The 144,179-nt window shown below is 42.2% G+C and overlaps 3 protein-coding genes across 3 annotated transcripts in view; all 3 read left to right on the forward strand.

The window, feature by feature from the left end:
* Positions 1–26,018: 26,018 nt before the first annotated feature.
* On the forward strand, positions 26,019–50,224 carry LOC120046615 (28S ribosomal protein S5, mitochondrial-like). The gene is made up of 11 exons (XM_038991997.1): positions 26,019–26,083; positions 30,736–30,873; positions 33,625–33,750; positions 34,468–34,701; positions 39,362–39,396; positions 46,350–46,440; positions 46,836–46,882; positions 47,248–47,305; positions 48,703–48,765; positions 49,350–49,486; positions 49,635–50,224. The coding sequence occupies exons 1-11, from the start codon at positions 26,035–26,037 to the stop codon at positions 49,857–49,859; spliced, it is 1,203 nt and encodes a 400-aa protein (XP_038847925.1). The 5' UTR covers positions 26,019–26,034; the 3' UTR covers positions 49,860–50,224.
* Positions 50,225–66,156: 15,932 nt separating this feature from the next.
* On the forward strand, positions 66,157–95,325 carry LOC120045922 (tau-tubulin kinase 1-like). Its single transcript, XM_038990848.1, has 15 exons — positions 66,157–66,309; positions 66,708–66,855; positions 67,608–67,681; positions 67,928–68,068; positions 68,439–68,543; positions 71,124–71,189; positions 71,365–71,457; positions 71,761–71,886; positions 72,900–73,057; positions 76,053–76,257; positions 76,651–76,832; positions 83,944–84,493; positions 85,818–86,021; positions 92,616–94,624; positions 94,872–95,325. Exons 1-15 carry the CDS (start codon positions 66,202–66,204, stop codon positions 95,323–95,325), a joined length of 4,623 nt encoding a protein of 1,540 aa, XP_038846776.1. The 5' UTR covers positions 66,157–66,201.
* Positions 95,326–144,154: 48,829 nt separating this feature from the next.
* The window catches only part of zcchc24 (zinc finger, CCHC domain containing 24), a 53,133-nt gene continuing 53,108 nt past the window's right edge, over positions 144,155–144,179 (forward strand). Inside the window, exon 1 of the mRNA XM_038991998.1 lies at positions 144,155–144,179. This exon is cut by the window's right edge and continues 514 nt beyond it. The gene's annotated coding sequence lies outside the window, so the exon portion shown is untranslated.

Raw genomic sequence — 144,179 nt, forward strand, 5'->3', positions numbered from 1 at the left:
TGTTTCTCCATAGCATAGAGAGATGCGGGATTTTTTTTAAAAGCCATGGAGTCATTAAAAGAAGCGCACATTAGTTCTACCGAATTCGGATTGAATATGAAAAAACTGGATAATGGAGGACACTATTACCTGATAAACAGGATGAATAGAATAAGGGAGGCACAGTCGCATGGGACCAAAATGTGAAGCTCGATTTGCTGGCGTTCTGATGTCAACATTCTATCATCAGAAAATACATTGCGATGAGGTACAAATGTGGTTCCTCTAGTCCTCGCAGACGTGCGGGTGATTAGCAGAACTATTGACATTATCTAAGAACGAATAAGAAAATAGCTCTCTGTTTTGAATATGGGTATAGCGGGTATGGGGAAAATTAGTGTAATGTGACACTAGAACTTAGTGCGGTAGCAGGAAATGTCGCTATACAAGAGTTTATATCCTTGTCAAAATAACAAACAACTAATCGGTTTGAGGTTAGTGAGAATGGAATTTTTTACTTGGCGGTGTATAGTCTCTGAGCGAGCAATGAGTGTTTCATATAGATTACAGTTTATATGTGGTCAAGAAGAAGTATTAGATCACGTTTGACTTGACATCTAGTAGAGTACAGATGGAATTTTAATTGTTAGGCATTCTATACCGTCATTCTCTGAAAACTGTTAAGATGTTTATGGAATAAAAACTATTTGCTGATTAAAAGGTAACATTGTGAATATTAACGATATGTATACTTTCTTTTCCAGAAAAAAAAAAAAAAAAAGGTTTAATCTTCTCTGGTCAAAATATCATTGGAGACTGCATTACTGTGGAAAGCAGTTAATTAAAGTCAGCCGCTTTAAAAATAAAAATATCTGGATAAGGCTAAAAAATGGAGTTCTGGATGAGTGAGTCCAGTCCCTTTGTGTTATTGGCTTATGGTTCACTAGTAAGTACACCATGTACTGGGAATGAATATGCATTAGTAGATTTATTGGAAGGGTTTTTTCCAATTCAGTTTCAAATTGGGTATGCAAAAGGATGGAAATGTTTTTGAAAAATGTATTTAAGTTGTTCCTAAAGACAGGGGGAGTGGAAACATATTAATGGTGTCAAAATGCCCTGTATCCTAAGAATTTCCTGTGAAAGACTGATCACCTTTTACTAGAAATTGTTGGAACAGGTGGGATTTACTTATAAAATGTTTAAAAGACACCAGACTCTATTCAAACTGTATAATTACTTTGAAAATCTATTATGTCCCTGGGAAAATTATGAAGAGTTGTACCCTTAAATTGAATAAGTTATTCAAATAGGTTTATTTTAATTTTTATTTTGATATAACATGGGTTCATAGGTAAAATTATCAGTTCCTTGGGGTTATGGTCTTTGGGTAAATACACAAATGTGCTTTGTTCATTCTGCATATAAAAAGGGATGAAAGTTACTCCAAAGGGTTTATTGGAGTGTGGGTCTCTGTGAGGGTTATGTTGATAAATACATCATCTGTAATTCGTCTGAGAAATCACCGGTAGAATAAGGGAGTTATCATAGAAGGTGACGTCAGAATGCTTTAAGGCATGGGAGAGAATATCACCACAAGTGGGTGTGGAGCTCAAACCCACCCTAACCGACTGAATAGTGAGGGACAACTGTGTCTGATGACCTGTGAACTGTATCTAAAAATAGACATGCTGACATTATATTTGTTGGGAGAATAATGACTTAAAGGAATTGGGGTACTGACCTTTTTATTATCAGGCCACTCATGAGAGAAAAACTGAGACAAAAGGGCTATTGTAAAATAGATAATACTGGTATTTAAAGTGTTTAGTATAAATGTTAATTATTAAAGGGATGTTGTGTATTGAATAGATAAGGTCAAATTTGAGTTAAAGTAAACACTAAGGACTGTTATCCTGAATATTGGATTGGAAAAAGTATTTAAAAAAGAACTGTTTAGTTATTTGGATATAGAACTGTTTAATGTTAATAGGCTTAGGGAAGCTCTGGAAACTAATCCTGAGACAAGGAGGTTGACAAAACTTACAGAATATTAGATTAAAGGTTTTTTCCTTTTGTTTTATAATGTCATTGGAATTGTAATGATAAAATGTAATGTTTAATTGAATAAAAAGGTAGTCTGTTGTGCGATGATACCCAAGAAGGAAGAAGAAAGAGACCAATAATAACATGGGCATAGAATGAAACAGATGGACATTTTCCCCAGGTTTAATTACATTACAAGTAGTGGTAATATTGCAAATGTGCAATTATTATAATTTATTTTTCTCTTTTTCTCGTTTGGTCAATTTATTTTTGTTTTGAGGAACATAAGGTTGTGTATATGTTCCTGAGGAGGGACTGATACTGATATAAATGATATATAAATTGATTTAAGAATGTTTTAAGTATGTATCAAACAAATGGTAAAAAGGTAAAAATAATAAGTGGTGGCATTTTGAACATTAGAGCAAAAGTTTAAGAAACTTATGACTTAGTTTTGTTAGGATTGGATATTAATCCAACTGGAAGACGCTTGACTGATTACATGTTATTTTACAGCAGTTGCTGTAGGGACCATCATTTGACTATCATTATGAATATTTCTGTGGCAGGAGGCCAGGTATTTGAGGCAGAATGTTTACATAGGGCTGTTATTAAAAATTAAGATTTAGTGATATTGCTATAAGAAGAAAGTCTGTTGTCAGGAAATAACCCATGTGTTAGTGTGTATGTCCTCAGGAAAAAACAGCCAGAAATGGAAGGGTTTGGGCTGCATTCTGGAGACTGAGTGTACATCAAGATACACCAGGCTGGTGGTATACTTCTTACAACACTGCAGTGGTAAAGATCTTCATGTCTCTCTTTGGTGGGTGCATAAGTCTCACGAGAAGTGAGGTCCAGCTGAATAATGGGTGAGCTTGAAAACACCATGACAGAGGACGTGGGACCAGAGAGAGAGAGAGAGAGAGAGAAAGACTAGATTCCACTATAGACATACTGGGTTGAGTTTGGGGGCTACTTGTTTTATTTTTTAATGCATCATGTGAAAAAGAATAGATGATAGGATATTATACTCTAAACAAATATGTTAAAAGAATTGATGTGAAAGCATATACAGTGTTGAATTACGTCAAGAAAAGATAATGTTGATTAAGGTTATGCACATAATTATCAGTTGAAATAGAGCAGATGGGAAACTAAGTAAAAAATGACATGATTTGGGAACACCTCTCAGAACCTGGGGCCAAAAGGGGAAGACTGGGTGGAAGCATGAGGAAGCTTTTTAGGGCTTTTATTTTTGTGGAGTCCAGCAGAAAAGTATCCTGGAGGCATAGAGTCAGGTGAAGAGAGAGTGGGAATTGTCATGGTCTCAGATTTCAGTTTTCATGAATATGTTTATGCATAACACATAACATTGTCAATGCTGTTATGTTTTGTCGTTTTCCAAGTCTTATGTTTAGGAAACCAGAAGGAGAGGGGTTCGCCAGCTTCAGCTGGGATGTCAGTTTGTTGTGTGATGAGTGATGGAAGTAAGAGGATGTATGGTGCAATCATAGAACAGAGGCCATAAGTCTCTAAGTATGAATGCCTCACAGAAAGTAGGCAGAAACCTGAACCAGGACGAGAGGTTCTGCGTCTGATGATCCAAGGGGACCAGAAGGACCTCTCCCAGTGATACCAGGAGATCTAGTCCACGTTCGAGTGTTTCGGAGGAAGTGGGATCAAACGAGGAGAGAAGGACCCTATGAGGTGGCCAAAGCAACAAGAACGGCCGTCCAAGTGAAAGGAAGCCAGACGTGGTACCATCTGAATCACTGCACTGAGTCCCAACAGAGAGAAGGACACAACCATATAGAGATGAAGACACAGAGGATGCTGATTCACCAGGGAGGAGCCAAGAAAACAGCAAATCAAGTGAAAGCCAAAATGTGACAGGTGCACCGACTAATGCACCCAGAAGAGGAGGAGAGGCCTCACAAGGAACAGAATGAGAACATTTCTTCCCTAAAATTGAAACCCTTCCAGATGGAAGCTAAGTCCGGCCTGAGGAGGGAGCCTCAGGTGAAGAAAGAGGAGGAAAAGTCCCGCAAGCTGAAGAAAATGGGGATTTCCCCACAATTGACTTTTAAACTTTTGAATGGCCTCCTTTACAGACAATTGAAGTTAGAACAACAAAAGAATAATGACATTGACATAAACAGAAGTAACAGTGAACACTAGTACAGAAACAACAGACTCACGCACAATCAAGATGTATGGTGGAAGCAGGAAGAGAAGAAAGGAATCAGCCGAACAATCCAAAAAGACTGACAAGGTTAGAATCTCTGTTCCACCTCAACTTATAACAGAAGCAGGAGAACTGAAGTCTATCTCAATCATAAGGATCAAACCCTTACCGGAGATGACACTCTGTGGATGGACACATTACCAAACAAAGGGACAAGTCGTTTGGGATCCGAAAGGATGTGACCTGACATTAATCAAAGAAAAAAAACGAGAGGGTGCTCATCATGAATCAGATTGAACCAGTTGAAGGTGAAGAATTAATAGTTGAAATAACAAGAACAACAGTGACCGAAGGGAGTAGCACCACGGTCATTAAGATTGATCCTACTCCTGCACCTGAACAGGAAGAACCTGTGACAACAACAAGGGTGGCGGTTGCTGTGACGACCACAGTAGCTACCACTAAGATGACATAGACCTCCCTTACCAAGCAGACCACCGTATCCACAAAGCAACCTGAGACATTAGAGTCAGGAGAGTTTTTTTACTGACATTTGGAACTTTCTGATAAACTCTAATGATCTACCCCAAGATAAGAACATTGTAAAAGCGACAGAATTAGATATATCAGAATCAGAACCACTCAAGGACACCACACGAGAAGAAGTAGTGAAGAAGGAGTGATACGAATGGGCTAAGTATATGGCAAACAAACACAGAATGGACAATTGTATTTTGTGTAGAAAATCACCTTTGTCTGATCTTTTAATAGTTTCTGAACCAGCATCATTTAAAAACTGTGTAAGTTGGAAAAATGACCATTGTACCAATAGAAAGTATTCTATTCCCTTGTGTGACATAAAATGTAGGATTGCTCTCGGTAAGCACTAGGGGTAAAACTATGTTGAATGAGACCATGCTGGGAGACAATGATTGTGCTGCCTATAACATTAGAACTGAATTAACTGTACCTCAATTAGACAGAAGTACCGTGGTTAAAGGAAAATATGAATGTTTTTACAGACACCACACTGAAGGAATGGATGTAGGAAACACCACTGTAGAATGTGATACTATTTGGGTGTTAGAGAATGTGGGAGTACGTAGAAATAATGATAAAGGGTTGATAATGAATAGAGAAGGGTTGTGTGGTAAAATAACTCAGGTTGCGCCATCTCTTACTATGTTGAAAAATCAAGACAGAGGTATTGCTGATTGTTCTTTCCACACATCCAGAAACTAACTGTTGAATGTATTGTCTGATGAATGGATTGGTCTTTGTGCCTTAGTTATAGCAATTAAATAGGTTACTATTATTAAATCACCCCATGATGACTATGTTAAACCTAGAGTTAAAAGGGCTTATGAGAAGGATCCTGAGGTATACCTTAATGCAATTGGACTGCTTAGAGGTGTACCTAGGGATTTCAAGGCCAGAGATGAGGTTAAATCAGGATTTGAATCTATATTTGTGTGGATAAGACCAAATAAAAACTTAGAGTGGATTAATTATATATACTACAACCAACAGAGATTCATTAACTATACTGACTCGGATCTGACGGCGTTGGGGGAACAGGTACAGGCTACCAGTAAAATGAATTGGCAAAATAGACAGGATCTCAATTGGCTCTTAGCGGAGAAGGGTGGAGGTTGTGTCATGTTTGGGGATGACTGTTGCACCTTTATTCCCAATATTGCTATGGCCAAACTCAAAGGATTACGAGCAGAAGTAAAGGCTAATGCTGGTTTAGACTCTCATATATGCGTTTGGTTGGACCTAGCGTTTGGAAAGTGGGGAGCCATGTTTGCTAGGATGGCTATCATGTTGGGAGGAGGGTTATTGGCTCTGGGTATTGCATTTTGTTGTGTTATACCCTTGGTAAAGTCAATTGTGGTTCAGACAACAGTTAAATAGATGTCTGTAAGGAGAGATGACCCTCCTGTGGTGATTGATCCTGTACCGGGTAGCCCAGGCAAGTATACTAATAAGTATGGAAAGCCTTGTAATGCGGTTGGAGGATCTCTTGACTGCCCCTTTGGTAACCCTAACTGTCTCTATGAAGTGATTGGGGGAGGGTGGTCATGCGTGTCACGATTTTCATAAGGATGGTTTCCATGTATATGTTAAATTACCCAGTTCAGATGAATGTTTACTTATACATGTCCACAAAAAGTGTCATTCGCGTCACAATTGCAAGTGGTGTACAAAAATTCATGAGGATGGTCATAACCATCACCCAGAACCTTTTTTCCTGTGCCAAGTGTTAAAGAGGAGATTGTCTTATTTGTAAGGATGAGGGCTGTGCTCCTAGATAATGGGGTTTTAGCATTTTTATTTTGCCTAATGCTTTGTGTTCTTTGTATGTTTCTTTGAATTTTTAGATATATATATTGATGAATATATATGGTTTCCTTTAATTAAAGCTAGTTATGCCTTCTAAAAAACTAGGTTAATTTCAAGAACATGTTAGGTGACAGAGGGTATTCTGGTTACAAGTGTCTACGGACCATGTCCTTAATCTTCTAAACAAAGGTTGGTATCATTGATATCACTTTATTAGAGAGGTGTCTGCGAGGGAGGATCATGTTGAAATGCTTAAATTTAGAATGATGTTGTGTCAATTTTCTTTTGTAACTGCATGTAGGTCTTTGATTTTCTCATATTCAATTTATTATTATATTCATTGTATTATTTTTTATTTTTTATACCAAATTAGATCTTTTAGTTTTAATCATTTGGAGATGTTTGGTCCAGTTGGTTTATGTGTTTTACTCTGTTTTTGTATTTTCTTGTTTATCATAGGTATTCTCATTTACTATCCCAAAGTCATATTTGTATAATTTATGTGGCTAATTAGCCCCAGAGGGGGGATTGTAGGAGTAAAATGAGACACATGGATAACATATAAAGACATAAGATAGCTGAACATTAAAATAACAGACCACATGAAGAGAAGAGACACATAGTCTGCTGATTCCATTAAGTGCGTACATACCAGACGCATGGGCACCTAGGGCACTTGGACACACTAGACTTATAGTCTACCCATTCCACTAAAAGCACACATACCAGAGAAATATGCCTAAGGCAACTGGACACTAATGATAGAAGAGACACATAGTCTGCCAATTCCAATAAGGACACATACCAGAGAACATGCTGAGGCACTGAGTTAAATACAGGGCTAAGTCATAGGCCTATAGGATAGATGGACATATATTATTTTTAAGACAAGCATGGGTCTGGCCACTATTATAATCTAACTGAAAGCAGATATGGGCGTTATTGGGCGTGAACAAGTAGGAAGCTTGAACTAAAAGATAATGGTGGTGAATGACTTCAGAAAGGAAACTTCATTTGCATAAGGGATGGACATAATACTATGTGTGTATAAATGTTGGAGCCGGGGCTGGGAAGCGGTGTGTGTTCCGCGGGTCATTCCAGCTGGCTATACAATTGTATTAAAAAGCATGTTTGATTTCACAAGTTCTTGTAAGAGTTATATTTGAATTGATTTTCCACGACAGTGTGTGTGTGTGTGTGTGTGTGTGTGTGTGTGTGTGTGTGTGTGTGTGTGTGTGTGTGTGTGTGTGTGTGTGTGTGTGTGTGTGTGTGTGTGTGTGTGCCTTCGTGCAAGTAGAAAAACATGTTGACTCACCCTACTTCGCCAATGCCATCCTCCTCTCTTTCATGTTGACGAAACGGTCTATCACTCATACAGTACATGCTTTTATTTTTTGTTGTCCTAGGCTACCTGGCTAAATTGCTTGCTCGCTAGACTAACTTCCATTCATGGGCAATGTTAGCTAGTTAACATTAGCCTTCTACACCTAGCTACATATTGAACTTCCATCCTCTCAGGCCAGGGGCACAACAATGTATGAATTAATGGTTGGATCAGAACCGCCGTTATAATCATTGACAAGTACGGAGAATTAAGTAAAACCACAAGTCCAAATCCCTATCTCCGTCCATGGCTAATTTAAGATAGGGACAATTTTAGGAAGCTGGCTAGTAGGCCACAGGAGGACAATAACACAACTAGATGGAACAATTCAAGTTTTTCTGTCAATAACGTTAGCTCTCAATGGGATTTGATATGAGTGACGCCAAATCCAAGCAGGCTTCCCTTGACATTTTATTTTGGTGCGCCAGAACCATTCGGAGTTGAACTTGCTCAGTTTAGCTCAACGCTGATTTGCAATTTATTTATTTGGATAAATAAATTGGCTGACTTCCCTTGCCTTCAATGCTACGGGCGGCAACAATGTCACATTGGTTTGGACCAAACAGCAGATGCAAAATATAGTATTTGTTTCTCCCCAGAATGTGATCCAGGCAATAATATATTTCGATTTTGTTTCCTAAAAAAGAAGGTTCAAGCGAGGTTGAGAGAAGCTGATCCTAGATCAGGCCTTTGGTATTAACTCCCCCTGGAGCAGGTACCACTGTTGAGTTCATCATTATTTAGACATGTCCAAGAGCTATTACATGCTACTGTTTTGTTAGACTTCAGTGCGGCTTTTGACATTATCGATCATAGTCTGCTGATGGAAAACTGTATGTGTTATGGCTTTACACCCCTGCTATATTGTGGATAAAGAGTTACCTGTCTAACAGAACCCAGAGGGTGTTCTTTAATGGAAGCCTCTCCAACATAATCCAGGTAGAATCAGGAATTCCCCAGGGCAGCTGTCTAGGCCCCTTACTTCTTTCAATCTTTACTAATGACATTCCATTGACCTTGAGTAAAGCCAGTGTGTCTACATATGTGATGACTCAACACTATACACATCAGCTACTACAGCGAGTGAAATCACTGCAACATTTAACAAATAGCTGCAGTTAGTTTCAGAATGAGTGGCAAGGAATAAGTTAATCGTAAATATTTCAAAAACTAAAAGCATTGTGTTTGGAACAAAAACAAAATCTTGTAATAAATAACGTGAACATTTTGCAAGTTGAGGTGACTAAACTGCTAAACATGTCGATACAACAGTAGCTAAGATGGGGAGAAGTCTGTCCATAATAAAGCACTGCTCTGCCTTTTTAATAACACTATCAACAAGGCAGGTCCTACAGGCCCTAGTTTTGTCACACCTGGACTACTGTTCAGTCATGTGGTCAGGTACCACAAAGAGAGACCTCAGAAAATTACAATAGACTCAGAACAGGGCAGCATGGTTGTCTCTTAAATGTACATGGAGAGCTAACATTAATAATATGCATGTAAATCTCTCATGGCTCAAAGTGGGGGAGAGATTAACTTAATCACTACTCGTTTTTGTAAGAAGTGTTGACATACTGAATGCACTGAGGTGTCTGTTTAAACTACTAGTACACAGCTTGTACACCCATGCATAACCCACAAGACATGCCACCAGAGGTCTCTTCACAATCCCCAAGTCAAGAATAGACTATGGGAGGCGCACAGTACTACATAGAGCCATGGATACATGGAACTCTATTCCGCAGCAGGTAACTGATGCAATCAGTAGACTTAAAAAACAGATCAAAATACACCTTATGGAATAGCGGGGACTGTCAAGAGACACACACACAGGCACAGACACACATATACATGAAAAGACATGCACTCTACACACACGTACACATGGATGTTGTATTGTAAATATGTGATAGTGGAGTAGTGGTCTGAGGGAACACACTAAATGTATTGGGTAAAGTGTTATGAAATGTAATGTCATATTTAAAATAGTATATAACTGCCTTAATTTCGCTGGACCCCAGGAAGACTAGCTGCTGCCATGGCAGGAACTAATGGGGATCCCTAATAAAATACCAAAGTACAAATAGTGTTCCACCCTTACATGACCTCCGTCCTCCTCCTCCTGGCCAGTGATGATGACCTCACGGTGCGGTTGCTCTATGTGCAGTTGTTGCTCGCCAGGAGAGCAGTTCCATTTCATTACACCCACAGTCCCTTAATTCATCCAGCCCATTAGAGTCATGTCCATTCAATTCATCCATTTGAAAAGAGATGTACTTATTCAATAAAATCATCAAACCATGACTGTGGCTTCTGCTTGTCTACGCCAATGTCAAACCCAGTCCAATGTCCTTTAGATCAGAGGTAAAAGTGAATCATTGCATGACCTATAATGCCTGTTTGTCCCATCAGCGTTGACTGTGCCCAGACATCAATTAATATTTGATGCTGTGTATAGATTTGAATGGATTGTTTGTTGTGTATGGATTTTAACTGGATCCGTCTCTGCTCTCTTTGCCTCTTCGTGTCTGTTTTATTCTCTGTATTTTATTCTCTCTCTCTGGGTGTCCGTATGTCTGCATCTGCTCTCTCTGGGTGTCCGTATGTCTGTATCTGCTCTCTCTGGGTGTCCGTATGTCTGTATCTGCTCTCTCTGGGTATCTGTATGTCTGTATCTGCTCTCTCTGAAACTTTCTCTGTATCTGTCTGTTCCTCCTCTACCTCCTTCTGTTTCCTGTCGGTCCTCGCTCTGGGTTTTGTCTCTGTAGGTCACCTCTGCTCCTGTTTCATTCGTCTCCAGTTAGTCTGCTGTCATTTCTGATCCCCCTCCTGCTGTTCTTACAGCCCCGCTCACCTTCCTCCTAACAACACACTCACGTCCCTAACCCCCTCATTCCCCCTCTCTCATTTTCAACCTTTCATTCCCTCTGCTCATCTCTTTTTCTCATTTCCTCTCCATCACCTTCTCTCATATCACCTTTCGTCCCAACCTCCTACGTACTTGCTCTGACTGTGTCTCATTCTGCCCTACAGTGCAGGAATGTGCAATTGTCTATATTACTGATATGAAGAATTATTCTGGTCCATTAGGCTTTTTCTCTCTCTCAGTCAATCCCTCCGATGATGTGATTAATCAGTGACACTGTCGCTCTCATCTGATGAAATATTGAAGCCATTTAAAATATGCTTAATACATGCAAAAAAATCAAACCCTCTTATCTTATCTTCCTTCGTAATTAACACTGTGTTGCTGTTCAGTAGGGCTCTCCAACCCTATTCCTGGAGAGCTACCCTCCTATAGCTTTTCATTTCAACTCCCGTTGTAACGAATCTGATTAATCTTATCAACCACCTAATAATTAGAATCAGGTGCGCTAGATTATGGTTGGAGCGGAAACCTACCTAACGGTAGCTCTCCAGGAAGAGGGTTGGAGAGCCCTGCTCTACGGGATCTCTCTTTTGAACAGGCCAATGTTTGCCTCCAACTTTGCTCACTTCAATTAATATTACGTCGCTTTTCACAATTAATATTTAATCTGACATAGAGTTGGTTCAATTATTCATCGGCCATGTGTGATTTTCTTCAAACTTTGTGTTAAATTATGAAGAAATGAGACTACAAACTTTTACAAAATCTATGACGAAGGCCATGAGGCCGACCTTTAAGATTGAATTTAAAAAAGGGATATGAGAAGCGTGCAGGTTTCTCTTTTCTTTGAAGTAATCGCATTGTTCCCACACCTCAAACGAGATAACTCCGATGTGAGAGTGCTTTTTAGAGTTTTTAGTTATGAAAAAAATCAAAGAGAAGAGCTATTTTTAATGCATTCTGTTTTGGTTAATATGCTAATGTCAGTTCACGTGCTGTCGGAGTTATCGTAAGTTCAGAGTTCCGACTGGGAAGTTTCACTTGAATGACCCTCCAAGTTGTAATTATAAGAGGGAAACTCAGATAAGTAGTTGTTACCCGAGTTGCAACAATTCACCACTAACCTTTCACATTTTCGTCCAAAAGATGAAAGCAAATCCTATTTTGACAATTACAAACTTATCAGTGTGCATAATGTGTAGATATTTTGACCATATTGTCAATCTTAAAGTAACTGTCCAGTGAAAATCTCATTTTTAAAAGCTCATATTCTGTTTGCTCATACCCAAATAATGTTGTTGACTCATCCTTTACTTTTAGTTACGGCCAAAGCATAAATTAGAGTAAAACCCCATCTCAAACTGTATTTGAAACAAATGCTTTAAATTTGCTTGAAACATGACATTATCCTCTTTGGCCAAGACAGGCCCATCTGTGATTTGTCGAATGTCCAGCAGGTTTTTCCTTTTTTTCCCCCAAATTCTCTGGTGTGAAGAAGGTGGGATACACAGACTCAGGATTGCGCACAGCACACAAGCTAGCTAGCTAGCAAGCCAAGCAATCCTCAGCTGGTGTTAGCAAAAAGGACAACTCCTACACAACTATCTTGCCAGCCATGTCTATTTCAAATGATGTAGTTTGTAGCTAAACTTTGGATGTCAAGAGGAAACCTAGTATACCTAGGTTGCGGCAGTTAGCTAGCTAGCTTAGCTGCTAGTGAACATGATTAGCTAGCTAGTTAGCTAGCTAACAACTAAAATGGAATAGTGACAATAATGTGAAATAATCAGTCTGTATTTATTGCTGTTATAGTAAAGTGCCCTAGTAGTTCCATCGTGCGTTTCCAAATCCTGAATCCATCAATACTATTTTACTTGGTTTGCTAAAACCTGGGGAAAGGGCAAGCCTGTCGGGCAGTTCGGCAGTGACTTCGCCGAGAGAGGATATACGGACATGCCTGGTGCCCAAATTGATGACGTATGTCACGCAGCTGAGAGTCAAGTGGAGACAAAAGGATTCAGGTCAGTAGGTCATGCTGTTGAGCCCTTTCAGCTAACTAGTTCATGCTTGTGGCTAGAAACTTTAGCGAGAATGTGAAGCTTGTCTGCTGAAGTTGGGACTTCAGAGACTGTTCAGAAACATTACGTTTTTATCTGAGTAATTGTTCCGTTTTTTAATGCCATACGTCTAGTTGTACATTTTCAGTGAAAATCACTAGCTACAATAAATCTGCTTTAACTGTCACCTTGGCCTGATATTGGCTACACTAGCTAGCTACTTCCCTCTGCTTACAATACAGCAGTGCTCGGCAAGCGGAAGCGAAAGACACTGTACCCAGTGTTTTTGTGATGCCGGCTTGCAGCGCAAACTCTCCCCATTGAGCAGTAGACTGTATCATGGTGACATCCAGATGGTTACTACCAATATTAGAAGTTATTTCTCATGTAGGCTGCTATCTTACTCAAAATAAAATCAATTGGGATGGAAATAATTGGCCACGTCAGCTACCACCAGCGACATGTGATACAGCTGCCAAGTGGGAAGCAACTTCTGCCCAGTGGAAACAACTCAAGTCAGCAAGCACCTTGATACAACATAGTTGCACTGGTCATTTGCACCGGCTTGTCGTAACGTTAGCTAATTGGCATGTCACGGTGACATCCAGATGGTGACCAATAATAAACGCTTTATTTTACAAGTTTTAATTAGTGCCATCCTGCTGTTGCAGCCAGCTAGCAAGCATAAACGAGCTAGCTGGGAAGGGCTCATCAGGATAACTGAACCGAATTAATTCGTCTCCACTCGATTCTCAGCTGTGCGACATACTGTACATCATCAATTTGAGCACCAGGCGTGTCCGTATAGCCTCTCTGCCCCCACGTGGGAGCACATTTTAATATCCAGGTGTATGCGCATCTCATTGGCTGAGCAAATCAGCTGTTTTTGACTGGTATACGCACAAACTACTTTGTTGTTTCGTAACAGGCAAAGCAGGGGCAGAGATAAAAACTGCTGACTTCCGCCGAAATTGGTTCCTCTCCTTGTTCGGGCGGCGTTCGGCGACGCCAGTCTTCTAGCCATCATTGATCCACTTTTCATTTTCCATTTGTTTTTTCTTGTCTTCCCACACACCTGGTTTCAATACCATCATTACATGTTGTGTATTTAACCCTCTGTTCCCCCCATGTCCTTGTCCGAAATTGTTTATTGTAAGTGCTTGTGCACGTTATGTCTGGTGTGCGACTAGTTTTGTACCCATTGTATTGATTGTTTTTGTTTACGGTGATTTTTATTATTAAACTGCGCCGTTGTACACAGTTTTTGCTCTCCTGCGCCTGACTTCTCTGCCACCAGTACGCACTCCTTACACCTTAATTATATTTTTTAAACATTTGATTCATATTGTAATACATTTGAGGTAATATTGTCACGATCGTCGTAGTGAGGAGACCAAAGCGCAGCGTGATGTGAATAAAACGTATTTAATGACAACGAAAGAACACCGAAACAAACTATTACAAACTATACAAAATAACAAACGTGACGCTAAGAATAACGAGTGAAGACATGCAACATCAACATAGACAATCACCCACAAACTAAACTGGAAAATGGAAACGTAAATAGGATCCCCAATCAGAGACAACGATAAACAGCTGCCTCTGATTGGGAACCAATCCAGGCCACAATAGACCTACGTATGCCTAGACTACACACAACCTAGACATACAAAAACCCTAGACCAGACAAAAACACACATACCACCCTCGTCACACCCTGACCTAACCAAAATAATAAAGAAAACAAAGATAACTAAGGTCAGGGCGTGACAAATACTTCATAGAAATCTGGAACACTGGACAGATACCTCAAGCAAACTAACTTTTTTAGCAATGTTAGCTAGCTTATCTAGCTAGCTAATTTGATTGGTTGAAGATTTCTTCCAAAAAGCACTTGAACACAATCATGTCGGACTTAAGATTTCCTTTTTTTTTTACCCCCTTTTTCTCCCCAATTTCGTGATTACAATCTTGTCTCATCACTGCAACTCCCCAATGGGCTCGGGAGAGGCGAATGTCGAGTTATGCGTCCTCCGAAACATGACCCGCCAAACGGCGCTTCTTAACACTCACTCGCTTAACCCGGAAGCCAGCTGCAGCAATGTGTCAGAGGAAACACCGCTCAACCGAAGACCGAAATCAGCCTGCAGGCGCCTGGCCCGTCACAAGAAGTCACTAGAGTGAGATGAGCCAAGTAAAGCCCCCACGGCCAAACCCTCCCCTAACCCGGACGATGCTGGGCCAATTGTGCACAGCCCTATGAGACTCCCGGTCACGGCCGGTAATGACAAAGCCTGGAATGACACAGCCACAGCCTGATGCTTTCTTCAGCACTAATATTTGTAATGGGTGTTTCAGGGACGAAAAAAATCACAGGAAATGGCCAGAGGACCTGCCAATACTTTGTCTCGTGTTTTGCCAAGCCCTAATGTGACAGCCTTCAATTTCATTATGGCTGGATATCACTTCAGTTAAATGTACTTTGTGTTTCCAGCTTACAAAGTACACAGACAAATTTTCCTCCAAATGGAACAGGAGGAAATAATATTACTAGTTTATCTTGCGTGTCCTGCGTTGCATATAATCGATGCGGTGCTTATCGTTGCTCCAATGTGTACCTAACCATAAACGTCAATGCCTTTCTTAAAATCAATACACAGAAGTATATATTTTTAAACCTGTATATTTAGCTAAAATAAATCCAGATTAGCAGGCAATATTAACCAGGTGAAATTGTGTCACTTCTCTTGCGTTCTTTGCACGCAGAGTCAGTGTATATGCAACAGTTTGGGCCGCCTAATTTGCCAGAATTTTACGTAATTATGACATAACATTGAAGGTTGTGCAATGTAACAGGAATATTTAGACTTATGGATGCAACCCGTTAGATAAAATACGGAACGGTTCCGTATTTCACTGAAAGAATAAACGTCTTGTTTTCGAGATGATAGTTTCCGGATTCGACCATATTAATGACCTAAGGCTCGTATTTCTGTGTGTTATCATGTTATAACTAAGTCTATGATTTGATAGAGCAGTCTGACTGAGCAATGGTATGCACCAGCAGGCTCGTAAGCATTCATTCAAACAGCACTTTCGTGCGTTTGCCAGCAGCTGTTTATGACTTCAAGCCTATCAACTCCCGAGATTAGGCTGGTGTAACCGATGTGAAATGGCTAGCTAGTTAGCGGGGTGCGCGCTAATAGCGTTTCAAACGTCACTCGCTCTGAGACTTGGAGTGGTTGTTCGCGGCTTTTGTGGAGCGATGGGTAACGCTGCTTCGAGGGTGGCTGTTGTCGTTGTGTTCCTGGTTCGAGCCCAGGTAGGAGTGAGGAGAGGGACGGAAGCTATACTGTTACACTGGCAATACTAAAGTGCCTTTAAGAACATCCAATAGTCAAAGGTTAATGAAATGCAAATGGTATAGAGAGAAATAGTCCTATAATTCCTATAATAAATACAACCTAAAACTTCTTACCTGGGAATATTGAAGACTCATGTTAAAAAGAACCACCAGCTTTCATATGTTCTCATGTTCTGAGCAAGGAACTTAAACGTTAGCTTTCTTACATGGCACATATTGCACTTTTACTTTCTTCTCCAACACTTTGTTTTTGCATTATTTAAACCAAATTGAACATGTTTCATTATTTATTTGAGGCTAAATTGATTTTATTGATGTATTATATTAAGTTAAAATAAGTGTTCATTAAGTATTGTTGTAATTGTCATTATTACACATTTTAAAATTTAAAAAAATTAAAAATCGGCCGATTAATCGGTATCGGCTTTTTTCGGTCCTCCAATAATCGGTATCGGCGTTGAAAAATCATAATCGGTCGACCTCTACTACAAGCCCCTATTATAAGTTGATTTCTTACAATGGTCTCGCCATTTTCCCTAAATAAAAACCTTTTTGGATCGAAAGGTTCCCATCATTGGTAGATTCTGTTCAGTGAGTTTCCTGAGGGGTAGAAAAAGGTTGGATCCCTGGGGCCTCTCTCTCTTTCTCTCTCTCCCGCTCTACTTCCCTCCGCCCCTCTCTCTCTCTTTCCCTACCTCCCCTCCTTCCAGCTCTTTCCTCAGTAGCTACCAGAGTCAGTGGCTTGGTCCAGAGCTGCATGGTGCTAACAGGCACATATCGATCCCAGTCAGGTTGCGCCCAGAGTGGCCTCACTAAATCAGACTTCTAAAGGTGGCTTTGGAGATTACAGGCTGATATCAATCAATGTGAGGGCAGGAGGCTTGCTCCCCATCAACACCTTCAGGATCCCTTCAGGAATAGCCTGGCCTGGACAGTAGACTCTGGACTGGATATGGATAGGAGGGACGGTGACTCTGTGTGTATGGATATACTATACCTGTCTGTCTGTCTGTCTGCATGTATGTGCTAATTTAATGTTTCAAAACTGGTTTTGCCTCACCTTTTTTAGTCAGTCTTTTTGTGAAGAAGCCCTCTGTGTGTGTCACTTATTTTGATAACCGTAGCAGTTAACCCCCTTCCATAAAAAAAATTATTGATATTATTGCTTTCACTGTCACTCTTTTTATTCCAACGAAGAAAAGCAATGTAATGCAGTGACAATTACACTGAATAGCATGCAATTGCGAATCACACCGTGGATATTTTACCCGCCTCGCCACACAGCAATTACAGCTGAGCCATACGGCAGGAGTGATGGGTGACCCGCCGCACACACAAAAAAGGACCCAGCCGGTAGCCCGAGGAAGGGTAATTATACATAGCAGGGTGAATAGAGTGTGATTATGGAAGTGTCTATCACAGACCAGGACGAAAGGCCTGGGGAACTGATGAAAAATAGCATGCAGCTCTAAACTAGACTGAAGCTTGAAGTGTCCACCACTCTAGTCCCCCGAGCTTGCTGGGCCAGACAGATGAGGTGAAGTGATAGACTTGTCCCTCTTGTAAGAAAAGAGTCATTACAATGTAATTACAGTGTCATTACAGTCATGCGTCATTGCACAGTGATATTGACAATGTTTCAGAACATATTTGAATGGATATGGTTCATTATTTTGCTCCAAAATAATCAAAGTAGCGATGTGTCACACTTGATCAAAAGATAATCTGTGGAGTATAATTGGCACTGGAAAGATATCCATTCTATCACTTAAATAAAGCACGGATGGCCGGGAGTTTGAGAAACTTGGAACTATTTGTTCATTTAGATTCTTAGTGCATTATGCTTATGCAACACCTGCATCAATATGATAAGATATAGCTCTCCTGCCTCCTACACTGTCTCATATGAGTGCTGTAGCTTCACTCAGGTCTGACAGTCAGACGAGTAAACACTCACATTTACACTTAGAAAAAGGCTGTACATTTGTAATCAAGATCCCAGGAAGAGCAGATAATGGTGGAACCTGAAGTATTTTCATCAAATGTACTCCGTAATTGCCTTATTCGAACCCTGTAGATTTTATAATTCATTTTAAGGGGGAAAAGCTTGAACTGTCCTTGTTGCACTGACAGTGGGAGAGGAACCTTCAAGAATCTTAATTTGTTGCAGAAGCCTGGGTCTGGTGATGCACTGAGGCTTATCCTGTTGGACAGAAGTTTATCATGCTGATGGAGCTGTGTTGAGTTGTATTCACATCCCCAGGTTCCTTTCCTGAGCTTTCCTTCTTTCTCTTTGTCCAACAGCAGGCAAGGTAGGTAGGTAGATACATTGTCAAAATGGCAACAAGAAAATGCACATACAGTACCAGTCAAAAGTTTGGACACACCTACTTATTCCAGGGTTTTTCTTATTTTTTTACTATTTTCTACATTGTATAATAATAGTGAAGACATCAGAACTATGAAATAACACATATGGAATCTTCTAGTAACCAAAAAAGTGTTAAACAAATCAAAATATATTTTATATGTGACCGACCGGCTCAAATCGGTCTTATGAAGCAAAATGTTAAATTGTGTTTTTTTACATTGGATAAAAGTAGAGACTCAGAGCTACAAAACGGTATATCATTTACTACAGTTGAGGAACAATGGGAAAGTAATTTTGCTTTGAAAGTTGATAAACTTGTAAACTCACTTTTGAGAAAATGGCCTTTGAATGTTTTGGTACTACTACTGGAGAGCCCTTCTTTGTCTACGCCCATTCAGCATCGTTCACACCCTCTTAAGTTTTAGCCCCACACATCTCTTTAAGGGATGATCCGAGCGTTCTGTAGTAACAACAGAAGTGAAGCACTCTACCAGCCTCAGAAATCATTTCCCTTAGAAATCGCTTCACAGACACATCTCAACATCAACTGTACAGAGGAGACTGTGTGAATCAGGCCTTCATGGTTGAATTGCTGCAAAGAAACCACTACTAAAGGACACCAATAATAAGAAGAGAATTGCTTGGGCCAAGAAACACGAGCAATGGACATTAGACAGGTGGAAATCTGTCCTTTGGTCTGATGAGTCTTGAAATGGCCGCCACAATTACCCGACCTCAACTCAATTGAGATAGTTTGGGATGAGTTGGACAGCAGAGTGAAGGCAAAGCAGCCAACAAGTGCTCAGAATATGTGGGAACTCCTTCAAGACGGTTGGAAAAGCATTCCAGGTATACAAAGGTTGAGAGAATGCCAAGAGTGTGCAAAATTGTCATCAAGGCAAAGGGTGGCTACTTTGAAGAATCTCAAATATAAAATATATTTTGATTTGTTTAACACGTTTTTGGTTACTACATGATTCCATATGTGTTATTTCATAGTTTTGATGTCTTCACTATTATTCTACAATGTAGAAAATAGTAAAAAAATAAAGAAAAACTCTGGAATGAGTAGGTGTGTCCAAACTTTTGACTGGTACTGTACATAAATTCACATTTCCATTCCATGCAGTGGGTCACCAATAAGAGAGACAAGAGCTGTAACAGGATATTCTGGCTAAGAAGACGTTTTTATTTTCACATTTCACTTCTTGCCTACTGCAGGTGTTAGAAGTCTCATTAAATGCTGAAACCTTTGTAATTAGAACACACATTGGCAATAAGCATAGCAGGAGCCATGCTCTTTGAGTTGAACCTGTGAACAAGGGCGTATAAGCCGGGGGGGGGGGACCAGGTCAACAAAAAAATGTATTGCTCATTTGCTATGTGAGGCTTATATGATTTAATAGAAGTTTCATAATGGTTATATTGTTACAAATGCACTGATATAAGTGGACAAACTTGGCATTTGATAAAATTACTTCACATCGGAATTGTGCCTGTTGTCATAGAGATACAGTAGATAGAGGACTCATCATGGATATAACCCGTATTAGCATGGAGATTGCCACTGAGGGCTTCCACAATTTAAAGTGGTCAACTGTGTGGCGATTCCTATGAGTTGGGAACAATCAGCCAATGAAGAAGTATAACATTTACTACATTAAATGGAGATGGCTTCAATAGTGCTGCCCATGCTGTCACAGACACTGTAATGGGAGAAAAAGCACTGTGCACCTCCACCATCATTACTCACCGCACCGGGTAAAGTAATTGATGGCAACAACAAAGTAAGTTTAAGTAAAAAGTGTATGAATGTGAATAAACTTTTATATGTTAGTACGAAAGTCAGCAACTATTAGCTTTCTCCTGGCTATGAGCTAGTTTGTCACGGATTCCTCTTGTACTGCTGCTCATTCCGTGCACCAGCTCCGGAGGTCTACGTCACAGGCCTCTAGGCTTCACTGAACTGTTTCATTACACACACCTGGTTCCCATTTCCCCTGATTAGTAATTGTATATTGTATATCTGTTGTATATCTGTATATCTGTTCACCATTGTCTTGTAGGTTACTGTTCCCATGTCCGTCAGTCTTGTGTGTAGCTGTGCTTTGTGGTTTCTACTTTTGTGCTGCGTGTATTGTGTACTCGTTATTACGGGTCTCGTCCCGTGTATTGTTATTATGGGTCTCGTCCCGTGTATTTATTAGAGGGTTAATCTCACTCTTTGTTTGGATTACTTCCCTGTGTTTTTGTATACGTGTTTGTTTTGGGATTCGTCCCTGTGTCTTTCTTGGCATGTTGTATTTTTTGGTGGAGTATTAAAAACCCCTATTACGTATTCCTGCGCCTGTCTCCTATAATTTATACAACGTGACATAGCTTTACATTTACAGTTGAGTCATTTTTTGCTGTGTCAGGTTTAATCTAACTAGCTAGCGCTGGGTAGTTCTGGCTGTGTGGAAAACTGATGGTGAATGTTTTGAAGCCAAGAACTTGCTAGCTACATGACTTGCACAATCACTGTCTCAGTCTTCATTATAGGGTCAGCAAGTTAGCAATGGATGTGCTACCAGACAAGAAGAGAAAAGAAAGATGACATAAGAGGTTTTTTTCAAAGGAGGCAAAAGACTGTTAATAAGGTTCTTGGAAGCTGGCAAATTGGAGTGCTTTCAGCTTACAGTGCCTTCGGAAAGTATTCAGACCCCTTGACTTTTTCCACATTTTGTTACAGCCTAATTCTAAAATAGATTACATAAATAAAAATACTCAACAATCTACACACAGTACCCAATAATGACAACGTGAAAACATTTTTGCAAATGTATTAAAAGTATTCAGGCCCTTTGCTAGGAAACTCAAAATTGAGCTCATGTGCATCCTGTATCCATTGATTATCCTTGAGATGTTTCTACAACTTGATTGGAGTTCACCTGTGGTAAATGCAATTGATTGGATATTATTTGGAAAGGCACACACCTGTCTATATAATGTCCATGAGGTCGAAGGGATTGTCCGTAGAGCTCTGAGACAGGATTGTGTTGAGGCACAGATCTGGGGAAGGGTACCAAAACATTTCTGCATCATTGAAGATCCCAGAGAACACAGTGGCCTCCATCATTCTTAAATGGAAGAAGTTAGGAACCACCAAGACTCTTCCTAGAGCTGGCCGCTCTGGGCCAAAATGAGATATCGGGGGAGAAGGGCCTTGGTCAGAAAGGTGGCCAAGAACCCGATGGTCACTCTGACAGAGCTCTAGAGTTCCTCTGTGGATATGGGATAACCTTCCAGAAGGACAACCATCTCTGCTGCACTATACCAATCAGGCCTTTATGGTAGAATGGCCAGACGGAAGCCACTCCTCAATAAAATGCACTTGGAGTTTGCCAAAAGGTACTTAAAGACTCTCAGACGATGAGAAACAAGATACTCTGGTCTGATGAAACCAAGATTGAACTCTTTAGCCTGAATGCCAAGCGTCACATCTGGAGGAAACCTGGCACCATCCCTACCTTGAAGCATGGTGGTGGCAGCATCATGCTGTGGGGATGTTTTTCAGCTGCAGGGACCGGAAGACTAGACAGGATCGAGGCAAAGATGAACGGAGCAATGTACAGAGAGATCCTTGATGAAAACCTGCTACGGAGCACTCAGGACCTCAGACAGGGGTGAAGGTTCACCTTCCAACAGGACAACGACCCTAAGCACACAGCCAAGACAACGCAGGAGTGGCTTCGGGACAAGTCTTTGGATGTCCTTGAGTGGCCCCGCCAGAGCCCGAACTTGAACCTGATCAAACATCTCTGGAGAGGCCTGAAAATAGCTGTGCAGCAACGCTCCCCATCCAACCTGACAGAGCTTGAGAGGATCTGCAGAGAAGAATGGGAGAAACTCCACAAATACAGGTGTGCCAAACTTGTATCGTCATACCCAAGAAGACTCGAGGCTGTAATCACTGCCAAATGTGCTTCAACAAAGTACTGAGTAAAGGGTCTGAATACTTATGTAAATATGCTATAGCAGTTTTTTTTAAATATATAAATTAGCAACATTTTCTAAAAACCTGTTTTTGATTTGTCATTATGAGGTATTGTGTGTAGATTAATGAGGAATAAAAACAATTTAATCAATTTTAGAATAAGGCTATAACATAACAAAATGTTGAAAAAGTAAATGGTTCTGAATACTTTCCGAAGGCACTGTAGATGTCTTTAACTTCATCAGAGTGATTATGGGTCATGAAGGTGTGTTCCATGTGTTAAGACTTTGTTTGGTGCTATCATGATCATGGCAGGAACAGAGACTAGGATTTAATGGCGGGAACCAGGTCACAGAGATTTCGCGCCCAAACCCACTCCCGTTTCCCAGGATAAATAACTGTGAGAAACCAGTAAATTATGATAAATTATTTTTATGTATAGCGTGATGTGAAATGGAACTGTTAAATTGTTTGGTCTAAATCTGGCTTCTCTATGGCCTTTTCTGCTCTGCTATATACATCAACACTCAGTGTGTCTATGAGTGCGTGCTCTGTTGTAATAACATATCTTATTTACTTGTTGTTTATGCATGTTGTTAATGCTGAAACTGTACACACTACTTTGAAATGCAGTTAATAGGCCTAAAACTGTCTCCCCGTTTTGACTTACTGGCAGGGGCGGTTCTAGGAATTTTCTGATGGGGTGCCAATGGGGGACCAAAAACCAGTCATGGGGGGCCATGGGAAATCAGCAAATTGTATCACAAATAGCATTGAAAATTGGATTGAACTACAATCAACTGTTAATTTCTATGTGCCCTAATTTATTAAAATAAATACATTTGATCCATGTTAAAGTTAGATACATGTTGAGTGTTGACTCCCCCTCCAAATGTAATAGATGGAGCTATACACCTTTAATGATAGTCCATAACTCCCTTGTGTTTAACAGCCAACCAGTATCACTCGAGATTGAAGGTCAAGGGGATATGTAAATGAGCGGTCTTACAGTTTGAAGTGTGCCTGCGTTAACAGTGTTAATCGTTACCATGCTTCAGATATAAAGCTAAAAGTATTAGTACTTCAGTCTCCATTGTGAAGTTAATTCTACTGTGCCATCTAGAGCAGGACACCAAGGAGGATGCCCCCCAAAGGAAGCGGCGTTACTGCATTTCTGCTAAATGTAAAAGCTCTCAAAAACTTTGTGGAGAACAGCAAATACAAGTAAAAATTACTCCAGCCATTATCACCGTAGCTGCTGTAGTGTCATTCATCTCAGTCGATAAGGAACATACATAACATTTTATAACAAACATACAGAAATGAGCTATTAGCTAGCTCAGCACCGTGATTAAAACCGAATTTAGTTTCCTTTCAAGTCAAACAGCAGTTGTCTTGCCATCTTCTTGTCTGCACTGCTTTCGTCAACTCAACTGTGAGAGAAGTTGCACTGTTCGACAACTGCAGCTGTGCTCTTCAAAGTCCTAAAGACAGCCAGCCAGTCAATCAAACAGCCTTCCCACCGGCTCTGAGCCATCCACATGGTTCTAAAGTCAGCCCACAATACTGCTAAACTGCCTTAACAAACGTACCCTTCTAAAACTGCCCCTGTCTACCAGTAGGGTAGGCCTACCTACTGTGTAGCAGAGTTTCACTTTAAGAAATGCAAGTGCAGAATAAAATGTAGCCTATATATTCGACAAGTGGACTAATCTGACATGCAGGCCTACACCCCCAAGTGCAGACAGGGCGCTTCAGCTACTGCAGCAAAACATCCTAGAAAGACGCAGTTTTACCTCAATCCGACGCAAGCACTGGATGAAATTGTAGCAGAAATGGCTGCGAGTGATGGGTTCCCCTACCATGCCATTGCAAACAGCATTGTTCTACACACAATATCTACCTTATCTGCCAGACTGTTCCACCGTGTGCTGCAGTCCAATTTCATCTTAAACTCATTCCTTAACTCTTCCTTCATATAACCTACCCCTGTAGCTTGTCATCATTGACCCCTGACTTGTGAAAGTGACACACAATCTTCCTTACTTTCTTCACTGTGCTGTGCAGGTCTCCTCTTAGCTTGGGTGCAGTTTTATTCATGCTCCCCATCTTCTTCAGCATCAGAAGGCTCACATTTATTTTATTTTATAATGTGGTTATATTTGGATATGATGTAGGCTAGCCTATGTGTTTTGACGAACATTTGATTTGGTGAAAAGCTTGATTTATTTGTATTTATTTAATTATCATAACATTTCTATGAATAGCCTATGCCTATGTTAACAAAGAACGCCTTGATGTACCCTTAATTTGTTTTATAAAGTGTTTTGTTCATTTGAACCGGTTATTTTTTTGCCTCTGTGATTCAGTCGGTTTCAAATCCAACGACATAAATAAAACATTTAAAACAAGATCTTGAGAGATGACCAATAACTTTAATGATAACAAATGCAATAAGAAAATGTTAGATTTTATTCTCGGGATGGACCATTGGTAAAATAACAGGAAAATATGAAATCCTGACAGAGACGGGCAGAGAGAGAGAGGCCACAAACCAACAGGTAAGATAGTGTGAATCAACAGACTGTGACACAATCTGAATTATTGTATGACTTAACTTAATGCAGGAGAGAAGCAGTCATGAATATATTATATAGTTTTTGATAATAATTTCAGTTTGCCTACTTTAAAAAAATGTAAAAAAGTTTTTGACTGTGTATGTTGCTGGTTATTATTAAAGTATAATAACTAGATTTTAAGTTGAAAATATTATGCTAAATTTGAAACCATACAGTATGCAGAGCAGCAGTAGTAACAACCTGACAGGGGAATTGGGAAAAATACTAGGACATTAATCAGTAGCAGGGAAAGAGTACAAAATGGTTGTTTAATTTAATATATCAACATTAACATTCACACTGGTATTCAGTACAGTATTTCATGGCCATAGTACTAAGACTGATTGGACTGTACCTCTGCAAGGCCCCCCTTAGCCTTGTAAATTTGCCCATTTGTAAATTAAGATTTGTCTGTATTCTTTCCCTTTAAAAAATAAAAATCTATAGAAATTTGCATTTAAAACCTGATCAAAAATGTTTTTTAAACGTGCCCCCCCCCCCCCCCCCCCCCCTCGCACTGAATAATAGGGTTGCAGTATATGCCACCCCACCCAATAATTATTAACCAGTCAGCCATATACCAATATCAGATGTGGAACAGATGTAGCCTATACACGTAAAATCAAAACACTGTACTTCATTAGCTATAACTTTCATTACATTTCATATAGCTTTCATCTAAATGCATTTTAAACATATTTACCTGTAGTTTATCAATAATGTAACGTTATCTCTTTTCCCAATTACAAAGTTACAAACTCAATCATATTCATTCTTAACAGGCACATCTCAGCCAACCTGTTATGCTATTCAGGACCTTTCACAACATCAAGATGGCGGCGTCCATACGGGTGTGCTGTGCCCTCCGAATTACGCTGGGAGGTGAATATATTTCCTAAATTACACATTACTGTCACACATATGTTTTACCCAAAAAGGGCCATAGAATATGTAATCGGATTGTATACTGAACTGTGTAGTCTATTGGAATAATGTATATTTTCATAGACAAAGTCTGCACACTATGCTATGGCTAATACTAGTTAGCTATAGCTTGTCATCCTCGGCTTTTCATTTAGCCAGACAGCCAGCTAGCTATGTAAACTAACCATTCCATCATAATGGGATTCTTATCCGTATTTTGTTTGGATCGCTTTCTGACGAATGCCTGGTCCATCGCGTAACGACAATGACTAGTTGCCTAGGCCAGGGGTATTCAGCCGGGGGTCGACGAAGGTACTGAACGGAGTACGCAAAAATGTTAATATATAAAAAAAAGTGGAAAAAAGTGCTATGTTTTTATGAATATTGCTAGCAACAACAGAATAAACTAATTTTTAATTACATACCTACACTAGAAAAAACAATATTGTAACGACCCTGTGTTTATAAGCGCGGAAATCGACTCTGCCGCTGGAGCATGCTTTTGCGGCACAGTCGATAGCGCGCCGGACCTCGGGCTAGGAGGTCGAGGGTTCGAGACCTGCTCCCTGCTGTTTCATTACATTGGTGTCAGAAGTGATCGGACCTCGCATCCACGACAGTGCGTGTGCTTGGCCGGTGAGCGCGTTCCTGTAAGACGTAAAGTCGCAAGCTAGCGCGAGGACGCGCTCTTTGAAAGGAGGGAGTAGTGTAACGACCCTGTGTTTATAAGCGCGGAAATCGACTCTGCCGCTCGAGCATGCTTTTGCGGCACAGTCGATAGCGCGCCGGACCTCGGGCTAGAAGGTCGAGGGTTCGAGACCTGCTCCCTGCCTGTTTCATTACAATATTTTAATGATGTCACCTTTTATTTCTCAAATAATATTGAGCAAATTAGAGTTGCTACTGTCTTTGGTATTACACTCACTGGAGTGTCTGACATAGGCTTTGAAAAAGCACCCGCGAATTGACTACCAGTGTGGCAAGTACCGCTGGCTACCAGTAAGCTTTCCTGACTTGGACATAAATGTTTGCCAACACATGGCTAACATTTGTTTAACCAGCTAAACAGCTGCTCTTGGCGAAAATGTGTTTTGAGTTACCTTTCTAGCTACTAGGTTATGTAAGAGTTCACAGTTCTTCTAATTTATAATGTGGGGAGGTCAACATAATGAGAAACTATTTACCAATTTTAAAATGTTGATTGCTTCTCCTTGCCGTTATCATTCCACTGATGAGAAGACAAGACTTTAATAGTTTTTTTGCTAAGGTATTATGGGGGTCGACGGTTTGCCTGGTAGGGGGTGCTGAGGAGTATTTCTGTCTAATAAAGCACTTTAGTAGGGAAAACTCATTTGGATTGGCTGATGGTTGGGCCTATGCCCACCCATTGCTGCACCCCTGCCCAGTCATATGAAATTAATAGGATAGCGCCAAATTAATTTATTTCAATTGACTGATTTCTTTCTATGAACTGTATCTCAGTAAAATCTTTGAAATTGTTGCATATCGCGTTTTTATATTTTTGTTCAGTATATATTCACATGTCTATTTGTCCTAATCTTTAGCCATATCTGGTATATACTCACCGGACAGTTTATTAGGTACACCCATCTAGTACTGGGTCGTACCTCGCTTTGCCTCCAGAAAAGCCTGAATTCTTCGGCGTATTCTACAATATGTTGGCAACATGACACAGGGATATTGGTCCATGCTGACGTGAACAGCCTGTTCCGTCTCATTCCAAAGATGCTGTATTGCGTTGAGGTCTGGGGACTGTGCAGGCCACTCAAGTAAACTGAACTCGCTGTCATGTTCCAGGCAATGTTTTTTCCGCTCCTCAATTGTCCCGTGTTGGATATCGCGTACCCACTGGAGCCGCTTCTTCTTGTTTTTAGCTGATAGGAGTGGAACCCGGCATCTCAGAACGCTGCAATAGCAGCAGGATCGATGAGTTGTGCGATCTGAGATGCGGTTCTGCACACCACTGTTGTACTGTGCCGTTATGTCTGTTTGTGGCCTGCCTGTTAGCTTGCACGATTCTTCGCATTCTCCTTTTTTTTTTGTATTTTGCATCGTTCTCAGTAAACCCTAGACAAGCCCAGGGAGCCGGATGTTGCTGAGATACTGGACAAGCCCAGGGAGGCGGACGTTTCTGAGACACTCGAACCTGCCACCGACGTTCATACCATGCTCAAAGTCACTTAAGTCCCATGTTTTGCCCATTCTAACATTCAATCGAACAGTAACTGAATGCCTGTCTGCCTGCTTTATATAGTAAGCCATGGCCACATGACTCACTGTCTGTAGGAGCGATCCATTTACCTGAACGGGGTGGTGTGCCTAATAAACTGTCTGGTGAGTGTATTTCATCACACAGACAAACAGCCATAGTGAAGGAAGTTTACATAGTGCATAAAACATTGCCACCAGAGGAGCTTGCTTCTCTGCTCTGGAGAGATCGCAGGTAGTTGGTCAGAAGGCTCTGGAGGTCCATGGAATATTCTCTCTGTAGCACATGTAGCGAGATGGATAGAGATACTGAATACACTGGAACGAGAGCGAGCTATAAGGGTGCCTTCCAATCACACAAATGGATGCCAGTGTTTCCCTTATATGCGCTTAGCAGCGGCGCACCGCCATTGGAGGGGGGAATAATTTTCAGGTTGCTAAAAGTTTTCAGTGTATACTTACAGTTAACAAGAAATTTGTGGAGTGGTTGAAAAACAAGTTTTAATGACTCCAACCAAAGTCTATGTAAACTTCCGATTTCAACTGTAAATGGCTAAAACCAGATAAATTGTCATAAATATAATGGAGCAATATATTTTTAAACAAGATCATCTTTGAGAACTATCACCAAAATAAAAAAAATAGACAGGGAGAATAAAACATTCCAGAAATATCATGACATCGATGCGGTAAAGAGTTCAATAGAATGCAGACCGTGGGGATAGAAGAAGGACGCCGGATCGGCGCACATTCAACAAATCTGGTCTAACAAATTGGATATTCGTCAAACCCATCATGAATTGGATTTGAATTTGATTTGATTCATGTATTGTAACAGGTAAACAATGTGGATAATGAAGTTCGATTTTGATATATTTGTTTTTTGCTGCATAACATTTAGAAGTCCCTTTTCAGCTTTAGAAGAAGTGACTGCTAAATTCTAACTCCTGTTCCTATAAGCTGGTAGCATAGCAAGAATACAGAAATCGGTGTTGGTAGCCAAAGTCGTTTTACTGTAATGCAGTTGATTGGTGATGATGGCATGAACATATATTGGGGTTGACATCCATACAAGCATTATATTCAGATTTGTGTGAAATACACATATAGTGCATTCGGAAAGTATTCAGACCGCTTCACTTTTTTCACATTTTGTTACGGTACAGCCTTATTCTAAAATGGATTAAATAAATAGAAAAATTCCTCATCAATCTACACACAAAGAAAAAACGTGGTTTTAGAAATGTTGGCAAAAATAAATAACTGAAATACCATATTTACATAAGTATTCCGACCCTTTGCTATTGAGCTCTGGTGCATCCTGTTTCCATTGATCATCCTTGAGATGTTTTTATAACTTGATTGGAGTCCGCCTGTGGTAAATTCAATTGATTGGACATGATTTGGTAAGGCATACACTTGTCTATATAAGGTCCCACAGTTGACAGTGCATTTCAGAGCAAAAACCAAGCCATGAGGTCATGCCCATAGAGCTCCGAGACAGGATTGTTGTTGAGGCACAGATCTGGGGAAGGGTACCAAAAAATGTCTGCAGCATTGAAGCTCCCCAAGAACAGTGTCCTCCATCATTCTTAAATGGAAGCAGTTAGTCAGAATCGAGGTCAGAATCGAGGTAAAGATGAACAGAGCAAAGTACAGAGGGATCCGTGATGAAAACCTGCTCCAGAGCGCTCTGGACCCCAGACATGGCGAAGGTTCACCTTCTAACAGGACAACGACCCTAAGCACACAGCCAAGACGACGCAGGAGTGGCATCGGGACAAGTCTGAATGTCCTTGAGTGGCCCAGCCAGAGCCCAGACTTGAACCTGAACGAACATCTCTGGAGAGGCCTGAAAATAGCTGTGCAGCAACGCTCCCCATCCAACCTGACAGAGCTTGAGAGGATCTGCAGAGAAGAATGGGAGAAAGTCCCCAAATACAGTGTAGCGTTATACCCAAGAAGACTCGAGGCTGTAATCATTGCCAATTCTAAAAACATACTGTTTTTGCTTTGTCGTTATGGCGTATTGTGTGTAGATTGATGAGGGGGGAAACGATTTAATCCATTCTAGAATAATGTAACAAAATGTGGAAAAAGTGAAGAGTTCTGAATACTTTCCGGAGGGACTGTACATGTGATTCTGGATGACAACATAATGATGTTTGTTTTCAACATTAGGGATATTTTCCTAAACAAGTTAAATCCGCTTTGTGTTTTGTTTCCTTGCCACGATACTAACGAGTATCGCGATACTGATATCGTCCCGGACCTATCATTAACACCCAGAATAAACAAGACAGAATAATTTGCATTAGCTAATTTATAACTGTTCTAGGTCATTTTACACTAGTAAATGGCATTACCTCTCTGTGTTTCAGGGGTAGCACCACTTTGGACAGCAGGGGGCGCCCTGCCTCTCTCTCACCTAGCCAGACCCACTGCCTCTCTATGGACTGCTACCCCACCAGCCCCTGCTACCTGGATACAGACCAGACATAGCAGCTTCTTCAACAAACGTAAGTGCTGGTTTTCCCTAACTCTCTAGAGTCGATAGAGCACCAATATTGAAGCTTTCCAATCAATAAAATCATTGTCATTGTCAGCTAAGCTCTTCAAGTGAACAAATCAAATAATTATTTGCTGACATCAGCTCTGACATGTGCTCAACCCTCACAAAAATGTTGCTGATATTCACAATGCTAATCATCTCTGACTCCGATATGGTCTACGACTGTAATATCTTGATACTGCCGCAGTATTACCAGAGGCAGCACTATAATATAGGCATAACTACTTGAGCATTTTAATAGGACTCACTTAAAATGGCCTGAGCTCGCTAAGTGATACCTATTCACAGTGGTTGAACCTGTCAAATGCAGAGCTTCCACAGGAAGGTGTGTGTCTATCAGCTCAACACAGCAGTGGCAGGCAGCCACACTATTTCCTGCAGCATCTCACTGAGATAATTACTCATGCTACATCTGTCACCACCAGCTCCGTCTCAGCCAATGCATGGAAACCCAAAAACACCCACCATTCCTCTCACTTTATTAACCTGCCACTTTCAGTTGACACTCTCTCAGCACATATTTCTATTCACAGTGTACATACTCAAGAGAAATTGTTACTTTGATTGCTTTGTATCATCAGACTTTGCTTTGGTGTATACTATGATGTTTCTGGAACACTTTTTTTAAAGATTTTGTTGGCAAATATTTTTTTAGCAATGGGTTTTCACAATTGACTGACATCCAGATGAACTGCTTTAGGCAGACTGCTTTGGTTCTTTTTTTGATTGGAAAAGGTCCACTTTTCCACAAGATGTGGAATTGCAGAATTATCACTAGATTCTATGTTACTTTTAGTTAGTTACCTTTATCACATAAGTTGAGCTAAAACCTAGGCTGATGTGATGCTGGGTTTACTAATGTAAAAAGATGAGGGAAATGAATTGTCCCAGTGGGACTCAAAAATGATTGTTTCTCTGCCTGACGCCAGGCGTTCTAATAGCTGGTCATGGCAGCCGAACACAGGATCATTACTACTGCGAATGAAAAATACTGGCTGACTGACTGGTGGCAGATTTTAAATTGCAGAATCAAATGATGGTGTCAGACATTTGAGTGGCCAGCTTTACTGACTGGCCACAGAGAAGGAATCAAGGGAGAAGGGAAAACAGGGTCCCTCTGCTTGTACACAGTGTCAATGTAAGAACTGTTGTGAAAAGGTATCACTGAGTGATGAACTATTCAACAGACTTCTGCTCGAGGGCTTGGTGCTTTGAAGATAATATTTCCACTAGTTCATGACATTGTTGGAGATGAGCTGGAATGTTTTTGTTTAATACTCAGAACTCTGTTCAGAGATCATTTTTGATTATATTTTGTCTCTGAACAAACATTACTGGATTAGATATGCAGTATGCCTGTTAGCTGCTTTAGTTTGCGTCCTATTTTAAGTCTTGTAGCAAATAAGTCTCCTTGCCATGGGCAAAGTGAGGGAAAACAAACGTGCACACTGTAAGAGAGGGAAGCCTGGCCTGTTCTTAAGCCTTTCAGCGTTTTTGTATACCTCATCCCTTTAGTGGCATGACTGGCATCTGTTGTAGCATAGTTGTGCCATCCAAAAGGAGAGATGGAGGACAATAATCAAAGTTGGTGTGCATTGACACCCCAGGAGTGAGACTATTGAAGCGCTGCTACCATAGGTTCCAGTTTTTTGATGGACCAGTTTTTTGATTGACCAGTAGTATTGTTAAGTGCATTGATCTAGTATGGATTCATTTCCACACTATCTATCTAGGTCTCCCTTTTCAGACTTTCCTCACGGCAAGGACACGAGATTTAGCCTCAAGCAAGGTTTGGCTCTTTGACAATCATAGCTTTTATTAGCCTAGTGCCTTGTTGCTTTGCTGTAGTACAAAGCTCCATTAAATTGTCAAACACACTGGTTACATCTCCCTTCACATGCTTTAATTAACTCCTAATCGATTCTCTGTGCGGCACCGAGCATCTCCTTCTAAATCCTTGAGAAGCAAGCAGCCCGGCTGAAAATAGATTTTATTTGGGAAAAACAATCTAGCATTCTCGCTCTCTGGGTAATAGCAGGTGTTTGTTTGCTGGAATGCATAGTGCGCTCTAGCAGGTTTGATTAGTGCATGACTGTAGATGCAGATTGTAATTTCTGGGCTCTTTTGTTGGAGGTCGATCCCAGGCTTGTTGCAGAGAGATTGTGCTGCTTCTGTAAACTAAAGTCGAAAAACAATTTTGTACATGCAAATAGTAATATTATGCCGACTGTGTTCAGACACTCAGGTATGCGAGGACAAGGGCGGCCTGTAGCGACGTTAAAACTAAAGTTTCCTTGTTTACTCTCTCGGTCTAGACAAGTAAAGCTACATCAAAGAGAAGGTTCAATATATTTCAAACTCTTTAGCGTTGTTCTAATTTTCTATTCCTAGAGTTTTGTAGGTAGGTAAAACATATATAGGCTAAGATGATCCCTGGTCGTGACCCCACTCTCTGAGTGTGTCTCATGGGGATTGAGACATGCAAAAAACACATTTCCATTTCACACCACGCACTTGTACAGGTGTGTGAAACAGGACAAATATAAGCACCCCCTTTTTAAATACCTTTTTTTTTATCAGTGTCCTACAGGCAACCAGACGATAGTTTTCAATATTCTGGACAAAGATGCTGCATTGAGGTTGCCAGATTAGTCAGATTTGGCAATTAAATTCCCCTTTCTGTGTGTTATCATTGCAGTGACAGCAGAGGAGCTTTGGAGGGGAGTTCTGGCAGAGACTGGTGCCGGTGCTCGAAAGGGCCGAGGGAAGAGGACCAAGAGGAAGATGAAGAAGGATCTGAACCGAGGCCAGAACATCGGAGAGGGTACGATGGATATATTATTTTAGATCTATTTCATTCATAGTTATTTATATATCCCTGTAACCCAAACATTTGACTTTGTTGGAGAAACATTATACCCACTACGATTGGTTGGTATCATGTATATTTCTGTCTTTAATGCCAAACCTGATTTCGAGTTTGAATATTGATGGCTAAAGTTTGATCTGAATTTCCTTCTGTTAATGGGCAGTAGACTATTAATCTGTTACCAGTAGTATTTTAATTAATTACATTAATTTATAATTAACAGATTAGTCCTCTTTCTCTTTTCATCTATCTCAGTGCCGATTAAAAAGTGGAAATTCATTGTGTTTTACTGCTGAGCTGTCTGCGGCCCAGTCAGTCTCCCTCTTTCTTTTCTGGCCCTGTTCAAATCCATCAAAACCTACAGATGTGACAATATTGTGTAATCAGTGCCCCATTGGAAGAGAATAGGCGTGACTTCTCTTCCAATGTTCTTGTGATTTTTGGCTGCACCTCGTCACACTGGTTGAAGTGCTGTCTACTCCCTGTAATCATTGCCCCATTTCTCCCGTCAGTTTGTCTGTCTCTGAAGACTATTCTTTATACAGTCTGTAACGTATAATAAAGTTGAAGTTAGTGCTTCGTTTGAGTTGAGTTAGTGCAGTGGAGCGTTTAGGACAAATTAATGCTCCTTCCCATAATAAACCCCCTACCCTCTCTCTGTCTCTCTCTCAGGGCGCGGGGGGTTCCTGTGGCCGGGGTTGAACTCGCCCATCCTGAAGAGCGGGACCATACAGAGCATGTCTCGCCGCGGGGAGTCAGAGCAACAGGAACTGCAGGCAGAGCTTCTGCGACAGCGCGACGAATGGGATCGCAGGAGGAAGATGAGGGTGAAGAGGGAGCGAGGGTGGACTGGCAACTCCTGGGGCGGCATCAGTCTGGGGCCCCCTGACCCTGGACCCAACGGAGGTACTGTCGTGTAAAGCATGCACATTAGAGATGTAATGATTTCCCCAATACACATCGGTCCCCGGTTCAAATTCATTAAATGTTATGAATTGGCAGTTTTTAGCTCAAATTACATTTTTCTACCTTCCGAAAATACCTCATCTTCTGTGACGACCGCGTCCCCTCCTTCACTGTCAAACTAAGCATGTCATTATGTTGACAGTCATTGATCTAGAAGTAATTTTGCATGCTGAACAACCCCAGGCAATATCAATAGCCTAGTCAAACTGCACGCTGACCAACGAGAGGTAGGCCTATTCCTGATCTGGCACATACAGTGCCTTCAGGAAGTATTCAGACCCTTTGACTTTTACCACATTTTGTTATGGTACAGCCTTATTCTAAAATGGATTAAATACAAAAAAAATCCGACGCAATCTACACACAATACCCAATAATGACAAAGCGAAAACAGGTTTTTAGAAATTTTTGTAACTGTATTATTATAATATATTTTTTAATCCCGAAATACTTTTATATAACATTTCAGACACTTTTATTATGAGACTCAATTTTGAAATTGAGCTCATCTGCGTTGGGTCCAGGGTTCCCAGAGAACACAGTGGCCTCCATCATTCTTAAATGGAAGCAGTTTGGAACCACCAAGACTCTTCCTAGAGTTGGCTGCCTGGCCAAACTGTGCAATCGGGGAGAAGGGCCTTGGTCAGGGAGGTGACCAAGAACCCGATGGTTACTTTGACAGAGCTCTAAAGTTCCTCTGTGGAGATGGGAGAACCTTCCAGAAGGACAACCATCTCTGCAGCACTCCACCAATCAGGCCATTAAGGTAGAGTGGCCAGACGAATGCCACTCCTCAGTAAAAGCACATGACAGCCCGCTTGGAGTTTGCCAAAAGGCACCTAAAGACTCTGACCATGAGAAACAAGATTCTCTGGTCTGATGAAACCAATATTGAACTCTTTGGCCTGAATGCCAAGCGTCACATCTGGAGAAAACCTGGCACCATCCCTACGGGGAAGCGTGGTGGGAGCATCATGCTGTGGGAATGTCTTTTCAGTGGCAGGGACTGGGAGACTAGTCAGGATCGAGGCAAAGATGAACGGAGCACAGAGAGATCCTTTGATTGATAATTTATTAACGAGGACCGGAATCACTTTTGTTGCCCGCACTGCGTGGTCGAAGTGGAAGAAGAGACACTCACTCCGAGTCTGTCAGCTTCCATACGGTCTTAACCATTCGATTATGAGATGGGGGTGAAATCCAAAGTTGTGCTTTGTATTCATTGGCTATGGCATTTTTTAAGATAAATATTATACATTACTAGCTCAAACTTTTAATCTGCAAAAATGTTAAATTAATGGGTGATGGTGATTTCAGATCAAAAGTGTATGTGCGGGGGGGCAAAAGGCAAACATTGCCCCCTAACTGACAGTGGGGTGGTAGATGCCCCCCCCCCACACACACACACGTCAGCTCAGAAAGATCCTGCTCAAAGGCCCAGCTCATGAGCTCCATCAGCAGCAGATTTACATTTCGAATGGAGAATGAATGTGTTTATGCAACAAATGTTAGTGCATTGAATCGTTTCCCTAATCAAATCGAATTACAAAATCGTTTCAAACTAAAACATATCGTTCCTGTATTGTGTGGAAGTCCATGTTTCTAGATACGTATCGAATCGTTTTGAAAGGGAAAGATGCACATTCCTATTGCACATACTTTGAAGGTCTGTTTTTCCATCAAACATCAATCACTATTATTGTGTAGTAGCATTGCTTTGGATCAGATTGAATATTGTTGCTATATTATTGAAGCAAAGAGCTCTGCATTCATCATACACACTCTGACTTGCTTCCATGCGTCACCTCTGGCCTAGCTGTACTATAGTAATGACCGAGAGTATTCCTCCAGCCAGACATATTCACAACACTGGGCCATTTCTCCCAGCATTCTATCTGCTCTGGTAATCAATACCCCTGGTGGTAGTGAAATGGCAGGTTGGGTCACTCTTTTCCTTCTGAAACCTCCAAATGCCAACAGCCTCCACAACTCGGCGCCTTTCAAACGCTGCACCACACGGTAAAGGCTCAATCCACTGGGGAGAGCACAGCCCGTACCTCTGTCTGGAAAGGGCAAATGTCACCTGGAGCTAGCAGTTTCCTGCTTGACGTCCTGAGAGCCAACAGAGCCTAGCGAAACACAATGAAAGGCCAGACAGACTGACAGGTCTCTTTCCCATTAGAGACCCTTCCCCTCCCACCAACCCTCTCCAACACTAAGGCTAACTAAAACCTGTGATGATTTAAATTCATTATATATAAATAATATTTCTATGAAATTACCAAATAACTTTGAGATTATTTTGATCAAGTCTTTGACATTTAAAATTATATATTAGGTCTTTGACATTTTTTAAAATTATGTTTGAGATCAAGGCCTGTTGATAGATTCTAGATAACGTGTAAAAGTGATTTTAAAGGAGGAAGGATGAGTGGGGCTGTCTGTAGGTCTGAGGGATAGCCCTGTATGCAGGCCCATTAGCACCTCATGACTGATGGAGAGCAAGATTTAACAGAAGGGACAGTGCGGCTTTGACCACATTTAGAAAGTAATCCCTCTACCACCCACTCACCCCTTCCCTCCTCTCTCGTTTCGCAGCTCTGTCCATCTGGCCCTTCACCCCTCCGAGGGGCATCTTATTTAGGGATTGGAATACTAAAGTAGTCAAAAAGCTTAAACATTCAGAACTGTAGAACTTGAGAATATAAGTAAGTTGCCTGAGTAACATATTGATGGTGTTCCTCTGTCATAGAGTTCTCTTTCAGTTATGTCTTCACACTGTCTCTGCATCCCCTCATCTCCCTGTGAGATGAACACTGGTATCAAATGGGTATTGTTCACCTGCCTCTCCAACCTTTCCTCATCCCCCTCCCACTACCACTGTTATTAAGGTAACACCACAGACAGAACAATCTCTGTTGAATTGAAGTCGTCCTCACACCGCACGGCCAGGATTTATTTTATACATACACTACTGTTCAAAAGTAGAAGGTCCGCATCCCGGAGTCGCCTCTTCACTGTTGACGTTTAGACTGGTGTTTTGCGGGTATATTTAATGAAGCTGCCAGTTGAGGACCAATGAAGTGTCTGTTTCTCAAACCAGACACTCTAATGTACTTGTCCTCTTGCTCAGTTGTGTACCGGGGCCTCCCACTCTTTCTATTCTGGTTAGAGCCAGTTTGCGCTGTTCTGTGAAGGGAGTAGTACACAGCGTTGTATGAGATCTTCAGTTTCTTGGCTATTTCTCACATGGAATTGCCATCATTTCTCAGAACGAGAATAGACTGAGTTTCAGAAGAAAGTTCTTTGTTTCAGGCCATTTTGAGCCTGTAATCAAACCCACAAATGCTGATGCTCCAGATACTCAACTACTCTAAAGAAGGCCTGTTGTATAGCTTCTTTAATCAGGACAACATTTTTCAGCTGCGCTAACATAATTGCAAAGGGTTTTCTAATGATCAATTAGCATATTAAAATGATAAACTTGGATTAGTTAACACAACGTGCCATTGGAACACAGGAGTGATGGTTGCTGATAATGGGCCTCTGTACGCCTATGTAGATACTCCATAAAAAAAATCTGCCGTTTCCAGCTACAGTAGTCATTTACAACATTAACAATGTCTACAATGTATTTCTGATAAATTCGATATTTTAATGGACAAAAATGTGCTTTTCTTTCAAAACAAGGACATTTCTAAGTGATCCCAAACTTTTAACGGTAGAGTATATTTATTTCCTCCACTCTTCTGGGCAGGGCTGGGTTGGTTATTACATTTCCTGCCTTCTGATTGCGCTCTCTCTGTCTGCTAGTCACCACAGTGATGGATTACCATGCAGTGGTGTGGACGGGAGCCTAAATCACAGCTCTGGATAGGAGCTGGGAATGCTTGACCTTTGACCTTCACCCTCCTCTTTCTCATGCTAGGGTTACCCCACCTCCTCACAGATACCTTCACCAAGCCTCGCTCTTAAATCCAGGAAATGTCCTGTCGCCACCTGTCTCTGTTAGAGTGTATTGAGGGAATGACTGACACGTTGCTGTAGGCAAACTTGAGCTAAATCATTGACAGATTTACCTTACTGGATTTATTTACCTGGCATCAAAAGTGGAAAAATTAATACTGTTATGGTGACCTACCGTAAAACCTTCCATTTAAACTAGCCCCATGTAGTGAATGTCATGTGTTTGTTAACAATTTGTTTTGGATTTCTATGGGTTTACCACAGACATGCTCTACTGTTTTAGCGATTGAGTACACTAATAAGCAAGTCCGATTTACCCATGCCATCAAATAAGTCAATAAACCTTATCCTCTAACCTTATCCTCTGTAATCTAAGGCCCATTTGTTTGGATTGAATTTACCTCATAAACCCAATCAGCACAGGTATTCACATTGGGGAAACGGGGACTTTATCAGTCCAAATAATTCTTCTCAGAAAGGTCATATAAAATGTATTTTTTATTTATTTTATTACATGTATTGTTTATTGGAAACTGTAACCTGGGTTAACGTGTCATTTCATGCCACTGGAAGTCACCTTTTACCTCCATGTTACTCTGTTTTTTACTACCTTATTTTCCTTTCTTTTTTTTAGAGACTTACGATGACTTTGACTCCCGAGTGATCGAGGTGAGTGCTCTTCAAATACTAACCCAAAATGTTGGAATCGGTTACCATGGTATTAACCCAGCCCAAAAGGGTATGTCGACGCATCTAGCAAAGTCTGTAGTTTGAAAAAGCAGCGCAGACACAATGCAGTAGCGTAGTGCTATTTGGTGGCTTTGAAGAAAAGTGGGTGGGATCCCTTTGATGGTTGATGTTCCTGGGACTTGGGAGAGCTGGGTTTGATCCGCGGGGGCTGGCTGGGAGTCTTTCTTGAGTGTCCTCTGCTGCTTGCCGTAACTCTTTGCTCGGTGAGGAACAGCACCTAGTTGAGGAGCTGGGTGCCGACGGGCCTCTGAACCTCCCTGATCGAAGAACATGACCCACGGCTGAACTCACCGGGCTAAGACACAGAGATGAACAGGAGAGGATACGACCATGGAGCGCACGCACACAAACACAAGCCCTACCACAGTCATGCTATAGTCAGTGTATTAGACACAGTGTGAAAAAGGGCAAAAGAATCGTATGTTTACACTCACCGATACATCTCACCTCGACATGCATCACTCCTACTCGGGCACAAACTGAAGGGTGGTTGGGGGGGGGGGGACTACAGGGAATGTTAACCCACCTTCCACCCTCCAAACATAGAGCATAACATGATTCCACTTGCATGCTCTCTGTCTCCCAAAGGACTGTTCTATGCCATGGCTGCATTAGAGAGACTGTAGACATAGCCATGTTGTCAACACCGAGGTCTCACTGCAACTCAACCCACCGAGGAAATGATGTGTCGTTTTCTATTTTGGTAAATGGAGGATAGTACGGTGATATGAATATGGCGGCGATATGGATATTACTAACACAGGGGCACCCCTCAGAGGATATTGGAATATAGACGTAGTCGATTACAAAACACTTTGATAAACAGATTAACAAGCCAACCGTCCCCCAAAACAAACTCCTCGCCATCCTCATCAATCCTCATTATGTGGCGGAGAGAGAGAAGAGGGGCTACAGAGATTCAGGGTTTCGTTTAGCTCTCCCATCCTGTCGTAAGAGATCTCATGGTAATGATGGTCTTTCCATTTAGGCTAATTTAATAGAAATGTATGTTGTGGAGGGCCCAAACAAACAGGGACCATCCATAGAGTTTTTCAAAAGAACTGAAGAATTGGATTTGGTAATCCAAAGGTTAATTATGTTAAATTGACCGCAGTATGGGTATAAGGTCAGTTGTTATAATGAGCAGTGTCAAATGTGTATTAATAAGGGATGTATGCAGGCTCTATTATTTTTAATCTAGCTACCTTTTTTGTGGTTTACTCATCGCTGTTTCCCAGTGACAGTGTAGAAGTACTACCATAACCTGTCCAGTAGATGGCAAGGTGTAGGACTGTTCAAAGCACTGAAAATACGCATTCTGTGAGCTTAATACTTTGGTATGGATCAGAATCATCTTATCTGAATATTTTCTGAAAAACCGGCTCAAAAACAGCCAGATTGATCTGATCCTGAATTTTAAAAAAGAGGATTACAGAATGCAGATCATTAAAATGTTTAAAAACTGGGCCTAGGGATGTTATACACAGAGCTACTGAAATCCACCTCAAGGCATTAAGCCATTGTAATAAAGTCCATTTATACCTGCCACAATGGAACTGCACCGCATTTCCTTTTTACTGTGTAATTCCACAGTGATTCTTAAGGGGTAGACGAATTGGTTGCCATTTAATTTTTCATCCCAGAGTTAAGGTGCATAATGCATTGTGGATCGTTGTTGATGGTCAAGTTGCGGTTTGACATTTCTGCGGGTATCGGGTTTAAGATGGATAACATGGGTCTGAGAAGGCTGCAGCCCTCTCCATTTCAGTCCTCTCCATTGCACTCCCCTCCCTCCTTCTCTTTTTCCCAAAGTGAGTGCTAGACCCCTTACTCTCAGCATGATGCTACAGTCCACATTAGATGTTCATCTCCGTGACCCTTGAGCCACTAATAGATGCGGTAAAGAGGTCAATTGAACTCGACCAAAACAATGGAATTTGCCATGGAAAAGCTGGAGGAAAAGAGACGTGGGGGAAAGATACCGAGTCTCCTCATTCCCCCCCAGAAGAATGTTGACATTTTAGGCTATTGTTTATATGTGTATTTCTCGCTATGTTGAGGTAAAAATCTGAGTATAATTCTTGTATGGATGTCAACCGCAACACATGTTCATGTCATTGTTGCCAATTAACTGCATTACAGTTAAAAACAACTTTAACTACATCAATGATTTCTTTATGCTAGCTATGCTACCATCTTATACGAACGGGAGTTAGCATTTTCCAGTCACTTCTTCTAAACCTGAAAAGTGAGAACTTCTACATGTTATTCAGCAAAACGTAAGCACATTGTGGGCTTGTTATAATAGATAAATCAATACGGATTTGACGAATATCCACTTTGTTAGATCAGGTTTGTTGAATGTGTGCCAATCTGGTCAACGTCTGCGTTCCATTGTCTCCTTTACCACATCTATGTGTTTGTTCTGTTCTAAAGACACTACTGCCTGACCAGGTTTCACACACCTCCCTTTTCCAATCTGTCAATCAGGTCCCTGAGCTGTGATTGACCAGTGAGCGGCTGAATGGTGTAGCAAGCCACCTGGCAGATGTTTAGATGGCAGATGAGGCATTTGGATGAAAGCCAGAGCGGCGATGTCCCTATATCTCTGTTTCTCCAAGATAGCGCAATGCTGTGATTGTTTTCTTAACATGGTGGTGATATTTATTTTGAATCTGAACATTAGGCTGTGTACTTGACATTCCCCTCAAAGCCTGGCAGGCTGATTTTAAAGCACTCATTCCTTAACATGTGAGCTGTGGTTGCCTGTACAGTATTTACAATCTTCTTCACCATAAAGGTACCGCTATAGATTCCTATTGAAAGAGGGAGAGTCCCTCTCAGAGGGGCACTTGGAGACAGAGAGAAAAACAGTGGGGAAAGTGTTGGGAAAATACAGAGTTAAGATGAAACGAGGGGATGTGAAGGAACGCAATGGATGTTTCTCTTGCGTAAGAGATTTTGCTGGAATGGCCTTAGAGGTCCACGTCGGCCTACTGTTCTGTTTTGTTGCTGTATGTTCTGTTTAGACAGCATTATGACAGCTGTATTCAGAGGTTGGGCATGTGTTGGGCCCAGTGCCCAGCTGTCGTATATCGTAATGCGGTCAGCATAGACCCAGGCCTGCAGCAATCAACTAATTAAATATGTCCTGCATGCGTTGCACTGATAATCCTCCCCAGCCTCTGCATGTGCTCCTCTTTACATAAATAATACAGAGCCACAGACACTCGTGTCCCCCGGAAACTGATGGATCAGTTTATGAGTTCCATCTCCCTATAAATATACATGAATTATATGAAATGCTTCCTGGAAAGGGGGAGGATTTCTTCCCAAGGACAATAGCACCATGTCATTAGTTAGTCAGTGGGTTGGGACAGGAGAGTGCACTTCCATAGGAGATGGCCTGGCTCCAATGGCACGGAGACTCGGGCCTCTCACAACTCATTTCATTAAAAGGGGATGAATACCATTACGGATGTATTGTATAACTACGAGCTACACAACCTTCAAAGTATCCCCAAAAGTCAAAGACTTGTTTTAAAAGACGCACCACTCTTGCAGTAGAATGAAATGTGTGCTCTGTTTTATATACCCATGGTCGTTAATCCATTCCATACAGTAGCTCAGTGTTTCTCCAGTATGCACATAGTGAAGTGGTGCACTGTGTGTGGTCCATTAGTCCTGTGCCAGCCAACACTGCTCACTGTTTATAGTACTATATTGTTAATTATAAACTGGGCGATTCGAGCCCTGAATGCTGATTGGCTGAAAGCTGTGGTATATCAGACCGTATACCACAGGTATGACAAAATGTATTTTTACTGCTCTTATTACATTGGTAACCAGTTTATAATAGCAATAAGGCACCTCAGGGTTTGTGATATATGGCCAATATACCACGGCTAAGGGCTTTATCCAGGAACTCCGCATTGCGTCGTTCCTAAGAACAGCCCTTAGCCGTGGTATAATGGCCATATACCACACCTCCTCAGGCTTAATCAATGCACAGCAGTAGAGTTTAGTTAAATCTTCCTCCACAGTCCAGGGATGTATTCACAGTCCAGGGATGTATTCATTCCACCGATTTCTGTTGCAAAATGTTTCTTAAATGGAAGCAAACGAAACGGGTAGGGACCTACCGGAATTTGTCCAATAGAAGCTCTCCAATAGTTTGCTTCCATTTTGGTTCTTAAACAGTAAACGGTTTCCCTAAAACACCACTGATGAGTCTCGCCATGACATTCAGCACCAGCTCCTCTAAGATATCACTTCCCAACACTCCCTCCCTGCCTCGCATTGCACTGGCAAACTTTCATTTTATGACTTCATGCATGTTTAACTATTGCAATTATGTTTTCTGCGATGCAATTTGCCGGGGCACCCGCTAACTCGAGTTAAATAAGTATGAGGGTTCTAGAGACAATGTTGGTTCCTAATTGTATCCGGGTGAATAGAAAACAGTTCTCTGCGACTTCGAAATAAGCAGCAAATTTCAACAAGAATATAATGGCAAAGTGGCTTAACGACACTGCCAATTACATTAGCTTGCAACTGGAGCTCTCTTTGTCTGACTCTCTTTCTTGCTATTCCCCCCTCTCTTTCTCTCTCTCCCTCCCTCTGTGGGTCTCAACATGTTTTTATAGTGAAATACCCAGCTGTTATGGTTTCCTCCTTTTAAATGGAGTCATAATATGTTGGGTTTAGGTTTTAGCAGGCTTTTAATGTATTGCTGTAATGAGAGTTCTTTCTCTCTGATGCGCACATACACACACACACCTTCAAACAGACATGACCTGCAATGGGGTTGTCTCTCTGGCTGGCCACTGGCACTGGCAGTTTCCGGTCACATAGGGAACAGCTGACCCGCAAAGGCTCATAACCCACCTAGACAGAGGGGCACAAAGGGGAACTTCTGAAGTCAGTGTTGTTGAGTTAGGAGCAGAGTTGGACCGGTACCAGCTCTACATCTGTTCTGTCCTGGTTCTGTCTGTGACTGCTGTGAGCCCTGGGAGGATCTCTTGCTGTACCAGCTCCCATGGGGGGAGGGAACGAGTGGAGAGATTGGATGAGGGTACTGGTAGGATAGGTTAGGGTGTGGTGGGGTCAGTAACCTAGTAGTAGTGGACGGGGTAGGCTAGGACTGGGTGAATAAGCTGTGTGTGTGTGCGTTTCACGGTTAGTCTACGCCTGTTTACGACGCACATTTTTTTACCTTATTTAACTTGGCAAAACGGTTAAGAACAAATTTCTTATTTACAATGACAGCCAATCCCGGATGACGCTGGGCCAATTCTGCGCCGCACTATGGGACTCTCAATCACGACCGCATGTGATACAGCCTGGATACAATGTGATTTAGTGTGTGTGTTGGAGGAGGGGAGTTGGTGCATGATAATTATGCTGTACCTCCCTCCCTCTCTCGTTCTCCCTCTCTCGCTTATGTATCTGCCTCTCAATCTCATCTCTCACTGGTCTCTCTTTTAATCCTGTCTCTTAAACCTCTAAAGAGTCTCTTACCCATCTTGCCACTCATTTTCCCCTCTTCTGGGTTTGGCCTCTCCTACAGGGGGAAAGCTGTCATGGCTTCTTTATGTCTCATCAAACTCCTCCACATCACACTGAAGAGCACTGACACTTACTGTACACATTCACACTTTCTGGATGTAGGAAGCCCAGGACTATACTAGTATCACATCCAGTCTACCACATGGAGGGGCCAGGAGTTTTTCTCCAGTGAAACAAACTCCAGAAAAAAATCCCCTCCGTGTAACACTCACATGCACATTATCAAACATGTTTATTCTTGTTAACTGCTTATATTATGTACAATTATAATTCATTTGCTTTGTTTAACTGATTGAACACACTTTTTAAAATTTGTTTTACTTGCGTCTGTGGTGTGGTTTTCCTATAAACCCTTTTGGGCTTCTAACCTCACCTGCGCACAGTTTTTACATTTTTTTTTATTATTTTTTTTTTTTAAATCTGTACAGTTTTGTCTCACTTATTTTCTTCGGTGCGAATAAATAAAACCTAAAATGGTGGCAGTGATGGTCTATATCAGAGGATATTGTCTCAGTATGTTTGCTGTGTGTGTGTGTGTTAAATGTATGTTCTATGTCAATGTGTTTGTGTGTTACAGGTGTGAATGTGTGTAGAGCAGCCGTTGTCTCTCCTCCAGTGCTGTATGTATGGCTAACCCTCAGCTCTGTCATATGCTCACACTGCCCCCTGCTGCCTCCAAGGTCACACTGCAGCTCGTAAATCTGTCCGGAGGGAGGGGAACAGAGTGAATGGACAGGGAAGGGCAGCACTCGTCTGTCTATACCGATCGATGGGAGGCAATTAAATCTTGAGAGGGTGTCTAGGAGGGATGAGATGGGCTGTTTCCCCAGGAGCAAGCCCACAGACCGTCTCCAGACACCGGCAGGAACTTTACTCAGTCGAAACATCGGACACAAAGTGGCGACTGGGGCCTTAAAGGAAAGGTCAATCCCTCTTAAAAAGCCAAAGGTTTAATAAGCTGCTACCTGCATTATTTTTGGTAACAATTGATAATTTGTTCGTTTGACTATACTCTGGTCTGTTTTTTTTTTTTCATAGGACTTTTAGGAGGAAAGCAATTACAAAGAGAGGGAATAAGTTTATCACCAAATCCAATGAACCTGGGGCCTGCCTCCCTTTAGTTCTCCCCCAGGGCCCATCCTCTGTTTTATAATAGGATGTATATGGAATTCACGGACATTCTGCCTCCCATAAAGACATGTTTCACATTGTTCTGGTCTGCAGTAATGGGTGGTTTTTGTTCTGACTGTCCTCTAGTGGTCAGTCTAAGCTATTGTTTGAGTTTCAAGTTTTATTATTGACAGGTGAAGAGCGTGTTCAACATGACAGCCAAAGAGGGCCGGAAGAGGTCCATCAGCTGCCTGGTAGCTGTTGGCAATGGGAACGGGGCAGCAGGTGAGTCCAAAACCCTGCTGAAGAGTAGCTCCAGGGAGAAGTGGTGGCCACTCCTGAGCTAGCTACACTCTCAGGGTGCAAAGCCTCTACTTTTTCCTCCGTGTGGCACTCGAAAGCTTTCAGTTCACTGAGACAGATGAGCGAGCCAGAAGTGTCTTTCATGGATTGGAATGGGATTGGTTTATCTGTAGAAGCTGTCAGCTTAATGAATTATTTAAAAAGAAATCTGCCTGGTTCCGCCTAACAAGTTTACAGCAGCATGAAAAGATGAACGATAAAGCAATCAGATATGGAAACTATGACAGGCAGTGAAGCTGATGTGGATGAAACCAAAAACATAATTCTTAAGATTATTATATATTTTTGTATACTTATTTCCATCTTTTCTCCTGCAGGTTTTGCCTTGGGTAAAGCGGCAGACCGTCAGACTGCACTGAGAAAGGTAAAATGTTTCCCTGTTACCTGGAAAATAGCCATACTGGCACTCTACAGCAGGGAAGCCCAACCCTCTTCCTGGAGATTTACTGTCCTCTAGGTTTTCAGTCCAACCCTCTTCCTGGAGATCTACTGTCCTGTAGGTTTTCAGTCCAACCCTAATTTAGCATATCTGATTCAGCTAGTTAAGGTCTTGTTGAGCAGCTAATTAGTAGAATCGGCTGTGTTAAATTCGGATTGGACTGAAAACCCACAGGATTGTAGATCACCAGGAAGAGGGTTGGGCAGCCCTGGTATACAGTACGAGTTCAATAATGGAAGTGGCTGTGTTGAAATGTGGATACACTGACAATGGTCTTCTTACCATAACAGGCAAAGAACCGAGCAGTGCACTATTTGTACTACATTGAGAGATACAACGACCACACTAGTAAGTCACTATTTTTGTGGGAGGGTCTCTGCGTGCATTGAGTTTGAGTGTGAGATCAGAATGTTTGAGGCTTCCTCTCTCATCCTTCTTACTCCTCCACTCCATCTCCTCTTGGCCCATTCAGACACAGGGCTGTTGAATAGGGGTCTGTTCTGGCTAAAATGGTTTTTGTGCTTACTGTCTGAACAGCGAACCAGGCTTGTTCTATGCAAACCCTTGTACTGCAGGTGAGCGAGCTCAAATAATATCTTTGCTATTCCGTCAGCATAGTTTGATTAGTCTATGTCAACAGTAGTCATGTTGCTAAAGGCTTTCTGCAGAGGAGCTGTTGCTACAAATCGGTAGATCAAAGAGAAGTGTTTTCACTCTAGGGGTTTGTGCATATTTCTCTTGCTGTAAGTCTGTGTGAGTGTGTCTCACACACACACACACACTGAAAGAGGCTGTTGCTAACAGACTCAGACCTACTGCAGCAGCTACTGTAAATGTTCTGTTCTGTGGGTGATGGGTTCGTGACCAAGGTTCGTGATGGGTTCGTGACCCAGTCTAACACAGGCTGGCTCTTTGACTGCCGTCACTAACCCACACAGTTACATTTGCTCAAGGCTCTGACTCATCATCCAAGGTTCATCAGGAGTAGGGTTGCAAACAGAGGGTATATTACTGGTAACTTTGAAAGTTTATCGGTAATCTACCTGAATTTGGTAACTCAAGTTTTTTTAATTGTATTTTATCACCTGGCATCTAGGGGCCTTTTTGGGTACTTCAGATCATCACAGGTGTTTGTAATTATCTCTGGCCTGCTATCTGACATTATCACATAAAATGAAATGTATAAAATAATCAAATAAGATGATTACAAAAAAAATGAATGACAAAGCTGTAAAACATTATCTTAAATATAAACCATCAACTTAGTGAATACCATTGGTGTATGAGTGTTTCAGCATGAAATATCCTTTATTTGTTTTTACAAACTTTTATAATCTGTACTATGTTAATATGTATTTGTTGTCAATGTTTTGGCATAAAAACAGTCAATTGGAAGAGTTGCAGCGTTAGTAAGAAAATATATATTGTTGTTTAGATGCTTTTTTTCATTAATTAGGCTATTATCTCTTGAACCTTGTAGTCTATCCACTTGAAACTCATGGACAGATATAAAATATATATAGTTATTCAAGTATAAATTACCAATGTTACCATAGATTACTTGTTAATTACCAAAATTAGCAATAGTCACTGGTAGTTTTACAACCCTAATCAGAAGAAATCAGAAAATGCCCCCCTATTCACTATTTAGTGCACTTTTTTGGCGAGAGGTAAAGTGCAGGACAGGCTGGGATGAACTGACAGCTGGGTTGACTTTGATGTTTTTTTTCTTCTGTTTTTAACAGTTTACCATGATATCAATTCCACTTTCAAGAGGACCACCCTACTCATGAAGAAACAGCATAAAGGTAGAGTGGGGAGGGGGGTGTTGTTTTCAGGGCTGCCCCTAACAGGATGTGTTCCACCTAAAAGAGCAACAAGTTGATGAGAGTTGAACTGACAGTGCACTGAGAATGCTGCTCTCATACCCTATACACAAACACACAGTCTCTCTGATAATGTTCACATACACACAGTCAAAAATCTATTCACTCACACAAAGGAACCCACACATCTCTCTCTCATTTACACCCTGTCATGTAAACCGCCTAAGAGGCAGTTGGGGTCTTGTGTAAAGGATTATGAAACTCCAGTGTAGTTGTGACACTGGCTTTTGGAATAGTATCCACTCAGACCTTTGTCCTCACACACAACACTAGTGTTAGTGTCTGTTCCACAGTCTTAGACTCAAGCGATGTAGGCACAACCTCTCCTAAATATATCACTTATCAGAGATTAGTTCGGTGTCAGTTAATACTCTTAACCGTGCATGTTTTTCATGTCTATGGGTATATGTGCTTCTGTGAATGTCATTTGTTCGCAATGGAAGATTGACAACACCGTGATAGGCATGGAGGTTGGCTACTAGTCTGGCTAGTCTGTCTCTCTCTAGGTTACGGACTACACTGTCACCGCGCGGTCATCACCATCTGTAAGCTGATTGGTGTAGAGGACATGTACGCCAAGGTAGAGGGCTCCGTCAACCTGCTTAACATCACCAGGGCTCTGTTCACCGGACTGGCTAATCAGGTGAGCCGTTGTCAACATCGTCAGGGAGACCTGCTGGCTCTCGGGCCAATCGCAGGAAATCTTCCTGCAAAAACATAGACGAGCTCTAAACACGTGTTTACGCACACACACACTGCTTTAGACTAACCCTCTCCCCTTCTCTGTGTAGGAGACCCACCAGTCCCTGGCTGAAAAGAAGCAGCTCCACGTGGTAGAGTTTCAGCCGGAGCGCGGGCCCCTGCCCCTCATCGTGGCCACCCCTAAGAAGGGTGTGCGACCCGACCCTGAACCTGAGGAGGAGATCCCCAACACACGGCTCAACTGGGACGACGTCCGTGCCTCTCAGGGAATGAAACGCTCCGTCTGGGCCGGGGTCAAGAGGACCATCTGGTGACCACAACACAACCATAACAGTGGACCGGTTGAGATAGGTTGGGGCGATGTTTGGCTGGGTTCGGGTTGAGAGTGTTACTAGGAAGGAAGCCTGTCTCTCAGGCATCATAAGACTCGTAAGATTGGACCCCAGTGGAAATAACATCATCAAACCGAGACATTTACTGTATGCATATGTATAGCATCATGACTTAGTATTTCACCAAAGGTTGTGAAATTCGCCCAAAAGAGTTTCACATCTAAACAGTTTAACTCAACCAATGGATTATATATTTTTTGCACTGTAAGAATAGTGTTGTTTCAAAATCACTTGTTCATGTGACATTGCTGAAAATCTGAGCTGTCTAATTAAACATTGAAACTCTCCAAAATGGCTTGTGATGTATTGCTTTTGAAAGAGCTGTCGGGACATTTTATGCTAAGATGACAGTTGTAGTGATTGTTTGTGTATACCGTTTCTCCCCAGCGCCTGTCTGTCGCTCGCCCCAGAGGCTCTTGATGTTTTAGCTTTTCAGGGATTTCGGCCTACACTCCAGTATGCCACTTCTAACGTATTCGCCACATTTTACAAACATGAAAACGAAACTCAGTGGTAACAATGCACCAAGAAAATGGCTTCAAAGGACTCTAGTGCTTTTAACAGTGAATGACTTGGTAAACACAAAGTATTAAGTTCTGACATACTTTACCCTACTCTGGCTTTCCATGTTCTCTCTCCTTGACTATAATCTGACTCTGTTAATGTGTATAATTATTCTCTTTTAATGGCCCCTGTAGTCAATTTATAAGTTATAAATAATTCTGTGTGTGTGTGGCAGGGAGTCTCTTTGGTTTGAAGTATGAAGAAGCATTAATTCACAAATGAGAAGTTCTCCAAAGAAGGGATCCTACCAATAGTGCCATCTGAATTAAGCCGGACAGGCATTTCAATAATGTCCTATTAATGTGATCTTGAATTTGTCTTGACCTTGGTGGTTGACATTATGGTAGGATTCAAACACGTAGTCAACTCTTTCAGCTGAAAATGTAGGGTAGCACAGGACTAGGGTTGCAAAGCTACCAGTAATTTACAGAAAAGTCTATGGTGACTTTGGTAATTGGGTGGAACTTTAAATCTTCGTCATACTTTTTATTCTTCTTCTGGACACTACTCATTTACACGTTTAATCTCTACGGGATTGGTGGCCTATTTCTGGGCTATTAGGCCTAGTCCAAAAAATCTGGCATGCGGACTAGCCTATAGCCTATGTTCTATTCAGTTTGAGAAGGAGAGCGCGAAGATGAGGAGGACCGGAGGTCAACTTTGATAGCTTTAAAAACATGTTTATTGCCCATGATGTATTTATCAGAGTTATTGACCTCACAAAAAGCCAGATTTGAGTAATATGCATTGTGGTCCTGAAACTTGAAGCAGCAGCTTTGGCACAAATAAATCGGAAAAGGACCGCCCATGGTGCTGAAAGTAGGCATAATTCATTTCAAACATCTTCATTTTAATTAGAATTGACTAACAACAAGGGGGCTTTGCATTGGAGCCTGTTACTTCCTATTTAAGAAATAAGAGGTAGGCCTACCTGTTTGACAGATGCAATTAGGCTATAAGCTGCTATATCCATAGATATGTCGGTCAATTCCACCACACACCATGCACTCTTTAAATAGCCTACCTCCATGTCAGTGAAAGGCTGTTAAGTTAAACCCCAACCCACCCAAAAAAATGTACACAGGTCTACTCCTTGTTAACTTAAGATTTTGAATAAAATAATATAAATTATATATGTAACTTCGGTCCGTGATGCTTTATGCTCGAAACAAGCTGTAAAATACATGGGAAAGAGGTGACTCGATGCATATGGGGCAAACTGGTCTCAGAGCATTTCGTGTATTCTGTATGTAAATCCGAGACACCCCAATTCGTATGATATGTTAGGTTTCGTATGGTATGTATTAATTTTTGGATGTTCATCACCCATTTCGTATGATATGTTACGAATTAGAATTCATATTGTATGTTACGAATTTGAAAAACGTACATTATGTTATGAATTTGCAAAAGGTATGATATGTTACTAATTTGCAAAACGTATGATATGTTACGAATTTAGCTAGCTCACTAACTTTAGCTAGGCTAGGGGTTAGGTGAAGGGTTATCTAACATGCTAAGTAGCTAAAAAGTAGTATGTAGTTTAAAAGTAGCTAATTAGCCAGAATTGGCCATGATGACATTCAAACTCACAAGCTTTGGGTTGATAGACTTTCACGTTATACGCTCACCCATCCACCCCAACCAACCATCCTACAAACGTAACATATAATACTAAATGGGGTGTTTCGGATTTATGTACAGAATAATATGAAATGCTCTTAGACCAGGTTGCAACAGGATATCAACGTTTAATTTCTTTGACATTCAGAGGCTGAGCTACAACCTATAGCCAAGGGGAAGTAACCTAATTTTGTCACTATCAATTGATTAAGCTATTCACTTTTCCATATGGTTCAATATAATTTCTTATTTAACATTTATTTAACTAGGCAAGTCAGTTAAAAACAAATTCTTATTTACAATGACGACATACCCCGGCCAAACCCTAACCCGGACAACGCTGGGCCACTTGTGTGCTGCCCTATGGGACTCCCAATCACGGCCGGTTGTGATACAGCCTGGAATCAAACCAGGGTCTGTAGTGACGCCTCTAGCACTGAGTTGCAGTGCCTTAGACCGCTGTGCCACTCGGGAGCCCTAAACCCAATACAATGTAATGTTTTACAGCTTTGTCATTCTATATAATTTTAAATAATCTTATTTCATTATTTCATATCTTAAATGTGATAAGGCCACAGAGGACCAGATATGATTACAGACACCTGTGATAATCTGAAGTACCCAAAAAAGGCCAGTAGATGTCACCTTATTGATTCCTAATAAACTGTGAACGTTACCAAAATTCTGGTAGTTTACTGGTAATATACCTTCCATTTGCAACCCTACACAGGACAGGTGTATTGTGTCATGTGCCCTCTCCACCACCAGGGGGTGCTACTACTAGTATATCTGATATTCAGGCTTCTCATTATTGTTTGTCTTTATTTGTAGATGCAGATAGGATTCTTTTTTAGTCATGAGTGATATGTAAAAAAACAACGTAAATGTCTATTGAATTATCTTATAGCTCAAGTTCCTTGGCTTTCATGGAAAATCTGTAGATGTATTGTATTGTAAAGAATTACAATAGCTGTATCATCAGAGGGACTAGGTTGCTTCCTATAGGGAGTACATGTGACTAAAAGCAGATATGTCACACTTATTGTTAACAGTGGGAACTATATCCATTCTCTGATTGAGTTTGTGTAGTGCTAGCTGAGCAGATACCACAGACTGTGTAAAGGATCCATGGTTCACTAGCAGTGCCGGTATGTTTACTCTACCCCTGGGTCTTTTGTGTTGGGTGAGGCCCTACAGAGGCCCACTTATACTTATACTTATACCATTTAAATATTTACATACACCTTTACTTGGCTCTGGGGCCCCACATACAGTCCAGCATGCCCGCTCTCTCTTGGAAATGGCTGGAGTTAGGGTTAAGTTCGGGGTTGGAGAGAAGGCTGGGGCTAGGGTTAGAGTAGACAGTAGATCATGGTTGGAGACAGGGTTAGCTTAGAAATAGCACAGCCCATTACCTCTGTTTAGTAAACACACAATTTACCTTAACAAACCTGGACACTTAGCACAAGTATGACTTATAACACAATTGACCAACATCATATAAATGCAATCAAGATAATTAAGCATATTTAACAAAACTAGTTAGAGAGCATGGCATGTTGAAATAGTTTTTTTATGCAGTCTAATGAATATCATATAAAGAATTGCTAAACTAAAGAGTAATTTCAGTTGCAAGACTATACCTTTCATTCATTTTGTACCATATCACATTAAACATACAATAGCCTTGATAAAATTAATTGTGCAATAGTTATAAAGCATATATCATTGGTAAAAATGTGAACTGGTATGTAAAGTGATGGTAAAAGATGGGGTGCCCAGACAGTGACTGTTTGGTTAGTCAAGTGTACTTTAAAAAAAGGAATTACAGACATACAGATATCACCAATGGACTACATGTGACAATATTGCATATAAAAAAACAAGAATAAACAACAGGATGATGAGTTCCTTAAAGGCCCAATGCAACCATTTTTATATCATTATCAAAAATAATTTCTGGCTAACAATTAATTAGTTTACTAAAATAGATTTCCATTAAAATGGGCAAAGGTATATTTTTTAGCTAAAAACTATTTCTCAAGCAAGGACTGTCTGGGAGTGGTCTGAGTGAAAACTAGCTGTTATTAGCAATTGAACTCCCATTGTTATTGTTATTGGTCTATTAACAAATGTATATAATGGTGTTATCTATATAGAACCTATCACTGCAGCAATGTCTATCTGGTAATTTTTTAAGTTGTCTGTATTGTCTTTAAAATCAATGGTGACCTTCGCCAGAGCTACTGATGCAGTGAGGTAAAAGAAGGCTGCCAGTCTGTGGATTGCAAAGTCCTGGATAGACACAAATGAGACCCTTCGACATACACACTCTCACACAAAATCACATTAATTGACAAACTTTCAAAACACTTACCCACTCACGCGCACACACACACACACACACACCCTGCCTCAGAGCTTACCGCTGCCACCCATCCGCCCTTGTTTTTGTGTCCTCTGGCGGCGAAGATGACGAGCCAGAGGAAGGTCATAATGAACACAGACACAAACAGCCCTGTGGGTTCTCTGTCTTTACATGGGTGGATGCCACCAGGATCCACACCAGACCCCCGAATATCTGTACACTCGCTCGCACGCACACACACAAACACTCACACAACCACAACAGCCTGCTCAAAAACGAATCAAAACAATCCAGTCCATACTACTCATCTGTACTCTACAAAGGTCTCCTGAAGCCTTCATTGACTTGGAATGACATCAAGTGCAAGGCTGTGTCCCAATTGTCTTCAATTACTCTTGTCGGGGATCACTGATTTGTTATGGCTGGAGAGGTAAAAGCAATATGGTGTGAATTCAACTCTTTCCCCCTTCAGTCAGTCTTCTTAGTTCCAACTGAAAACCAGGTAGTAATAATAATAATAATTGATTGGATGTATATATAAACTCTGCTGTACTCATTTCAAAGAAGTGAGAACTTATCTAAAGCAACTTCTACTGCAGAGCATATTCATTTGAACCATTCTGTGATAACAAGGGACTGACAAATGTCTGTAAAGTACAGAAAAGAGACAGCCATTGTCTTTTATTATCACCAATCTTTAGATAAAATGATGATCTTTCTGTGATGTAGCACTTAGATAAGTGGCATCTACATATTATGCAATGATGAGGCTATCATCTGGCACTAAAATGAGCATACATTACATATGTAAAATGAACTGATTACAAAGTTAAAGCTGCAATCCTTAATTGAAACAATAACAAAGTGGCCACCCTGCCTGTGTTTTGGTAAAAAGCTGAAGGATGGGCATGGAGAAATGTAACCACTCTCAAATTCAAAGCGAGAGCTATGTATGCAATGACTGACCATCCATAATATCAAAATTCCAGTTCTAACCATGTTTTGAGGCTATACAGTGTTTGTTTATAATTACTTTGTTTACAAACAGAGTATAATAAGCTTATATTTGAACTAAGCTCATTAGGCATTTATAAGTTATATTGTTCAAGAATCAATGCCGTTTTATTCAATTTGTAGGTTATATCATTAAGTTATATGTCCAAAAATTGATGTAGCAACTACAGATTGTAGCTTTAACTTTTCTGACAATTGACAGGAAAAATGTGAAAGATCATGTCTATTTGAGTGGAATAAAAGTTGTATTGTGAAATTAGGGATGGCGAACGTTCAGGCAGCTGCACATACTCTATAATATTATAAGCTCTAGTCAGTGCACCCAGTTCAATTCTGTTTGAGAGACGTTTTAAACTCTCTAAATGGTTAAATGAGTAAGAAATAGATGTAATTGTTGCAGTAGTTTGTGAGTGGGCAGTACATAGATACAGTATACAGTGCATTGGGAAAGTATTGAGACCCCTTGACTTTTTCCACATTTTGTTACGTTACAGCCTTATTCTAAAATTGATTAAATCGTTTTTTCCCCTCATCAATCTACACAGAATACCCCATAAAACAGCCACATCTAATAAGTGTTCTGCTCTCAGCTGCGACTGGACCACTGGCATCGCTCTTTACTCTAGAAATATTGGAATGAATTCGCTTCACATTAACAGAGGGAGATGAAGAGATTTGATTGTTTCATGTAATATTTGGGTATGCATGCATGATGTAATTCAGAGTGTACTGTGAGAAAGGAGTACTACTTAAGAATGGCAAATACTTTTTATAGACTCGTACCAAGCGCTTAAAGGCAAACTTGTGGATGAACCCTTGCCCAAGAATCCTTGCCCTGTACCAAAGAACGCCAACGTAACCTGTATAAATGACTATTGCCCCATAGCACTCACATCTGTAGCCATGAAATGCTTTGAAAGGCTGGTCATGGCTCACATCAACACCATCATCCAAACACACCAAGACAGTCGTGAAGAGGGCACGACAAAGCCTATTACCCCTCAGGAGACTGAAAAGATTTAGCATGGGTCCTCAGATCCTCAATAGGTTCTACAGCTGCACCATCGAGAGCATCCTGACTGGTTGCATCACTGCCTGGTATGGCAACTGCTCGGCCTCTGACCGAGGGTAGTGCGCACGGCCCAGTACATCACTGGGGCCAAGCTTCCTGCCATCCAGGACCTCTATACCAGGCGGTGTCAGAGGAAGGCCCTAAAAATTGTCAAAGACTCCAGCCACCCTAGTCATAGACCATTCTCTCTGCTGCCGCACGGCAAGCGGTACCGGAGCACCAAGTCTAGGTCCAAAAGGCTTCTTAACATCTTCTACCCCCAAGCCATAAGACTCCTGAACATCAAAGGGCTACCTAGACCCCTCTTTTACGCTGCTGCTACTCTCTGTTTATAATCTATGTATAGTCAATTTAACTCTACCTACATGTACATATTATCTCAATTACCTCGACTAACCGGTGCCCCCGCACATTGACTCCGTACCGGTACCCCCTATATATAGCCTCGCTATTGTTATTTTACTGCTGCTGTTTAATTATTTGCTACTTTTATTTTATATTTTTTACTTATCTATTTTTTATTTAACACTTGTTTTTTCTTAAAACTTCTTAAAGCATTGTTGGTTAAGGGCTTGAAAGTAAGCATTTCACTGTTGTATTCTGCGCATGTGACAAATTAAATTGGATTTGATTTGATCCCAGACACCCTGGACCCAATCTAATTCGAAAATCGCCCCAACAGATCAACAGATGACATTTCAACTCCTATGGGTTAAAGAGCACATTTGTAAATATTACATAGGCCTACACAGGCAACAACTATGATGGTTGGCAAGTCCGAGCCAACCAAGCTAGTTGGTGAAGTTAATAGTGACGTTTCCGTTGATGGCACAGGAATGGAAGAACTGTCCATGGTCCTGGCACTGGTTGGTGACAGCCAGTGCTTCCCTCTTTTTTGGTAGAGAATGGGACGTCCCACTCACATCTTTGCCAGCTAAAATGGCACTCCCGTGCTTTCTGTTATCAATGTTACGCTGCCAATAACTCTTTAGTGAGCTCTCACACCGATGGCCACTCACAGCCATTACCGCATCGGAAAGGTTTTGCATTCTAAAGTTGCGACACAACCAGGCTGGTCGTTAGTTATTTTGTCATGTTTTGACCCAGTCGTTAATTCTATGTTCAATGTTGTTTTGCGAAACAAATCATATGCATGTAGCTAGCTAGCAGAGATTCAATTATGATGAGCGACAACACCTCCTGACACGTTAATCCTCAATAGGACAGCGGAGATTGAATTTCAATATTTTAACAATGTTGCAAAGGTCGGAGAAACAGACAGCAAGGTTTATACAAATCTCCGCTGTTGCAAACCAAATAATAGTCTAAAAGAAATGGGAGAGAATGTCTAGATGTTTTTTTACAGTGGAAATCAAGTGTGTAAAATGCCTGGTTGGGCTGATGAGACAGTGGATTGCGCAGTAAGATGGAAATAGGCCTTTCGATGGCATAGCCTTAGTCGGTGGTAACTTGTAGAATGGACACCGGCTGAAACGCAGTTTTAACCTATCAGCATCCAGGATAAGACCCACTCGTCATATAATTAATTGATAAAGCCAGAGAAGCCAGTGTTTTGAGGATATATTGGCATGGGTGTTGTTAGGTACGAGGTGTGGTATATGGCCAATATACAGTACCACAGCTAAGCACTGTTGTTATGTACAACGCAACGTAGAGTGCCTGGATACAGCCATATACCACAAACCCCTGAGGTGCCTTAATGCTATTATAAACTGGTTATCAATGTAATTAGAACAGTAAACAAGTAGTTTGTGTCATACCCATGGTATATGGTCTTATATACCACAGCTTTCAGCCAATCAGAAAAATCTGAATTCAGGGCTTGAATGATCCGGTTTATAATTCTAGTTCTAGTATACCAGCGAAGTAAGTACGTTTTCTGAGTGCATGAAGTCAATGGCACACTTTATCCGTTTTCATCCAAGGTGTGGCAAGTGAATGATGACCCCGGTTACTTTCAGAAGTAATATGTGATGTAATTTCTGCTGGCAATTGTTACCATAGTACTTGAATATTTGTTGGGCCATGGTGATTTCTGTTTTGTGAAAATCTGTGAAATCTTGATCTAAAACCAAACTCTGGATGTCGCAAGTTCCAGGCCGTATCAAACTGGTATTCATCCTCTCTTCACTGGCGTGTTTGTTGAAGGGAAGAATGTGTGTTAATAGAGTTCAAAATGTACTTGCAATGAGGCAGAAATACAAAAATAATATACTTCATTTAAACCATGGTCGAAAGAATACAAAGGGTAAAAGTGCAAGGTGCTTAAAAATAGGAGCATACATGTTGGCTTCTAAGCCTTCATCAGTGCTGTTAATAGAGTTTGGAAATTATTGTGTATGCATCAGTGTCTACTTTTCCAGACCCACTTATTGAAATTGTGGCATTGGTCACATACAGTATCTCTATCTACTATTATCTAATCAAAAGGCATATGAACAAGTGTTAAATACAGTTAAATCTGGAAGGTATTCAGACCCCTTCCCTTTTTTAACATTTTGTTATGTTACAGCCTTATTCTAAAATGGATTAAATACAATTTATTTCTCATGAATCTACACACAATACCTCATAATGACAAAGCGAAAACAGGTTTTTAGAATATTTTGCAAATGTATTAAAAATAAAAAAACAGAAATACTTTATTTAAATAAGTATTCATACCCTTTGCTATGAGACTCGAAATTGAGCTCAGGTGCATCCTGTTTCCACTGATCATCCTTGAGATGTTTCTACAACTTGATTGGAGTCCACCTGTAGTAAATTAAATTGATTGGACACTATTTGAAAGGCACACACCTGTCTATATAAGGTCCCACAGTTGACAGTGCATGTCAGAACAAAAACCAAGCCATAAGGTCGAAGGAATTGTCCTTAGAGCTCCGAGACAGGATTGTGTTGAGGCACAGATCTGGGGAAGGATACCAAAACATTTCTGCAGCATTGAAGGTTGCCAAGACCACAGTGGTCTCCATCATTCTTAAATTGAAGAAGTTTGGAACCACCAAGACTCTTCCTAGAGCTGACGCCCAGCCAAACTGAGCAATCGGGGAGAAGGGCCTTGTTCAGGGAGGTGACCAAGATCCCGATGGTCACTCTGACAGAGCTCCAGAGTTCCTCTGTGGAGATGGGAGAACCTTCCAGAAGGGCAACCATCTCTGCAGCACTCCACCAATCAGGCCTTTATGGTAGACTGGCCAGACGGAAGCCACTCCTCAGTAAAGGCACATGACAGCCCGTTTGGAGTTTGCCAAAAGGCACCCAAAGGACTCTCAGACCATGAAAAACAAGATTCTCTGGTCTGAATGCCAAGTGTCACGTCTGGAGGAAACCTGGCACCATCCCTACAGTGAAGCATGGATACTAGTCAGGATTGAGGCAAAGATGAACGGAGCAAAGTACATAGAGATCCTTAATGAAAACCTGCTCCAGAGCATTCAGGACCTTAGACTGGAGCGAAGGTTCACCTTCCAACAAGACAACGATCCTAAGCACACAGCCAAGACAATGCAGGAGTGGCTTTGGGACAAGTCTTTGAATGTCCTTGAGTGGCCCAGCCACAGCCCGGACTTGAACCCGATCGAACATCTCTGGAGAGACCTGAAAATAGCTGCACAGCAACGCTCCCCATCCACCCTGACAGAGCTTGAAATTATCTGCAGAGAAGAATGGGAGAAACTCCCCAAATACAGGTGTGACAAGCTTGTAGCGTCACATCCAGAAGATTTTAGATTGTAATCGCTGCCAAAGGTGCTTCGACAAAGTACTGAGTAAAGGGTCTGAATACTTATGTAAATGTGATATTTCTGTTTTTTTATTTTTATAAATTAGAATTTTTGTTGTTGTTGCTGTTTTTACTCTGTCATTATGGGGTATTGTGTGTAGATTGATGAGGGGGAAAAAACGATTTAATCAATTTTAGAATAAGGCTGAAACAAAGCAAAATGTGGAAAAAGTCAAGGGGTCTGAATATATTCCGAATGCACTCTGTATTTTACATGTGCAGATCATACATGCTTGTACACGTATGTCTCTATTTTACTGTCATGACAGGTATTCAGCCAAGCTTAATGCAGGCTCTGCCTCCTCTCCAATCTGAGCTGCTTTTCCTCGCGTACCTAGAACCAAATGCTTTAATTTAACTTTTAGCATGTATTACCTTTTATGTGGCATAAACACAACCCCTCACAATGTTTTAATCTGACTAGGCTACTGTAGGCATGTGTTACACCCCTGAACAAGGGGAGAAAGAATCACAATTGTGATACGGAATGTTTACTCATTGAACTTTTAGTGCAATCATTTTACAAAAGTAACACATTTTACAGAATAACAGATCTACAGGAAATAGATAGTTTTGTAGGGTACAAGGCTTATTCAAGTCACAACAGTATACACTGTACATCACTGAAACAAATACTATTTTCAATATAACTGTCAAGCACAAAGCTTTAACTCAATAAACCATAACTCAATTTATCAACAGGCAATAAAGTGTTTGAAAAACCATTACACAAATAACGCCGCAAAATATCTTATTAACAACGCACCTGTTCATTCACAATCGACATTAAATGGCAGCTACGTAGCAGTACCTAGCAGTACGAAGCTAGCTGCAACCGAGCACGGCTCATATTACTCTCTGCAAACTTAACTAACTTCCTCAATATGTTACTACGACACACCTTAAACACTCTTGACATGTTAGCAAGTTATTACATTTAAATTACTCTTTTTAATCATCAATAACGTACCTGAACAAGGGGAGAAAGAATCACAATTGTGATACGGAATGTTTACTCATTGAACTTTTAGTGCAATGAGAAAAAGACCGCAAATTCTCCGTGAACTTGAGTGGAGACCAGAGCAATCGATCTCAGGCTCATAGATTAAGAGCATTTAGTAGATCACAGATTAATACTTTTACCCACGACAACAAAGTAATCAACATAACGTTTACACATTCCTCTCACAATTCGTACCCTTTGTATGCTTGACGGATTTTAACACAATTATATAAATGTTATCAATCTATCAACTAATACTGAATGCATGATCTTCTTAACCTTAGATGTTTTAAGATCCTCACATACTTTGAATTTACTAATACTTTTTAATGTATAACAGGCTATTAGTATTTCCTTTAACCTGTCACACATGTGCATGTACATCCAAAATATAATTCCAGAATCCCTAAAAATGTCTTAACATTATCCAAAATACAAAATACGTGAGACAAAATGTGATTTTTTTGTGTCGGGAAAATGAATGATGTGAGAAATGGAGGTGGAAACGCTTTTATGTGCAAATATTGATATAATAACCATCATATCAAAGTAAACTTGGAGTCACGTGATGACATGGTGTGTGGTCCTCCCAATACGACTCGGGGAAAGCATACAGTTTATTATACTACAGGTGAAATAAGTTATGATGAACTTCACAGGGTGGTGAAAGTGCACGGTGATGAGCTTGATGCTCCTTTGAATAAATATTGAGGGTCTTATTCTGGTGACATGATGATCGATGCTTGGCTGCTGTTTGACAAATAAAAATAACCTCATACTTTTATCCATAATAATATCATCATATCGGCAGTGGTGGAAAAAGTATGCAATTGTCATACTTGAGTAAAAGTAAAGATGCCTTAACAGAAAATGACTCAAGTAAAAGTGAACGTTACCCAGTAAAATACCCAGTAAAAACACACACAGCTTTTTATCTGCAACAAGTCCATCTCTGGTGGGAAAATGTGCATATTGTTTTTATGCAGAGTTTAGAATATTCACATGAAAATATGTTGCCAATTGGATGGAAACGTAACTAGTGCTAAAGTAAATTGCTTGCATTTCAACCCATTCTGCCATGGGGCTGAGCAAAAATATTGTAGTTTCAAAGGTAATATCTGCCAATTCTACATATTTTCCCCATGTGGTGGTAAGAAACTTTGGCAGTTTTAAAGCTAATTTCCTGCAATTCTACACATTTTGCCATGACTTATGCCAGGTTCATGATATCTGAATGAGTGTGACTAGCAAAATCAATGACTGCCCGCTGGAGGTCAAGGACCCTGGGCGCATGCCCTACTGTACGTGTCTGGTTGTTGATGATTAGGTCAACTACACGGTTTAGATTTGAGTGACTATCAGTGACTGACATAACAAGTGGAAAACTGCTGATGCACTACCAAATGTCGAAATTGCACCTTGTTTATTCTACCTTTCTAACACTCAACAGTAAATTGAGTACCCCCTCCCAAAAAAAAAGTCGGTAATCTGCATATAGGCAGAGGCGCTTCGGTCCTGAAGGCCAAACGTCAAGGTTAAATGTACGAATGAGAACTGGAATTTATCTGTGGAAAAACAGTGCCCTCTTGCGTGTAAAATGAATCTACACAAAGGAGGAGGCCATGGTTAGTGACTCAGTGAGACCATTGTGCACTAGTGCATTTTTGCATTTGCCTAATATCCTACAGACACACTGTTCGTTTGGTGCTGCTACTGAATCTGCTATTTATGGAACATTTCACACAATTCATAATTTCTCAACAGGCGCTTATCGAGCGCCGTGCGCTCCTCACGTTACCACGCAACAACCATCCATGGTCATGCAAGACCGCGCGCGTTGCGTAATGGGAGAATCTCGGTGATGCTGATTCAGAGGAGTAGAGGCGTATAACGGGGAGGATGGAGAATGGTGCAACGATAACCGACACATATGTCATTAACACGACCTCGCACAAGGACTGATGCACCTCTCAAATGCCTCGCGAACCGAGGCCCTACAACGACGTCAGAAGATCAGGTCTGGATACAATGTTTTGCTCTTTGTTGAATTGATGTAGATGATCTTGCGGACATAAAGAACATCCAAGGCATTGGCACTTTGTCAATAATGCTGAATACAAGGTCGCTCGCTTTGGTATGATAACTTGGGAGAGCAACGCCACTTCGATGCGCTGTTTCTAGAGAATAAAGCAGTGTCACTCCACAACACAGTTATTGGCAATGATGCCAGATGACGTAAGGAGCTTGAACATAACAATTAGTATATTTTACATCTATATGACAAGAATCATGAATAATTTAGAAAGAATCATCATAATGCAGACTTACGTCAGTGATTTGAGTCGCTCACAACATGAGGTGTAGTCTTTTACAACCATCTAGTCGGGTCCCTTTGCATCGGCTTTCCCGACTATAAACGACATTTCCCACAGTGCAACTCGCGGCTTGGCACGCAGTGGAACGTTGCATGGCGGCTGATTGACTGATATTGATCCAATGGGTGATTCCTGAAATATGTTTTAGGGGCGGAGTAAAGGTACACAACCTGTCCATTGGGCCAGGGGCGCAGGGCGATGGTGAATGTTGATACTTGGAAAACGTCAATCCTAGAATTAGAACTCTGTATGGGCTGTGCGCACCGCCTGCCGCTTGGATGGTAACCCTCCCTATCCGTTGAGAGAGCGCCGACACTGCAGTGCGGAGAAAATGTAACAGTAGGAGGAGAATGATAGTATAGTTTATAGGCCTGGGGACTGCTGTTAGTTGCGATGGAGGAGAGGTTGTGTCTTATGGAATGATATCTAAGGAAAGCCTATTGGAAACAGAACGGATCCCACCCTGTGATTGTAGCAGTAAGGTGAGAGCGCAAATTACAAGTAATTCATAGGCCCAACATTAGACAGTGCAGTGGCCTACTAAAATGTTACACCCTTTTCCTAATTCTAAATATAAATGTAGCTGTAAAATGTAGCCTAGTTACATACTTGAAAATGATCACAGGGTTTTCTTAGTAGCCTACTATGATAATGGATTTTGGGTGTTGCAATTGACCAGTCTATTTTTTGTGATGGGGTTCGTTATAGATTTAGAAGAATATAAAGACATGGTTTAAATATTGGCATACTAAAAGTGTTTTGCCAACACTGGGTGTATGGTATTGGAGTCGTTCAATCCAAAGTCCCCAATGCAGGTGCACTTTACTTTAATCACCCAAGTGTAAATTGACATTATTGAAACTCGAGGTAATTGCATGACAGAGTTAATTAACTTGAACATTGCTTTATTACTTTGCATTGTTGCATTGAGTGTACCTTCAGCACATTAACTGTCTATGGCAGCGGGAAGCTTCCACACTAGTGTAAGGCTCAGGATGTTCTCTCCTGCTTCTGCATTTGATTTGGGAATGCTTTTAGCCCAGCTGTTCTAATAAAGGTAACTGCCAAAATAAAGGAAACATGAGTAAACGAGGGATATAAGTTATATTGAAATCAGGTGCTTCGACACAGGTGTGGTTACTGAGTTAATTAAGCAATTAACATTCTATCATGCTTAGGGTCATGTATAAAAATGCCCAGTTGCCCATTATTTTGGCTACCATGGCTAGAAGAGATCTGAGTGACTTTGAAAGAGGGGTCTCAAAGGAGCATAAGGGATTTAAAGGGTGTCTATGTGTTTGTCTCACCAGATCTCAACCCAATTGAACACTTGTGGGAGATTCTGGAGCAGTGCCTGATACAGCATTATCCACCACCATCAACAAAACAACAAATTATGTAATCTTTTGTGGATAAATTGTCGCATCTCTCCAATAGAGTTTCAGACACTTATAGAATCTATGCCAAGGTGCATTGAAGCTGTTCTGGCTCGTGGTGGCCCAACACCCTATTAAGACACTTTATGTTGGTGTTTCCTTTATTTTAGCAGTTACCTGTAGGTATGCTGTCTGGCAGGCAGCACAAGCCTAAAGCAGTGTTTCCCAACTACAGTCCTCTAGTACCCAAAACAGCACACATTTTTGTTGTTGCCCAGGACAAACCCACTTGATTCAACTCATTGAGGGCCTGATGATTAGTTGAATCAGGTGTTCCTGTCTGGGGCTACAACAAAAAAGTGTATTTGAGGACTGGAGTGGGGAAACACTGGCCTAGAGAATGCCAGCAAGTGTGTTAAATGAGGGGTGCTGCGGCGCTGTCCTTGGCCAGCACAGTGCTGTAATGAGTGGTGCTGTCCAATGTGCTGAAAAGACAGCTTCAGTCACACCTATGCCTATGGATTCCATTTGTAGCAAAATTGCATGCAATCTATCTAATATTTTAGCGCTAACTGTTGCTGTCCCTAGTGCTGAATCTGTGACCAACACATTTGTTTTAAACGTGGGTCGCAGTGCTTTCCGTGGTGCTGAATTGTTGTTAAGCTAGTATAGCGGTGCTGCCTGTGGTGCGGAATTTTTGTTAAGCACGGATAGCGGTGCTGTCCATGGTGCCAAATTGTTTACTTATGACCACATAGACATATTTGGGGTTCAGAGACGTTAGTGACATGTCGACAGTTTACCAGGAGACCGAGGCTAAATCTGAAGGCTGAGGCTAAATCTGCTGGTCTTCCTGACATATTGGTTTTGTGGCCTCATTGTATTGTCAAGCTTGTACCTTGTTTTAAAATGAGTTAGTCAGTTTAGAGTATGCTTTTTTTTATTCATAATGTATGTGTCGTATACTCTATTTGTGTATGTTGTAGCTTACATTACTGTGTTCTTCTTCACAGGTAAATGGCTGAATCAAGTTGGGAGCTGCTGTGTCTCTGTCTGGCCGACCAATGCAGTGCGTAGGGACGGCCGCCCAGCCCGACGAAAACATGAATGGAGCGGGGGAGCAGGTGGACATCCTGCCCCCAAACTGCTTGGTAAAGGACCGATGGAAAGTGGTGAGTTTGGTTTTATCTTCAGAGACATTTTGACCATGTAATTGACTCTCAGCTGAGTGACTGGTGGAATAATTAAGCAATTGATTAAAATGAAACACATAATGCAAGAGTTGAGAGTCCCTGATTTAGAATGTTCCTTAACCTGATGAGAACTAGCCTGGTCACAGATCTGTTGGTGCTGTCTTGCCAAATGATATGGTCATTGTTAGGCGTGACAGTGACCATACAAGTTGGCAAGACAACACCAACAGATCTGGGACCAGGTTAGTGGAGAACTAGCATTTTCTAAATGTTCACTTCAAAGAACAGGCAGCAAACAGTAAGAAGCAGGCATCCACAATCCTCACTTTTCTACTGTGTTTATTCCACCCTTGTCTCTCCTCTGCCACCATTCCCAGCTGAAGAAAATTGGTGGGGGAGGTTTCGGGGAGATCTACGAGGCGTTGGACCTGCTGACCAGGGAGAATGTGGCTCTCAAGGTAGAGTCAGCCCAGCAGCCTAAACAGGTCCTCAAAATGGAGGTGGCTGTCCTCAAAAAACTGCAAGGTAAGGGCCTATGTGTTTGAGCAGTAACACACAATCACACGTACAGCTGTGTGTCTGTGTGGTTACGTGGTAACGCCACTAATACAAGCATGTATTAGAACCTCAAAGGTTGTGGGTTCAATCCCTGTGACCTTTGCCACTTTCTCTTCTCCTGCACTATATATCACCCTTTGTGATGAAATTCCACTCTGCTGTTATGAAAAAGAAACTGCAAGGTAAGGGCAGGCAGATACCAGGGACAGATAGGGTTCACTAAGGACATGATCAATCAATGACAACATCACCTTGTACATGAATAAGCATGGCAAGGTTAATTAAGTTGTCTGGCTATGGTCTGATGTGATGTGAGGTAAACATCTGTCTGTCTAACCATTTGATTAGTGTGACGGGCAAGGTTGTAGGTGTGGTGATTGTTTGTTCTGTTCTGGGGTTTGATGAGTTAGGTAGTCAATCAGTTGACATGTCTGCTGCACTGGGGTTTATAATGCTTTGTGCAAAATTATATTCTGGCAGTGAGTGTTTCACATCGTCAATCTCTTAGGCAGTATTTATTTTGGGGTATTTCTGTGTCTGTCAGCTTTGCTTGTTCTGGTCTGTTGTCCCAAAAACAGATGCAAAAAGAAAGTAATCTTAATCTTAAACATCCAACTGAATCAGTTGTTTAACTGTGATGGTACAAGTAGATTCGTAGCTAGCTCATTTTATAATGACTGTATAATATCATTTACACTAACCTCTCACTTCTTTCACAGGAAAAAATCATGTCTGTAAATTCATTGGATGTGGAAGGAACGAGAAGTTTAACTATGTGGTCATGCAACTTCAGGTAACCATCTATCAGACCGGTCTGATACAATTGCTTTAGGTAGAGAGAATCGTAGCCAAGGCTACAACTAAGTAGAAAAAAATGAATGAAAAATATTTCTCTCCCTCTATCTCCCTGCTCTCCCTCTCTCCCCCCCCCCTCTCCCTCCCCCTGTTTTCTCTCATCTCTCCCTACCCTCCCTCCCTCTGACCCCTCCATCTCCCTCTCTCCCCACACCTTCAACCTCCCTTCTCTCCACCCCAGCAGGGGAGAAACCTAGCGGACCTGAGGAGGAGTCAACCCCGTGGCACCTTCACCATGAGCACCACGCTACGCCTGGGCAAACAGATCCTGGAGTCCATAGAAGCAATCCACTCTGTGGGCTTCCTGCACAGAGACATCAAGCCTGTAGGTGGCCCTCTCTGTAGCACTTTACCGAAAGCCTGCAGGTATAAGGCATTATGATGTGTGGTTATAATGCATTGTAAGACTAATTAATCTATTCTAGAGTCCATATAGGTCATTGACTCTGTGGGATTCCTGCACTAAGACATCAAGCATGTAGGGGGCACTTTACATGTCAGAGATAGAGAGGGGTGGGTGAGAGAAAGAGCAAAGATGTGAGATAGAGAGAGGTGTGTGTGAGAGATTGTGAGAGAGAGAGGGTGTGAGCTAGGGTCATGTCTATACAATGACAGAGAGAAACACTGCTTTGGGCTTCACCTGTTGATACGCCTGTGATGTCCTCGACTCTGTTTCTCTGTTGTTGTTTTCCCAGTCAAACTTTGCCATGGGTCGACTCCCCTCCACCTATAGAAAGTGCTTTATGTTAGACTTTGGCCTGGCTCGCCAGTACACCAACACTACCGGAGAGGTCCGACCAGTAAGTAGCCGTGGAAGGATTTTGTTGATTTATTATGTTATGTTAATATTTAAACCTGTTGAATCATTCTAGCAAGAATATAGGACATGGGGTATAAGGTTTGCTGTTTTGGTGTTGAGTTAGGAGGGGTAGTTCACACAACCTGGGGGTAGTGGCAATGGGTTTTTTGCACAGGAAATGCTTGGTCCTCAGGGCACTGTGGGTAGGAGAATAGGAAAGCAAAGGGCATGTGCCTTTTTGTGATGTGATTAATAGTTGGCTAGCCTGATACAGACGGATCTAGAGTTGGCTAGCCTGATACAGGCTGATGTAGAGTTGGCTAGCCTGATACAGGCTGATGTAGAGTTGGCTAGCCTGATACAGGCTGATGTAGAGTTGGCTAGCCTGATATAGGCTGATGGAGAGTTGGCTAGGCTGATATAGGCTGATGTAGAGTTGGCTAGGCTGATATAGGCTGATGGAGAGTTGGCTAGCCTGATATAGGCTGATGGAGAGTTGGCTAGGCTGATATAGGCTGATGGAGAGTTGGCTAGCCTGATACACGCTGATGTAGAGTTGGCTAGCCTGATATAGGCTGATGGAGAGTTGGCTAGGCTGATATAGGCTGATGTAGAGTTGGCTAGCCTGATATAGGCTGATGTAGAGTTGGCTAGCCTGATATAGGCTGATGGAGAGTTGGCTAGGCTGATATAGGCTGATGGAGAGTTGGCTAGCCTGATACACGCTGATGTAGAGTTGGCTAGCCTGATATAGGCTGATGGAGAGTTGGCTAGCCTGATATAGGCTGATGTAGAGTTGACTAGCCTGATACAGGCTGATGGAGAGTTGGCTAGCCTGATATAGGCTGATGTAGAGTTGACTAGCCTGATACAGGCTGATTGTTACGGCTGTCCTCGCTGACAGAAGGTGGGGACCAAAACGCAGAGTGGTTAGTGTTCATTCTTTTAATGAAAATCAACAAAACACTTCAAAATACAAAAACAACCAACGTGACAAAACCGAAACCGTCCTGTGTGGCAACAAAACCTCCACAGGAACAAACACCCACAAAACACAAGTGAAACCCTGGCTGCCTTAGTATGATTCTCAATCAGGGACAACGATTCACAGCTGTCTCTGATTGAGAATCATACCAGGCCGAACACAAAATCCCAACATAGAAAATCAAACCTAGACCAACCCACCCAACTCACGCCCTGACCAACTAAAACAAATACATGACAAAGGAAAACAGGTCAGGAACGTGACACTGATGGAGAGTTGGCTATGCTGATACAGGCTGATGTAGAGTTGGCTAGCCTAATACAGGCTGATGGAGAGTTGGCTAGGCTGATATAGGTTGATGGAGTTGGCTAGCCTGATACTGGCTGATATAGAGTTAGCTAGCCTGATACAGGTTTATGTAGAGTTGGCTAGCCTGATATAGGTTGATGTAGTTGGCTAGGCTGATATAAGTTGATGTAGTTGGCTAGGCTGATATAGGCTGATGTAGTTGGCTAGGCTGATATAGGTTGATGTAGTTGGCTAGGCTGATATAGGTGGATGTAGTTGGCTAGGCTGATATAGGCTGATGTAGAGTTGGCTAGGCTGATATAGGCTGATATAGGCTGATGTATAGCCTGAGCCACAGTGGAGATTCTTTCTGCTTTTCTTTTTGCTGACTCAGCCTCCACTCATCGATTAGAAGGGCAGGTCTGTACTGCAGATTTAGAACAGCAACTAGACCACACACACACACACACACACGTACACACACACACGTACACACACACACACACACACACACACACACACACACACACACACACACACACACACACACACACACACACACACACACACACACAAACACACACACAGACACACACACACACACACACACACATATACACACACACACACACACATACAGTACATATACAGTATACATATACACACACCCACACTGTTGTAAATTCTAACATGCAGTTTCTAAGATAATATTCCTAGGACTACCTGCCTAATGGAATGGGTGTTATTATCAAGGTCAAAACTGTCATCCTCCACTCTTGAGCCAAAATGGTGATGCAGATTCCAGTTATTGTATCAGAGATTCCAATGACCATAAGAAACTACAAATATTAGGAAGATATCACAGGAAAATTATACATTTAAATGATGCCTTATGCTTTGTAAATGCATTAGTTCATAGTTTGTTACTGTAAATTACTGCAACATTGTTTCATATATTATGTTCACAAAGTGTTGATGTTAATAAAGCTTTTACAGTTGTTTTGCTGCAATGTGATGCTGTCCTTTTTTCACCTGTGTGATTTTATGTTTTGCAGTTTTGCTGTTCCTTTTTGGCCTTTTCTGTTCGAAGCGCATGCTTGTGATCCGTCTCATCAGTAAGGTGCTTGATCCCATTTCAGATTTTATTATCTCTCCCTGCCTGAGATATTTTCCATATCCTTCCTTGTCTCTTTTGAGTTTTTAATTTAAATACTTTATTTCCATCAATCTTTTTCTTTCTAGTTGTCAGTGTGAAATTCTTTTAGGTTTCGTGCTGAAAAGAGAATTTACCAAATTTTATTTTTCCAGCCCAGAACTGTGGCGGGATTTCGGGGCACTGTTCGTTATGCTTCAGTAAATGCTCATAAAAACAAAGTAAGTGTCTTTTTGGGTTCGAAAAATGCAATGCACTACAGATTAATTTAGACCTGAGGGTTTTGTGTAACATCAGTTTGTCAGGAAATCCAAAATAACTGTTGCAGATGTACTTCAGGAATTCTAAAAAGTCATGAAAAGAATTAATTTATTAATTTATTCTTTAACTTCTCAGGAAATGGGTCGCCATGACGATCTATGGTCGCTATTTTACATGTTGGTGGAATTTGCAGTCGGTCAGCTACCATGGCGAAAAATAAAAGATAAGGTGAGCTACTGTCTATTGCAGTTTCGGTTATTTCCAATATTTCTGTATCCTGGTCCAGTGGACCCAAAGGGGTGCACATTGTTAGCACTACACACCTGGTTAGACTAAACAACTCATCATCAAACCTTTGATTAGTGGAATCATGTGTGTCGTGCTAGGGCAAAAACAAAAATCTCTCCTTTGGGTCCCCAGGAACAGGATTAAGAATCTCTGCAGTAGAGAATGGTTACTGATGTCGACTGGTGTCTTGCTGGGCTCAACTGATTTCTAATGGTATCTACTGTATCTCTTGTGTGTCACCAGGAGCAAGTGGGTCAGATTAAGGAGCGCTACGACCACAGAATGCTGCTCAAACACATGCCTTCTGAGTTTCATGTTTTCCTGGATCATGTTTTAGGCCTTGACTACTTTACCAAACCAGATTACCAGGTACGTACGTTCACTTGAAAAAGAAAAGGAGCTCAAAATGCAAAAATGTTATAACCTAATATCCAACGTTTCGACAGACACGCTGTCTTCATTAGGGTATAATGACAAACACTGCGGGTCACTAGTTTATATAGTGTCAAAGGACACACACAGGTGTCTGTAATCATGGCCGGGTGTGGCCTGATATCATTGGTTAATTCTTAGATATAAATACGTACTGTTCACACCCTGCATGTGGATTCACCTTGTTTATCCCCACTGAACCTTGCTTTTCTTGCGTTCACTTCAATAGCAGAGTCAACAAGACCTGGAAGTGTGGCAATGTGAGACTAACTCCCATACCCGCTCTCTTAAGTTTCAGTAATACAACTACATTATGTAGAAACTAAACAAAAGTAAATAACTTTTAGTACTTAAAGTAAAGCCTATTATTTTATAGCATTGTAGGTTTGATTGAATTCCACCTTCTTTATTTTTTATTTTATTTTTTTAAAATTTTACCCCCTTTTCTCCCCAATTTCCGTGGTATCCACTTGCTAGTAATTACTATCTTGTCTCATCGCTACAACTCCCGTACGGGCTCGGGAGAGACGAAGGTCGAAAGCCATGCGTCCTCCGAAACACAACCCAACCAAGCCGCACTGCTTCTTAACACAGCGCGCCTCCAACCCGGAAGCCAGCCGCACCAATGTGTCGGAGGAAACACCGTGCACCTGGCTCCCTTGGTTAGTGCGCACTGCGCCCGGCCCGCCACAGGAGTCGCTGGTGCGCGATGAGACAAGGATATCCCACCGGCCAAACCCTCCCTAACCCGGACGACGCTAGGCCAATTGTGCGTCGCCCCACGGACCTCCCGGTCGCGGCCGGCTGCGACAGAGCCTGGGCACGAACCCAGAGTCTCTGGTGGCGCAGCTAGCGCTGCGATGCAGTGCCCTAGACCACTGCGCCACCCGGGAGGCTGAATTCCACCTTTATACCTTACCTTTTACATTTCTCTATGATCCTCTTTGCAGTTGCTGATGTCGGTCTTTGAGAACAGTATGAAGGAACGCATCATCACAGAGAACGAGTCTTTTGATTGGGAGAAGGGAGGGACGGATGGAGTGCCTCTGTCCACCTGCACGTCAACGCCCCCTCAACAGAACACACGACAGACCCCCGCTGTGGTCGGGTAAGGAAATCAAAATGAGCTATTTAGGTTTATTACAAACGCATCAAAATAAAGACGAAGGCTGACGTTTTACATGTCTCTAACCGATTGTGTTTTTTTGTTCATTTCTTTGCGTTGTTTGTAACTTATTTTTTTACTTATTTTGTACGTAATGTTGCTACTACCGTCTCTTATGACCGAGAATATATTCTCGACATCAGAACTGCGATTACTCACCACGAACTGGCAGAATCCTTTTTTTCCTTTAACGAGCCCGACGAGCCCGACATACTGCTTTCCCGGGAACAGGCCCAGATGCCCGTCATTTGCGTAGAGAAGGCAGAGAAAAAGGGGCCGGAGGGCGGGCTGCCTTTTGAGAATTTGTAGGAGATCGAATAAACCCCCACTGCCTTCCATTCTGCTAGCAAACGTGCAATCTTTGGAAAATAAAATCGATGACCTACGTGGAAGATTAAACTACCAACGGGACATTCAAAACTGTAATATCTTATGCTTCACAGAGTCGTGGCTGAACGACGACATTATCAACATACAGCTGGCTGGTTATTCGCTGTATCAGCAGGATAGAACAGTGGCGTCTGGCAAGACAAGGGGCGGCTGACTATGTATTTTTGTAAATAACAGCTGGTGCACGATACTAGAGTATCTCATGATAAGCTGTAGACCCCACTATCTACCTAGAGAGTTTTCATCTGTATTTTTCTTAGCTGTCTACATACCACCACAGACTGAAGCTGGAACTAAGATCGCACTCAATGAGCTGTATTCCGCCATAAGCAAACAGGAAAACGTTCACCCAGAGGCGGCACTCCTAGTGGCCGCGGACTTTAATGCAGGGAAACTTAAATCTGTCTTACCAAATTTCTATCAGCATGTTAAATGTACAACCAGAGGGAAAAAAACTCTAGACCACCTTTACTCCACACACAGAGACGCATACAAAGCTCTCCCTCGCCCTCCATTTGGCAAATCTGATCATAATTCTATCTTCCTGGTTCCTGAATAGTGCTCAGATGGAGCAGGTGCTAAGCTACAGGACTGTTTTGGTAGCACAGACTGGAATATGTTCTGGGATTCCTCCGATGGCATTGAGGAGTACACCACATCAGTCATTGGCTTCATCAATAAGTGCATCGATGACGTCGTCCCCACTGTGACCGTAAGTACAAACCCCAACCAGAAGCCATGTAATACAGGCAACATCCGCACTGAGCTAAAGGCTAGAGCTGCCGCTTTCAAGGAGCGGGACTCTAACCTGGAAGCTTATAAGAAATCCCACTATGCCCTCCGACGAACCATCAAACAGGAAAAGCGTCAATGCAGGACTAAGATCAAATCGTACTACACCTGACGCTTGTCGGATGTGGCAGGGCTTGCAAACAATTACAGACTACAAGGGAAGCACAGCCGAGAGCTGCCCAGTTACACGAACCTACCAGACGAGCTAAACTACTGATATGCTCGCTTCGAGGCAAATAACACTGAAACATGCAAGAGAGCACCAGATGTTCAGCAAGACTGTGTGATCACGCTCTCCGCAGCCGATGTGAGTAAGACCTTTAAAAGGTCAACATTCACAAGGCCGCAGGGCCAGACGGATTACCAGGATGTGTACTGCGAGCATGCGCTGACCAACTGGCAAGTGTCTTCACTAACATTTTCAACCTCTCCCTGTCCGAGTCTGTAATACCAACAGCTTTTAAGCAGACCACCATAGTCCCTGTGCCCAAGAACACTAAGGCAACCTGCCTAAATGACTATCGACCCGTAGCACTCACGTCTGTAGCCATGAAGTGCTTTGAAAGGTTGGTCATTGCTCACATCAACACCATTATCCCAGAAACCCTAGACCCACTCTAATTTGCATACCGCCCAAACATATCAACAGATGATGCAATCTCTATTGTCCTCCACACTGCCCTTCCCCACCTGGACAAAAGGAACACCTTTGTGAGAATGCTATTCATTGACTACAGCTCAGCGTTCAACACCATAGTGCCCTCAAAGCTCATCAATAAGCTAAGGACCCTGGGACTAAACACCTCCCTCTACAACTGGATCCTGGACTTCCTGACGGGCCGCCCCCAGGTGGTAAGGGTAGGTAACAACACATCCGCCACACTGATCCTCAACACAGCGGCCCCTCAGGGGTGCGTGCTCAGTCCCCTCCTGTACTCCCTGTTCACGGCCAGGCACGATTCCAACACCATCATTAAGTTTGCCGATGACACAACAGTGTTAGGCCTGATCACCGACAACGACGAGACAGCCTATAGGAAGGAGGTCAGAGACCTGGCCATGTGGTGCCAGGACAACAACCTCTCCCTCAACGTGATCAAGACAAATGAGATGATTGTGGACTACAGGAAAAAGAGGACCGAGTGGAGCAGGTTGAGAGCTTCAAATTCCTTGGTGTCCACATCACCAACAAACTAACATGGTCCAAGCACACCAAGACAGTCATGAAGAGGGCACAACTAAACCTATTCGCCCTCAGGAGACTGAAAAGATTTGGCATGTGTCCTCAGATCCTCAACAGGTTTTACAGCTGCACCATCGAGAGCATACTAACTGGTTGCAACACTGCCTGGAATGGCAACTGCTCAGCCTCCGACCGTAAGGCACTACAGAGGGTAGTGCATACGGCCCAGTATTATCACTGGGGCCTAGCTTCCTGCCATCCAAGACCTCAATACCAGGTGGTGTCAGAGGAAGGCCCTAAAAATTGTCAGACTCCAGCCACCCAAGTCATAGACTGTTCTCTCTGTTGCCGCATGGCAAGCAGTACCAGAGCGCCAAGTCTAGATCCAAGAGGCTTCTAAACAGCTTCTACCCCAAGCCATAAGACTCCTGAACATCTAATCAAATGGCTACCCAGACTATTTGCATTGCCCCCCCCCCTTTTGCACCGCTGCTACTCTCTGTTGTTATCATCTATGCAAAGTCACTTTAATAACTCTACCTACATGTACATTTTACCTCTGTGCTTTCCCAGGGTGGTGAACGTGACTCTGATTCCTGGGGAGCTGCCGAGGGAGAACACAGATGACGTTCTACAAGATGAGCACCTGAGTGACCAGGAGAATGCTCCACCTGCAGTACCTAGCAGGCCTTGCGAGGGGACACGACCCCAGGCGGAAGGCGAGGCGTGGAACGACACCGACTTCAACCGCAACCAACTCAGGATCAGCATCAGCAAGGTACAGGAGGGACCATCTAATACATCCTCTGTGTATCTCACTTTGGTGATTGCAGCACTGTAAAACATGGCCTTACATTCTTTAAATATACTCAAAGTTAGAAATAAATGAAAAGGGCTAGTTTACTTTCTTGTTTGTTTTTAATTGCCATCTATTATGTTCAGAGGATATAGACATACCTGGTTGTAGATAGAGCAAGAGATATATTTCAGGTACTGTGTTTACCATGAATTTACAGTGCTCAAACATGGTAAAGCAAATAGTAAAGCATTTACAGTACAATTCAAGCTGCTATATACCTATAATACTTATTTGAAATGAGTCAACAGAATAGGTCTAACTCTTGACAGAGCTTTCTAACAGTGGTAACCCTAGAAACCCTCATTCCCCCAGGGACAGTTGGCTGCAGAGGAGGAGCCTGCTAGAGGGGTGTGTCCCGAGGCCCCTGTGGGTGGAGCTCCCCCAGAAATGACTGGTGCTCAGGTCTGCGCTCTGCGGTACCGGAGGATCAACAGCCCAGAGTCAGACCGTCTGTCCGCTGCAGATGGGAGACCAGACGTCTATGATAAACGAGGGTGAGGGCTCTATAGAGTGCAGACAAGTTATAATACACTTTTGTGCAGATGTATACTTTCTGTACACCATACATGCATGAAATTGATTTTATAAAGACCTTTTTGCATCCATCAGCACCAGCCTTAAAATCAAATCAAATCAAATGTTATTTGTCACATGCGCCGAATATAACAGGTAGACCTTACATTGAAATGCTTACTTACCAACAATGCAGTTTTAAGATTTTTTTTTTTTTTTTAAGTAAGCAATAAGAGTAACAAATAATTAAAGAGCAGCAGTAAATAACAATAGCGGAGCTATATGCAGGGGGTACTGGTACAGAGTCTATGTGCTGGGGCACCGGTGTCGAGGTAATTGAGGTAATATGTACATGTAGGTAGAGTTATTAAAGTGACTATGCATAGATAATAACAGAGGGTAGCAGCAGCGTAGAAGAAGGGGGGGAATGCAAATAGTCTGGGTAGCCATTTGATTAGCTGTTCAGGAGTCTTATGGCTTGGGGGTAGAAGCTGTTTAAAAGCCTCTTGGACCTAGACTTGGCGCTCCAGTACCGCTTGCCGTGCGGAAGCAGAGAGAAGAGTCTATGACTAGGGTGGCTGGAGTCTTTGACAATTTTTAGGTCCTTCCTCTGACACCGCCTGGTATAGAGGTCCTGGGTTGCAATAAGCTTGGCCCCGGTGATGTACTGGGCCCCGGTGATGTACTGATGTACTGGGCCGTACGCACTACCCGCAGTAGTGCCTTGCCATACCAGGCAGGGATGCTCTCGATGGTGCAGCTGTAAAACGTTTTGAGGATCCATGCCAAATCTTTTCAGTCTCCTGAGATGGAATAGGTTTTGTCGTGCCCTCTTCATGACTGTCTTAGTGTGCTTGGACCATGTTAGTAATGTGGACACCAAGGAACTTGACGGTCTCAACCTGCTCCACTACAGCCCCATCCATGAGAATGGGGGCATGCTCAGTCCTCCTTTTCCTGTAGTCCACAATCATCTCCTTTGTCTTGATCATGTTGATTGAGAGGTTGTTGTCCTTGCACCACACGGTCAGGTCTCTGACCTCCTCCCTATTTTTTTTATTTTTATTTTACCTTTATTTAACTAGGCAAGTCAGTTAAGAACAAATTCTTATTTTCAATGACAGCCTAGGAACAATGGGTTATCTGCCTTGTTCAGGGGCAGAATGACAGATTTTTACCTTGTCAGCTCGGGATTCGATCTTGCAACCTTTCGGTTACTAGTCCAACGCTCTAACCACTAGGCTACCTGCCGCCCATGTGTCGGTGATCAGGCCTAACCCTGTTGTGTCATCAGCAAACTTAATGATGGTGTTGGAGTCATGCCTGGCCGTGCAGTCAGGAGTCAATCAATCAATCAATCAATGTATTTTTAAAGCCCTTTTTACATCAGCCGATGTCACAAAGTGCTATATAGAAACTCAGGCTAAAACCTCAAAGAGCAAGCAATGCAGATGTAGAAGCACGGTGGCTAGGAAAAACTCCCTAGAAAGGCAGGAACCTAGGAATAAACCTAGAGAGGAACCAGGCTATGAGGGGTGGCCAGTCCTCTTCTGGCTGTGCCGGGTGGAGATTATAACAGTACATGGCCAAGATGTTCAAATGTTCATAGATGACCAGCAGAGTCAAATAATAATAATCACAGTGGTTGTAGAGGGTGCAACCGGTCAGCACCTCAGGAGTAAATGTCAGTTGGCTTTTCATAGCCGATCATTCAGAGTTAGAGACAGCAGGTGCGGTAGAGAGAGTTGAAAACAGCAGGTCCGGAACAAAGTAGCACGTCCGGGGAATAGGTCAGGGTTCCATAGCCGCAGGCAGAACAGTTGAAACTGAAGCAGCAGCACGACCAGGTGGACTGGGGACAGCAAGGAGTCATCAGGCCAGGTAGTCCTGAGGCATGGTCCTAGGGCTCAGGTCCTCCGAGAGAAGAGAAAGAGAGAAAGCGAGAGAGAGAATCAGAGGGAGCATACTTAAATTCACACAGGATACCGGATAAGACCGGATAAGACAGGAGAAATACTCCAGATATAACAGACTGACCCTAGCCCCCCGACGCATAATTTCTGGAGGCTGAGAAAGGAGGGGTCTGGAGATATTGTGGCCCCGTCCTACTATACCCCCGGACAGGGCCAACCAGGCAGGATATACCCCTACCCACTTTGCCAAAGCATAGCCCCCACACCACTACAGGGATATTTTCAACCACCAACTTACTACCCTGAGACAAGGCCGAGTAGCCCACGAAGATCTCCGCCACGGCACGAACCCGAAGGGCGCCAACCCAGACAGGAAGATCACGTCAGAAACTCAACCCACTCAAGTGACGCGCCCCTCCTCGGTACGGCAATGAAGCTCACCAGTAAGCCAGTGACTCAGCCCCCCCCATAATAGGGTTAGAGGCAGAGAATCCCAGTGGAGAGAGGGGAACCAGCCAGGCAGAGACAGCAAAGGTGGTTCGTCACTCCAGTGCCTTTCCGTTCACCTTCACACCCCTGAGCCAGACTACACTCAGTCATAGGACCTACTGAAGAGATGATTCTTCCATAAAGACTTAAAGGTCGAGACCGAGTCTGCGTCTCTCACATGGATAGGCAGACCATTCCATAAAAAGTTAGCTCTATAGGAGAAAGCCCTGCCTCCAGCTGTTGCTTTGAAATTCTAGGGACAATAAGGAGGCCTGCGTCTTGTGACCGTAGCGTACGTGTAGGTATGTACAGCAGGACCAAATCGGATAGATAGATAGGAGCAAGCCCATGTAATGCTTTGTAGGTTAGCAGTAAAACATTGAAATCAGCCCTAGCCTTAACTGGAAGCCAGTGTAGAGAGGCTAGCACTGAAGTATTATGATACATTTTTTTGCCTCTAGTCAAGATTCTAGCAGCCGTGTTTAGCACAAACTGAAGTTTATTTAGTGCTTTATCCGGGTAGCCGGAGAGCAGAGCATTGCTGTAGTCTAATCTAGAAGTGACAAAAGCATGGATTAATTTTTCTGCATAATTTTCGGACAGAAAGTTTTTGTTAACGTAGATGGAAAAAAGCTGTCCTTGAAACAATTTTGATATGTTCGTCAAAAGAGATATCAGGGTTCAGAGAAACGCCGAGGTCCTTTACAGTTGTATTTGAGACGACTGTACAACCATCAAGATTAATTGTCAGATTCAACAGAAGATCTCTTTGTTTCTTGGGACCAAGAACTAGCATCTCTGTTTAGTCCCAGGGTCCTTAGCTTAGTGATGAGCTTTGAGGGCACTATGGTGTTGAACGCTGAGCTGTAGTCAATGAATAGCATTCTCACATAGGTGTTGCTTTTGTCCAGGTGGGAAAGGGCAGTGTGGAGTGCAATAGAGATAGCATCATCTGTGGATATGTTGGTGTGGTATGCATATTGAAGTGGGTCTAGGATTTCTGGGATAATGGTGTTGATGTGAGCCATGACCAGCCTTTCAAAGCATTTCATGGCTACAGACGTGAGTGCTGCAGGTCGGTAGTCATTTAGGCAGGCTGCCTTAGTGTTCTTGGGCACAGGGACTATGGTGGTCTGCTTGAAACATGTTGGTATTACAGACTCAGACAGGGAGAGGTTGAAAATGTCAGTGAAGACACTTGCCAGTTGGTCAGCGCATGCTCGCAGTACAGGTCCTGGTAATCCGTCTGGCCCTGTGGCCTTGTGAATGTTGACCTGTTTAAAGGTCTTACTCACATTGGCTGCAGAGAGTGTGTTCACACAGTCGTTATTATTTATTTGTGGCCTGCTGGAGGTCATTTTGCAGGGCTCTGGCAGTGCTCCTCCTTGCACAAAGGCGGAGGTAGCGGTCCTGCTGCTGGGTTGTTGCCCTCCTACGGCCTCCTCCACGTCTCCTGATGTACTGGCCTGTCTCCTGGTAGCGCCTCCATGCTCTGGACACTACGCTGACAGACACAGCAAACCTTCTTGCCACAGCTCGCATTGATGTGCCATCCTGGATGAGCTGCACTACCTGAGCCACTTGTGTGGGTTGTAGACTCCGTCTCATGCTACCACTAGAGTGAAAGCATAGGAACTGAGAAGTGGTCTGTGGTCACCACCTGCAGAACCACTCCTTTATTGGGGGTGTCTTGCTAATTGCCTATAATTTCCACCTTTTGTCTATTCCATTTGCACAACAGCATGTGAAATTTATTGTCAATCAGTGTTGCTTCCTAAGTGGACAGTTTGATTTCACAGAAGTGTGATTGACTTGGAGTTACATTGTGTTGTTTAAGTGTTCCCTTTATTTTTTTGAGCAGTGTATATAGAAATCACAATGTTTTACCTGCATGTGACTCTGAAGGAGGATTTGATAAAGTGATGCTCCTTTACATGCATCTGTAAATTACAAGATGCACCCATCTCTTCATGTACAATTTAACAACTGATAGGCCTAATATTGTCACTAATTAGATTATTGTCAATATAATCTTGTCTATAGGCTAAGTCTTATTATGTGTGAAATTAGTTTCGGTATAGTTTTGGTATAGTTTAGATGTAGTTTTGATGTGCAGGCTGACTTGCATCGGTGGTTCCCGCTCATCAAGTTGGATGCAGTCAAGGATATGTTTTGCATTATTCTAATGTCCCACTGCAACACACAGCATGTTTTCGTTTCCCTTACAATACATTTGATTAGTAATAGAGTTATAGTAAATAAAACAGTCCTGTAACAGCTTCCTTTTACAAATTAAAATGTAAAAGAGAATGGTATTAACCCGCAAAGCGTGCGGTCAAATTATTAACATGAGCGCCAATTATCCTCCTCTTCACCAGACAATTGACACCTCACAGTCATCTGTTGATTAAAATCATGAGAGGGCTGAACAACATAAGAGTATATGGACGTAGGAGTATTCACAAATATTTCAGTTAAACACGGCTTTGAAACTAGCATGATCAGATGGAACCTACTGTCCACCTCTGACCCCCCGCTTGAGTCAGAGCTGGAGGTGGTGGTTTGAAGAGCCTAATTGGTGGCACTGTGTGTGTGTGTGTGTGCGTGCGCGCGCGCGCGCGCGTGTGTGTGTGTTTAAAGGAGATGAGAATGTTGACTGCATAAATGGCTGTGTAGAAGAACTCTGTGTGTGTCTGTGTCAACAAGATCTCATAGTTTCTCATCCGAAATTTGACGTATTATGGATGAAAGTCTATTTTTACGCATTCATTCTGCGTGGTTACAGGGTTAATTCAGCGTGGTTACAGGGTTAAAACAGAAACAACTCAAAGGTTAACAGTATAGGCATTAATTCCGAGTGGTTAAGGTTAGGGCTATGGTTTAAGGAAAGCTTAACACTAGAACAGCCTGGCCTTTCAGCCTACAATACCCGCTAGAAAACGTGGCCGGGCGTCTCCTTTAGCATCAGAGCCATATCACCTCACAAGGTGCGCAAACATAAGCAACACTTGATAAATAGTGCAGAAACTATTAGAAAGGATTAATTGCATGAATTAAAAAAATAGATAGAGTCAAGGATATGTTAAGTTCTACTTCTACTAAGTCCGAGAAGAAACATAGGCTTTTCGTTTCGCTTACAATAAAACAATAATAACACAACCAGCCAGGTGAAATGATTTGCTGTATTCCTAAACAAAAGCACCAGTGCATGAACAATTGTAAAGAATGACTTGTATAAATAAATAGCTTATTTTAATTTGAAGTATATTACGTTACTAGTTTTTGCTTAGTAGCCAGATCAATGCTGCCGCGCGAGCGGTCATGTGCTGAATGCATGGACAGCACAGATATTCTTGGAAAAAGAGACATTTGGAAATTGAGCTGTACCTCTTGAATTATGAGAGTTATTTGACAAAGGTAAGTGTCATAGAAACTGCAGAATATGTTCTAATACTATATAGAAATCACAATGTTTTACCTGCATGTGACTGAAAGCGATGCTCCTGTCCCTGCATTTGTTAATTACAAGATGCGCCCATCTCTTCATGTACAATTTAACAACTGATAGGCCTAATATTGTCACTCATCAGATTATTGAAAATGTAATCTTGTCTATAGGCTAACTCTTATGTGTGAAATTAGTTTTGGTATAGTTTGGGTATAGTTTACGTGTAGTTTTCATGGGCTGGCTTGGCAGGCTGACTTGCATCATTTGTTTCCCCCTCATCAAGTTCGATAGAGTCAAAGATATGTTTTGCATTATTCTAAAAGCCTACTGCAACACATATCATGTTTTCGTTTCCCTTACAATACATTTGATTTGTAAGAGAGTTACAGTAAATTAAACAGTCATGTAACAGCTTCTTTTTACAAAGTAAAACGTGAAAGAGAATGGTATCAACACCCAAGGCATTCGGTCAAATTATTTGCTGCTGATAAATAGGCATAACACAAACTCATCATTACACTATTGTTGTTTTAAATTAAATCAACCTCTTCACCCTCCTTATCATTCAATTAGGCCTAATTTAAATTCAATTATGAAGTAATGTGCACAAGTATCGCCCATTCATCCATTTGTCATTCATTCAGTGAGGAGATAGAGAAGCATTAGCCCCTGGCTGGGTACCAGCGTCCTACAGCACATTATCTTGGCTGATAGAGTTAGGAATAGGTGTGAAAAAAACTGGTAAAAAGGCTCCAAATACATTTCTGTTTGTGATTTTAAAAGTCTGACAAATTAGCAGTGTAAAATACAAACATTTAGGAAAAGTCAGGGAAGGAGCAGGACATAGTTTATTTTTTGGTTGATTCTTTTATTTATTTACAAAATTAAATTAAAATTTAAAGGCGGTTCTAGTGTTAAGGGATGTGAACAGACACAAACTTACTACCCTGAGACAAGGTTGAGTATAACCCAGGAAGATCTCCCCCACACATTCACTCACTCACTCACTCACTCACTCACTCACTCACTCACTCACTCACTCACTCACTCACTCACTCACTCACTCACTCACACACACACACACACACACACACACACACACACACACACACACACACACACACACACACACACACACACACACACACACACACTGAAAACGCATTAAAACACAACACACATACATACACACAGTCAAATTACCAAGGTTTTGGACAGTGATTTTTTTTGTCTCCCCACCAGGTCTCGTATGGACATCCTGGGATCCCCGTCCCGCTACGTGCACTCCTCCCAGCCGGCCCAGATGCACTCCCTGGAGGGAGGAGGTGGGGACCGGCAGGGTGGCGGTGGGAGACCAGGCCAGGAGGTCTCCGTTGCCTCCGCGGCTGACCCCGAGGCCCACAGTAACGCCTTCATCCGGTCTGTACCACTCGCCGAGGAGGAAGACTTTGACAGCAAGGAGTGGGTGATCATTGACAAGGAGACTGAGCTCCAGGACTTCCTGGGTCTCCTGGGCCCGGGTGCCGAGCCCACCACCTCGGGGCCCACCACCGATGAGGAGCCCGAGGAGCTGAAGCCCCTGGATGAACTGGAGGAACGGAGGAGGTTACGGGGAGCTGTAGGTGGAGAGGTGGTGGTGAGGCCTAAGATGCGAGCAGGAGGCATAGTGGCACTTCCGGAAGGGGAGGGGTCTAATGGGGCTAGTCCTGGACACTCGGGTTATCACACTCTGCCTCATAGCCGTGGACAAAGACCACGGCCGCAGTCGGAGCACTTTGGAGCTCAAGGACAGGTAAGATCAAGGGACTGCGGGGTGGAGAATTGGTGTGTGTCTTGGTGTGTGAGTGTGTTTGTATGGGTTGGGGTCCATTTGAACTGAATTGAAATTCTAATTAAATTTAAATGTACTTGGCCACCTGTCTGTCTTCGTCTGCATCTGTGTTTGTCTTTCTGCGGGTATACAGTATGTCTATGTTATCTTGGGCCGTGGGCCATTTCCTGTTATTTCCTGTGTCGACAATGTAACTGGACACAATTTGAATGAATCATATACTTATTCTTAATCTTCTCAGCCATTGGCAGTTACTTTTTGAAGGTCAATTTATGTACACCCAGTGTTAATTTGACCAATAACAGTGCATTACATAGCTTACTGTATTTTTGCTTCATCTATCCACTGACTAAAGCCTATAATTACCAAGCTGTCATAAAGTCAATGGTTAATGTTTTATTTATACCGGTAGTATTGTATTTAATAAGTCATCCAGTGTGTGCAAGAGGACTGCAGATTCCTATCTCCTATGAAGAATGAATTCCCTCCATTCGGGATACACAGCTGTGCAAGTGAAACACACTTCATGAAGCACAGCAGTGTGGAGGAACAGTTATCTTCAATGGTTAAATTCTGGCCATAGTTTTAATAGCATTAATTTTGGCAGCTACTGAAATGGGTGGAGCGAAAGTTCCTTGTAGTTTGCGTTTTTTATTGATTTAACCATGATTGTCTCATTGATACAAAGAGTTATTTTGCAAGAAAGACCTGTTCAAGATAGCAGCCAATTCCACCATTTTGTGCTGATGATGCAATATTATGCTGTTGTGTGAATACATGTTCTGATAGAAGATATGTTATGCGTTAAGACAGTACACTGCTCCAGACAGTACACAAAAACTGTTTCACAAAACAAGTAGGGATATGTTTCTCCTCTCTCTCCTCTCTCTCAGCGCCAAGTCAATCTCAGCCCCTCGGAAACCCCATTAAATATCTTGCCAGAACAACTCTGGCCCTGTGCCTGCATATCCATATCCAGTGACAGTCGGCAAACACTGAAATGCTCGAACATCTCTTTTTATCCATTCAAAATAAAACCCAACCCAAACCATTGTGCTTCGGTCTCGTTTATCCCTCCCTAAAAAAAAGAGATTGAAAAAAGAGATCCCTCCCCTTATATTTCTGCTGTATGTGCGTGTGTGTGTGGTGTGCTCACTACAACATGCACACAGACACACAGAGACCCAGACATTCCCCTGCCAGCAGAGATAGAGAAGAGACGGAGTCTTCTTGGCCACCCCCCCGCCTGATGCCTTTCTCCTCCACTCTTATTGGTCTTTTTCAGTTGGAGGAGGACAGGCCCCACCCCCACCACTCTTTCCCGAGGCCCAACCAATTGAGGAGATTGGCGTCGTACGTGTTCTCGTCCTCTACCCTGGAGACGGAGCAGTATCCCCATGGTAATTCGGAAGCTGGGGCGTTGATCCAGAGAAGCCGCTCAGCCGAGAGCAGCCCCGCCCGTCTCCCCTCGCGCCGCCACATACCCCTGGTACCCGGCAGCCCCGGGGTGTCGCGACCCAGACACTCTGTCCTCAACCTGTCCCGACTCCAGATACAACAGATGCTGGCCAAACTAATGAATAAGACGTGATCGGATAAAAACCCCAGTAAGGGTTGTAGCTACCATTTTGTGTAACCACATGCAGCGCTTTTTCCCGAACCACAACAACAACAATACATTCTGCTCCCTCCTCCACCTCGTCACAGAAATAAACACAATCCTGGCTATATCTAAGTGGACTGGAGGGTTTAACAAAAGGGAATATTACAACAAAAATTACTTTTTTATTTATTGTGCAATAAACTGGGGCCGGCCCTGCCCGGCCTGTACACTGTGCTCCAGATAAGCCTGTGGGCCTGTAGATCAGGAATAATATGATCGGGTTTCGTCCTTCTGGAGGAAATGCAGGCAAGGTCACTGGATACGAACCCCAGGCTTCTAAAATGGCCACTCCACGAGGCATACAGCTCAGTGGATATTGTGGATGTGGAGGGAGAGAATAGAGCTGGGAAGATAAACCGAAGATTATCAACACAGACCATAACGATCACTAATCGCAGGCATTTTGCTGATATTGTTCATTACGATAAGTAGCCTATACTAGAGAAATGTGAAGTTTGAAATGAAATAAGTTTGCTAATATGGGTGATTGTATGGAGCGATTTTAGTGCCAACAGAGCCAAATTCTTAGTTAGAAAATTAATGTAACATGCAACATTGGCTTCAGAAACCGCCAGAAGTTTCTACCACAGAGAGAGTTTGATTCTGTCTGTTGTCCTCTACCTGTCCTGGCTGGCAAAGTACCAGGATGTTGTCTCTGGTTTTGAACCTGAATTCAGAGAACTGAATTTGAAAACTGAATCTGAACGCATCTGAGAAGTTGAATATATGAAACTTTGATCAACTTGAAATAATAGTTTGTAAACGTCATACACAGACAATGAATGGAATATCGGAATATCTAAATATTGAATTTGAATATTCAATTAAATTGAAAATGAATTTTAAATATTCATTCAATTCAGTTTCAAATCATGAAATACAAGTTCAATTTATTAATTAAATGATTCAATTTGTGCATTACAAATTCAAAAATATTCAATTCAAATGCAATATCCTAATACAAATAAAAAATTATGGAATTCAAATACAATTTCTGTTGGCACTGAAATCACTCCATGTGATTGTTAATGGCACAATTGATGGCTACAACCAAGTTAGTAGTAGTAGTAGTTTAAAGGAGAATAAAACAACTGTGGTGCAATTTCATGTTATAAACTTATCGTTCTTTTTATCGTTTTTGCATCAATTTAGGCAATTTATCGCGATATGGATTTTTGTCTATATCACCCAGCTTTAAAAGAGAGACAGAGGGAGAGATAGGTATTGTGAGAAAAGAGAGAGAGGAGAGAGAGAGAACGATCCACATGTTTCAAAAACTTGTACACCACAGACACGGTACACTCCACTTTACTGTACATTCCACTTTACTGTACACACCACTTTAATGTACATTCCACTTTACTGTACACACCACTTTACTGTACATTCCACTTTACTGTACACACCACTTTACTGTACACACCACTTTACTGTACACAACACTTTACTGTACACACCACTTTACTGTACACAACACTTTACTGTACATACCACTTTACTGTACACTGACATTTGTTTTTTGAAAGATGCTGTTTTTATTCAAGTGCTGAGTACTGTAGCTTTGTTAGAGGTAGACTTTTAGGAAAAATTGTTTTCTGCTCATTTCTGCTCTGCCCAGGCTTTCATCTGCACATGCTTAATGTGCTTTAGGACTGGCTTTTGTGTGTGTGTGTGTGTGTGTGTGTGTGTGTGTGTGTGTGTAGGGGGGATAAGTATTATTCCCCTCCTACTCATTATTATCATCATCCCCACAAACACTACTACCCTCTTCATCCTCATGTATTGTTCTTGTTTGATCAAGTTTAAGGTTTTGTTATTTAAAATAGCAAAGCATAGCAAAATGTTGAATGGCTATTCCGGATGCTGCTTTATCATAGTCAATGTGCCAGGATGGTGAGATGAACAGAGATGAATTCTATATGATTGTTTACTGTCTGAGGGTCAATTATGGGTCAGTATAGGCAATAGATTGATAGGCAATAGATTGATAAGCAATAGATTGATAGGTAATAGATTCCACCATTTTAGTGGAATGCTGCTTTGTCTTACCGCATATAAATGTTTATAACATGTATGTAGAATGCCTATAACATGTCTATAATATTGTATTATTCATATGCACACAAACAATTGCATCTGGTTTTTTCATGTCAGTTTTGACAGTTTTACCAGTGTTACCAGCAATAATTATTCATTTTTCATAATTTTATAGTTTATAATGTTTATTATTGTCAATCATTTAATTTATCTTGCCTTTGATACTGCTGTTTGGACTCTGGATAGAAGACACAGATCTTGTTGCTTCAAGAACATGCCTTCATTTTGCTGCACCAGTCACAACTATAGATTGTGTGAAATGTCCATATTGTCAATATTTGTTGCTCACTTATGTAATTGTTTAAAAGGAGGGGATTACGGATGAAATTCAATTGAACCTGTCCTAGCAATGTTTATGCAATGTTTGTTTACAAACGTATCTACTTGTGAGACGAGTCTACCTGGTAATTTTAGTAGATTTGACTTTTTTACAAAGTAGAACGGAATTTCCGAACTCCTTTAGTAATAATTGTTTCATGACAGGATAGGAGCAGAAGAAGGGAGACAGAGTAGAGGGAGCAGAAATAGCTCATGCGAGGATCAAACTGGGATCCATTCTGCAGGGGGATGAAGGCCTTCAGTGCATTCGGAAAGTATTCAGACCCCTTGACTTTTTCCACATTCTGTTACATTACAGCCTTATTCTAAAATGTATTAAATCGTTTTTTTCCCTCATTAGTCGACACACAATACCACATAATGACAAAGCAAAAACTGTTTTTTAGAATTTTTTGCAAATGTATAAAAAATAAAAAAACAGAGAATATCACATTTACATAAGTATTCAGACCCTTTACACAGTACTTTGTTGAAGCACCTTTGGCAGCAATTACAGCCTCTTGGGTATCAAGCTACAAGCTTGGCACACCTGTATTGGAGGAGTTTCTCCCATTCTTCTCTGCGGATCCTATCAAGCTCTGTCAGGTTAGATGGGGAGCATCGCGGCTCAGCAGGTTTTGTTGGTTTGATCGGGTTCAAGTCCGGGCTCTGGTTGGGCCACTCAAGGACATTCAGAGACTTGTCCCGAAGCCACTCCTGCATTGTCTTGGCTGTGTGATTAGGGTCATTGTCCTGTTGGAAGGTGAACCTTTGCCCCAGTTTGAGGCCAGGAGCGCTCTGTAGCAGGTTTTCATCAAGGTTCTCTCTTTAGTTTGCTCTGTTCATCTTTCCTTCGATCCTGACTAGTCTCCCAGTCCCTGCCGCTGACAGCATGATGCTGTCACCATCATGCTTCACCGTAGCGATGGTGCCAGGTTTCCTCCAGAAGTGGCACATGGCATTCAGGCCAAAGAGTTCAATCTTGGTTTCATCAGACCAGAGAATCTTGTTTCTCATGGTCTAAGAGTCCTTTAGGAGCCTTTTGGCAAACTCCAAGCGGGCTGTCATGTGCCTTTTACTGAGGAGTGGCTTCTGTCTGGCCACTCTAGAAATAAAGGCCTGGTTGGTAGAGTGCTGCAGAGATGGTTGTCCTTCTGGAAGGTTCTTCCATCTACACAGAGAAACTCTGGAGCTCTGTCAGAGTGACCATCGGGTTCTTGGTCACCTCCCTGACTAAGAACCTTCTCCCCTGATTTCTCAGTTTGGCCGTGCGGCCAGCTCTAGGAAGAGTCTCTTGGTGGTTCCAAACTTCTTTCATTGAAGAACGATGGAGGTCACTGTGTTCTTGCGGACCTTCAATGCTGCAGACATTTTTTGGTACCCTTCCCCAGATCTGTGCCTCGACACAATCCTGTCTCGGAGCTCTATGGACAATTCCTTCAACCTCATGGCTTGGTTTTTGCTTTGACATGCACCGTCAACTGTGGGACCTTATATAGACAGGTGTGTGCCTTTCCAAATCATGTCCAATGAATTGAATTTACCACAGGTGGACTCCAATCAAGTTGTAAAAACATCTCAAGGATTATCAATGGAAACAGGATGCACCTGAGCTCAATTTCGACTCTCATAGCAAAGGGTCTGAATACTTATGTAAAAAACGTTTATTTTTTATTTTTTTTACATTTGCAAACAAATCTCAAAACCTGTTTTTGCTTTGTCATTATGGGGGTATTGTGTGTATATTGATGAGGGTTTTATTTTTTAATCAATTTTAGAATAAGGCTGTAATGTAACACATTATGGAAAAAGTGAAGGGGTCTGAATATTTCCATGAATGCACTGTATATGGTTCCAGAGGCGAGAGTATCATCCACATGCTTTAGGCCAGTAGTAGTAGGATTTAACTATAGAGATCCAATAAACATTGATTGATGCTCAATGTTAAATTCAAGTCTTCCTTCCATCAAATCTAAGCCAAAATGACACCTATGTCGATGAAACTTTGCAAGTAAACTTGATTGGAGGTACACAACATATTCCCTCCCTCTCATTATGATCCATTTGTATTCTAATTCCTAATTGGATTTAACAGTACCCAACACCGCTCTGTCATTTCATTTGACCGTGGGAAAGGAAGAGCTATGCTGCGTAAACACCACAATGCAGGTTTAATTGAATTGAGACCATATATAGATTGTATAATGAGCAAAAAATATCTTATAATACACTTGCCTTTTTGGTCTTCCATCAATTTCACTTTTTCAGAGATCTAATAATGAAACACTGAATGTATTTCTCAACCTCTGGTTAAGCTCAGTTCTGAGGCTGTATGTATCCAGCATCTCAGAATACAAGTGCTGATCTAAGGTCAGGTACCCCCTGTCCATGTAATCTTATTAGTTAGGATTTAAAATGGAAAATGTATCCTAGATCAGCACTCCTTATCTGAGACGCTTTGTGAATAGGGGCCCTGATCTCAGTTCAGTTCTCACAATAAACAATAATGGTTGCCACTTTGCTTGAACTATATTTTGTCAAGTCTGATTTGTATGTGATATGTCCTTGTGTACGTTGGTCTAGAGTTTATCTTCTGCACTTTGGTTTATTTCCAAACCAAAAAAGGATACTCACGGATCAGGGATTACCTTAGTAGGCTTAGTAACCATGTGTTAAAAACATGCATGTCAAACATTTTGTTTGGCTGTTAACGTTGAAATGCGTATTGGGAGTTTTCCTGCCGAAGCATTTTCATGTAAAATTACATGCAATCATATACTGTAATGATGCTGCTTTAGCCTGTATTATGTTGCCCCAGTCTTGTGTGTACGTCAGAGGAGGCTGGTGGGAGGAGCTACAGGAGGACGGGCTCATTGTAATGACTGGAATGGAATCAATGGAATGGTACCAAATATCAAACACTTGGAAACAATATTTTTGACTCCGTTTCATTGGGGACTCTTCTATGAAAGTCCTTCCTGACGCAAATTCTTCCTAGGATGTATAATGATTCGCAGTACTTGCAAACCTGTGCTTATTATCTCCTCCAGTTCATTGCAGATAATGTACGTGTGGGATGGGTTGGCATGGGAATGTGTAAGATAATACAGTACCAATCATTATTTTCTAACACTTTTGAGTGAATGTAAAAGATGTCAACCATTATTTGAGAAACATCGTGATCTGTGAGTTTCTTTCTCAGTAAAGGAGGACGGGACAGTCCCTATCGCCTTTTGTGAATATATTATAAGCATTTGTTTTTCTATCGCAATAACCCTGTAGAGTCATGTATTCCATAATGTATTTAAAAGCATGTATATCAAGCAATTTTTTTCAATAAATGTTTAAAAACATGTATATTAGTACATTGCTGGATCAACAACATTGCAACACTGATGTCAGCATGTCATGTGATCTTGTATATCTGCTTCACACCTGTACATACATTTGATAACACACTGTTTTTAATCATGGCTACACCTTGGCCACACTTGAAATCAAACCTGGTTTGAGCAATTTAAAAGAAAACAGAGAACATAACATGTACATACAGACAGCATGGACTTTCTGTGCCTTTTCTATCCGTGGATGTAAACTATACTAGACAATCCTCAGACGCTTGTATACAACCAAAATATGATTAAAGGATTTGGGGAAGTACTTTGCGGAAATGTTGTCTTTGCTTGAGCTGTTTTGATGCAATGATAGTAATTTTAAACGTATCTGAATTTTTTTAATAGATTCATATTTTTAAGGTCATACACTGGTTCTGCTCTGCAACTGTTTACAGGTGTCTGCGTTTATTGACATGTACTAAAGTCTTTGTGACGGTGTTCTTCAAATATGTTTGTTCTGTTTCATTTCAGTAACACATTGTTAGATAATACATCTGATATTTCATTATTATATACTGTATGTATTATGTCCTAGGCTTCAGGGAAAGTGTTTCCTTTTCTTTAATACTCATGTACTACAGCCAGCCTCTCTCTTTGTCATATGTTATAGGCCCAGGAGCAGATCAACACATACCAGGTTGGCAGTGTGGAGGACCAGAGAGAGAGACCTGACCTTACCATGCTGGCCCAGCATCGCATACATCGGGTGGACTTCCTCTCTGCCATGCTCACCGCCACCCTTCCGCCTCTCCAAACCTCTTTTGAGGTTGGTTCCGTATCCCTTGTTGAGCAGGATCGTGATGGGGATATGAATGGGGCCGGGGTTGGGTCCAGCGGTGTCGGGAGCCCCAAAAGCAGCGAGCACAGCCAGGAGGGTGATGATGGAGCGCCCTCTACTCTCCTTGCAGACGAGCCTCCTCTGGACTACCCTCACCGGGTCTCTACGGGAGTGGGGTTGGGGGGTGATCCGGACCTGGAGCTGGAGGAAGGCTCCAAGACCCTGGTGCTCTTCTCCCCTGGAGACATGAGGAAGTCCCTTGCCGTGGTGGGCGATCTGCCCCCGGACAATACCGGGAGCCACCAGGGGACCCTGGCTGCCGTCACACCCCAGTGCGAGAGAGCCCTGGGAGCTCTGGGAAGCCTGCTGGACGTGTCTGAGCCAGGTACTCTGTCCTCCCAGCTGAAGTCCGAGCCCAAATCGTCTTTGACAGCCGTCACTGCCATCCTGGTCAATATGGCGTCCAATGTGGTTGCTCCCACTAGCACCTCCCCTCCTTTCACCAAAGTGGAGCGTACATTTCTCCACATTGCCGAGACCACCCACCATAATGTGATGAGCTCCTCGGGGGCCCTGCAACCCAGGCTGCTGCTCCCCGGGCTGGTTGAGGAGCCCACAGCTGAACAAGAGTACTGCTTGGAGGGAGATAAAGAGGAGGATGTCTCCGATGGAGAGAAAGAGAAAGGTAGGGAGAGCAGATCCGATGGGGACCTTTCAGAAAACGATGTTGAGAAGGGGACGGAGAGGGAGTCTGAAAGTGAGGTCCCAAAGACATACAACGTACACAGGAGGGAGAGTGGATCAGAAGGTGACGTCTATGAGAAAGTCGAGGAAGGGGACGAAGAGAGCAGGCTTGAGGAGAACATTCCAGAGAGCGACGAGGAGGATGAGAAAGATGAGGATGAGGAGAAGAGAGATGGTAGGTCCAAGGGGGAAGTTCCAGAGAGAGAAACCCCAGGTTCCCCAGATGGCGACATGGCTAAGGAGGAGGAGGAAGAAGATGTTGCAAACAAAGAGGTTGACGAGTTAATCTCTCCAGAAAAAGAGAAGGAAGAAGAGACGGAACTTGGGGCGGAGGCTCCGCCAGAGATACAGTCAAACCTCTCCTCTCCCATTCTCTGTCCCTCCGAAGAACCTGAAGCCCAGGATGTCCTGGTCGTTTCCACAGAAACCAAGTTATACTCTGAACAAGAGGATACCCCTATTGCTGTTTCCCCTGAGAAGGCACCTGCCCAAGACGTGACATTGGCAGAGATGGAGAACCAGGTCCAGCTCAAACAAAACATTGAGGCTTCTCCACAAGAAGATCCTAAGGACTCTGGTGATCCAGAAACATTGGCAGTGCACCAGGTGGAGAGCAAAGAAGTGGCAGAGACTAGCAAACAAACCAGGCCTCGGAAACTGAGCCGAATCCCGGTTCTCTCCCGGTCTGAGGAGGACACTGGCTCAGACCAGGACCAGTCGGCGGCGTCCCAGTCACTCAAGACTCGTCAGAAGGCCAAGCAACCTCACCTAGCCCGGCTGGTCATGGAAAGGACACAAGGTCGTATGCTAAGACTGGCTTCTGTTTCCTCAGCTTCGTCTGCGGATGATGGCTGTAAAGCAGCAGCAGAGACTCAGTCGGAGGAAGACACCCATGATGAGGACGACTCTCTGCCCAGGAAGGAGAGGGGTGTTGGCTGGGAAAGGGAGAGGCGTGGGGGGCGTCAAAGAAGCAGGATACCCCGTCCCGTCACACCTGTTAAGCTGCAGGGTCCCTCTGTTACAGCATCTGATGCCATCTCCCAAACTGGCACCAATTCTAGTGTCCACAAGCCACAACTTTCAACTGTATATACTAGGTGGGTTCAGTTATAACATATCTGACAGGAAACACATGCTCTTATCAATTCTCAATCTATAGGGGCTCAAGCCAAGGCTGTGTTGTTCACCCTGTCCTTTGAATAATATTCTGAATGGATAATAATATTCATATTATTTGAAAGACTCCATGTTATAAACTCAAAGCATCATTCTAGAACAGAATTGAGGATTCAAAGCATCATTCTAGAGCTTTGACTATTTCTGTGTTGTGTCTCTGTCTTTCAGGCATCAATCTCACAAACCCAGGACCCCAAGCATGAATGTTCCACTGCACCAGAGATCCCAGACTCTGCAATCCCGACATGGACCCGGGGCTGACTCCTCCCTATTCTCCACCTCCCGAACCCCCCTGCGTGGGGTCATCTTCCGAGCCCCTCACTCTGCATTCCCCTCCCCCCGTAGCCTCAGCACCTCCCCCCGCAGCTACTCCACCTCCCGGACCGACAGCCCCTCCCCTCAGCGCCCACGACGGGGGGCTGCAGTCACAGAGGTCCGTAGGCAGCTCATATCTGTGCGGGCGCAGACTGCACTTCCGCTAAAACCCAGACCGCCTCAGACCGAGGACTCCTCTGCCACTGGGATGCCCAGAAGGCGAGGCAAATTTTACCCATCGTCATCTACATCCACACCCACTAAGGGGAAGTTAGATGCTTCTGAGAGCAAGACAGCCACCAGATAATATAGGCTAGCCCAGGGCAATCTATCTATCAGTCTATCCAAACTGCACTTCACACACCCGTTTATCTACTGTATGTCAGAGTAACTCCACAATCACAAACGTGTTTGTCGCAAATTGTGCAAAAACGCTTTGTTTTAACTCTCAGCTTAAGAATACAAAGAGGGGTCTGCTTCAAATTACAATTAAGCCCAAGAACAAAGCAAGTAATAGGGAGCACTAGGCAGCGGTGTGACCCCCAACGCTGCACAGACTAGGGAAATGGGTGTTACTAACCTCCTTCTGCAGCTGAGGCCTCCCTGCTCCAGTCTAGGAACATGTTCCTTAGCAGGGTTCGAATTACACATTGACTCTTGACGGCTCTGCACGACAATGGTGCCCAATGTCCATGTCGTTGACAAATGTGGGTTCCCCTAGCCCCTCTGTAATTAAATCCTGATCCAGGAGGAATCTAATGGAGTCTGACTCAGTACAGCAGCCCTCAAAAGCCTTAATAAGACCTGTTCTAAGACCTGTACTTATCTGCTCCTCCCATCACAAACGCTTCCAGGGACAAAACAAGAACTGTAACAGGAGAGCAGCAGCCTCATCTGATCTTACTGACTAGTTTGCTTAAAGAAGTGCTTTAAATTAGAATCATCATGTGTGATATGAACATAATATATAGCTAAATTATAGGATTCACTTTATATAGGTCAGATCTCAGAAGTAATTTAGGTAACACTTTATTTGACGCTATTTCTTATGAAGGGTTATCAACTGTTGTATTGCTTTACAAGCATTCATAGCACCTTAAAGATTAAGTCAAATAAACTGTACAATAAAGCAATAAGGTGCCAGAGACTGTTATATATCATTAATATCTCTCATGCCTTATTACCTGTATTGTAAAGTTTCACAATGCTCACTGACTGCATCTATGAGCTGCATTCATGATCTTAAAGCGTTATAACACATAAGGGGGATCAAGTAAAGTTTTACCTTCATGTACATAAGAATCAGATCTGAAATGGTGTTTGATTATAAAAAGGCAATGTGCAGTTTACACTTGGCGTTATTATTTCTCTCTCACACCCAATCAGGGACTATCACAGCTGGTAAGTCTGCATTTGGAGTGAAAAAGTGTGCCGTATCTATGATAACCATTATAGAGTATTTATTATACAGTCTTATTAAGCCCTACGAATGCATCTATAAAGTGCTATGAATGTGCTTATTAGACAATATAACACTTCACGAGGAACTGCTTCAAGTGTTACTAAATGTTACCTACAGTAGGCCTATATCGCCATTTGAAATAACGGTAATACTACATTAAGTAAAGTATTACAGAAATAAGTGTCATTATTACTCTTTCTTTGTTCATTGAGATAGAACAGGATTTTGGGGGGAATCGAAATTAATGCGTTTTGCAAGATAAAGTCGATGTATCTACTTGTGGCTTTGTAATGGTCCGCATGTGTTCTTGTCTACCTCGGGAGATGGTTTCACCCAGATATGATCACAAGTGGCTTTTCTTTAAGGGAATTCACTGGATGTACCCAGAGATTAACATCACGTCCCAAATGGCACCTTATTCCCTATATAGTGCACTACTTTTGACCAGGGCTCATAGGGGTCTGTTAAAAAGTACTGCACTAAATGGGGAGTTGAGTGCCATTTGGGGCGCATATTAAATGAGAAACAAATTTGAAGATAGATACTGTGGAATGTGTCCAAATGAACATGATTCAGCTAATACGCATGAATGGGGGGTGCTAGCTATACAGTTTCACAGAATCCTTACTTCAGGTGTAAAATCATCAGTCAATCATTCACATTTCAGAGATTTAGCTAATTCCTTGTTTTTTTCAGTTACAAAGAACTGTTATTCTGAACATGTGTGTCCCCTTACTACATGCTGCATATTAAAAACGTCACTGTAGAATAGTATTTATTTTGCACTTTAAATGTCACTGTTTATTTGTCTTTTCTCACTGTTAGTCTGCACTTCACATAAAACGTGTTACCATTTAACTTACGGAAATCATAATTTCTCTCAACAAATGACAAGGGTAATGCAACTTACAATATAGCGATACATCTACAATAGTACAATGCAATGTTTTAAAATGTATTTATTTTGCTTTGTACAATACCCCAACAAAATGTTTTGTGCAATTTAGTAAGACATGCAATCAGGTAGAGCTGCTATGTGATGTGTCACTCATTCACAGTTTAATAAGAAGCCATTTCATTGGCTCACACCAATAAAAGTTTGCTTTTAATTGGTCCATCTATAGTGTGCACCAATCAGCACTTCTAAGAAATTTGCCATGCATTTGCCATGCCTTGCCATTGAAATATACTGGTGTTCCATAATAATTTACCCATAGTGTATTGTACATAATATAGTTACTTCTTGAGACAAGAAGTTATTTTTATTTTTATTTGATAAATCAAGTATTTAGAAAAAAAATGTAATTGCATTTGTTTCATTTACTTTCATTTTCAGAAGTTTCAAATTGTTGAATGAGACCTCAAGCTTTAACAATACTGCTTCATTCAAACTAACAAGTCAAAATGTGTTTAAAATTTGTGTGGTGTTAAATATACAGCATTTGTTTAGTTTGACATTATTCAAAATAATGTTTGGTGAGAGAGAGAATTTATGGAAAGTTATCAGAACAAATACTTGCAGCAATGACAAACTACAACATTCATAATTAAATATGGTATGTAAATTGAAGTGCAACGAAATGCTAACCAATCAAGGGTATTACGGACTACATGTACCTACATTTTAAAGAACATCAAGATAAAGTATCCAATGTAAACAGTGAACTATTGTACATGTACTTAATCTTTAACTTTGATTAAAGATCTATCTAAAAACAAAAGTAATGAATCGATGAATACATAAAATGATGGTAGGAAGAGGGAGAAATGATATTATTCTGTTATGGGTACATTCAAGACGTTTTCTGTCCTCAATCCACGTTTACTTATCTGGACTATTGATCTTCCCAATCTAGGATGGACTTTGCATGAATGTGTTTCATGAATTAAATCATTATCAAATAAACTGCTTATTATATGAACTAGCTTGCTGACAAGTGATCCATTTCATCAATGATGACCGACAATAAAGACCTGCTTCGTTCATGTTGGTATTGACCATTGTCTTGGTTTGAATCGATTGTCTTGTTTAGCTCACCAACATGGATACCCTCCATGTAGATTTTTTGCATTATGGTGGCATATACATTTCATATTGGTTTTCCAAACTGGTATTACACCTTTTATATATGTAACATGCACAACATTCAAACAATCGTTGCAGTGAAATTATGCACTGAAATGTGTCTAACGTATGCTATGGTTTAAAAGAAATCAAACAAATGGCTAATATTCTATGTTTAGATGTTCTATGATTTTATTAACATGTAAAGGATAGAGTGCCACCTAGTGAAAAAGATGCACCTTTGCTTTTGTTCTGTTCACATCATAATCAAGTACAGTCACGTCTAATATTATTGGCACCCTTGATAAAAATGAGCTTAAAATAGATATTCCAAATACTGAGCTATATTGTAAGCTTTAAAAAATTGGGAAATTATCTTATTTTATACTAACACAGTTGCTCAGAGACAGACATTTTCTTTAACAAGTAATTTAAATTAAAGGTTAAAAAAAATATGGCAAAAAATGATTGGCACCCCTGTTTTCAATACTCTGCCACCCTCCCCTTGTGAGGATAACGGCACTGAGCCTTTTTCAAAAATATTTTATGAGATTAGAGAACACATTGGGAGGGATCATTCCTCCACACAGAATCTTTCCAGATCCTTGATATCCCTCATCTGCGCTTATAGTCTCCACTCATCAATTCAAACCACAGGTTTTCAATGGGGTTCAAATCCGGAGACTGATATGGCCATTGCAAAATTGTGATTTTGTGGTCAATTAACCATTTCTTTGTGGATTTTGATGTGTGCTATGGGTTATTGAGGCAACCAGTTTTTTTCCCTAAAATGTCCTGGTACTTGGTAAATGAAGTTCATGATGCCGTTGCCCTTTAAACCTGTTCAACTCTGAGTGGTTGTTTTGGACCAGTGAGTTTGGGGGATGTATAATTTGAAAGCTACAGTCCTTGTCTTTTTGAAAATTGAACTCGGGTCTTACTGCTGGCAATGTCATAAGAATCTTCCCCCACCGCCCCCCTCCTCATGAAGGCCATAAATCATGTGCTATGGTCATATTCATAGTATATGCAATGTAGGTCAAGTCACCAAAAGTGCCAACATTTAGTATGCATGGAAAGGGTACACCCTGATGGTCATTGTAAAACGATGCATTTCCTTCTCCATCCACATTACTTTGTGTGCATCCTCCACATGCGCCGTTGTTCGAGCTCGTTGTTTACAATAGGAAAAGTAAATAGGAAAATAAGATTGACGTTTCCTCACCTGTCTGTGTCTTCTTTTTTTCAACAAACTCCAAAAATTAAAAGGCCTGATGACTAAGGTCATTTTAATATGTCAGGCTTGAAAATCCATTCGGCCATTTTGGCACAGTCACTCAAATAAAATAAAATGTCATTGGTCACATACACATGGTTAGCAGATGTTAATGCGAGAGTAGCGAAATGCTTGTGCTTCTAGTTCTGACCGTGCAGTAATATCTAACAAGTAATCTAACAATTTCACAACAACTACCTTATACACACAAGTGTAAAGGAATTAATAAGAATATGTACATATAAATATATGGATGAGCGATGGCCGTGCGAGATGCATTGGCAAGATGCAGTAGATGGTATAGAGTACAGTATATACAGTTGAAGTCGGAAGTTTACATACACTTAGGTTGGAGTCATTAAAACTCGTTTTTCAACCACTCCACAAATGTCTTGTTAACAAACTATAGTTTTGGCAAGTCGGTTAGGACATCTACTTTGTGCATGACACAAGTAATTTTTCCAACAATTGTTTACACACAGATTATTTCACTTATAATTCATTGTATCACAATTCCAGTGGGTCAGAAGTTTACATACACTAAGTTGACTGTGCCTTTAAACAGCTTGGAAAATTCCAGAAAATTATGTCATGGCTTTAGAAGCTTCTAATAGGCTAATTGACATCATTTGAGTCAACTGGAGGTGTACCTGTGGATGTATTTCAAGGCCTACCTTCAAACTCAGTGCCTCTTTGCTTGACATCATGGGAAAATCAAAAGAAATCAGCCAAGACCTCAGAAAAATAATTGTAGACCTCCACAAGTCTGGTTCATCCTTGGGAGCAATTTCCAAACACCTGAAGGTACCACGTTCATCTGTACAAACAATAGTATGCAAGTATAAACACCATGGGACCACGCAGACGTCTTACCGCTCAAGAAGGAGACACGTTCTGTCTCCTAGAGATGAATGTACTTTGGTGCGAAAAGTGCAAATCAACCCCAGAACGACAGCAAAGGACCTTGTGAAGATGCTGGAGGAAACAGGTACAAAAGTATCTATATCCACAGTAAAACAAGTCCTATATCGACATAACCTGAAAGGCCACTTGGCAAGGAAGAAGCCACTGCTCCAAAACCGCCGTAAAAAAAGTCAGACTACGGTTTGTAACTGCACATGAGAATAAAGATCGCACTTTTTGGAGAAAGGTCCTCTGGTCTGATGAAACAAAAATAGAACTGTTTGGCCATAATGACCATCGTTATGTTTGGAGGAAAAAGGGGGAGGCTTGCAAGCCAAAGAACACCATCCCAACCGTTTTTGCACAGGGGTGGCAGCATCATGTTGTGGGGGTGCTTTGCTGCAGGAGGGACTGGTGCACTTCACAAAATAGATGGCATCATGAGGTAAAATTATGTGGTTATATTGAAGCAACATCTCAAGACATCAGTCAGGAAGTTAAAGCTTGGTCGCAAATGGGTCTTCCAAATGGACAATGACCCCAAGCATACTTCCAAAGTTGTGGCAAAATGGCTTAAGGACAATAAAGTCGAGGTATTGGAGTGGCCATCACAAAGCCCTGACCTCAATCCCATAGAAAAAGTGTGGGCAGAACTGAAAAAGTGTGTGCGAGCAAGGAGGCCTACAAACCTGACTCAGTTACACCAGCTCTGTCAGGAGGAATGGGCCAAAATTCACCCAACTTATTGTGGAGAGCTTGTGGAAGGCTACCCGAAACATTTGACCCAAGTTAAACAATTTAAAGGCAATGCTACCAAATACTAATTGAGTGTATGTAAACTTCTGACCCACTGGGAATGTGATGAAAGAAAGAAAAGCTGAAATAAATAATTCTCTCTGCTATTATTCTGACATTTCACGTTCTTAAAATAAAGTGGTGATCCTAACTGACCTAAAACAGGGAATTTTTACTAGGATTAAATGTCAGCTATTGTGAAAAACTGAATTGAAATGTATTTGGCTAAGGTGTATGTAAACTTCCGACTTCAACTGTACATATGAGATGAGTAATGTAGGGTATGTAAACATTATATAAAGTGGCATTGTTTAAAGTGACTAGTGATACATTTATTTCATCCAATTTTATTATTATTCAAGTGGCCAGAGATTTGAGTCAGTATGTTGGCAGCAGCCACTCAATATTAGTGATGGCTGTTTAACAGTCTGATGGCCTTGAGATAGAAGCTGCTTTTCAGTCTCTTGGTCCCAGCTTTGATGCACTTGTACTGACCTCGCCTTCTGGATGATAGCGGGGTGAACAGGCAGTGGCTCGAGTGGTTGTTGTCCTTGATGATCTTAATGGCCTTCCTGTGACATTGGGTGGTGTAGGTGTCCTGGAGGGCAGGTAGTTTGCCGCCGGTGATGCGTTGTGCAGACCTCACTACCCTCTGGAGAGCCTTACGGTTGTGGGCGGAGCAGTTGCCGTACCAGGCGGTGATACAGCCCGACAGGATGCTCTCGATTGTGCATCTGTAAAAGTTTGAATGAGTGTGAGTGTTTTCGGTGACAAGCCAAATTTCTTCAGCCTCCTGAGGTTGAAGAGGCACTGTTGCGCCTTCTTCACCATGCTGTCTGTGTGGGTGGACCATTTCAGTTTGTCCGTGGTGTGTACGCCGAGGAACTTAAAACTTTCTACCTTCTCCACTACTGTCCCGTCGATGTGGATAGGGGGTGCTCCCTCTGCTGTTTCCTGAAGTCCACGATCATCTCTGTTTTGTTGACGTTGAGTGTGAGGTTATTTTCCTGACACCACACTCTGAGGGCCCTCACCTCCTCCTTGTAGGCCATCTCGTCGTTGTTGGTAATCAAGCCTACCACTGTAGTGTTGTCTGCAAACTTGATGATTGAGTTGGAGGCGTGCATGGCCTCGCAGTCATGGGTGAACATGGAGTACAGGAGAAGGCTGATAACGCACCCTTGTGGGGCCCCAGTGTTGGGGATCAGCAGGGTGGAGATGTTGTTTCCTACCCTCACCACCTGAGGGCGGCCCGTCAGAAAGTTGAGGACCCAGTTGCACAGAGCGGGGTCGAGACCCAGGGTCTCAAGCCTAATGACGTGCTTGAGGGTACTATGGTGTTTTTTTTAATACATTTTTATTTTTCGTTTTATCTTTTTGTTTCTTTTTTAAAAAAAATAAATTTTAAGGGGTGGATCAGCTTAATATTGCGGAAAGAATGTTGCTTCCAATGTAATCGTCTGCATCATTTCCAATCCCCCATATTTTTTGGGGTAAATATATATATCCATACACGTATGCATACATATACACATATATACATACACATACCTATATAGACATACATACTTTTTTAAAGAATATACCTTTATTATTATTCCCCGCAAACCCTACCACCGATCCCCCAATTGGAGTAAACTGATAAACATTTCTGTTTTTACCTTCAATTTATACATCTTATACACATTTTACAGACACAGTCTACTTTATAATAGTTCTCTCTTGTTTGTTCTTAGTCCTTCCTCTATTTCTGTTGTCCATCCAGTTTGATTTCCACTTGTAACTGTGCTATTTCACAAAAGCTCCGCCCCTATACACATTTCACAGATCCCGTATGCCCTACATTGTTTATCTTGTTATTAGTCCCACCCTTCAGCTCCACTCAACCCTTCCCATCTATCTTCCAACATCATCCATTTCGGATTTTTATTTGCCATATATTTTTCAACTGTGCTGTGATGCTTCACAAAAGATTTGAATCTTCCTATTCTCATAGCTTCCACGGATTGTAAATTAAAAATAAACATTTTTGCTAAAATAATTATTATATTATTGATTGATTGACTATGGCTTTTCAAATCCCCCAGTATTGCTATCTGTAGCGTTAGTTCTACGCAAATGTTGCAATTCTTCAGCCATTCCTGGACCTGTGACCAAAAACGAGCTACATACGGACAATACCAAAATAAATGATCTAGTGACTCTGCCTCCTCACAGCAGAATCTGCAGAGCTGGGAAGATTGTATCCCCCATATATATAACATTCTATTAGTTGCAAGAATTTTGTACAGTAATTTAAATTGAAAAATTCGAAGTTTTGAATCCGGCGTTGTTTTGCGTGTCAATTCATAAACCATGTGCCATGGAATGGGTACATCAAAAATCTCTTCCCAACTATTTTGTAATTTATATGGCACAGCTGTCAGTTTTTTGGTCCTTAAATAAAATTGGTATATGTTTTTATTTATCACACTTTTCTTTAACCATTTATGTTCTTTAATATAGGGCCGACATACAAGTTCCTTACTTTTTTCCCCTTCTACTTGCCTCTTCCATTTTTGTGGTAATGCTGCAATTAATTGGTTGTAATTTTGGGTAGAGCAGACATTTCCATATGTCTGTGTTAGCTGCATGTGTGACATTACTCCACCAGTCCTATTTATGATATCATTCACAAAAATTATACCTTTTTTAAACATTTCTTCGATAAATACAGTTTTTTTATCAATTACTATATTTGAATTTAACCACAATATTTGTTGTACTATTTGTTCGGACCTTTCAGGTGGATTAAACTGAAATTGCAACCAACTTTCTAAGGCTTGTTTAAAAAATAAAGATATTTTGGAGATTATTTCCTTTTCAAACAACCGAAAGTGAGCAGGTGTAATCTGAATAAAGGGAAAAAGGCCCTTCTTGAACATAGGATGAGACATTCTTACCAATTTACTAGAGAACCAGTTTGGATTTAAGTATAACTTTTGTATGACTGATGCCTTTAGTGAGAGGTCTAACGCTTTAATATTTAATAATTTCTGCCCTCCGAATTCATATTCGTTATATAAATAGGCCCTTTTAATTTTATCTGGCTTGCCGTTCCAAATAAAATGGAATATTTTTTGTTCATATAATTTAAAAACCAGGTCACTAGGTGTAGGCAAAACCATAAGCAAATAGGTAAACTGTGATATGATTAAAGAGTTAATCAGGGTGATTTTCCCACAAATAGACAGGTATTTTCCTTTCCATGGTAGCAAGATCTTATCTATTTTTGCTAACTTTCTATAAAAATGTATTGGAGTGAGATCATTTCTTTCTTTTGGGATTTGTATACCGAGTATGTCCACATCTCCGTCAGACCATTTAATTGGTAAACTACATGGCAATGTAAAATGTGTATTTTTTAGTGATCCAATACGTAATATGGTACATTTATCATAATTTGGTTTTAATCCAGAGAGGATAGCAAATGTATCTAGATCCTCTAAGAGGCCGTGGAGAGACTCTAGTTGTGGTTTTAAAAGAAAACATGAATCATCAGCGTACAATGACACCTTAGTTTTTAGGCCCTGGATTTCTAATCCCTTAATATTAATGTTTGATCTAATTTTAACAGCTAACATTTCGATGGCAATAATAAATAGATATGCCGATAGTGGACAACCTTGTTTTACTCCTCTAGATAGTTTAAAACTTTCTGAGATGTAGCCATTATTTACTATTTTACACCTAGGGTTACTATACATAATTTTAACCCATTTTATAAGAGATTCCCCAAAATTGAAATATTCTAGGCATTTATATATAAACTCCAGTCGTACTTTATCAAAAGCCTTTTCAAAATCAGCTATGAAAACCAGGCCTGGTGTCCCCGATATTTCATAGTGTTCTATTGTTTCCAGTACTTGCCTTATATTATCTCCAATGTATCGTCCATGTAAAAAACCTGTCTGATTAGGATGAATAATATCTGACAAAACTTTTTTTATTCTATGCGCCAAGCATTTTGCTAGGATTTTTGCATGCATCACAACACTGAAGTGTAAGAGGTCTCCAATTTTTTTAATGGACTGGATCTTTATATATACCACTTGGGTCCTGTTTCAGTAATAATGATATCACACCTTCTTGTTGCGTGTCTGATAATCTATCATTTATATAGGAGTGGTTAAAACAAGCTAATAATGGTCCTTTGAGTATATCAAAAAAAAAATTGTATACTTCCACTGGTATGCCATCCAGCCCTGGAGTTTTCCCATCCTTAAAGGCCCCAATTGCATCAAGTAGTTCCTCCTCTGTAATTAGGCCTTCACATGAGTCTTTCTGTACAGATGTTAATTTTACATTATTATTAGGAAAAAAATCCATACAATTAGTTTCAGTTAGTGGAGATGGAGGAGCCTGAAACGAAAACATATTCTTAAAGTACTTTACTTCCTCTTTCAAAATATCATTTGGTGAATCATGCGTGACTCCATCATTTGTAACAAGTTTTAATACATTTTTTTTGGTAGCATTTCTATATTGAAGATTGAAAAAGAATTTGGTGCATTTTTCCCCATATTCCATCCAGTTCGCTTTATTTTTTATAATATATTACACTGGATCTTTCTTGAATAAGTTCCTCCATTTCTTTTTGTTTTTCCTCTAACTTATTCTGTGCCTCTATGGTACCGTTTTTATTGTTATCTAACTGTACTGTTAGTCCTTCAATTTCCTTTGTTAATATGGACTCTTTTGATCTAAATTGCTTTTGTTTTATAGATGAGTACTGAATTGCATGGCCTCTAAAGGCACACTTAAAAGTGTCCCATACAATATGGGGATCTGCTGTACCTATGTTATGTCTAAAAAAATCAGTTATAAATTATTCTGTCCTAGTTCTAAACAATTTATCATCTAGTAGGCTTTGATTAAATTTCCAATATCCTCGCCCACGTGGAAATTCTGTAAGAGTAATATATATGCCAATTATGTGATGGTCCGACCGCATTCTGTCCCCTATCAAACACTTTTTAACTTTTGGTGCCAGAGAGAATGATATAAGAAAGTAGTCAAGGCGACTAGCTTGATTAAGCCTCCGCCATGTATATCTCACTAGGTCAGGGTATTTAAGTCTCCATATATCCACTAGTTCCAATATATCCATGACATTCCTGATTTCCTTAAGTGCCTGAGGGTGATAGTTTGTAGTGTGATTTCCTTTCCGGTCCATAGAGGTATTTAAGACCGTATTAAAATCTCCCACTATAATAATAGAGTCTAGTGTTGCTTGTAGAGTTGATACATTCTTATATATATTGTCAAAGAAGCTTGGATCATCATTATTCGGACCGTATAGGTTAATAAGCCATATCTGTTTATTGTCCAATAACATATTTAAAATAATCCATCTACCTTGAGGATCTGTTTGGACAAGTTGCACATTTGGATCAAAATTACTGTTAATTAAAACCATCACCCCTTTTGAATTTCTTTGCCCATGGGAGAAATATATTTCGCCCCCCCAATTATTTTTCCACAAAACTTCATCTAAAACTGTTGAATGGGTTTCCTGTAAACAATAGATATTATAATCCTTCTCTTTTAGCCAGGTAAATACTGATCGTCTTTTCTTATTATCTGCTAAGCCATTACAATTGTAACTGGCTATACTTATTTCACCACTTACCATAATGAGACACACCTTTCAATTATTTTTATCAAAATATATGTTTGTAAACGTCCTATTAAAAAGTAACATAATGATTGAGTGTCTATATAGTTGTACCATGATATTTGCATTGCTACTAAGTAAACCTCCAATTGGTCCCTACTATTCCACCCGCTAAAAGCCCTCATCTCGAGTTGGGTTGTCATCCCAATGCCCGGCAGACCACCCTCGACCCCCTGTATCCCATAGCCCTGGACCGACTGGGATCCATCCTTTGAAAAGAGCACACAGTGCCATTTACCGAATTGAAGTAGATCCACCGCCAAATGCATTTCCATCGCCCTCACCTCGATTCTCATTATATATTGCTGTGGATCATCCTCTATAGTCCCTAACATCTTTTACTTCTTTCTTCGCAACAGTTGTGAGATACACACATACACCCACACACATTCAGCCCTTACCCCCACACAACCATAAGCTCACTTTCTCAACAATTGCACCATCCCAGAGCCCAACTCAAGATAGGTCATGATTTACAAATGTACTTGCAGTTGTAGCTGCATGAGAAGGCCTGCAAGACCGCACAAAAAATTAGCATAAATGTAGAGATTTATTTACCATTGTCACATCCTAGATGATGGAGGTCAAATGTACACCTTCTTCCTGAAACACCCACAATACGGTCATCCGTCATGACCATGTTCCCAAGCATCTCCATGCAGTCCGACTTGATTTCGTGCCACCAGGGCCACAATAATATACCCCCTCTCTGAATGTCCGAGTGTGACCCCCTCCCCATGGGTTACTGCAGCTAGTGTTGCCAGCACTGCCACTGCCTGGGTGGGGGCACCCCACCGGAATCCCCACCGGCTAGGTACAAGGTCATCAAGGTTCTCATTAGCAGCTTTGAGAATTTCCTTGTTTATTATGCTCTCCCTTTAGGGGGCTTTGCCTTTGCAGGACCAACCCTGCCAAGCAGGCTCAGAATCTTGAGGGGGCAGTGCTGCTCTTGGTCTCTGACCTCATTTTGGCTGCATACAGACCGCTTACAGCATGCACATAAAACAGTTAGGGACTTCTCCTTAGTATCTGGGCCATTCATGTGGGTGTCTAGGGTATAGGGCCATGGACCGTACCATTAAAAATAGGATAATAAATAATTAGATATAATTTATTTTAAAAATGTAGTTCCCCATGATAGGAAAATAAATAAATAAGACGTATAATTCATTATAAAAGTATATCCATCATCTGAACAACATTGAAAGCCCTCTCATACCCGGCTCACAGCAATATATTGGCTCTGGGATATGCAACCATTTCATTACTCACTCACTCAACTTTCCAAACATAACAAATAAAATAAACACACACCACACCATCCACACATACTGTGCCTTCTGTTTACTTAGTTTTTATCTTCACTATGTTGAAATAGTGCTGGTGTGTTCAATTAGTTATATGTGAAGATTTATAGAAAAGCTATATTTTTTATTGTATTGTTACAATCAATAACCGGGCTTGAATTGTGTTTATTTTCCTCATCTATGAGAACTTTGTAATTTTTAAAATAACCATGGAGTAGTCTTTGTGTCTCTGAACAACTGGTTATCAATATATAGTTTATCAACGACGAGAGCTACTCGTTTCGCTTTTAATCTATTTTCTTTGAAAATTGGATACAGAACTTTGCGCCGTTCTGCAATTTCCTATGGTGTTAAATGCTGAGCTGTAATCGATAAACAGCATTCTTGCATAGGTATTGTCCAGATGGGTTAGGGCGGTGTGATTGCGATTGCGTCGTCTGTTGACCTATTGGGGCTGTAAGCAAATTGGAGTAGGTCTAGGGTGTCAGGTAGGGTGGAGGTGATATGATCCTTGACTAGTCTCTCAAAGAACTTCATGATGATGGAAGTGAGTGCTATGGGGGCGATAGTCGTTTAGCTCAATTACCTTAGCTTTTTTGGGAACAGGAACAATGGTGGCCTTCTTGAAGCATGTGGGGACAGCATACTGGGATAGGGATTGATTGAATATGTCTGTAAACACACCAGCCAACTGGTCTGCGCATGCTCTGAGGACACGGCTAGGGATGCCGTGTGGGCCGGCAGCCTTGCGAGGGTTAACACATTTAAATGTTTTACTCACGTTGGCTGCGGTGAAGGAGAGCCCGCAGGCCAAACCTTCATACCATAACCGCTAACCGGTACACACAGCCTACACCATATTTGCTCACGTCATAATCAACATAGCTAGCTAGTAGAACTAGAGTGAACACCCTACAATCATGCAGTACAGTGTACAGCAAGCAGTTTAGCAGTTACAATTGCAGACCCCAGTGGCAGTAAATTAATAAAACCAAAAGCTTACCTTGACTTGGAAGAGTCCATAAGGAAATGGCAGAGAAATGTCCACATAGTGCATCTTTAAGTGAAAGTTTTAAAAAATACAACAAAATATAGCTAGCTCTCTCTCTCCAAAACTTTTCAACTACTGTCTTTCTCTCTCTGAGTCAACTACCCACCACATTTTATGCACTGCAGTGCAAGCTAGCTGTACCTTGTTTTAATTGTATTTATTTTTATTTAACGTTTATTTAACTAGGCAAGTCAGTTAAAACATCTTCGGGATCGGTGTCCCATTTAAGAAAGCTTAAATTCTTGTTAATCTAACTGCACTGTCCAATTTACAGTAGCTATTACAGTGAAAGAATACCATGCTATTGTTTGAGCACAATTTTGAACATGAAAAGTTATTAATAAACAAATTAGGCACATTTGGGTAGTCTTGATACAACATTTTGAACAAAAATGCAAAGGTTCATTGGATCAGTCTAAAACATTGCACATACACTGCTGCCATCTAGTGGCCAAAATTTAAATTGCACCTGGGCTGGCCTTTCTCTTGCATTTCAAAGATGATGGTACAAAAAAATACAAAAGAACTGTTGGTGTTTCTTTGTATTATCTTTTACCAGATCGATTGTGTTATATTCTTGTCACGTTCCTGACCTATTTATGTTAGTTGTTATGTGTGTTAGTTGGTCAGGACGTGAGGTTGGGTGGGCATTCTATGTTTTCTGTTTCTGTGTTGGTTTTGGGTTGCCTGGTATGGCTCTTAATTAGAGGCAGGTGTTTGGCGTTCCTCTAATTAAGAGTCATATTTAGGTAGGCGTTGTCACAGTGTTCGTTGTGGGTGATTGTCTCCTGTTTCGTCGATGTATGTACCTTACGGGACTGTTTGGCTGTTCGTTTCGTTTTGATGTAGTCTGTTCCTGTCCGTGAGTTTTACGTTAGTTAAGTAAGTTCAAGTTCAGGTTTTCGTCTACGTCGTTTTCTTGTTTTGTAAATTTGTAAGTGTTTGTTTTCGTGTTGCCATCGTTGTAAATAAAAAGATGGCTTATTTCCCAAATGCTGCGTATTGGTCCACTGATCCTTCTCTCCTCTCCTCGTCCGAGGAGGAGGAGAGCGACAGCAGTTACAGAATCACCCACCAAACTAGGACCAAGCGGCAAGGGAAAACTCAACGGAGTAAGGGACAGGAAAGGAAGGAGCAATGGACATGGGACGATATATTGGACGGAAAGGGTTGCTACACATGGGAGGAGATCCTGGCTGGTAGGGATCGCCTCCCATGGGAACAGCTGGAGGCACTGAGGAGAGCAGAGGCTACCGGAGATTATGAGGGAACGCGTCTGGCACGGAAGCCAAAAAAGCCCGTGAGTAACACCCAAAAATTTCTTGGGGGGGGGCTAAGAGGTAGTGGGCCAAGGGCAGGTAGGAGACCTGCGCCCACTTCCCAGGCTTACCGTGGAGAGCGGGAGTACGGGCAGGCGCCGTGTTACGCAGTAGAGCGCACGGTGTCTCCTGTACGAGTGCATAGCCCAGTGCGGGTTATTCCACCTCCCCGCACTGGTAGGGCTAGATTGGGTATTGAGCCAGGTGTCATGAGGCCGGCTCAACGCGTCTGGTCTCCAGTGCGTCTCCTCGGGCCGGCATACATGGCACCTGCCTTACGCATGGTTTCCCCGGTTCGCCTACATAGGCCGGTGCGGGTTATTCCACCTCCCCGCACTGGTCGGGCAACCGGGAGTATTCAACCAGGTAAGGTTGGGCAGGCTCAATGCTCAAGAGTGCCAGTACGCCTCCACGGTCCGGTATTTCCGGCGCCACCTCCCCGCCCCAGCCTAGTACCTACAGTGCCTACACTACGGACTAGGCTACCTGTGCGTCTCCTGAGCCCTGTTCCTCCTCCACGCACTCTCCCTGTAGTGCGTGTATCCAGTTCGGTGCCTCCAGTTCCGGCCCCACGCACTAAGCTACCAGTGCGTCTCCAGAGCCCTGTACAAACTGTATCTTCTCCCCCTACTAATCCTGATGTGCTTGTCCTCAGCCCGGCGTCACCAGTGCCGGTACCACGCATCAGTTATAGAGTGGGCTTTGAGAATACAGTGTGCCCTGTCCCTGCTCCCCGCACTAGTAGGAAGGTGCTTATCCTTAGCCCGGTGCCTCCAGTTCCGGCACCACGCACCAGGTCTACAGTGCGCCTTATCCGGCCAGAGCCATCCGTCTCCCCAGCGCCATCTGAGCCATCCGTCTCCCCAGCGCCATCTGAGCCATCCGTCTCCCCAGCGCCGTCTGAGCCATCCGTCTCCCCAGCGCCGTCTGAGCCATCCGTCTCCCCAGCGCCGTCTGAGCCATCCGTCTGCCATGAGCCTGCAAAGCCGCCCGTCTGCCATGAGCCTGCAAAGCCGCCCGTCTGCCATGAGCCTACAGAGCCGTCCGCCAGACAGGAGCCGCTAGAGCCGCCCGCCAGACAGGAGCCGCTAGAGCCGCCCGCCAGACAGGAGCCGCTAGAGCCGCCCGCCAGACAGGATCTGCCAGAGCCGCCAACCAGACAGGATCTGCCAGAGCCGCCAACCAGACAGGATCTGCCAGAGCCGCCAACCAGACAGGATCTGCCAGAGCCGCCAACCAGACAGGATCTGCCAGAGCCGCCAGCGAGCCATGAGCAGCCAGAGCCGCCAGCGAGCCATGAGCAGCCAGAGCCGCCAGCGAGCCATGAGCAGCCAGAGCCGCCAGCGAGCCATGAGCAGCCAGAGCCGCCAGCGAGCCATGAGCAGCCAGAGCCGCCAGCGAGCCATGAGCAGCCAGAGCCGCCAGAGAGCCATGAGCAGCCAGAGCCGTCAGAGCGCCATGAGCGTCGAGAGCCGTCAGCCTGCCATGAGCGTCGAGAGCAGTCAGCCTGCCATGAGCGTCGAGAGCCGTCAGCCTGCCATGAGCGTCGAGAGCCGTCAGCCTGCCATGAGCGTCGAGAGCCGTCAGCCAGCCATGAGCGTCCAGAGCCGTCAGCCAGCCATGAGCGTCGAGAGCCGTCAGCCAGCCATGAGCGTCGAGAGCCGTCAGCCAGCCATGAGCGTCGAGAGCCGTCAGCCAGCCATGAGCGTCGAGATTCGTCAGTCAGCCATGAGCTGCCCTTCAGCCTGAAACGGCTAGATACCCAGAACTGCCCATCAGTCCAGAGCTGTCTCTCTGTCCGGAGCTGCCTTTCAGTCCGGAGTTGCCCCTCTATCCTGATCTCCCTCACTATCTTGATCTACCTCTATATTCTTATCTATCCCTCTGTCTTGATTTATCTCTCTGTCCCGGTGCTGTCCTTATTAGTGATGTTATTAAGAGGATTTTGTGGGGGTAAAAAGAGGGTGGACATTCTTAGAGGGAGGAAGCTAGGATGGATTATGGTGGGGTGGGGACCTCGCCCGGAGCCTGAGCCACCACCGTGGTTAGATGCCCACCCAGACCCTCCCCTAGACTTTGTGCTGGTGCGTCCGGAGTTCGCACCTTATGGGGGGGGTAATGTCACGTTCCTGACCTATTTATGTTAGTTGTTATGTGTGTTAGTTGGTCAGGACGTGAGGTTGGGTGGGCATTCTATGTTTTCTGTTTCTGTGTTGGTTTTGGGTTGCCTGGTATGGCTCTTAATTAGAGGCAGGTGTTTGGCGTTCCTCTAATTAAGAGTCATATTTAGGTAGGCGTTGTCACAGTGTTCGTTGTGGGTGATTGTCTCCTGTTTCGTCGATGTATGTACCTTACGGGACTGTTTGGCTGTTCGTTTCGTTTTGATGTAGTCTGTTCCTGTCCGTGAGTTTTACGTTAGTTAAGTAAGTTCAAGTTCAGGTTTTCGTCTACGTCGTTTTCTTGTTTTGTAAATTTGTAAGTGTTTGTTTTCGTGTTGCCATCGTTGTAAATAAAAAGATGGCTTATTTCCCAAATGCTGCGTATTGGTCCACTGATCCTTCTCTCCTCTCCTCGTCCGAGGAGGAGGAGAGCGACAGCCGTTACAATTCTCCTATATTCCTTTAACATTTCCACAAACTTCAAAGTGTCCTTTCTTCAAGGCCTGAGCTACATGCAGTTAGATTTGGGTATGTCATTTTAGGCGAAACATTTAAAAAAGGGGCGGATCCTTTCAAGAACAAATTCTTATTTTACAATGACGGCCTACCCCGGCCAAACCCACCCCTAACCCGGATGACGCTGGGCCAATTGTGCGTCGCCCTATGGGACTCCCAATCACAGCCGGTTGGGATACAGCCGGAATATGCTTTCAGTATTAGATTAATTCTCTGATCCTTTGATTGGGTGGACAACATGTCAGTTCATGCTGCAAGAGCTCTGAAGTTGTCATAATTACTGTGTAAGTCTATGGAAGGGGGTGAGTACCATAATCCTCTTGGGTTTTGTATTGAAGTCAACGTACCCAGAGGAGGAGGACTGAAGCTAGCTGTCCTCCGGCTACACCATGGTGCTACTCCAGAGAGTACTGTTGAGGCTATTGTAGACCTTCATTGCAAAACAGTGTGTTTTAATCAATTATTTGTTGATGTGAATTTACAATGAACAAAAATATAAAGGCAACATGTAAAGTGTTGGTCCCATTTTTCATGAGCTGAAATAAAAGAACCCAGAAATGTTTCATACACACAAAAACCTTATTTCTCTCAAATTTTGTGCACAAATTTGTTCACATCCCATGTCTGTGCATATGAATAGGATAGGGAAGGAGGATGAATATTAATATGTGGAGGAGGGCGGGAAAGAATGGGTGTATGGAGGCATAGGGTGTCTTGTTTTGCACACGTTGTACAAAATAATAAAATGCAGTACTACAGGATATTTCTTAACGAAGCTCTTTATTAGCTAGCTACAACTGGCATGTTCACGTATCTCCAACCATGATCAACCATCTGGGTGGTCTTAACCAATCATAGCACAGTATGATACGGAGGTAAAATGCATCCAATTACAATTCAGTATGTTTACACATATGAATATTACATAGGGTATAGTGTATGTTGTGTGTGAATGAAGGAGAATGGATAAGTAAGTAGATGTATATAGGGGTGTAAATGTATCTATGAAAGAAGGGAAGGGGAAAGACGGAGGTGGGCCAGGGTGGGTAAGGATTGGGAGGGTGGGAACAGCTTGGCTTGGGTGGGCAAGGAAGAGTAAAGATGGGAGGTGGGGATACGCTTGGCTTGTGTGGGGTAAAGGGGGGAAACTGGAATGGGGTGGTGGAGAGGGATGGATTTGGTTTGGGAGAGAGAGAAGGAAGCACTTAATTTTACTACAATGTAATTGTATCTTTTTTTAAACTTGTAAACCTGTTGTAAGAGTTCTGGAAAGATTGGAAAGGATGTTGATTCATTGTTTGTCATTACAACTAAGATTTAATCATGGTTATTGGTGAGAATGGAGAGGGGCTATATCCGGGGGATTGGGATCGGGTGACTGGGAGGGCATCAGACACTTCTCTGAGGTGTGAGTGGGGCCTCCACTCATTCCATTTCAGTCTCTCGGAGGATCCACTAAGTACAAGTAAACCCCAACCAGCCAAAATACTTTAATTTAATTTATAAGCTTATACTCATATTTAACATCTCCAATCCAAAATTAAATCTAGAATCGGCTTCCTATTTCACAACAAAGCCTCTTTCACTCAAGCCGCCAAACATACCCTCGTAAAACTGACTATCCTACTGATCCTCGACTTCGGCGATGTCATTTACAAAATAACTTCCAATACTCTACTCAGCAAACTGGATGCAGTCTATCACAGTGTCATCCGTTTTGTCACCAAAGCCCCTTATACCACCCAGCACTGCGACCTGTATGCTCTAGTCGGCTGGCCCTCGCTACAGAATCTTGTTTCTCATGGTCTGATAGTCTGTAGGTGCCTTTTGGCAAACTCCAAGCGGGCTGTCATGTGCCTTTACTGAGGAGTGGCATCCGTCTGGTCACTCTACCATAAAGGCCTGATTGGTGGAGTGCTGCAGAGATGGTTGTCCTTCTGAAAGGTTCTCCCATCTCCACAGAGGAACCCTAGTGCTCTGTCAGAGTGACCATCGGGTTCTTGTTCACCTCCCTTGCTCAGTTTGAGTCTTGGTGGTTCCAAACTTCTTCCATTTAAGAATGATGGAGGCCACTGTGTGCCTTTCAAAATCATGTGCAATCAATTGAATTTACCACAGGTGTACTCCAATCAAGTTGTAGAAACATCTCAAGGATGGTCAATGGAAACAGGATGCACCTGAGCTCAATTTCGAGTCTCACAGCAAAGGGTCTGAATTCTTATGTACATAAGGTATTTCTGTTTTATATTTTTTATAATTTCGCAAGAAAATCTAAAAACCTGTTTTCACTGTCATTATGGGGTATTGTGTGAAGAATGATGAGGATTTTTACTTGTTTTATCCATTTTAGAATAAGGCTGTAGCGTAACAAAATGTGGAAAAAGTCAAGGGGTCTGAATAATTTCCGAAGGCACTGTAAATCAGAATTAAACAGCAGTTGAATGGATCCTATAGCCATGTTTTCTAAAATATTTGAAAAGGCGGACTGATCACATGACCGATATCTGTGCTGAGATCGGTGGATTTAAAAAAAAAATTGCTCACTAGGTAGTGCTGCCGGACTAAATTATGCAGATAATAAAAAGTTGCTAAATTTCAAAGGAAAAATGTTGCAGCAACCAGTGCTATAGAACAATGAGATAGAGATAGAAGATAGAACAATGAGACAGATATTTCACCGGATGTATAAATGTGAAGCATGTGGTTGGCGTTCCACTCAGTACCAAATATGGTAGTGAGAGGAAGCCCAGTGGCCGTCACTGGGAGAAGATGAAACGAGATGGATTTTGGCCAAAATTCTGCTAATTTACTCATCAATGAAACATTTGATTGCAATACAGTTTTCTGTTGCCAAAACTGCACTATTTTACGAACAGAGTGGACTAAGTTTTGTTGACTTTACCTTTGCCAAAGTGTTAAGAAATTGCGTTGTTAAGAAGGACTGCAACTGTGAATTTAGTTATTGCATACGTGCACTTCACAGAATAGACATTACCCAATGGAAATATGCAAATGAGTGCTAGAACGCGCCAATAAGATCTCGCTATCTCATGCTTGGCTCTGCCCACTTCCTTGCTTGTTCTGCCCTCTATGACTCATTTGTTCCCATTTGAAACGACAGGCTCTGGTCTATGGTTTAGTTATAAAAATCTTTGATATTGCCCCCCAAAATTGCCAATGTATCATGGCCGTAACTTCCTTCACACTGGACGCAGAGACATACAAATGGTATCCACAATGGTATTCTGTTGTAGCTCGTGTTGTAGCTCGTTTTTTATATAAAGAAATCCTAAATGTATATACTGAACAAAATGATAAACGCAACATGCAACAATTTCAAAGATTCTGCTGAATTACAGTTCATATGAGGAAATCAGTCAATGAAAATACATTCATTAGACCCTAATCGATGGATTCGCCATGACTGGGCAGGGGTGCAGCCATGGGTGGGCCTGGCAGGGCATAGATCCACCCACTTGGGAGCCAGGCCCACCCACTGGGGAGCCAGGCCCAGCCAATCAGAATTAGATTTTCACCACAAAAGGGTTTTTTCCCCAGCAAACCACTCACCCACACGACACCATACATGTGGTCTGTGGTTGTGAGGCCAGTTGGATGTAATGCCAAATTCTCTAAAACGACGTTGGAGGCGGCTTATGGTAGAAAAAAGAACATTACATTATCTGGCAACAGCTCTGGTGGACATTCCTGCAGTCGGCATTGCCAATTGCATGCCCCCCCCCCCCCCCCCCCAGACAACTTGAGACATGTTGTGTGACAAAACTGCACATTTTAGAGTGGCCTTTTATTGTCCTCAGCACAAGATGCACCTGTGTAGTGATCATGCTGTTTAATCAGCTTCTTGATATGCCAAACCTGTCAGGTGGATGGATTATTTTGACAATGGATAAAATGCTCACTAACATGAATGTAAACAAATTTGTGCACCAACTTTGAGAGAAATAAGCTATTTGTGCGTATACTTTTCTGGGATGTTTTATTTCAGCTCATGTAAACATAGGACCAGCACTTTACATCAGTGGAGAATGCTGAGGGGAGGACGGCTCATAACAATGGCTGGAATGGAGTCAATGGAATGGTATCAAACACATCAAAGACGTGGTTTCCATGTGGTGGATACCACTCCATTGACTCTCTTCCAGATATTATTATGAGCCGTCCTCCCGTCAGCAGCCTCCTCTGCTTTACATGTTGCGTTTATATTTTTGTTCAGTGTATATTCAAGCTGGAGAAGGTAAAAACAGAATGTTGTGATTCAGCAAGTACAGAAATTGTTACAGTAAACGAGAAGCTCAAATATGAACTAAACACAAGAAGTCAACAAATAGGCAACAACAAGGTGGACATCATGAGTTGCATGAGTTTCTAGTTCATCGTTTTTTAAAATCGCTTTGGTGCAATTTCACAAGTATGTGGTACATTTTCACTACTGTAGTACAAAACACAAAACAGATCATCAAGAAGGCAGTTGTTTCAAAAGTCTAAGCATATTTTTAATTGATTAAGTACAACACACAAAATCATATAGTCACTTTTCCCCAAATTTAATCAGTGTTTCATCTAGAAAGCTATATTTCACATTGCAATACATGTTCATATAAAGTAATTGCCTTTCACAATGGGAATCAAACCAGCAGTACCCAGTGGGACCTCAATGGGAATCGAACCCACAACTCTGGTGCTGCTAGTGTGAACCCACTGGGAATCGAACCCACAACTCTAGTGTTGCTAGTGCCATAGTCTTATGAACTGAGCAATGTACAGGACCACTACAATACATAAGTACAATACAATACTGTAACATGCAATACACGATTACAATACAGGTGGAAGATGTATAATTACCTCCTTCAGGCCATGGATGAGCCATGCAATGACATAATTTTTATGTCAGACTTGGATTCGCCATACCAAAGGGTTTTTCCCCAGGTGCATGAACAATGAGGATATTTACTGCCATTTCGATGAGAACCTATGGCCAACTGCTCAAGCCAGGCTTGATGCAAACTAGTGCCTGCTAAATATAATGTTTCTTTCATTTGATTACATTGTGAAACATGGCTTCAATGATCACACATTTGATCACACATGCAATAGAAATGATGGAAACTTGATGTTCAGTCAATTTTAATGGTTTGTGCAAATGTATTGCCTTGTGAAAACAGTGTAATGTACTGTAATTTGCAGTACTGATGAATACTAAACTCAGCAAAAAAAGAAACGTCCCTTTTTCAGGACCCTGTCTTTCAAAGATAATTCGTAAAAATCCAAATAATTTCACAGATCTTCATTGTAAAGGTTTTAAACACTGTTTCCCATGCTTGTTCAATGCACCTTAAACAATGAATGAAAATGCACCTGTGGAACAGTCGTTAAGACACTAACAGCTTACAGACGGTATGCAATTAAGGTCACAGTTATGAAAACTTAAGACACTAAAAAGGCCTTTCTACTGACTCTGAAAAACACAAAAAAAAGATGCTCAGGGTCCCTGCTCATCTGCGTGAACGTTGCTTAGGCATGCTGCAAGGAGGCATGAGGACTGCAGATGTTGCCAGGGCAATAAATTGCAATGTCCGTACTGTGAGACGCCTAAGACAGCACTACAGGGAGACAGGACGGACAGCTGATCATCCTCGCAGTGGCATATCACGTGTAACAACACCTGCACAGGATCGGTACATCCGAACATCACACCTGCGGGACAGGTACAGGATGGCAGCAACAACTGCCCGAGTTACACTAGGAATGCACAATCCCTCCATCAGTGCTCAGACTGTCCGCAATAGGCTGAGAGAGGCTGGACTGAGGGCTTGTAAACCTGTTGTAAGGCAGGTCCTCACCAGACATCACCGGCAACAACGTCGCCTATGGGCACAAACCCACCGTCGCTGGACCAGACAGGACTGGCAAAAAGTGCTCTTCTCTGACGAGTCGCGGTTGTATCTCACCAGGGGTGATGGTCGGATTTGCGTTTATCGTCGAAGGAATGAGTGTTACACCGAGGCCTGTACTCGTTTTGGAGGTGGAGGGTCCGTCATGGTCTGGGGCTGTGTGTCACAGCATCATCGGACTGAGCTTGTTGTCATTGCAGGCAATCTCAATGCTGTGCGTTACAGGGAAGACATCCTCCTCCTTCATGTGGTACCCTTCCTGCAGGCTCATCCTGACATGACCCTCCAGCATGACAATGCCACCGGCCATACTGCTCGTTCTGTGCGTGATTTCCTGCAAGACAGGAATGTCAGTGTTCTGCCATGGCCAGCGAAGAGCCCGGATCTCAATCCAATTGAGCACGTCTGGGACTGTCACGCCCTGGCCATAGAGCGGTTTTTATTCTCCATTTTGGTTAGGCCAGGAGTGGGCATTCTATGTTTCTATTTCTTTGTTTTTGGCCGAGTGTGGTTCCCAATCAGAGGCAGCTGTCTATCGTTGTCTCTGATTGGGAATCATACATAGGCAGCCTTTTTCCCACCTGTGTTTTGTGGGTAGTTGTTTTCTGTTTTGTGTCTGCACCTGACAGAACTGTTTCGTTTTGTTCTATTTTGTTTCAGTGTTCAGTTTGATTAAATATCATGAGCGCTTACCACGCTGCACCTTGGTCTACTTCTACTTCTACTTCATACGACGAGCGTGACAGGGACTTGTTGGATCGGAGGGTGAGGGCTAGAGCCATTCCCTCCAGAAATGTCCGGGAACTTGCAGGTGCCCTGGCGGAAGAGTGGGGTAACATCTCACAGCAAGAACTGGCAAATCTGGTGCAGTCTGTGAGGAGGAGATGCACTGCAGTACTTAATGCAGCTGGTGGCCACACCAGATACTGACTGTTACTTTTGATTTTGACCCCCCCCCCCTTTGTTCAGGGACACATTATTCAATTTTTGTTAGTCACATGTCTGTGGAACTTGTTTAGTTTATGTCTCAGTTGTTGAATCTTGTTATGTTCATACAAATATTTACACATGTTAAGTTTGCTGAAAATAAACGCAGTTGACAATGAGAGGATGTTTCTTTTTTTGCAGAGTTTACATTCAAAGAGCAATTATCAAACATGTATCTTTAATGTGTTGCTATTGGGTTAACTGGTTGTTAAAATAACCTCATTGAGAATATATCATTATGTTGTGTTTGGTGATTAAACCAATATGTTGGATAATTGGTTATGTGGTGAAAGATGTCTACAAACAAAATGAAAGGTTTTGAATGTAATACTGGCTTCGTTACCAGTGTTACCAGTTTGCAGTTTTGTACTGAGAGTTTTGAAAATTCACCACTTACTTGTGAAAATAGTACCAAAGCTATTGAAAAAAAACTTTATGAGGAAAGTCTTTACAATCAAACCAGTATTGGATGAAGCTAGAAAGTCAAATTTAGTTGTGTGTGCGTGTGTGCGTGCGTGCATGTGTGTGTGTGTGTGTGTGTGTGTGTGTGTGTGTGTGTGATCACATAGTGCAAAAACAGCTGGGGGAAAGTACATCTGACCCTTGATGGCACCAGAGAGACCTGTCTGGTTTCTAGCCTCAATTTCACCTCAGAGTTGGTTTGCCCTAAACTTCAACCCAGCAATGATGGTGCAAAGGAGGAAGAGCACTGCATTAACAGTTTTGGACATGTAGAAGAGTGCTCCATAGAAGAATACCATTGGTTTTGAGGAAATGTTAGCAAACAGCAATTCAACAATGTCACGCCCTGACCGTAGATTGCTTTGTGTGTTTCTATTTTTAGTTTGGTCAGGGTGTGATGTGGGTGGGTATTCTATGTCTGGGTATTCTATGTTGTAGGTCTAGGTTTTCTGTTTCTGTGTGTTTGGCCTGGTGTGGTTCCCAATCAGAGGCAGCTGTCTTTCGTTGTCTCTGATTGGGAGCCATATTTAGGTAGCCTGTTTTCCCACTTTTGTTTGTGGGTGGTTGTTTCCTGTTTAGTGTTTTGTTTCACCTTTCAGGACTGTTCGTTTTTCGTTTTTGTTGTTTGTCAAGTGTTTTCGTATTTTATTAAAAAATATGACCACTTACCACACTGCACCTAGGTCCTCCTCTCCTTCTCCAGACGACAATCGTTACAAACAAAAAATGTAAAGGGCGAACAACAACATACATCGAGATTCAGGGAAACATACTGGATATTTAATCATTAAAATGCTTAGTAATATTATATCAGTATCCCTGATCAAAATATTTGTCTACTGTCAATCATTGGAATTAAAAATAAATTGAGTGTCACACCCTGATCTGTTTCACCTGTCTTGTGTTTGTCTCCACCCCCCTCCAGCTGTCTCCGATTTTCCCCATTATCCCCTGTGCATTTATACCTGTGTTTTCTGTTTGTCTGTTGCCAGTTTGTCTTGTCTTGTCAAGCCTACCAGCGTGTTTTTCCGTAATCCAGTTCGCTTTAGTCCTTGTTTTCTAGTTCTTCCGGTTTTGACCATTCTGCCTGCCCTGAGCCGTTCTTTACCTTTTGACACTGTCCTGGATTACTGACCTCTGCCTGCCCTTGACCTGTTGTTTGCCTGCCCCCTGCTTTGTAAATAAACTTCTGTAACTCGAGCTGTCTGCATCTGGGTCTTATCCTGAGTTCTGATATTGAGTGCTGATCATTGTAGTGTATACTTACCCCTGGGCTCCATGGTGTGTGTTGTTACCTCCGGGGTCCAGAAAAATCTAGGTGTTTATACAATTTTGAAAACATTACAATACATTCACAACAGAATATCTACAACACAAAATTATCTTTTTATTGAATTTTACTGCTTGCATGAGGTACTTGAAGTGAAATAGAGTTCCATGTAGTCATGGCTCTGTGTAGTACTGTGCGCCTCCCATAGTCTGTTCTGGACTTGTGGACTATGAAGAGAACTCTGGTGGCATGGTATGCATGGGTGTCTGAGCTGTGGCCAGTAGTTCAAACAGACAGCTTGGTGCATAGTAACAACGGACAGTGATACTCCCTTCTACTCTAGTCACCTCGTTTTGGTCCACATGGAGTTTTGGAGTACCTGAACACAGAGGTATAAACAAAAAGGAGGTCCGGAGCAGGCCTCTATTAGTTCTGAGTGATGAAGTGTGTTTTTGGTAACAAGCGACCACTTCCAAAATGGATAGAGAACAGAAAGTACAGTATACCAACATTCCTCAGGTCAACGACTTGAACAATAATGGTGATACCATTACCAGGAAATGTAATTTGTGAAAACAGGCTATTGCTGATTGTGTCATCATTACTGAGAACTACCTATTCTGCTTTACTGAGTTGTAAGGAATCTCACCTGGAGTGACAGACAGGTCGAACCATCCTGTCCAGACATCTGATCATAACGATATGGGATGATGGTGGACCACCCTGTCTTCACATACACAGACTCAGCACCTGAAGATAAAACAGCAGAAAAACAGATTAAGATGGGATCAAGCCCATCCGCACACAGCAGAAAAATCCCATGACATCTGCACCATAGGAAACATTGCTAATAGAGGTATTGTTATTGATAAGACAATGTTTGCTAGTCCGTCTGATGCTCCTGTCTTCAGCGTTTCAGCACCCAGTCCCTGGCGTCACAGAGAAGTGCACTGAACCATGAGACTTCATCACTTCATAGAAACATATCACCCTTTTTCAGAGTCTGAAAAATATGAGGAGGTAGAGGGAGAGAGAGAGGGACAGGAAGAGATGGGGATCCATGTGTGGGTATGAGTGTAAATATGTCAAGGACCAAGACACCAAAGATAAGGACTGTCCTTCGCACTGCTGGCTGCCTATTATCTACTTAGACATCACTGTTTCTATCTCTCTTACTGCTGCTGTTGGTGTACACATGCCTCCTTCAGTGGTTGACATTGACTATTTACATATATGGACTTGTTTAATCCAAGGCTCCCAGTCACCGATGTGCTTCTCCCCTCTGCTGGATCATAGTAAGCATTACACAACGATAAATGGCTGCAGAGGTGCCAAATGTGATAGCTGGGTCCATTCTGCACGGACACACGAGGAGGCACTGAAGCCCATGCAGACACAACAGCAAAACACATTAAGGCTAAGAATCTAAATATGCCCACCACAGAAAAGTCACCATGAAATAAAAAAAATGATATCTAAACTTTATTCAAAAAGACAATGTTCACTTTGAGAGATGAAACATGTATTTTTATGTTATCTCTCTCAGATCTGAAATATTTTCTTCTACAGTGACATTTGAACCCTTCAACTGAACCATATATGCCTTTTTCATTTTCAGGTGTTTATTGATTTTGTATATTATTATAAGTTCACTGTAATGTCCAGAGTTCTCAACTGACATGTGAATGTATTGTTCATGTTATCCATTTATAGTCTACGTGTAATATCAGGACTGAGTGTTCATATCAGCTATGAACCCATTAACATAATCAACTGAGCATGTTTCAAACTATCATTCTACAACAAAGAGCTGCTAAAGCCCTAAGAAAATCCTTATTCAAATGAAAGGTGCTCCGTAAAGAACAGGTGTAGGCTAACAGTGAAATGCTTACTTATGGGCCCTTCCCAGCAATGCAGAGAGAAAGACAATAGAGAAATAATATAAAAGTAAAACACATAATAATAAATACACAATGAGTAACAATAGCTTGGCTATACATAGGGTACCAGTACCGAGTAAACACGAGGTAGCAGTACCGAGTCACTGTGCAGGGGTACAAGGTAATTGAGTGACAGATAATAAACAGTAGCAGCAGCGTATGTGCTGAGATAAAAAAGTTAATGCAAAAAGCGTCAATGCAGATAGTTAAATAGTTCACCAAATAGCTCCTCGAACTAACTATTGATCAGTCTTATGGCTTGGGGGTAGAAGCTGTTCAGGGTCCTGTTGGTTCCAGACTTGGTGCATTGATACCTCTAGCCTTGCGGTAGCAGCGAGAACTGTCTATGACTTGGGTGACTGGAGACTTCAACAATTTTTAGGGCCTTCCTCTGACACCGCCTGGTATAGGGGTCCTGGATGGCAGGGAGCTCGTCCCCAGTGATGTACTGGGCTGTACGCACTACCCTCTGTAGCGCCATGCGGTCGGATGCCAAGTAGTTGCCATACCAAGCGGTGAGGCAGCCAGTCAAGATGCTCTCAATGGTGCAGCTGTAGAACCTTTTGAGGATCTGAGGGCGCATACCAAATCTTTTCAGCTTCATGAGGGGAAGAGGCATGGTCGTGCCCTCTTAACCACTGTGTTGGTGTGTTTGGACCATGATAGATCCTTTGTGATGTGGACACCCGCTCCACTACAGCCCCATCGATGTGAATGGAGGTTAGCTCAGCTCTCCGTTTCCTGTAGTCCACGATCAGCTCCTTTGTCTTGCTGACGTTGAGGGAGAGGTGGTTGTTCTGGCAGGTCTCTGACCTCCTCCCTATAGGCTGTCTCATTGTTGTCGGTGATCAGGCCTACAGTACCACGAAAGTGTCGTCGAAGTTAATGATGGTGTTGGAGTCGTGTGCGGCCACGCAGTCATGGATAAACAAGGAGTACAGGAGGGGGCTAAGTACGCACCCCTGAGGGGTCCCGTGTTGAGGGTAAGCGTGGCTGATGTGTTGTTACCTACCCTCACCACCGGGGGTGGCCCGTCAGGAAGTCAAAGATCCAGTTGCAGAAGATGGTGTTCAGTCCCAGGGTCCTTAGCTTTGTGATGAGCTTGGAGGGCACTATGGTTTTGAATGCTGAGCTGTAGTCAATGAACAGCATTCTCACATATAGTGCTTTCAGAAAGTATTCATAACATTTCAAAAAATATCATTCTACTTTGACATTATGGGGTATGTGTGTGACAAAAAAGAATCCACATTTTAATCTATTTTAAATTCAGGTTATAACACAACAAAATGTGGAAAAAGTAAAGGGGTGTGAATTTCTATTTATTCATTTTTTATTTGAAAAGTGAATACTTTCTGAAGTGCCTTGTGTTCTTCTCTTCTTTTCCAAGTGGGAACAGGCAGTGTGGGAGTGTAGTAGAGATTGCGTTATCTGTGTTGTTGGGGCGGTATGGGAATTGGAGTGGGTCCAGGGTGTCTGGGATGATGGTGTTGATGTGAGCCATGACCAGCCTTTCAAAGCATTTCATGGCTACAGATGTGATATACATTTAGACAGGTTACCTTGGCATTCTTGGGCACGGGGACTTTGGTGGTCTGCTTGAAACATGCAGGTATTACAGACTGGGTCAGGGAGAGGTTGAACATGTCGGTGAAGACACTTGCCAGGTGGTCAGCGCATGCTCTAGGTAAGCGTCCTGATAATCTGTCTGGCCCTGCAGCCTTGTGATTGGTAACCTGTTTAAAGGTCTTACTCACATCGGCTACGTACAAAGTGTTCACACATTCCTCTGAAGCAAACATAGAAGGCATTTAGTTTGTCTGGTAGGCTCGTGTCAGTAGGTAGCTCATGGCTGGTTTTTCCTTTGCGTGCCGTGATCATTTGCAAGCCCTGCCAGAACCAACGAGTGTCAGAGCCGGTGTATTAGGATTTGATCTTAGTCTGGTATTTTATTCATGTTTTAATTTATTTCATTTGTATTTCATTTTAAAACATGCAATCCACCTGTAGTGAAGCTGCTCAACATTTACATTACATTTTAGTCATTTAGCAGACACTCCCATTCAGAGCGACCCACAGGAGCATTCAGGGTCAAGTGCCCCACTCAAGGGCGCATCGACAGATCCTTCCCCCAGTCGCCACGGGGACCCGAACCAGCAACCTCTCGGCCACTGGCCCAACGCTCCTAACTGCCAGGTTACCTGCGACCTCCAACCATCCAAGACCCCCCCACAGTATGTTTCTCCGTATGTTATATGGTACGTACTGTATGCACAGTGTGTGTGTCAAGGACCTAGGCACCAAAAAAAACGACTGCACTTCCTATTATATACTCAGACCTAGCTGTCTATAACTCATCCTGCTTCTGTTTGAGTGTATATGCCCCACTCAGTGGCAAAAGCAGCTATTACATTCTATGGACTGGTTGTAACACAAGGTTCAAAAGTGCTACAATTGATTGATTCTTTTTGTATTAGCCAATTTTTCTAAGTTATATGAAATAAAACCAAATATAGTGTTACTATAGAGGAGCCGGAAGCCTATTTAGTTCGTGTGGAGCAGCAAAAGTTGAGATGAGTCAGAGGTTCAGGTACACAGATGACCAACATTATGAAAGATATTTGACTAAATAATAAAATGACTTGAGGACTAATGCAAAATGCTTCAAACACATGGCAAAATCCATAAACTCACACATTTGAGTATGCCTATGGCAGAGCTAAAGTTACCTAGACAAGCAGTTGTCCTTGAGTAAAGGGGTCAATGTAAGCTTATTATACTCTAATGTTTGTAAACAAAGTAAATGTAAGCAAACACTGTATAGCCTCAAAACATTATTAAAACTATGCATTTGAGAGTGGTAACATTTCTCCAGCCCCATTCCTTAGCTTTTCAAAGAAACAGTGGCGGGGAAAACACTTTATTGTTTCAACTGCAGATTGCCCATTTATTGGCAATACTATTGCACAATAAAAGTGCTCGTTAATGAAAACAAAGTTATCATTTGCATTGACATTAGTGTTTCTGATAATCAACACCCCTTTAACGAGATAAACCAAATAATGAGAGGCTAGCAACCTATGGTTATTGAAGCTGTGAACATGACAGGTGCCCGCTATTCTAGGACGCCAGTTCAACAGCATTAGTGAGTAGGCCTAGAGGCAGGTGTTTGTGTTCACTCAAAATAATACAAGGCAAAGCCTACCCAAGGCAAAGCCTACCCACAACCAGTACAAACTCGTTGAATCAACATTGTTTCACCCTAATTTTGTCAATGTATTGTGACGTGAAATCTATGTGGAAAATACATTGAAACTGTTGTTTTGAGGGTCAAATATCAACCACGGGATTATGTCATCAAAGTAACCAAATTTCAACATAGACAAAAATGACCTTCTCCACGGTGGCTGATGAGGACGGTGACGAGGGGGGCTACAGGCGCTATTGTGCAAGAAATGCAGTCTATAATCTAGATCAGTAGCGTAAACAAAAGAAAAAAGTTACCCAATAAAATACTACTTGAGTAAAAGTCTACAAGTATTTGGTTATAAATATACGTAAGTAGCAAAAGTAAATGTAATTGCTAAAATATACATAAGTATCAAAAGTAAAAGTATAAATAATTTCAAATTCCTTATATTAAGCAAACCAGATGGCACCATTTTTAAAAAAAACACACATTTGTGTTTAGTGAGTCCACCAGATCAGAGGCAGTAGGGATGACCAGGGACGAGGAAGCAGAGCCAGTCTGTATGACACTGCAATATATTGTCCATTGTTCATTCATTGGCATGGTGTCATCATTGTCTAAATGTCCTGGACCATAGGCAATATAATAATAACCAAGTACAATGTTGTGTTCCTTTAACCCAATTAAAGCTGCATGATTGTGCATGGATAGGATATCTCAATATTGAGCCAGTCAAATTAGGGCTAGCCTAGATCTCTCGGCTTGTCCCCTTGTGTGTTGTGCTTGATGTGTTTCTCCAAGAAGTCTTGAGCCTCCTTGGCAGTGGGAAATGTGTGTCTTGTGTTCTGGAAGGGCCAGATGTAGGTTGACCTCTGTTTCAGCAGCTTGGCACTCAGATCTGGGTAGATGCTGATCCTCTTCTCAGCATAGGTAAGAGCCTCCGATTCGTCCAGACTACACTAGGTTTTTCAAAGAAGAGAGCTAGATTGGATGGAGATATTTGGACCGTTGTGTGGATGAAGAGAAACTGGGCAACTGCTGAATCCAAGAAGGGATGAAGTAAATGGAGTCGCATGACTACAGGGAGGAAACAAACTGTCACACGAAACAAACAGAAGATGCAAAAGAGGTTGCTGACAGACAATGGAGAATCTACACAGGAAGTTTCTCTCAGGAAGTCAAGGCTCTATCTCCTACTGTTCTGCACCGATAGGCCATTTTGGGTTGTGGCACCAATGGAAGCTGATCGTGAGACGTGCCAATGTAAAACCCACGAGAATCTCAAATTCATGGCCTACAGCCTTTACAGCTGTGGGCTTTTATCATCCAAAAACTCCAGTGAAAGGCACAATGAAGATGCATCAGATGATAAGTGTGTTGCCAGGTCACATCAAGTACAGAGACATAACCTGTCTCTGCCAAAGATGAGGGGGTCATGGCCTGTCCCTGCTTTGAGTTAAAATAAGAAACTCTAGAAGCTGCTGAGGCTCCAAAATCTGTGTGCACCATTGAAACCACATGGCAACCAGAGTCCATTCACTCTCAACATATTGTTCAGTGGTGTGTGGTGTCCTACGACAATGAGCCATACCCAGGAATCATAACAGATGTGGAGGAGGATAACTTCCAGGTCAAGTGCATGCACCGTAATGGAATAAACAAATTATTCTGGCCAAGCCCACGTGACATGGTACCTGCTAACCACCAGGTAGTATGCCTGATCCCAGAGCTTGGAGGTACATAAAAGGTACATAAAATACCCCTTTGGAAACCATTGAACTACAACTGGAGCAAAGGGACTTGCAGTATGCGGAGGGGGGATGGAGTGGAATGGAGAAAAGGCGAGAGAGGAGTTGAGGGGGAAGGGTTTTGGAAGGGAGTGAAGTGGAGGAGAGGTGAGGAGGTGAGAGGGAAGAAGGGGAGGGGGGGACTTTTTAAAGTTTTATGTATGCTTATATGTATGACATATTTTATAAATGTTGTTAAAAAACCTTTTGAATAACCATTTTATTTAGCTTGAACCGTGAGTCCAGAATTGTTAGGAGAAAATGAGTAGGTCTGTTAATCATAAAATTGTCTGTTTATCATAAAATGCCTGATTAGTGTTATTAAATGTGAACTAACAGTGATTTTCAAATACAATCCAATTGTTTTACATGTAGCTATGTTGTTCTAATGCAATACTTGTGTTTTAATAATCTGTGTTTATGTTGTTTTACAACATAGGTGGACAATGTTTTTAAAAAGACAAAAAAGTAAATGACCCATAAATGTCTTCTTATGTAATCATATAAAGTGTGCATGTTCAAGATACTGTAGCATGCATATGTCATCGCAGGTCTGTGGAGATTTTCACAATTGCTGTAATAATCTGTGCAGCATCTCAAAAGTCATTGAACAGTAGCATCATGTACTTTAATGTATTCTCAACTGCAATCCAGGTAATTTGGTTCTGCTATGAGATGAATGGCAGTGATAAGTAACCCATTAATTTAAATAAACGAAATATCTGACATTGTACTCCCATTTGAACCTTGCTGTGCTTTTAAATGGTTGAAAGGGCAGAGATAGACATTTGGGTGACAACTAAACCAGAAATCAGACATTGTTTCTTCATTGGAATTTGGTTGTGCTTTTAGATGGTTTAAAGCATAGTCATAACACATTCAACTAACTTTAGTCTGTCTTTTTGAGTGAGTGAATAGAGGCTGTAAAGTTGAAGGACTCTTGAAAGATCAGTCCAAATGAGGACTAAAAGAGATCCCAATCAAATCTCAATCAAATCTCATTGATCAACATCTCTAACAAATATTATCCAATTATCCACATTGAAATGATGTGGTGTGCCCAGTGGGTAATGTTTGAGTGATAGCATAGGCATAGTATGCCTAAAGTTTAGCAATAAATCAGTCCGTTTGTGTGGGGAGAAATTGTGGGAGCTCACAGGCACATGTCACATAGGCAAAAAAAAGAAAAGTAAGACATTTATTTAATGTATGAATCAATTTACAGTTTGAGCATGATGGTTTGTATGGTTTGACTGCATCTAAACGTACTCTCTGAATCATTGATTGGTTTATTTCCCATCTTTAATCAACATACAGATTAATTAAAGAGATTCTTCTGTATTTTTGCGTACTTTTTAGCCAGTAGTTCTCAAAGTAGCACTCACGAGCCAAAAGTGGTCCCCAAAAATTGCGTACTACGTTACCTATGTGCAGTTATGTGCACCACATCATTGCTCTCTGTCTCTCGCTCTGCTGTGTGTGCATGATGTGCTTCTTGCTAGCTGTCACTCAAATGGCGAGGTGCTGAAGATCATTGGTTGAACTCGAATTGCTAGGGGGCTGGCCCACATGGGGGAAAATGGCGCTGCACAGCCTCCAGAAAAACAGTCACTTTCAAACTAGGGATTTCGAGGCTAATTGAGATAAGACAGTAATTCTGTTCATAGAACATAGTTCCAGAGAATATCCTTAAGAAAGATTAAGATTATTCCATCCAACTTTAACTTCTAATTATCGATATTATACAATAGAACACTGAAGATATGTGGGATAGACCTAAAAAGAAAAAATAGATATTATTGTCTATACTAAGATCCTCCAGTATTTTCCCTTACACCTCCTCTGCCCTTCAAGAATAAGGGCAAATAGGGGTTAGGCCTACCTGTAGATGCAGTTTATCCCAGTGATGCCACAAGAGGGTGTGAGGATGTGCAGCTGTTGTCAGTGGGGTTGGGGGGGGGGGGGGGGATACAGGGCATTAACACAAGGCTCTTTGTCATTAGAGCAGTGTGTATCGATTGGTTTTCCTTGAACTATTTTGGCTATTAATTAATCACAATTGATTTTATCAAATGTGCTCAGGATATATTTTGTTGTCACTTATCTTCATCATCATTTCTTATTATACATATAACCTGTAAGTGCCACTGTTGTCGCACAGTAGGCCTATCAGTAGGCAGATCATTTCTTAAGATGATACTATATTTTTTATCACAGATATTCCCTCTAGCCTCTTATGCCTTAGATGAACAGTCAACCAGGGTAATTGTCAGCCAGTAAAAAGCAACAGCAATCAAGCCACACAAAGCTGTATGCCTTTACCCACTGGGCACAGACATCAATTCAACATCTATTCCACGTTGGTTCAATGTAATTTCATAGAAATGTTGTGGAAACACCACTGATTCAAGCAGTATGTGCCCAGTGGGTAGGGTGTAGAATGCAGGTTCAGAACACTATTGTATTTAGAACTGCTTGGGGTGGAACTCAGAACACTTGACTGGAGGGCTCTAAGTTTATGGTTCCAAGGCAGGAACACAAGCATGGGCGGATAGAGAAAGCAAGTTGTTGTCAGAAGCCTAGGATTCTCACCTCTATCTATTGCTGTATACACACAACCGTTGGTTTATCCCATTTCTCTACGATTAGACTTAATTGGGTGAGTGTGATTGAAGTGACACAACACCAAGCATCAGCTTTTAAATACAGCCCAATGTTTATCTGTCACAGTTTGGTGCCGGTTTCTAGATAATGTCATTTTATTTTTGACGTCACAAGTAATCCAGGCGTGTAAATGGGAGAGGTAATTTATATGGTTGTTGGGGTGAACGTTTCCCAAATGTAGACCTCTCATTAAATATTTAATTAATTAATAAGACGAGGTCTAATCGCATTCCATAGGGAACGCGTTCTGAATAATTCACACTGAAATGACTGTTTAGCAACACGTGTTCCACGTCGTAAGGTATGGTATATCCATAAACCGTAGACCGTTCTTATTAAAAAGGTCTCCCTTACACCACATACCCATTGCACACAATCATACATATTCACAATATTTACAATTCCAACGCAATAAAAACACAATATTTACAAGCAATTTAATAAAAGTAACTTACAAAACATGATCATGAAAACAAACACATTCTTCAGTAAAAAAAAAAGAAGGTAATCACCCAGCGGTCTAACTGCTCTAGCCGCACCAAAACGTCTAACTTAAGAGAGTTCTGGAGATCATTCCCCAAGTAAGGTGCAAGAAAACTACACGCAGATCTACCTAACTCAGTGGCAAACGAAGGGATCTCCAGAGTTAGCCATCTCTGAGACAGGGTCTGGTAGCTCGTACTTTACATATGTAGGTTAACAATGAAGGAAGGTATGGTGGAAATTTGTGCAAGAGGGCTTTATAAACAAAACAAGTGCAATGCCTCGATCTACGAGACTTCCACAAGAGCCAAACTACTTCCTGATACAGAAAGAAGTAATGTGTACCTGTCGCCCGTAATAAAGTGCAGTGCGCTATGATAAACTGCGACCAATGGTTTCAATATAGCGGCAGCCGCATCATTCAGATGATATCACCATAATCTATAGCCGGTAATATCGTCGGAATGATTTGTTTTCTGCTTTTTTAACGAAATGCATGCACTTTTCCTGTAAAGGAAGCCCATTTTAATTCTTTACTTTTTAACTAACTCATCAATATGCTTTTTGAAATACTCAACTTTTCGTCAATCCAGATATTTATAAACGGGGACACGATTATTAATGTGGGCACCGTCCAATCCTATATATGCATAATTCATCAGATATATTTTATTTTCCAAAAAGCTTCAAAATGTAATTAGTTTTACCTGCATTAAGTACCAATTTCAGTTCAACCAAGGCGATCTGGAAAGCAAAAAAGGCAGATTGTAGTTCTGAAAGAGCCGTGTCAACACAAGGGGCAACAGAATACAACAGTAGGGTAGTATTTTCAATTGTTTTATTTAACCTTTTTTTTAACTAGGCAAGCCAGTTAAGAACAGATTCTTATTTACAATGACGGCCTACCAGAAGGCCAAAGCCCTCTACAGGGACGAGGGCTAGCGACTGGTATGAGCTGCAACAAACACTCAAACTGGACAGTTTTATCTCAGTCTCTCCATTCAAAGACTCAATCATGGACACTCTTACTAACAGTTGTGGCTGCTTTGTATGATGTATTGTTGTCCCTACCTTATTGCCCTTTGTGCTGTTGTCTGTGCCAAATAATGTTTGTACCATGTTTTGTGCTGCTACCATGTTGTTTTGCTACCGGGTTGTTGTCATGTTGTGTCGCTACCATGCTGTGTTTTCATGTGTTGCTGCCTTGCTATGTTGTTGTCTTAGGTCTCTCTTTATGTAGTGTTGTGTTGTCTCTCTTGTCATGTTGTGTGTTTTGTCCTATATTCATATATACACTACTGTTCAAACGTTTGGGGTCACTTAGAAATTTCCTTGTTTTTGAAAGAAAATTTTAAAAAGTGTCCATTAAAATAACATCAAATTGATTAGGAATACAGTGTAGACATTGTTAATGTTGTAAATGACTATTGTAGCTGGAAACGGGTGATTGTTTATGGAATATCTACATAGGCGTACAGAGGCCCATTATCAGCAACCATCACTCCCGTGTTCCAATGGCACGTTGTGCTAGCTAAGTTTATCATTTTAAAAGGCTAATTGATCATTAGAAAATCCTTTTGCAATTATGTTAGCACAGCTAAAAACTGTCGTTCTGATTAAACAAGCAGTAAAACTGGCCTTTAGACTAGTTGAGTATCTGGAGCATCAGCATTTGTGGGTTCGATTACAGGCTCAAAATGGCCAGAAACAAATAACTTTCTTCTGAAACTCGTCAGTCTATTCTTGTTCTGAAAAATGAAGGCTATTCCATGCGCGAAATTGCCAAGAAACTGAAGATCTCGTACAGCTCTGTGTACTACTCCCTTCACTGAGCGCAAACTGGCTCTAACCAGAATAGAAAGAGGAATGGGAGGCCCCGGTGCACAACTGAGCAAGAGGACAAGTACATTAGAGTGTCTAGTTTGAGAAACAGGCGCCTCACAAGTCCTCAACTGGCAGCTTCATTAAATAGTACCCGCAAAACATCCGTTTCAACGTCAACAGTGAAGAGGCGACTCCGGGATGCTGGTCAACAACATACCATCTCAGCAACACATGAAACACAGCATGGTAGCAACACAACATGACAACAACATGGTAGCAACACAACATGGCAGCAGCACAACATGGTAGCAGCACAAAACATGTTACAAACATTATTGGGCACAGACAACAGCACGAAGGGCAAGAAGGATAGGATGGTCATCTGAATCAGGGTTAGTTTGGCAACTGTGGTGAAAGCGATTTCGATAGAGGAAACCGAGTCTAGATTTAACCTTAGCCTGCAACGTTGATATGTGCTGAGAGAAGGACAGTGTGCCGACTAGCCATACTCCCAAGTACTTGTATGAGGTGACTTCCCCCTGTAATTCAGATAAAGACCACAAGATGTCTCAATTATTTTCCCAGCACTGTCCTTGGCTGTCCTTCTTGGTGAACAAAACTTTTCTTCTGTGTCGTCACAACTTTGAGAAATTTCAACAAAATTATTTTGTGTAAGTTGATGTAATTTATTGAACATTTGAAAAAGTTGTAGATATATTCTAATGAAGTTAGATCTATAATATATATATTTTTAAATATACAGTAGGAAAGCCTTAAGATAAATTATCAAATTGTTTAGAGACAGAAATGTAGCTACTCTTTTAGTAAAGTAATACTATAATATGTTGGATGAGTGTGTTGGGGGCTAGTTACCTCTTTATGTTGATGAATGTGTATCTACCTGTCATTTAGACAATGACTCACCCAGTTAGCACTTGTTTATGCTAACTTGATAGCTAGCAACTTCACTAGCAGTAAATGCTAGCCAGCTAGCTAGTTAGCATAAGCTGCTAGGAGTACTAGGTAGCAACCTTACTACCAGATCGTCTGAGGTAAAATACATTAAGATAACGTAACTTAATTTCAGTTGTAAATGTTTCCACTAGTGACTGATAGCTTTACAGTTAATGCAACTTTATAGCCTTTTAGCTATTTTATACAGCATTTTATGTCATATACAGTTGAAGTCGGAAGTTAACATACACCTTAGCCAAATACATTTAAGCAGTGTTTCACAATTCCTGACATTTAATCCTAGTAAAAATGTTCTGTCTTAAGTCAGTTAGTGTCACGTTCGTTAGACTGATTGGACCAAGGCGCAGCGTGCGTAGAGTTCCACATGTTTTAATCAAAGAAACTCACCAAAACAAATACAGAAAACAAACAAACCGTGAAGAAATTGCAGTGTTAAACAAGCACTACACAAAAACAAGATCCCACAAAGCACAAAGGGGAAATGGCTGCCTAAATATGATCCCCAATCAGAGACAACGATAAACAGCTGCCTCTGATTGGGAACCATACCCGACCAACATAGAAATATAAATCACCTAGATGACCCACCCTAGTCACACCCCAACCTAACCAACATAGAGAATAAAAAGCTCTCTATGGTCAGGGCGTGACAGTACCCCCCCCAAAGGTGCGGACTCCGACCACAAAACCTGACTCAATAGGGGAGGGTCCGGGTGGGCATCTACCGTCGGGGGCGGCTCCGGTGCGGGGCGCGTCGCCGGAAGCTCCGGACCGTGGATTGTCGCAGGAGGAACCGGACCGTGGCTCGTCGCCGGAGGAACCAGATCGTGGGTCGTCGCCAGAGGAACCGGATCGTGGGTCGTCGCCAGAGGAACCGGATCGTGGGTCGTCGCCAGAGGAACCGGATCGTGGGTCGTCGCCAGAGGAACCGGACCGTGGGTTGTCGCCGTAGGAACCGGACCGCGAATCGTCGCCGGATGCTCCGGACCGTGGATCGTCGCCGAACCCTGGACCGTGGATCGTCACCGGAGGCTCCGGACTGGGAACCGTCGCTGGAGGCTCCGGACAGCCGACCGTTGCAGGAAGCTCCGGACCGCAGACCGTCGCTGGTGGTTCCGGACCGCGGACCGTCTCAGGAGGTTCTGGACTGCGGACCGTCTCAGGAGGTTCCGGACCGCCGACCGTCGTTGGAGGTTCCGGACCGTGGACCGTCGTTGGAGGTTCCGGACTGTGAAACGTCGCCGGAAGCTCTGGACTGGGAACTGTCGCCGGAAGCTCTGGACTGGGAACTGTTGCCGGAAGCTCTGAACTGTGGAGGCGCACTAGAGGCCTGATGCGTGGGGCCGGTACAGGTGGCACCGGGCTGGTGACACGCACCTCAGGGCGAGTGCGGAGAGGAGGCCCCGGACGTACTGGACTGTAGAGGCACATTGGAGGCCTGATGCGTGGGACCGGTAAAGGTGGCACCGGGCTGGTGACACGCACCTCAGGGCGAGTGCGAGGAGCAGGTACAGGACGTACTGGACTGGGGACACGCACTCCAAGGAGAGTGCGAGGAGCAGGTACAGGATGTACCTGACTGGGAAGGCACACTTGAGGGAGAGTGCGAGGAGCAGGAACAGGACGTACCGGGCTGTGGAGGCGCACTGGAGACACAGTGCGTAGAACTGGCACACATTGTACCGGAACGATGACACTCTTCACACGGTGAGTACGAGGAGTTGGCACAGGACGTACTGGGCTGTGAAGGCAGACTGGAGACCTGGTGCGTATAGCCAGCATCAATTGTACCGGAACTTTAACACACTTCTCAGGACGAGTACGGGGAGTTGACTCAGGTGGCTTTAAATCGTTAACACGCTCCTTAGGGCAAATGTCATGCATCCTCCACCAATTCAATAACTCTCTCATTTCTCTCTCCTCCACATTCTCCCTCAACTCACTGACAGTCTCTGGTTCACTACCATCAACTTTCGCTGCCCACTCCTCGCTCAATCTGTCCCAATATTCCTCCTCGGTCTCTGACTCACCCCTCAGCGTCGCCGACCACTCCGTGTGCCCCACCCCCAAAAAGTTTGGGCTGTCTTTTGGGCTTGCGTCGTGGCCGCGAACCCCGGTGTTGTTGTTGTTGTTCCCTCGCTGCCTCCGCCTGCTTCCATGGCAGGCTTCTGTCTCCTGCCATAATCTCGTCCCACGTCCAGGATGTCCTACACTCCTGGCTTTCCTCCTGGGCACGCTGCTTGGTCCATTGTTGGTGAGATCTTCTGTCAAGTTCGTTAGAATGATTGAACCAAGGCGCAGCGTGCGTAGAGTTCCACATGTTTTAATCAAAGAAACTCACCAAAACAAATACAGAAAAACAAACGAACCGTGAAGAAATTGCAGTGTTAACAGGCTCTACACAAAAACAAGATCCCACAAAGCACAAAAGGGAAATAGCTGCCTAAATATGATCCCCAATCAGAGACAACGATAAACAGCTGCCTCTGATTGGGAACCATACCTGGCCAACATAGAAATATAAATCACCTAGATGACCCACCCTAGTCACACCCCGACCTAACCAACATAGAGAATAAAAAGCTCTCTATGGTCAGGGCGTGACAGTTAGGATCACCACTTTGTTTTAAGAATGTGAAATGTCAGAATAAGTAGAGAGAATGATTTATTTCAGCTTTTATTTCTTTTATTATCACATTCCCACTGGGTCAGAAGTTTACATACACTCAATTAGTATATGGTAGCATTGCCTTTAAAATGGTTTAACTTGGGTCAAACGTTTTGGGTAGCCTTCAACAAGCTTCCCACAATAAGTTGGGTGAATGTTGGCCCATTCCTCCTGACAGAGCTGGTGTAACTGAGTCAGGTTTGTAGGCCGCCCTGCTCACGCACGCTTTTTCAGTTCTGCCCACAAATGTTCTATGGGATTGAGGTCAGGGCTTTGTGATGGCCACTCCAATACCTTGACTTTGTTGTCCAGAGGCACCGGACCGTGGGTCGTCGCCATAGGAACCGGACCGTGAATCATCGCCGGATGCTCCGGACCGTGGATCGTCGCCGGGGGCTCCGGGCCGTGGATCGTCGCCGGAGGAACTGGACCGTGGATCGTTGCCGAGGACTCCGGACTGGGAACCGTCGCTGGAGGCTCTGGACTGCATATCGTTGCTGGAGGCTCCGGACCGCCGACCGTCGCTGGAGGCTCCGAACCGCCGACCGGAAGAATGCTTGGGGTCATTGTCCACTTGGAGAGCCATTTGCGACCAAGCTTTAACTTCCTGACTGATGTCTTGATATGTTGCTTCAATTTTCCTGCCTCCTGATACCATCTATTTTGTGAAGTGCACACGTCCCTCCTGCAGCAAAGCAGCATGATGCTGCTACCCCCGTGCTTCACTGTTGGGATGATGTTCTTCAGCTTGCAAGCCTCCCCCTTTTTCCTCCAAACATAATGATGGTCATTATGGCCAAACAGTTCTATTTTTGTTTCATCAGACCAGAGGACATTTCACCAAAAAGTACGATCTTTGTCCCCATGGGCGGCAGGTAGCCTAGTGGTTAGAGCACTGGACTAGTAACCGGAAGGTTGCAAGATTGAATCCATGAGCTGACAAGGTAAAAATCTGTCGTTCTGCCCCTGAACAAGGCAGTTAACCTCTCTTGGGTACGTGAGACGTTAGTGTCCCACCTCTTCAACGGCCAGTGAAATACAGAAATACTCATTATAAAAATTCAGAAAACAAAACATATTTTACATAGGTTTAAAGATTAACTTCTTGTGAATACAACCACGGTGTCAGATTTTAAAAAATGCTTTACGGCGAAAGCATACCTTACGATTATTTGAGAACATAGCCCACTAGACAAATCATTACAAACAGTAACCAGCCAAGTAGAAGAGTTACACAAGTCAGAAATAGAGATAAAATTAATCCCTTACCTTTGATGATCTTCATATGGTTGCACTCAGCAGACATTCATTTACTCAATAAATGTTCCTTTTGTTCGATAAAGTCTCTTTATATCCAAAAACCTCAGTTTTGTTTGCGCGTTTTCTTCAGTAATCCACAGGCTCAAACGCAGTCAAAACAGGAAGACAAAGAAATCCAAATTGTATCCGTAAAGTTCATAGAAACATGTCAAACGATGTTTATATTCAAACCTCAGGTTGCTTTTAGCCTAAATAATCAATAATATTAAACCGGACAATAACGTTGTCAATTTAAAAGGTAAACAAGAAACGCACTCTCTCCGTCTCGCACATGAAAAAGCTCTGTGACACTTTAGGGTCCACTCATTGTAATGCCCGGGGTGTAGTGGAGGAAGGAGTCAGACGCAGGAGACAGAGAGTTCAGAGTAGCGCTACTTCTTTATTCACCATATAGGTGAAAACGACGCCACTCAAAACAAATGCCCCAAAACACAGGGGAACTAAACAGTCCCGAAAAGAACTAATGTATACGAAACAACCGTAACATACAGGCGTGTCCAACAGTACACATAAAACAATCCCGCACACCCAGCAGGCGGGCCGGCTGGGTAATAAAGCCCAACTAATTAACCTAATTACAAACAGGTGTAACTAATAAACAGACAAGGAGGGGGAGAAAAAGATCAGTGGCAGCTAGTAGGCCGGTGACGACGACCGCCGAGCGCCACCCGAACAGGAAGGGGAGCCACCTTCGGTAGGAGTCGTGACACTCATCCAGACTGCTCTTACTTCCTCATTTTTCAGGATACAAGCCTGAAACAATTTCTGAAGACTGTTGACATCCAGTGGAAGGCATAGAAACTGCAATTTGAGTCCTAAGTCAATGGCATTGAATAGAAAACTACAAAACCCCAAAAAACTACTTCCTGAATGGATTTTTCTCAGGTTTTCACCTGCCAAATCAGTTCTGTTATACTCACAGACACTATTTTAACAGTTTTGGAAACTTTAGAGTGTTTTCTATCCAAACCTACCAGTTATATGCATATCATATCTTCTGGGCCCGAGAAGCAGGCAGTTTAATTTGGGCATGCATTTCATCCAAAATTCCGAATGCTGCCCCCTACCCTAGAGAAGTTTTAACCCACTGTTCCTAGGCCGTTATTGAAAATAAGAATTTGTTCTTAACTGACATGTCCAGTAAAATAAAAATAAATAAAAATGTGCAGTTGCAAACCGTAGTCTGGCTTTTTTATGGAGGTTTTGGAGCAGTGGCTTCTTCCTTGCTGAGCGGCCTTTCAGGTTGTGTCGATATAGGACTCGTTTTACTGTGGATATAAATACTTTTGCACCTGTTTCCTCCAGCATCTTCACAAGGTCCTTCGCTGTTGTTCTGGGATTGATTTGCACTTTTCGCACCAAAGTATGTTCATCTCGAGGAGACAGAACGCGTCTCCTTCTTGAGCAGTATGATGGCTGCGTGGTCCCATATACTTGCATACTATTGTTTGTACAGATGAACGCGGAACCTTCAGGTGTTTGGAAATTGCTTCCAAGGATGAACCAAACTTGTGGAAGTCTACAATTCATTTTCTGAGGTCTTGGCTGATTTCTTTAGATTTTTCCATGATGTCAAGCAAGGTAGGCCTTGAAATACATCCACAGGTACACCTCCAATTGACTCAAATTATGTCAATTAACCTATCAGAAGCTTCTAAAGCCATGACATAATTTTCTGGAATTTTCCAAGTTGTTTAAAGGCACAGTCAACTTAGTGTATGTAAACTTCTGACCCACTGGAATTGTGATACAGTGAATTGTTGGAAAAATGACTTGTGTCATGCACAAAGTAGATGTCCTAACCGACTTGCCAAAACTATAGTTTGTTAACAAGAAATTGGTGGAGTGGTTGAAAAACGAGTTTTAATGACTCCAACCTAGTGTATGTAAACTTCTGACTTCAACTGTAACTACATAGCAGTCTACATTTTTAAGAGAGAGATTTTCAATTGGCATCTCCCCCTGTTTTCAGTCACAGGTGGGGACTGGATTAGGTGTGAGCAGTGCATGTGGTTTGCTCATGAGTTGTGCTCCAGCAGTGCAGGAGGTGGGCTCATGAGTTGTGCCTCAATTTGACTGGGGATAGCTTTGTTTGTGACCTACAGGTACAAATTAGAATCGTGCAATAGCAGAGCATAAGAGAGTTACCACATCAATGTTACACTAAGTTAATTAGTTAAGTCATTGTTATTTAATGTTATATTCCAATGTTATTTTAATGTTATTATTTATATTCCATTCCAATATTATATTCCAAATAATATTTTTTTAATGAATTAGACACAACTATTGAAAACCTTTTGCTCCTGAATATAATTTTAAAGACTGCTGGGATTTAAAATCTTGCATTATTCAAATAATACACTGCTCAAAAAAATAAAGGGAACACTTAAACAACACAATGTAACTCCAAGTCAATCACACTTCTGTGAAATCAAACTGTCCACTTAGGAAGCAACACTGATTGACAATAAATTTCACATACTGTTGTGCAAATGGAATAGACAAAAGGTGGAAATTATAGGCAATTAGTAAGACACCCCCAAAAAAGGAATGGTTCTGCAGGTGGTGACCACACACCACTTCTCAGTTCCTATGCTTCCTGGCTGATGTTTTGGTCACTTTTGAATGCTGGCGGTGCTTTCACTCTAGTGGTAGCATGAGACGGAGTCTACAACCCACACAAGTGGCTCAGGTAGTGCAGTTCATCCAGGATGGCACATCAATGCGAGCTGTGGCAAAAAGGTTTGTTGTGTCTGTCAGCGTAGTGTCCAGAGCATGGAGGCGCTACCAGGAGACAGGCCAGTACATCAGGAGACGTGGAGGAGGCCAACAACCCAGCAGCAGGACCGCTACCTCCGCCTTTGTGCAAGGAGGTGCACTGCCAGAGCCCTGCAAAATGACCTCCAGCAGGCCACAAATGTGCATGTGTCAGCATATGGTCTCACAAGGGGTCTGAGGATCTCATCTCGGTACCTAATGGCAGTCAGGCTACCTCTGGCGAGCACATGGAGGGCTGTGCGGCCCCACAAAGAAATGCCACCCCACACCATGACTGACCCACCGCCAAACCGGTCATGCTGGAGGATGTTGCAGGCAGCAGAATGTTCTCCACGGCGTCTCCAGACTCTGTCACGTCTGTCACATGTGCTCATGTGCTCAGTGTGAACCTGCTTTCATCTGTGAAGAGCACAGGGCGCCAGTGGCGAATTTGCCAATCTTGGTGTTCTCTGGCAAATGCCAAACGTCCTGCACGGTGTTGGGCTGTAAGCACAACCCCCACCTGTGGACGTCGGGCCCTCATACCACCCTCATGGAGTCTGTTTCTGACCGTTTGAGCAGACACATGCACATTTGTGGCCTGCTGGAGGTCATTTTGCAGGGCTCTGGCAGTGCACCTCCTTGCACAAAGGCGGAGGTAGCGGTCCTGCTGCTGGGTTGTTGCCCTCCTACGGCCTCCTCCACGTCTCCTGATGTACTGGCCTGTCTCCTGGTAGCGCCTCCATGCTCTGGACACTACGCTGACAGACACAACAAACCTTTTTGCCACAGCTCGCATTGATGTGCCATCCTGGATGAACTGCACTACCTGAGCCACTCGTGTGGGTTGTAGACTCCGTCTCATGCTACCACTAGAGTGAAAGCACCGCCAGCATTCAAAAGTGACCAAAACATCAGCCAGGAAGCATAGGAACTGAGAAGTGGTGTGTGGTCACCACCTGCAGAACCATTCCTTTTTTGGGGGTGTCTTACTAATTGCCTATAATTTCCACCTTTTGTCTATTCCATTTGCACAACAGCATGTGAAATTTATTGTCAATCAGTGTTGCTTCCTAAGTGGACAGTTTGATTTCACAGAAGTGTGATTGACTTGGAGTTACATTGTGTTGTTTAAGTGTTCCCTTTATTTTTTTGAGCAGTGTATTTAGTGTAATTTACATAATGGATTGTATGGAAAGGAACCACAAAGAAAGAACAAATAAAATTCATGTGCAGATAAGTCAAAAAGAGGGACTTTACATCACATCTCCTCACAAAGAATTTAGAATAAAACTGATTAAATGGATTTGAACACACTTGTGTGAAGCCCTATGCCATAGTTACCCTGGTACTTTAAAAAAAATCCCCTTTTCTAAAAACGACATTTCATAAAATAACAAAAAGTGTAAACTGTAGCCATTTAGTTCCCATTATAGCTATTCGCCTAAGTATGACCTTCATCCACATAGCAATTCTTCCCCAAACGTTGCTTTTTTGTGTCAGCAAATAGACATTGTTCTATCTATGTCTGCAAGTGGAGGTTATCATTTCTTACAGACAAACCCATATTGTTTATATAGATAGTAAAAAGAGCAGAGCCCAAAATCGACCTTTGGGGTGGACACCTTTAGACAGTGATATCAAGGAAACCTGACTTAATTAACACCATAGGAAGAAACACATTGTGTCAAGTCTGTCAGTTAGTTTCAAACCAATTGCAGGCTGCCTGACCCAGGCCACTTTCAGAAAGTCTACAATTAATAATGAATGGTCAACAGAGTGAAAGCCTTCAACAGGTCTGTGAAAAGGGCAGCACAATGCTGCCTTTGTCCATACCATTTACAATGCCATTTAACACCAAATAAGCAGCAGAAATAGTGCTACAGTATGATCTGGCCTGAAGCCAGACTGATGGACACTTATACCTTTTGAAGCTAGAAAATATCTAAGCTAATAAGCCTAGGCTACGTACAAAATCCCAGCAACTCATTTGCGTCAATTAATATTAATAATTAATATATAAACCAATGAAATTCCTGGTTAAAGATCCAATAACGAACCAGGTAACAAAGCATCTAACAGAAAAGTTAAATACTTTTTCACATAAATTAAAACTAACTTTTTTATTTTGATACAAAATATTTTATTTCACAGTTTTAAAGGTCAACAGTGAACCCTACAGAGATTCAAAAGGCATCAAGTAAACAAGATAGAGAGCGAGAGAAAAAAACGGTTTTGTTCGTAGTGAATTAAAACCCTCATTCGCTTGCGTGCCTCATGACGCACCCCAGTCTGCGTTACATATCCAATGAGACTCTGGGTGGTTGTCCCACTGCAAATAAAGGGA

The sequence above is a fragment of the Salvelinus namaycush genome, chromosome 4 (assembly GCF_016432855.1).
Source record: "Salvelinus namaycush isolate Seneca chromosome 4, SaNama_1.0, whole genome shotgun sequence".
NCBI lineage: Eukaryota > Metazoa > Chordata > Actinopteri > Salmoniformes > Salmonidae > Salvelinus > Salvelinus namaycush.

What these genes read in the sequence shown, in the direction of transcription:
- LOC120046615 (XM_038991997.1), top strand. Translation starts at nt 26,035, where the DNA reads ATGGCGGCGTCCATACGGGTGTGCTGTGCCCTCCGAATTACGCTGGGA. An exon ending in GTCAGACTGCACTGAGAAAG is followed by an intron (nt 46,883 to 47,247) that starts GTAAAATGTTTC and finishes TTACCATAACAG; the next exon opens with GCAAAGAACCGAGCAGTGCA. An exon ending in TCACCGGACTGGCTAATCAG is followed by an intron (nt 49,487 to 49,634) that starts GTGAGCCGTTGT and finishes TTCTCTGTGTAG; the next exon opens with GAGACCCACCAGTCCCTGGC.
- LOC120045922 (XM_038990848.1), top strand. Translation starts at nt 66,202, where the DNA reads ATGCAGTGCGTAGGGACGGCCGCCCAGCCCGACGAAAACATGAATGGA. An exon ending in ATGTGGTCATGCAACTTCAG is followed by an intron (nt 67,682 to 67,927) that starts GTAACCATCTAT and finishes CCACCCCAGCAG; the next exon opens with GGGAGAAACCTAGCGGACCT. An exon ending in TGCACAGAGACATCAAGCCT is followed by an intron (nt 68,069 to 68,438) that starts GTAGGTGGCCCT and finishes TTGTTTTCCCAG; the next exon opens with TCAAACTTTGCCATGGGTCG.